Genomic DNA, 144,179 nt, shown 5'->3' on the forward strand with positions numbered 1-144,179 from the left:
CACTGTACAGCCAGACATGCTTCTAATGGAGATATCTATGGAGATGGTTTGCCATAGCCGTCGTTTCACTTAAGCCAGTTTAGAATTAATCTGTAAATAAACTGATATACCAATCAATGAACCCATCAATCAATCAAAAAGAAAATAAGAGTAGGAAAGCAGCCCTTTACATGAATGAAACCATCGACACGGCAGGAATGCGACTCATTCTAGGTAAGATGCCCAGTGTACAGTGTATGGAACAGCATTGATTGTGACATCACAGCTCCCATGTGTTCTTTTTGGTTTGCCAAGATATGCCACCAATAATGGCAAATCCATCCATTACTTGTAATTTGTTCTTTCATTCGACAGAACGCAAAGACCGGACGTTGACATTTCTTTAAATTAATACTATCTTCAATATTTCTTTTAACAGTAAATGAAAACCGAAATGGCATTGCATAGAATAGAAATGCTTAGAAAGATCACCATGAAGAGAATTCCAGAAAGGGCTAATGAGAAAAAGCCACTTGACGAGAACTGTGGCGTGTTTTTTTTTTCGTTCTCATTAAAAATGGCAAACCAAGAGGTTGTTTTAGAATTACACCCACATTAAACCAGCAGGGGATTTCAATCGCTCTCGGTTTTAATATTGCAGGTTTTTTTTTTTTTTAATGATTATACTTTATTACTTTAATATTCAATTTCTCTTCTGGGGAAAAAAAAAAAAGTTTGATAAAGGAAGGTCAGACTGGAATGTACTGGAACACCAACGCTCTGATAAAAGTCAATGTATTTGGACACTCATTATAACATCCCCTTTACCAAGATGTGTACTATGCATTTATCATAGTTTTTGAAATGCTTTGCTCTACCTCTCTGGCATTTGCTGAACATGCCCGCACAGTGGCATATTGCACTTTGCTATACAGAAACCTTACATGTGAGCTTAAAAGATAAGTGTTCTTACATTTGTAACACGGTAAAGAACACAGCTACACCTTTAAGACACAAAATAACCACTTTTAGAAAACTGCTGACATGCTGTGTGATTTTGGAAATGCTTCTGCAATGCCACTTTAGGAAAAATATGTTCTCCACGATACAAGAATAGATAGCAAGAAATCATTTACCAGAGCAGGTGTGTGGGAGTTTTTAAAGTTATTTCCAGTAAGTCCTTTGTTTCATGCTGTTTGTAGTCATGGCTAGCGTGCAGTCTTACTGAGAAGGGACTGGTAGTTTATGCGTGAATGTGCATATTCCCTGGTATTAAGCTTCTTGTGGTGTTTGCTGTCATCACACTGTAGGGTTTGCAGATTAAAAATGTCAGCAACGCCCAGTCATTGTAATCTAACTTTGAGATCAAAGCAATATCCAGGACACAGCCTCACTAGCTGAACAGAGCCCACGCTGCATAGAATTACAAACACTCAGCCATCCAATTCCAGAAAAACGTCATTGTCACTCCAATAGGAATTAGAGGACCTGAACTGGAAACTCTTTACTAACAATTACTGGAAAATGCAGGACAAATAAACTTTCACTACACAATTCCGAAATGAATGTAATTCTTATAATAATAATAATAATAATAAATAATAATAATAATAATAATAATAATAATAAATACATTTTATCATAATATGATGCAATCTGTTATTACTGCTCCCAACAGAAATTATTATTATTATTATCATTATTATGTAATAGAATAATAATGCATGTATTAAACCTTGGTTCTTGTCTGTAGAATAGATCTTGCTCGCTGAATTTCCCATAATTGCTGTCTTGTTTTCAAAACAACCTTCAAAGAAGCACGTGATGTTCAGCATTTCACTCAACAGACACAGCACCAGCTTTGCGCTAGGTTACCATTATCCAGTGATCATTATCTCTGGCTGAGCTTGGGAAAGGAACGACATGTTCAACACAATTAAAATAATTGCGTTTTGGTTCAGTCGCTGTTTTTGAATGTTCAGTTAATCTTCTGCGTGTTCTACAGAGCCATTTAGCCTGTAGGGGATGTAGTGTGGAAAGGGATCACATTTGGATAATGCATGACTCTGCCTGAGACACAGTGACGAGAGGGGATTGGGGTCAGAGAGCCTCTCACAGCTCCTGCCTGGGAGGGAGACCAGTAACTAATAACATAAGCAATGCACCCCAACCGCATGAAACAGCTGGTGCAGCAAGGCCTGGTTTTGTCTGCAATCTGCTCCCTTTACCTTGAACCTCCAAAAGCTCCTTAAATGTTTTTTTGTTTGTTTGTTCCCCACATGTGTCGTTGGTCTTAAAGGTGATAATAACCCTTTTTTTACTTGGGAGCTATTTATTCAGATCTCATTTCACATTGGATAGTTCAGTACCAAAAGAGGCTGCAGACGAAGGCAGGGCATGTATTTGACTGTTCTACACATACAAAATAACATCACATTAGATTCAGTTGCCCTACAGGTACTCGTGTACCTGGTTCATTTCCACCTGGTACAATGTATAATGCAGCTATCACCACCTCTGTGGCACCCAGCATGCATGCCCAGCCCTTCCAGAGGACGGTTCGCTGCCTGCTACGCGGTGCTCTGCTCACACAGAGCTCAGTGTCAGCAGTTTTCAGTGCAGGGATTAAGTCTTTATCTCTTTTCTCAGGATGTTTCAGTTTCATTGGAGAATTTGAATGTGTTTTTTTTTTTTAGTTGCAGAGATGCAGCTTGTTTATTTGCCCTTGTTCCTGGGGCAAGTGTCCCTTGAGGGAAGGTGGGGAGGAGAAATGGAACTTGAATTGAGAATGTCTGCAAGATAAAAAAAAAAAAAAAAAAAAAAAAAAAGTCTTGGATCATCTGATCAAAAGAACAACGTCAAGCAGTGCAATGTATATATTACCTGTGATATGCAGGATAATCTGAAATGTGTAATTAATGGGTGGGCAAAATGCTTATCTGAAGGGGGGTTTCTGAAACTGAGCCTGTTTTACAAAGATTGAGGTCTGAAACTGTTAATAAAACACAGTTAATTCAAAGCAATTCAAACTGCCTATTTCTTATTCCTCCCCCTTAATATTCTCGGGTCATGCTTAGGAGACCTCTCTGCACTGACACGCTGCTCAGTGAATGTTCTGGACTGCAAATCAGTGTTAAATGGAGTGCTGTTTGTCATTTTACCAACACTCTAGAAAAGTGTTATGAACGACAAATGGTGTTCCAGCATACCCATGTCAAGCAAACCTGTCTGAATGCCAGACTGATAGAAGAGGGCTGGATGTTTCTTAATAGTGTAGACGGCGTTCATATTCTCAGACGGCGAGAATTAAAAACAGAATCTCAACCCATTTTTTTTTTTTTTTTCACCTTTATTTAGAAAACAAATTCCATTTATTACACTTTAGGTCGCCACAGTGTGCACCACAGTTGAATAATTATATTTTTACAGAAACACAGCGCGGGGAATGTTCCCAGTATCGTACTAAAGCAGAGGAAAGAAACACAATGAAAATGAACAGGCAAGAGAAAGGAAAAACATTTTTTACCAAAAAAAAAAAAAAAAAAAAAAAAAAAAAGTAACAAAAATAATACAATAAAAAAAAAAAAAACACACACAGCTTACAAAATGCATTTCATTTTAATATATTTTCTTCACAATAAATTGCATGTTTTTATTTATTTTATAAGGTAAACTGAAAACTTGCACAGCAAAGGACTGTCTGGAATAAGACGTTTGGCTGATGGAGACAACCTACCGCCTGAAAAACAAAGCAAAGACACTTCTCTCAAACAGATTGAACTACCCTGTGTGACAGCTGGTACAGACACCAGCTCAGAGGGGCAGGGGACTCTAAGCCAGCACTCTAAAGCTCTCCTTCCCTGCTTTGATCCACGATCTAAAGTTATCATACAGTGCATTGCTCTGATCCACCTCTTTCTGTGCACAATGATTCATTCTAATGCCTTGCCTCTGATTCACAGCTAATACTCGCTTCCAGATTGGTCTCTAACTTTTGGCCCCAAAAACCAACAATTTAATGATGGCATAGCTATCCTTGTGAAAAACGGTTCCAACAAAAAAAAAAAAAAAAAAAAGCAATACAGAGAATTGCAATTCTTCATCACATTTTCTATTTGACTTTCCAGATAATTATGATTTATTAAAATACCTTTTTGCTTTGTGTGTGTAGTTACAAGAGCATTTTGATATATATATATATATATATATATATATATATATATATATATATATATATATATATATATATATACACACACACACAAAAAAAAGGTTTACATACTGCAAGTTTCACGAACATGAATTGTCCCTTCCTTTCTTTTGCAGCTTTCGGGGGAAAATGAACAACACTCTATCTACTGCCATGTCCAGTAATCAGTGTGCTGATTAATTTGTGCTTCTGTTTTTTTTTTGCTGCAATTAATTATCTATTCAAAATGCATTTACGATCAGCAGGGGGTACTGTTATTAAAATAAATAATTCAAAAATGTTGCAGGGAGAGAAAAAACAAAACAAAACAGAACACAAGGTCAATCAATATAATATATGGAAGGAATTAAAAATGTAACTGCAGGCAAACTAAAAACAGCTTCTGTTGTAGTCCAATGTATTAATTGTTGTAAAGTCACTTGGCTTTCTCTGTACTGAATCACATAGCAAAGAAGATTGCTTTTCCCTATTCTTTTCCCTATGCTGTTCTCCAGACATCAGCGACTGAATACTAAAAGCTATATATATATTTTTTTAAATGCAAAAGTATTTCAGTTGCAACACCTTGCTTTACCACTGTATGCTTTCTCTTCACGCACTGTTATTGCATACTGCTTTGTTCTGTATGCAAACATCAACGGCCAAAGTATTCCTGAACACTTGAGAGAAATAAACAGTCCGCACCGTGAGCCATTTGGGTATTGTGCTGCTCTCTAGAAAAGTGACTATTTTTATCTTTCAATATTTTGATCAGGCTTGAAAGATCAGAAAAGGCAAATGGCTTGGGTATTGAATTTCAATATGGCTCCAACATGCAAGGGAACCGATGGCTTCGGACCGCTCTGCTCTGGACGAAAGGTTTGGGTTTAAATTGAGAGGAGAGAGATTTTGGTTTGCCATACAATGACTGCTTTTGCAAACAAAAAAAGATGCATTTTGCAGTAACACCCAGAAGAACAAACACAAGCCTTTTACCAAGTCTGGAGGACGGCTGCCTTTCTAAACTACATATTTCAACTGATCTTGTGTTAAGAAAGACTTCCTGCACTGTAAACCCTAAACCACACGGAGTCCACAAGGACCTGCTGTCAATCCACTTCAAACCTTTTATGATGTATACACAACAGGTAGTCCTCTCCCTTTTGCAATAAAAAAATAATAATAATTTGGTGCTGATCAAAAATCGCTACCTTTCATTGGCCATTTGCATTTTATTTTTTTCAAATTGAATTTCATTTTCACGCTAAAAATCGATCCCTCCAAAAAAAAAGAAAAAAAGCTGTCATCAGGTTCTTGTTCTGCTACACTGAATCGTTTGTACTGGTACTGTAAATGAAACACCACCTCGAACAGCGTTCTTTTCCAATTAACACTTCTCGGGAGGGAAAAGCAATATTTATTTCTTATAATCTGTCCCGTCATAAAAAACGTTCCCTTTTAGAGGGTTGTTGCAGGTGATAAAACGTGAGTGAGGACGTGTATTCTGGCAGAATGTATAAAATACAGTTCATTCATCATTTCCCAGTCTGCTGCTGCTTTCTTGTATTTAAAGGTTTCTTTATAGCCTTCATCAAAACATCTCTAAACAATGAGTTGAAAGCTTTGTGAATATGGCTTGCAGTCTAATCTTATGACACCCCTTCCACATGCGTGTTGCTTCACAGAGAAGACCATTCAGAATAAAGCCATGACTGAGTCAACAGCTGCCTGCTGAGGTCGTTTCAAACCTGTGCTCTTTGATGTCTTTGTTGTAATGTCTGAAAAGGCAAGCGATACACACGAGGACGCCACATCTCAGTCAAACGAGATACAGAGGAGCAGTTTATCTGACTGACGGCAACAGCTGCCCTGGGGTCCTGGTGGGTTTTTACTTGAATTCAATTTACACAGTGATTCTGTGTGTGTGTGTGTGTGTGTGTTCATGCATGCGTAGCCTACAGTATGTATGTGTGTCCCTGGTGTAGTTTAACTGTATAAGCATGGACAATTACTGATGAACTGTTAAGCACACAGTCAGCCTACAGTCAGGTCTGAGAGAGAGAGAGAGAGAGAGAGAGAGAGAGAGAGAGAGAGAGAGAGAGAGAGAGAGAGAGAGAGAGAGAGAATACACAATACAAACCATCAAATCTGTGTAAAACCCTGGCCTGTTTCCCAGTTTGACTCTTCTCCACAATAACCCTCTGTGCGTGGATAGCGCTACACTCACTTTTGTCTGAGAAGTGATCGATTTTTCTACGCGCTCTACAAAACAGGAAGCTTTTAAAAAGAAAGATACTGTATATTCACGAGCCACACCAACACCATACTCATCAATGACTAAGCAACACTGGGCAAGAACAATGGAAATGTCTGAAGAACTGAACTGGCACGAGAAGAGACGGAACTGATTTCCCACGCCCGAGCTTGTAGTCCTGTGACCAGCCAAAAAGGGTTTGGATTCCCTGCCGTTCCCCTGAGCCTCCACCCTCAGCTGGAATACCTTTCAATTATTCACCGCCATCTTCGGGGGTGTTTTTATGGATGTGAGGAGGAAATGCACAGTACCAACGGCTAAAGCACTGAAGACCCTATGCATTAAACAAAAAAACAAACAAAATAATATCCATATTTACATTCACCGGGCTGTCACACGACCGCCTCCCTCCTCTCAGCCCCCTCTGCTGTTTTTTTGTCACAGAAAGGCGTTTTCATGAAATCTGCTTTCACCTATCTCTACTCCTCTACCACACAGCCGACCAGCTAAACACATCCAAGCTACAGCACTGTGTAAACCTAGCGCAACGACACAGGGGAAAATCAAGGTATGCCTGGCCAATCTGCCTCGCCCGTTGTAGTAGCAGAATAGTAGTATTATTGTAGTTACAGAACACACACACACACACAGGACAGGCTCCCCATAGTTGCCATTCAAAAAAAACCCAATAATATTCAGCACATACACAATATTTACAGTGGAATGTAAAGCTCCTGTTGAGTGACTCACCTTACTGGTGAATAGCAAGCAAACAGCTTAAAAAAAGGGGGGGGGGGAGGCATTGGGATTCAGGAAAGACAAGTGGGGATGTTGAGTAGAATTCAAACTGCTTGTAAAAAACACAAGGACACCCCCTCCCCTTTTAGTAATCTACAGCCCACACCAAAAGCTTCCATTTTGAAACACTCGATGAGCACAAACATTACGGAACACTGTTCACTACCAGAGCTTTAAATGGGCCAGTACCATTCATTTTTTAAAAATTTTTTGGTGGGTTCCTGGTCCTTTTCAGAAGAAGAAATGGTTGCAACGATCTTTAGTCCATTGCCCGCTGCTCACAATCACTGCTGAAATACCGGCACTTTATTACAATCCCATTACACTGCTCTCCACTCCTGTAAATACTGACGGGGGCACGTTCCCGTTCTCAAAAGGTAGCCGGACCACCACAGCGTCCCTCAGATGTATCCGTGCCACTGGTTCGGTGGAGCGTTGTATTTTCCGCCTCAAACGGAGGCTGCATTTCCGTAGAGCCTGTCTAAAAATAAAGGTTCAGTATATGCTAAGTAGATTATTTATCGACATTGGTGGATTGGAAAAGGGTCTCTCTGTTCAGTTGAAAAGTCCTTGTTCAAATCCTCTTTGAAATGTGATGCGCAATCTCAGTAGGTTCTTGTCCTGGTCAAACAACAAAGATCTGAGTTCAGAATGAGCCGCGCCTGGCTGCACTGGTGCCACCTGGTGCCCTCTGCTCTCGACTCTGCTTTCAAGACCACAGGAACCGGGGCGCCGCAGCGTCTGACTGGCACCACCAGCATTCACCAACGCACAGACTGTTACAATGTAACGGGACCAAAGAAAAACAGAGTTCTAAATACAGTCCACAAAAAGAAGAAAGAAAAAAAAAATAAAGCACTAAATGAATTCTAATTCTTACAGGGTTATTTTTAAATGTCTTCAGCCAGGAATGCTCCAGGTCTCATACATGTGCTTTCTTGACTGTCCTTGGGCTTCAGTAATAAAAAAAACCCCAAGAAAGAACAGATTGCTTGGTGGTCGGTCTGCCTTGAACAGCAATGTACAGTCACAGCCTAAACTAAACAGCCAGCCCACATTTCACAAGACCTTACTGTCCCACAGCAGGAGGAACATACAGCTTGAGTTTGTAGCATCATTAGTCCATCAGCATTGCCCTGTAATGCCCAGGGCAGAAACACCTCAGCTTGTAAATGATTGAGAATGCTACAGAAGCCCCAAATTCACCCTCCCTCCCCGTCCCCACCCCCACCCACCCGTCCCCACTCCCAACCACCCTTACAGTAAACCAATGAAAACAAATGCAATATAAGATTGACTGTTTCAATTACAACATGATATTCAACATGAAAAAATGGTTTACATTGCAATATTGAAAATACTGTACTGATGTCTTACATAAAAGTGGAACTGAACATCAACCCCTTTTTCATTGCCAGTAGATCTTTCTGGGGTTCTGTTTTTTGTTCTCTTTTTCATCATGATGATTATTACGATATCTATTTTAAATTGTTGCTCTCTCTATCACCCTTTCCCAGAAAGGTAGCCAGATCCTCAGTTCAAACATTTCTTGTCATCGGTGACGTGCTCCATTCGTGGAGGACGCAGCTAGAAGCTCTCGATAGTTTGTGATTCAATAAAAAAAGCAGTTGTTTCACAACTCAGTGAATTTACATTCACACATATATATATATATAAAATATATATAAAAAAATCAACACTAAATTAGGCCTGGTTGCATCTATCTTTTCTGAGAAACTACACTGTTATATCATTATGAAATGCACAGCCCTATTTGAGCTTCAAAACAAGCATCTGCAAGCCAGGTACTGTGCAGACTGCCTGCGGATGAGGGATGCAGTTTGGAGATATTTAGGAATTAAGTGCCACTAACTTCGGGCTATACTGTATTATACAGCTAAATGACCCAACCCCTTGGGTTTGGAGGCAGATGCAGTAGCGTGGAATCAGTTTTCAGATCTACGCTCATCACTGTAATCCTTAACAAAAGTTACACAAACTGATCTTTCTGAAAATCTGGCCTCCTTTTACATCCCATCCCATCTCCTCCATATCAAATGCTATTAGGGTTACCTACCAAACAAAACCAAAATTATAAATCAGAATAACAATCATCATAATAATAATAACAACAGAAACCATACATCCAGTGTAGGACTTTTCACAATACATCCCCAAAAAGTTTAAATGTTGACCACTTTTGATTTTTAAACAGTCCATACATTGAAGTAAAAAAAAAATAAAAATAAAGAACAAACGAAAAAGACAAAACAAACCCAAAAGAACACTCATCAAGCACGGATCCTTCCAGCTGTTAAAAGTCTATGACAGCTAGCGACAGTCCTTTGATTATTCGTATTGGTATTGGTAGTAGTATTATTCAGTGTGTTACAATAGTATCACGATGCGTTGTGAAGAAGTTGTTACAGGCTCTTAGCCTCATTTCTATTTTTTGGGATGCCTGAGGCCCGGGTGGAGAAGGTGTTTGCTGTTGATAATGAGGAGGGAGGGCACGGAGGGGGTTGAGTTGGTTTGGTTGCATGCCGCTACACGTACCACTCTTTCTTAGAAATGACCGAGCCGTCGTTCTGAGAGACCATGTCGTCTGTGATCTCGGGCTCCGGGTCGTACTGGAAAGAGAGAGTCCGCCCGTCGAAATCCTCATGGCTCTCGCCTTCGTCCACCGTGAAGTAGGGCCTCTTCAGATCCTCTGAGTCGGGGTCGAAATCCTGCTCGACCCCTAGGCCGCTGATGGCTGCCGGCTTCTTCTCGTCATCAGAATCGTCGGGGTACTGCAGGCTCTGGGGCATCGGGGGGTGATGGGGCAGCCCAGCCGCTTTGCTGTAGCCATTCCCGAACACGTGCTTCTTGGTGTTGTAGTCGCCCTTGAAGGTGCGCTGGCGCCTCCGCAGGAACACGAAGAGCACCACGGCCACCAGCCCCAGCAGGATCACTCCCCCCACAGCGCACCCGATGACTGCCACCGGGCCAGAACTGGGCTCATCGGGCGGGATCCTGGGGCCCCCGGGAATGTTAGGGAATTCTGGGTAGGAAAAGACAGATGGAAGGGGACAGTGTGTCAGTTCCCTAGTGAGGTGTATTTGAAAAATATAAATATATATATATTGTTATATCTATGTATAGTCTACTATCTATGTATAGAGATGACAGATTATATATATATATATATATATATATATATATATATATATATATATATATATATATATATATATATATATATATATATATAAAATAATTTGATGAGGGAAGGGGAGGCAAGGAAGGGAAAGCAGAAGGGATCGCAGTTAACGGAACCCCCTGGAACTGCACTTCACAGATTGTTCTCTTTTCTTTAGGTCCCTAACTTGCCTACTAAACATGCATTTAAAATTCCTCCCTTGCCTGGAAGAGAGAGAGTGTGTGCTTGTGCTGTAACACTGCTTATTTTCTACATTTTTCAAATGTTCTTTTCTCTCTCAACCTCTCATCAAACAAACCCTCAAAAAAACACATGCTATACATGTGTGTTTATCTTTTAGCTAAGTTTCTCTTGGAAATCGATGGCCAGTGCCTACAGTAAGTGTGTTGGTAGTATACATATTTACATACATTCCTTACCACTAAAAGATCCTGTGGATTAGGAATTAACAGTAACAATACACCAAGTCCTTTACTGTAACGTATGTAACCAGGTACTGCTTAAAACTACACTAAAACTAGTAGTTTTAAAGCCTCAAACACAGAGCACCCGACACCTCACTCATTCCAAGTTGATATTCATGGTCCAATCTTTAATGAGACCCTCTCTGATGAACACAGCTGCCATTCTTAAAAAGAGCCACGCTTCCTTTTGTTCCCTTTTCTGTACTTCATAATGCATTTCTTTAAGCTTTTCATAATGGCGACTATTGCCAAAACTGGAAACTGTTTACAACCTGTGATGTGTGTTACTGATCTGGGAAATAACTTACTGGCAGAATGAGCACGCTGAATCGTCTTTGACAAACTGGTCTCTAATAACATAATTATACTCGAGCCCTTTACAAGAATTGTAAATGATACCATTATAGGAGGGAAGATTATCCTGTTCTCTGGCTTGCCTGTGAAGCCAGAGGCCAACAAACAAATTCAATTCTGAGATCCTCTGTAAACGAATACACTTCTGAAAGGATACAAGAAGAGGCTTCGGTGCCTGAGCAGTGTTAACGCAATGCAAGACTGGAATTGAAAAAAAACATCTAAATGGGAAATTGTGCTAAGAATTTGAGGTACACTGTAGAGGTTTTCCATGGACAGACCCAAATGCAAAACTGACAACTGCACTGCAGCTAGAGAATATAAGGGCAAGAGAGCAGCGCAAAATACAGAGCTCCAAAAAGAACTCGCATCAATGAGTTCTCCAGGGATTTTCTGCAAGGACAGCTACTGTAGGCTACAGGAGTGTGATACATAGACACAAATATGCTCTAGTATTTTATTTATTTATATATTTATATTTATTGAAGGTCTTTTAATGGCTTTTCATCCCACTGCAGTCGCATGAATGCTACTGTACAGCTTAATAAAGAAGGTTTTATGTCTTGGCTGGACTATCAGGTGTTGAAGGCATAATGTTAGATATACTGTAACATTTAAGACATTAAAACTGAATCCAATACCCTTTTTGAGTGTACAATGTCCCAGCTGGTCCTCATGGGAAAGCCATGCGTATTAAAAGTGTAGGAGTTATGTTGTGTTGCAGCGGGACCAGGCTCGTACAAAGACTTGGATTGGAATGATTCCTGTGGGCTTCACTGACGCTACTGAGAAGCCTGCAGTCAGACGTGCACATAGACCATGCAAAACGCTCAGCTGGCAGATGAGAGAGGCAACATGCACCCAGTTCCATGCAAGCAGACAGAGCTCCTTCAAAAGGCACCGTGAGGCTGGCTGCACGATGGAAAAAGAGACGTAGCAAACATGCAATGGAATTCAGTACCATCTTTATATTTACAAAGCTTGCTTTAAAAACAGAGGATCACAACATCTCTGCAATACTCAAAACAGGATTGACAGTAAGATTTAAAAAAATAAATAATCATAAGTACAGCAGAACTGTGGTGGCTCACAGAGGACAGAGTTTGTTTGGTCTAGGTCACCCGGAGAGTCAAAACGTTTCTCTGCTTCGCTCAAGAGGTTTAAGAGAGCGGTAAGTATTGACGGACCTCAGTGGAACAACTGGATTATTTTAGGTTTGTCCTCATTGAGCCACCATACAGTATTGAATAAAACAGTCATTGGGGGAAAAAAAAGAAGCCATTCTAAAAAGATAAACAAGATTTGATGTAAAACTGCAACCAGCTTTCACAGTAAGAGAGAGCAACAGCAGAGCTCAAAAAGCACCTGTTTCTGTCTGATCCTGCTTACCTGTAACAAACCCTGTAGAATTGTGGTAACAACAGGGGGACATGATGCTACAGCAATTCAATAATGAACCTCTCTATGGGTAGACATTTCCCTTCTCTGCAACCAATATTAGCAACGCCCCTTATAAACGTTTACCACTGTATTTTCGCACGGCATTTTTGCAGTTTGACCATGCCTTTCGCATGGTTATAACATGCATTTACCACAGGATTACCCTTGACTGTCATGTTTATTAATATGCTTTACCATACCTCACTGTTCTTTACAATGCTTTATTACACTCTGCTGTGCTTTTACTGTGGGGGACTCTTACAAGGGACAACATGAACGTGCACAATCAAGCTGTATGGACTGTTTTCAGCAACACTCCCACCTCAAGCATTGTAATACCAGAGATAAGACCGGCTGGTAAATGTAAGAATACTATCCTTTCCACTAAGAACACACAGAAACCCTGCCCTGCCTTGGAGCATTTGGAAAGAGGAGATGTCACTCACACTCATCCCAGCCCTGCACAGAAGAGATAGAGTCTCTCAGCGAAAAGTTTCCACTTTAAAATAAGCTCCCTTTTGTCACAAGGCCTTTGTAGAAAATGCAAGTGAATTTGCATACATTTCCAGCACAACAAAAAGCGGTTTAAATGAGAGGAAAGTGAGTTTCCACTCCCCTTGGTCGCAGTAACCGAAACCAGAGCGATTTACAGTGCATTAATGATATTAAATACCAACCTAGTCGAAGCAACTCAAGACACTTTTCCTGGTTATGACTTGTTATAGAACTCGCCTTCCCTGTATAAAATGTTCAGACACCCAACTTCACAACTGCTTTTTCATAGGCGCTACACCTCGATATGTGATCAGCAACTTACAATACATGACTGCCGCTGCTTTTATACTTAAACAATCTCGCACATTAATGAAACTTGGCAAGAAGAGTCTAGGACTTCCGCTGCTGGTGAATGCGGTCCTTGTGGAGTCACTGTCATTGCGTTAGTGGTAACTGTTTAATGAGGCACCATGTGGGTTAGGGAAGGGCTCCACTTACCAAAAAAAAAAAAAAAAAAAAAAAAAAAAAGACAGTTTAAATAATTACACTCGCATTGCAAAGTGGCCAACTGACTTTATAAAAACCTTCACACTACAGCAGTACTGTTTGCAGTGTTTAAAATATGCAGCTCTCGTCAACGCAAATCTTTCTTTTTTTTTTAAAATATGTATTCCACACAATTCATCTGCCTTTTACACTCTAGAAATATTTCAAAAGCCATTTTACTGCCCTGTTTGCATCTCTGCAGTTGGTGTTCACTTCCTCTCCCTCTCTTCTTGAAAGTCACCATGGCAACAGAACTCAGACAGAACCCTGGGACGGGCCAATTGGGGCTCAGCTCCCCTCCTGGTATTGCAGCTCCGGGGAGATCGCCATGGAGTCAGAACCTCAGTTCTCACCGTTCTAAATGGACGCAGTGTTCAACGCTCTCATTATCCCCTTCCCAGCTTCTGAGAGACGACCTGCTCAGCTGTACTTCTCCGTGCCAAAGAGGAACACGAATGAAAGTCTTCTCATCCGTGACGTGTTATCAAAGACGGCTCAGATTGTGGATTCACATTTTATTCTGATCTTCTTTGACTGAGACACCGAGCTCCTCTGATTTACTTGAAGCCGAGTCGGCTCCCATGGCGAGACTAATGTAATATTTCTGACAGGGGAAAGATCTTTAACGAAGCCTTCGATGATTAACATCCCTAAAGTCCTTGTTTAACTTTAACACTTTTCTCTTTGGTGAGCCACGCTGGCTGCACTGCTGCATGCAAGGGCCAATATCACAGCTCCACAGTGAGAATCTCCCAGTGGCTGTGGGCAGCATGAAGTAATACAAACACTGACTGAGAAATAAAAAGAACCAGCAAAAGCTTGTCATAAAAAAGAACATTAATCTTGCAACACAATGTTTTAGTATTCTCTGTTAAATCCTCAATGCACACGTTGGCCAAGTTGGTACCGAAAGCATCTGCAACTCTGCGCCCCCCTCTACAATGTTCTAACTCGCGAGTGGACTGGAAATAAGAATCCTACTGCAGAGCAGTTTCACCCGTTCCAGGTTTTACTATGAGCTTGATTAACCACAGTGTATAGGTAACAAGCTCAGGTGTGTCTTATCAAACTCATCATAAAACCAGGAATGGATCAAACTGCTATGCAGTGGGAGTCTTATTTCCATCTAGATGGTTTCATGGACAGCAAACCAGAGAGTTGATGCCTTGGGGGTGATGGAGGAGAGACGGAGGAGCAAGGGAGAACTAGGGAGAGTTCATCCCTGGCTTTAAAAAGAGATGAGCTGAGCTGACTGATTTCCCAAACCACACAAATGCCTGCCTTGAGCATCTCTCATAAATCCCTGCTTTTTGTTTTTCAAAACATTGAACACCAGGCTTTACAAAGAAGGCAGATAATGCTTCTAAAGAACCACATTTCTTTATGAATATAAGAACATAAGAAAGTTTACAAACAAGAGGAGGCCATTCGGCCCATCTTGCTCGTTTGGTTGTTAGTAGCTTATTGATCCCAGAATCTCATCAAGCAGCTTCTTGAAGGATCCCAGGGTGTCAGCTTCAACAACATTACTGGGGAGTTGGTTCTAGACCACCACAATTCTCTGTGTAAAAAAGTGTCCCTACTTTCTGTTCTGAATGCCCCTTTATCTAATCTCCATTTGTGACCCCTAGTCCTGGTTTCTTTTTTTCAGGTCAAAAAAGTCCCTTGGGTCGACACTGTCAATATCTTTTGGGATTTTAAAAGCTTGAATCAGATCGTCACGTAGTCTTCTTTGTTCAAGATTCAATTCTTTTAGCCTGTCTGCATAGGACATGCCTTTTAAACCTGGAATAATTCTGGTCGTTCTTCTTTGCACTCTTTCTAGAGCAGCAATATCCTTTTTGTAGCAGGGTGACCAGAACTGAACACAATATTCAAGATGAGGTCTTACTAATGCATTGTACAGTTTTAACATTACTTCCCTTGATTTCAATTCAACACTTTTCACTATATATCCGAGCATCTTGTTGGCCTTCTTTTTTTTTATATCTTCCCCACATTGCCCATTTCTGAGTCAATATAAACTCCTAGGTCTAGGTCACACACATGAGTGAATCGTGACTGTCTGATGCTGTCTTTTTAAGATCTGATTGAAATTCACTGAGGGAGCCTCGTAAAGATTTAGTGCAGTTTCAGACCCAGCTTTAATCCAGGCATGCATTCAAAAAGAAAGCTGCTTCCACTGAGAGCAAGAAAAGAGACAGTCAGACCCAGATTCCCTTTAATCACTGAATACATTAAAAAAGAATATGTCGATAAAAACAGGCTATTAAAGATGATTGCAAGACTTCAATGATGAGTTTTTAATGAAGCGGGACGGTAATGCAATGCACACGTGGCTTCACTTCCAGGTCTTTTAATGCCCACACTGTATTTCAAGACAGCAGTTATTTAGAAGTAAAAGGTGTTTCTGGCAGTGATAAGCCTAAATAAATGTTTAATGAACATGGACCAAACTGCTCCATTCTTCAGCTCTGCCTCCATTCCTCAGTTCTAAACACTTGACCACACTGCCTCTCACAGCTCTAACCACAAGAGCCACAATGCTTCCCCCCCTCTCAGTGTCTCAGCTCTAACTACAAGAGCCACAATGTTTCCCTCCCTCTCAGTCCCTCAGCTCTAACCACTAGGCCACACTGTTTCCCTCCCTCCCAGTCTCTCAGCTCTAACCACTACAGTCGCACTGCTTCCTACCCTCCCACTAACTCAGTTCTAACCACTACAAACACACTGCTTCCTTCCCTGCCAATAACTCAGTTCTAAGCTTCCTTCTACAGCCTGCCGACTGACATGAAGAAAATTAGATTGCGAGGTGTGAAGAGCAGGAGGGGAGGTAGCAGAAGGGTGATCCTGCAGCCAAGCTCTCCTCTCTCTCTCTCGCCATGCTGTTAATTACTTTGAGTGGAGCAGAGAGAGAGAGAGAGAGAGAGAGAGAGAGAGAGAGATGCAGGCTGGAGCAAGTATTTCTATTAGGTATGTTATCTCAATGGAGGGATGGGATGGGATAAGCTACACACTGCAGTTATGTTGTTCTCTCAATGGAGGGATGGGGTGGGATAAGCTACACACTGCAGTTATGTTGTTCTCTCAATGGAGGGATGGGATGGGGTAAGCTACACACTGCAGTTATGTTGTTCTCTCAATGGAGGGATGGGATGGGGTAAGCTACACACTGCAGTTATGTTGTTCTCTCAATGGAGGGATGGGATGGGATAAGCTACACACTGCAGTTATGTTGTTCTCTCAATGGAGGGATGGGATGGGATAAGCTACACACTGCAGTTATGTTGTTCTCTCAATGGAGGGATGGGGTGGGGTAAGCTACACACTGCAGTTATGTTGTTCTCTCAATGGAGGGATGGGATGGGGTAAGCTACACACTGCAGTTATGTTGTTCTCTCAATGGAGGGATGGGATGGGGTAAGCTACACACTGCAGTTATGTTGTTCTCTCAATGGAGGGATGGGATGGGATAAGCTACACACTGCAGTTATGTTGTTCTCTCAATGGAGGGATGGGGTGGGGTAAGCTACACACTGCAGTTATGTTGTTCTCTCAATGGAGGGATGGGGTGGGGTAAGCTACACACTGCAGTTATGTTGTTCTCTCAATGGAGGGATGGGGTGGGATAAGCTACACACTGCAGTTATGTTGTTCTCTCAATGGAGGGATGGGGTGGGGTAAGCTACACACTGCAGGTATGAGTGCCGAGTGTCTCAAGGCAGCTGAAGTGATAAAATGGCAGTAATCTGCGGCACCTCCTGCACGGACTGTTCTGAACTTGCTTTTATTTGATTTTTTTAAGGAGTGCATGTGTTTGTACATGTGGTTTCACAGGGATCAGTACAGTGCAGTGCAGAATCATTCCTAGTGCTTGGGGGTTACAATATGTCTCTGAATCATCAATCTAATTAAAATCAGAATTAGCAATTCAGTAGGATAGGGAAATGATGGTGCAATACTACAAGCATACAAACTTATAATTTATCTACCAGGTGGAAACATGAGAGGTTTGGTTTAAAGGCTACAAGAGACAACAAACACAGGGTTCAAGTTTATTAAAGAAATCGCTACCGCTGTGCGCCTCTAGATACAGTATCTAACAGGGATTGTAAAACAAGTCCGATAACAAAGCAGCTCCACACCCTCCTGGGAACTCAGAGGCAGAGCGAGGTAACCTTGAACCGCGTGAATGCAATGCAACAGGTATATGGACATTAATATAAGATAAGCAGAGAAGAACAAGGCTACAATTCAAATGGAGGGGGGGGTTCAAATGAGGCTGTAAAACAGGGCAATCAAAACAGCCGCAGGCTTTCCTGCCGGCTGCTATTTCATCTTGGAATTATTAACTTTTAATAGGGTTTACAGCTTTAACCTTCAGCTGTATTTTTTTTGGGGTGCGGGTGGGGGTGGGGTTGGGCGAGGCGTTAGTGCACTCAAGGGTTAGGTACACAGAGAAACAAAACAAACAAAACATGTTAACTGAAAAAGCAACACCCGGCTCCAGGAAGCTCGGTCTGGCATGTTTGTTTCTTCATTTCTTATTTCTGCAGAAGCGGGAGATCTTAACCGGATCTTAATCATTACTGTCAGCGCAGATGCCTCAGGCTGCTTTGTTTACAGTAAAGGTGACCCCTGTTTTTTCACAGGGCGAGTCCATTCCAGCTGCACTGCTGCAGAACTGCTTGACAAACACCCCGGCTCTACCTGCCAGCTGGCTCAAGCACCAGGGAGCCGTCGCGAAACAAGGAGAGATATCTGCTTTTATTACAGCCAGACCCATGCAAGGAGCAGCTGCTACAGGCGATACAGAGAGGGGCAGGCAAGGGAGCAAGGAGATCGAACACACTGAGAACTATCTAATTCACAGAATTGCATAATCCTTGAAAGAGAATGCTCCTTTCTAATTCTAATCCAAATGTAACTCGTTCTATTACTTCCACTACTGGTAATTAGTTTAGGAGATGTAAGCAATATTTCACTGTTTTATTTTACTCTTAGTCATGTCTGCTAATGCCTTTGCTCAATCTATGGTAATAACGAAAGAAAGGTTTCTCATTCAAGTGAAGGAAAAGTCATTTCCAGTCCTATTATATTATCCCTAATCGTTTTACAGTTTGTCATTTTGAAGCATTTTCTTTCGCTTGGTAGAAGTGAGCAATAAAATCGATGATCATAATTACCTGAAGCAGCATCATATAACTCGGAGAGTAGGAGATGTTCTGAAAGCAAGCCAGACTGCAATTTGATTTCCTGGGGCTGCTGTTGACTGGGAGGACGGAGGCCTGTTTGTCGTTTATTAAACCCATTGAAAACTCACGGTTCAGAGTTACGGACATTTCAGACTTACTTTCCCAAGGGGTTTGGAACTCTGTGTGTGACCCTCTGCGAGTATTCTGAATCTCTGATTGGCTCACAATGACAACACGATTATGAAATCAGTTTCAATTGGAGCGGTGTTGCAAACAATCTAGTAGCGCTGCCATCTAAGCAGACATTTGTTACAATTTGTTAGACAATGAAAAATCTGCGCATTGTGGCGAGTATCTATCAAGCGTTACTTGTATCTTCCATGGTGAATACCACGTAGGTCAGTTATACAGCAGTTTTTGTATTGAATGCTGCTGAAGGGTGCAGTATCGCAAGCGCTTTTGAAAGCAGCACAGTTAAAGCACCAATATCACTGTCAAACTCTCACATGTCTTTTCATCCGTTGAGCCCATAGACCTGGTTCTACAGCGCGGTTTAAGATCAACACAGGATTTTCATTTTTCCTCCAAGAGGGTGCCACAGCCCCCATAACTGCTCCTTTGAAGACCGGTTATTTCAAGTTTCATTATATTACAAAATAATATTCTACTCCACTATAACCCTGCCACTGGAATATCTTTGCAGACGGGTAATAAGGACCCAAGTGTACTGCACAGCAGTAGTGCTACAAACACAGCATTTCCCAAAGGGCGCGCCCTGCCTCTCAATGTACATGTCTGTCTTGTAAAGTCTTGTTACAAGTGCCCTGGCCCCAGCTCTGTCTCTCAAGCAGCACATTTATTCAATAAACAGGGTTACACTCTCCGTCCCACTCCAACGCCCAGCCGGCACTCATGAATATATACATTCATCACCACAGTGTTCAGCTCCCAGATCGATATCTTCCTGCGCTCTCGCGCTCTCTCCCTCTTCATCGCCTCCTTTCCTTCTCCTGCTCTTTTTTCCTTCCCTTGCTCCTCTTCATCTCGCTCTTCCCGTTTCCCCCTCTCTTGCTCCAGTCCCTCTCTTTCCACCCCCTCATCCCCGCTCTCTTGCATTGTTTGCAGTAATACCTTCACTAAGATGGCTCTCTCAGCTTCTGTTTTAACTTATTGTCTTTAATATTGGAGATTGTAAAATGGCTTTTAGGAGAAAGCAACAAGAAATACACACCACCTCTCATTTCTTAAAAATCAACAAAGCAGCTCTGGAGAGGAGACTGTTAGATCTTTAATGTTGCTGGCCAGGGCTTGCACAAAGGCACCCATCCCAGCAGCCTTTACCAATTGAAGACTTTCCCAGGACTGCAGCCAGTTCATTTTCCTGCCCTTCAGCTTCTCAGCTCTCCTGACAGCAGGCTGGAGGAGTGGACTCCTTGTAAACCAAACATCCCACAGAGAGTCCTTGGCTGCATGTGCCCTTTCTCTATCCCTTCAACTCTGCCATCAAGGTAAAACAGCCTTCCTCTCAATTCTTGAGCTCTAAGCACTAGGCTTACCTCCCAGTCCCCCACTTTCATTCATGAATTGACAACAAATCACACCTACACACAAACAGAAAAACTCCTTATACTCTTTACAGCCCAGATAAGACATGGTGAGGAAAGGCTGTGAACCGAGCAGGGGGAGTCTGTCAACTCCATTTCAGCAGCACAAGTCTTGGGCAGTCGTAACGGTTCTCTGCTGTAATGCAGAGCAAAGGCACACTCATTGAGAATCGCAGACTGGAACCGGGGATTATTTCACCCCACAGTTTTATCGGAAGGCTTTTGAATCACTTCTGCCACCTCCTGCCACCCTCTGGAGCAGAGGTGGAGAGACAGGGAGGCCGAGTGGATCAGAGGGGTTAGTTACAATGGGATAATGAGGGGTCAGTGCTGAGTGAGCACAGTGAGGGGTCAGTGCTGAATGAGCACAGGTGCTTAGATGCAGGAGAAAAGGGATGGGGGTTGGGTTGATAATCAGGTTCACAAAATAATTATCCTTTAAATAGATCAGGAGTTCAAGCTATTTTATTTTTGTAATCGTTATCTGTTGCTGAATAGCAATGTATTTTAAGCATTGCAAGTTCTGGGGCTGGATCATTTAAATCAATGCATTTCTCAAGTCAGTCAGTCAAGAAAATTACAAAAACAATCTATTCATCTTTGTTTGAGCTCTTATTTCATAACTATCCCCAATCCTGCGAATTGATTCAACAGTCCCTTACGCTGTGGGTTAAGACCGCTAATACTGCAGCTCATCCACAATCTGTCAATATCAAGATCATTTACAAAAGGATTGTATTGGATCCTGAGCAAGAAATCAATCCAGTGCATTTTGGATACAGCTCATCATCGGTTGAATTATAAGACAGCAAACAACCGAAATAACCTTATTGATAATTAGATTACACACTGTGTGTGTGTGTGTGTCTATACACACACACACCCACACACACACACACACACACACACACACGCTGCACCAGGTCTCAAACAATCGCCTGTCCCCAACATACGCCAGGTCTGCTGGTAAATACTGGAAATAAAAGCAAGTCTCTATTAAAGGCCAGGTCTCTGTCATTGCCAATGAGGCTGAGGAAGATGAGGAGGAGCTTGAGCAGAACAAACTACCAATAAGCGACAGCGATGAAAGTGACTCTCAGGATTAATAAATAATAATAATAATAATAATAATAATAATAATAATAATAATAATAAACATCATTTAAGGTAGGGTTACATGCTTTACAATCTTAAATATGTTTATTATTATTATTATTATTATTATTATTATTATTAAATGTTTGAATTGAGTTACGATGTTGCTACGAGGCTGTGTGTTAGCAGCTTCTCAATGAGCGCATGAAGCATGTGAAGCTAGAGATCTAATATAAACGCCGGTCTTCAATACGCGCTGGCTCTGCTGGCAAATGCTGTAAAGAAATGGCGGAGGCGTTTAATTGAAGTTTTACGCTGTTAGATTGATTGCCACACATTCTTTAACCAAAATAAGCCTGAATTAATTTAGAAATGAGTTTTAATTAAGCATTTTGTCCAGCAGTAAGCAAAGTTTACTTGAAGTACACAGAGTTAACTGAAAGCTAATTAACTCTTAATGGTGAGCTAAATAATATTATTGGAGATTAGTTTGAAGTGCAAACATGATTGTATTGATGGAGGGGGTCTGCTGTTCATTCCAACTTTATTTAATCTGTTTGTGACCACAAACACACTGAGATACATACACTGAGATATACACACACAGACACACATTTACACATATTGAGATATACACACACACACACACAGAGACACACAAACTCACATGTGTGTGTGAGTGTGTACACTCTACACACACACATACTGAGATACACACACACACACACACACACACACACACACACACACACACACACACACACACACACACACACACTGATATATACAGCACACAGGGAGCAAAACGGCATCCACTCCTATTCCATTGTAGACATTGCTGACCTGGTCTACCAAGCCCACTAATAGCTGGTATTTTATGTGTGTGCAATGCAGCTGCACAGTATCAGCGCTCCGGTCCTTCACTGACACCTCACCATGCTGCACCAGCACGTACAGATCCTGTCAAGAGGAGCAGGTGATCAAGCATCATTTCTACAAAATGAACTTCCACCTCAAGGGGAGCTCTCACACAGCGACATGCACCAGCGTCTGCCTGTCAAAACACACATTAAATGTGGTTTAATGGTATGCTTTTAAAGCATCTTGTTTTCAGGCTATGACATCTTTTCAAAGACTGAATTTCCCAGTAAATATGTCTTTTTATGTTCCTTGTTTAATGAATGTATTTCTGTAAATTATTTATTTATTTTTTTACCCTATTATGACAGTAACTACATTGACAGTGAATCACTCAAGGTCAGTGATAGATAGAACCTGGATCCAAGCCCAGCATTCTGCAATAGCGGCCAGCACATTGCATTTACAATACGGTAAAGCACAGTGTTTTGGCCAGAGTGTTAAAAGATTAAGGAGGGGTAGAAATCCCATCAGAGTGTAACGAACTATCACTGTGTAGCGCCGGCCAAACTACTGGTGTCCTTCCACCAATCTCATCAACAAAGATTACACTGCAGCGCTGAAAGAGTATTAAAAGCTAACAGAACTGAACCCTGCTATCTTAGCCCAACAGAAACACACTCTACAGTTCTACAAACCACGAGTCGGGTTTTATTTGTAACATAACGGTACGCAGTAGACCAGGCAGACTTCATTTTAACGCTAATATGATTTGTGGAACGGATTACACTTCACCATTTCTCATTAGCAATCATCTCAAGCCTGTCTTTTATTTATAACCCACCCCCCCAACCCCTCGTATGGCAACACAGGCAAAGAGAAAAGGTTTCTAATTCTTCTGCTTGTTTTGTGATTGAGACAAGGACTGGCTGTTTTGTTTTAGTCCTGGAGGTTTGAACCCTGAGGCCTGAGACAAGACTGTTGCAAACTGGAGCCACAATCGAATCACAAGCAACTCAGATACTCAGCGGTATAATATTTGCAAAAGATTGCTAAAGAAGAACCCGTTAGCTCATGTGGGGCTTGGATAAGCTATGAAACGGCGTGATTATATTTTTACAGAAAAATGCATTGTTTAATCAATGGTAGTTTTCAACTACAACACTAGCTTGACCTAGTCCAGATTTGTATATCTATAAAAGCTATGTTTACACGCTTTTTTTGGACAGAATTTTTCAGAATCTAAACAACTAGAAAAGCTGCGTTGCCCCTAGACTTGCCGGACAGCTCTATCTTCCACACACTGTCTGACACAGTCCCTCCCCCTCTAGTGTCGAACTGCATAGATTGGAAACAACAGACATATAGCAAGAGCAGAACATGAGTGGTCAAGCTGACACCAGATTGAAACCCGATTCATGAACAGAACAGAAAGGATAGAAAAAACACTGTGCAGGCATTAGCTTCAAAGAAACACCAAACCCAAAAACCAAGGCAAAGGCACACCCGTGAAGCCAGACCACAACTGTTGAGCAACTGTGTGTGACAGAGTGTGTGTGTGTGTGTGCGTGTGCTTGTGCGCACAAGTCCAGTCTGTGTGTTTATGCATGTGTTTATGTGGGTCTGACCTGTGTGTCTGTGCTTCACTGCCCTTAATAGAAATTCCTGAAGAGATTTTGCACCTGACTGAATACAGAAATTTAAACAAAGGGACAACACCAGGATCAGTTTTGGTCTGGCTTTCTGCAGTAAAAAATAAAATGAATGAGCAAAAGATATTCAACCAGAGTGGGGAGAGCTGATCCCCATTGGGAGACTGCAGCAACTCTTCTGAATTTCAAAAGCGAGAGCGAGAAAGAGCATGACAGCAAGAGAGAGCGAGAGAGAGAGATTGAGCGAGAAAGAGTGAGAGAACAAGAGAGAACAAGACAGAGCAAGAGTGAATACTGTGGAGAGTTGCATTTGTCACGAGAGTCTGGTAGATGGCTTTACTATATGAACTTCACAGAACATAAGGATTCATGGCCAGTCCAGGCTCTTATCTATAGCAGTGAACTCAAAGCTTTGAGCTGAGAAAGAAAGTGGCTTCACACAACGATCATCTATGGGGAAAACTACGGGGTGGATTAATGATGTAAAAGCACTCCCGTCAGCTCTCGGGTCTCGGGTTGAATCCGGTTGCTCGATGGGAGAGGATTTTGAAAGAAGAGCCTCAAGCCCTACCTGTGACGTTGACCTCCACAAGCCCGGAGCGTGTCCCGATCACGTTGGCAGCCTCGCACACGTATGTTCCAGCCAAATCGCTCGTCACGGGCCCCTTGAAGAACAGGGTGCTGTTGAGGACCTCCACGTTGACGGGCATCGTACCATTCAGCCTGTAATGCAGAGACAGCGAGAGGGTTACACTGCACTGCATCCAAAGATAAAGACGGAGGAATGAGTTATTTAAGCACCAAGTATGTAGAGGGGCTTGCGAACGTGCTTGTGTTTTAATAACAGACAATAAAAGGTTTAAATGAATACCCAACCTTTTAAAATCCCTAAAGCTTTTATTACAAGGTAAAATTGGGTGAACTGGGCATAGAAATTACAAAGCAATTAAGAATAAGCTTATTTTAATGACTAACTGTCATCCTGCTTTTTAATAACGAGCACCCGTCTAAACAGCTTTGGAAAGCAGTGAGAATCCAGAGATTTTATGCACTGTGTGTTTTTCTCCTCCATCTCCTGAATGATGCTACCCTCTGTGTGCGTGTGTGCGTGTCTTAGTGTGTGTGTGTGTGCGTGCGTGTGTGTTTGACTGCAGGCTGACAGCCCCACAGTGAATCTGTCTCTTGTTAATGAGCAGCCCAGAGGCAGCGTCAGGATGTGTTCTGCATTTCCATCATCCCGATCAGCCTGCTGCCTGGCCTCCTCACCTCTCATCACAGCCTGTTACTCTGTACCCTGAGCAGCGGGGCGAGATGCAGCATCCGTAGCTTGGCGCTCTGTCTGTCCGATCAATTGTGCACCTGGACATGTCTGCTAACTGAGGTCTACGTGTCTAAGAGTGTGCGTTTATGTTTGCATTGGCAAGAAAAAATGGAAAACCTGCCTTTGTGCAAACAGCCCACATCCCAGTGATTCTTAAATATATAATTCAAACACAGAAGAGGGCATTTTCAATGCAGTATTTACATCCACACCATATACACAGTCCTAATACATAATATAAGCAAACGTCTGTCTGTGTGTGTGTGTGTGTGTGTGTGTGTGTGTGTGTGTGTGTGTGTGTGTGTGTGTGTGTGTGTGTGCAGGATTTGTTTTCCTTCCTGTATAAATAATTGCTGTTCAAGATCACTGTGTCATCACTCTTACAGGAAAACATGAACATTACGATATTACTTACCTTAAAAGTGACATTAGCACAAATACTCTATGCAAGGAAAGCACTCAACGTGTCATTTTAAAAGCTGCTCTGAAAACAAGTTTACACAAAGCAATCTGACTCCAAGAGTAAGGGCGAGAGTGTGGGCTGTGCGCACAGTGTTTTACCATGGTGAAAACATCAAGTCTATACTTGCACCTTGAAAACCTTGCTGTCTGCTGAAGAGACATGGGAAGGTGGATGGACCTGCTAATGATCTGCAATCATGGTTCACAGTATTCATTGAGGTGCACAGAGGGCTGGTCCTGCAAGGCTCTCCTAATGAGTTGCTAATTGTTTTTAACACCTGCATGGTATTCACTCCAGTCTGCGCACATGTGGGGATCTCACTGTTCACATCTAGTATGCACTGCCCTAACATTTATTTGGACTAAAATTAAACTAAAAAAAAAAAGGAAAAACCTATGCAGACATTTTCTGTTAAGTAAAGCTAGTTTGACATTAAGAGGTAAGGTTCCCAATGCCCTGTGCTTCGGAAGCCCCCCTCTAGTCCCCCCACATGCTGATGCACCAGCATAGAGCCGCATTGTTTCAAATTATATTTTAGCTGGGCAAAAGACGTGGGCTGACAACAGGGACTGTAAACAGAGGAACTAAATAAACAAACGAGAGACAAGGAAGAAAAGTCTCTTTCGTACCAAATCCAGTGCTGTGTCGAGCTACTTAGGGCCTCATTCACTAAACAGCAGGCATGTGTTTTGCATGCAGTAAGCCTCCTGTGTGCTTCGTACACCTGCTGTATTCACTAACCAGTGACAGGCAACCTAGCGCTTGGGGAAAAAAACCACGCGGAAAAGGTACAGCATTCGAGTCATTTAAATATAATGAATACTGTTAGTGTGGAAATGTATGCAAATGACGTCACAAAATACCTCAGGGGAGGTATTTGAGATGCAAACCATATTCTCTTAAGGGCGCTAACTTGACCAGGTGCCTCAGTGTGTGTTAAAAGTAGCAGTTATCGAACCCGGGCAATGTCACAGAAGAAGCAGAAGAGCTGCACAGGAGAGCGAGAAGAAGGAAGAGAGTATTTCAGACCAGGCAGACTTTACTAGGGCTGTGTGAGGAGGAGGCAATAACTAGATTCAGATTGAGCACAGATCATGCTAACGTTTAATTCCATATGCTGAATTCCTTGCGTTGTGACAACTTGTAAATGAATCATTTAGCACACTTTACTTGTGCATATAATTAGCTTAGTGTATAGAGCTAGTGCTGGTTCATTTTTGCATGCGGTGTGGCTTCCCCCTGCCACGCGGTAACTCTGCTCACTTACCTCCCTTTAGTGAATGAGACCCTTCGTTTCCAATCACTCCCTGAAACAAGCCGCTTTTCTTCAGAGGAATGCAAATGATTAACTCTTTCTGTAGTTCTGCTGTCTGACAACAAGCTCACACTGTCACACACACACAGCGTGCCTGCAGAGAGGCACGGCCTGCAGAAACAAACATACCTCCATTCTGACATCACTTGTCTACCTTAGCCGCTTTCATCTTTCACAATCTGATGAGCTATAATCTTTACAGCTTGTGTGGAATGGGTGCTTTGTAATTCTTAGTTCACATACTCTTGCTCTTTTTGGAGTGTGTCATGGTTTTGACGATGCTGTCACTTAGCTGGTACGTCGATAAAGCACCTTTGTGTTGGGCAGAGAGGGTGCGGGGTGCAGAGAGAGTTTTCTTTCTTTCTGCACTTTGTGAGTTTCAGACGGTGCAGCTGACTGTTTGTCCAGTGCCCCTGTTTGTCTCTTAATGATGGCAGTGATGACCTATACTAAGTACTCACAGCTTCCACTGGTACACAGTGACTGGAGGGTTGGCGTCAGACTTGCAGGTGAGCTTAACGTCTTGTCGGTTCAGGTACCAGTTTCCATCAAATCCTTCAATAGTCACTTCAGGCTCGTCTGTAGAGATGGGAGGGGAATAGGGTTACTAAGAGCTACCAGAAATGTTCTAATAGTAATACTAACAATATGTGACACTAACAAAATGCTTGTTTAGCTTCATGGCTCTGACTCTTTGGAACTCTCTCCCAGCTTTGGTGAGTGATGCTCCCACCGTCACTCGCTTTAAATCAACTCTCAACACCCCCCATGTTCTCTCTTGCTTTCCATGCTCTTTAAGCTTGATATCTGCTATTAGCTGCTGCTACTATTTCACGTATTATGTTACTATCATGTATTCTGCACTTTCCACTGTATTTAATGTATTATTTCATGTATTATGCTACTATCATGTATTATGCACTTTCCACTGTATTTAAAGTATTATGGATTTTCTCGTTGTTACTGAATCTTGTAAAGCGCTTTGTGATGGTGGTCCACTATGAAAGGCGCTATATAAAATAAAGTACTGATTGATTGAACAATACCAATACAATTATGGATACCAATACCAATATGAATACCAACAGCAACAATAACCATGACAATAATAACAATGCTGATGATGACACTTACAGAGCACGTTGAGGGTGAGGCTGTGGGTAGTCCTCTCGCTTTGGTAGTTCACGATGCAGGTAAGCTGCTGCTGGTGGATCTCTCGACTCGGCACCACCAGGTAGTTGCTGCGCACGGTCACCGTGCCGTTCGGGTTGCGCGTCTCCTGGAAGGTGGGTTCCCCCTTCAGCTTCGTCTCCCAGGTGATCACGCTCGGGGGCTTGCCATTGGACGAGACGCAGGTGGCAACCGTCTTCTTACTGGTCTGACCGGCCTGGGCTATAATGGTTGGGGAGGTCAGCGTCATCTGAATGACGGGTTTGGCTGGAGGGAAAGGGTGTTCACTGGTCAGTTAACAGAACTAAACTAAAAGCACTCCAAAAAGGTTCCTTCCTATACCAGTCCATGTTTACACATGCATTCACTGAGACTGGAGGGAATACATAGACCTCCCAGACATAACCAGTCTTTACCGCATTCTGCTTCTCTTTTATATAAAGTGTTACAAAAACGAGAGGTTAAACTGTGCTTCCAAAAGCGGAGGATAAATCTCTAACCCCCTCTAGAAAAGCAAACTGTACCTAATGACTCCAAACACTCATCAACCAGCCCCAGAGGGTTTGTGAATAGGGTTCAAGTAATCTGTACAGTTTATACAGTTTCAGGATGCTGAAATTACACGCAAGCTGATTCTTAACTGTTTAACAACAAGTCATCCATCCATCCATTACCATTAACCACTTAATCCTTGACAGGGTCGCGGTGAGGGCACAAGGCGGGACTACACCCTGGACAGGACGCCAGCCCATCGCAGAAGTCATCAAAGAAGTCATGTCAATGATAAATAGAGATCTGGTTGATACTGTAACTTGAAATACTAAAACAACTCAATCTATGGTGTCCTTTAGGGAATTTTAATTGAAATGACTGTTACCAATTGTAGGGGGTGGGGGTGGGGGTGGGGGGGGGGGGGTGGGGCAATAATGGTGTCAACAGGCACGCCACGCAGCTACCCTGAAAATCTTTTTTTTTTCCTTTCTGAATTAAACTCTAACAACGCTAAAAAAAGAAAATCACAAATAGAAACGTTCAAAAGGTTGCTCCCGTGGGCTGCTTCATTCTGCGCTGTGCAGAATTGGGTTGGAGAGATGTTAATCTCTATATGGGGTAGGAGCAATCAATCCCTGGAAGGGGCTGTCAGTCAACGCAGCCACTCTACCCATCCCTACAGGGGCCCTGTCAATCACTGTCGGGTTGCCGAGCAGGGGTAATCTTCAATAGAATAGCGTGTTAATAATTAATAAGTGATAACGGCAAAGAGCCCTGGCACAATATCTACAGTGTTTGTAATTAAACGCACAAGTTTAACTGCACAGAAAACTAATAAACCATTAATCACATTGCTTTGCCTGTCAGTGCCCGTCCTGCCTCTTACAAAAGAACATCAGTCCAGCAGCAAGTTAATAGCTGCTATTCTCATCTAGCAGTGTGGTGTGGCAATAGCAGCTCTTGTTCTGCTGTGGCAGGCCTGCTACCCCCTAGCAGAACACCAGCCAGCCTTTCTTTCCCTATATTTGTTTCTAGTTTAGATTGCACCAGTACACTGGAGAAGAGACACTGTTTAACAGAGAGTGGCGAGAATATGGAATGGGTTACCAAGCCATGTTGGTCATGAAGAAATCACTGGGATCCTTTCTGGTACAACCGATCAAGTTTTGGGATCAGCTACTAGGAATGGGATGAGCATTGATTGGCCGAATGTCCTTATGCGTTTATGATAATTGCCACAATGGATGGAAACATCTGATAATAGGGGCAAGGCTGAAAAGATTCCTTCTGCAATGTCCTTGCTGGTCTTTGTGTGTCGAGCTGTACCGTGAGGGTTGGTAAAGTTATGCTGATACTTTGCGTGACAAAGAAAGTTTAAGCAGCAATAACTGTAGGGCTGGGATATAAGCAAATCAATGCGTTTGGAAATGTAGGCAAGTATAGCAGTAAAATGGACGTTTGTGCAAAGAGCCAGACTCTCTTCACAGGGAGCCTTTTCAAATCACGGGCCTGGACCCTGGAACTCAATTCCAAAAAGTATTTGGGATTATATATCTGTTGAAACCCTTAAAACGAACTAGATCTTTAAACTTGTTGCTATTGCAAGACAGTGGTACTCAACTCTGGCCCTCGAGATCCACTCCAGCCCAGGTCTTTATTCCAAGCAGGACTTAAATTAGTAGTATAACTAAATAAATAATAAATGGCCTCTTGGCAGGTTCACTTTACTATTTTAGAACCTGCTTGGATTAAAATGTGGACTGGAATAGATCACAAGGACCACAATTGGGTACCACTGCTGTGAAATATACCTGGCATAAACAACCAGAGCTAGAACAGCGTAGGGTCATGTAAAGAGTGGACCTCTCTCTCCACACTTACCCAGCACGGTGAGGTTGAGTTGGTTCTCCCGGTTGCCGGTTGGGAAGGTCGCGTACTCGCAGATGTAAGCAGCCTCGTCGGACAGCCTCAGGCCGGACAGGCGTATGGTAGCGTCCTCCAGGGAGGGGGTGCGGTACCCCACGGCGGGGTTGCGGAAGGTCACGCGGTCCTTGTACGGCGGCAGCACGGACACGCCCATGGTGGGGTTGGCGATGGCCACGTTCTGCTTGGTGCCATTGAGCAGCTTCTGCCAGGTGACCTGCGTGATCTTCACGTTGGGGTTGGTGTTTGAGAAGGTGCAGCTCAGGACCACTTCTGTGTCCACGAAGCCGGACACGCTGTCGTCCACTTGGACCACCTGGGATTGTGCGGCTGCAAGAGAGGAGAGGAGAAGGGAAGGGAGGTCAATGCAAGCTCATGCAGGCACTTTACAAGAGCAGGAAGACTTGCAGCTTACGGGCACGGAGACAGATTTTACATGGTGGGCAAATTGCCCATGTAATACATTCACTGCAGGGGGTAATATTCCTCAGATTTGCCTGTAGAAGATACAAGCCATGAACTTCAGGGATGGAAATACACATGCAAAGCAGACTGACCCATTCCAGGTTTTACACATTAAATAAAAATAACTGAGTATATTACCATGGCATTAAAAGCCAATAAGAACCTCCACTGTTTGTTTTCAAACACAGGCATGTTAAACACACAGAAACACTGGGAAGTCAGCTCTCTTTTTTAGTATCCTTTACTATACTTATCTGTGTCTTTACCATTGCACACTGCAGCAAACCAGCTTGCTACTGTAGGTCATAAAAAAAAGAAAACTTAACACAATTGTTTGTCCTCCAGATTTGCTGCGGAATCGTTAGCAGAACAGGAAGCTTACACTTGGCGTTGATGACTTGTGTGCATTGAGCGAGTGTGAGAGTGTGTGTGTGTGTGAGTGTGTGTGTGTGTGTGTGTGTGGAAGGGAACGGCACGTCCCAAGGCGTGTCTAAATTTGACAACCGTCCCAGACTAGAGCAGGGGTGGCCAGAGTTGGCTCTTCCACGCCTGGTCTTTGTGTTCCAGCCTGTTGGTTAACTGAACTGATTAAGCCAGAAGCAGCTCATTCTAGAGTTGTATCTGTTAAAGCTGGAGTTGAACGGCCCCCTCTCTCCTCAGCAAACCTCCCTCGCCTGCTACTGTGCTCCTTCCACCTCCATTCAGACACTGACCTGAAAGCTAATGGAAGGATAAATATAATCTGGAGGTGGTTAATTAACAGATTAACCAGCCCATGTTTCAGGGCATAACTGCAGAGGCCAGGAAAGGAGTTTTTATTTGTGAGTGTGAGTGTGTGTGTGTGTGTGTGTGTGTGTGTGTGTGTGTGTGTGTGTGTGTGTGTGTGTGTGTGAAGAGAGGGATGTTTAAGGTGACCAAAAACCTGTTCGAAATGTGAAGTAATAATGTAGAAATTCAGCTGGTCCATGGAGCGGTAGTTATGAGCAGGTCTGGCTGCTGCTAGTGTTTATCAGTAGGTTGTAAGAGAAGTACATATTTGATCAAAGAGAGAGAGAGAGAGAGAGTAGGGAACAGGAAGGAATAAATGAGAGAGAGAGAGAGAGAGGTTAGCGCTACATTTGACTCAACTTTTCTCAACCCATTCCTCCCCCACACACACAGCCCCATGCCTGTCTGCACTCCAGCAGTTCACCCCACCGAACGTCCCTGCCGATTCACAGAGACCCTGCGCTGCTCCTGCCATCCCTCTGCACCGCTCCATGATGGAAAATAACCAGGCTCCCAGAGCAGAGCCGTGCCAGGGTTTACTGAGAGATCACTCAGACACCAAATCAGCTCATCAAAAAAAATGACACCATACCTCCATTTATATAAATGAACACAAAGGCCAAATGTTAGTGAAACCAAAAAAACACACAGTGCATTCGCCTCTCTTGGCAATACAAACTCTTTTCATTATTAAAATGGCAGCTGTGCTTTAGATATATTTCAATTGACAAGACTCTGGTTTGTGCAAAGCATTTGTGTAAATTGCTCTGCAATAGGAGTCATGCTAACCTCACAGTAAATCCAGAGCACCATGCAATGAGAGTCTGAATTCTGTCACTCAGCTAAAGTCACTCGCCTCCTTTATAATTATTCACCACCGAGGCAAAAACACTGCATAGAAGGTGCCACAAACACCTCCATGGCGACAGAAATAAGACTCCTACTGCAGAGCAGTTTCATCCATTCCAAGTTTTAATACACAGTCTCATTTAACTCCTAGTAACACCACAAACAGAGCAAACTGTTGTTCAATGAGAGTCTTATTTCGCGCCCCTCCTCCACGTCTGCACCACAGACAGCACTATGGCTGCATCCACACCGAATCGTGGGAATGGCACACTGGCACCTTCCAGAACTGCGCTGCTTGAAGGAGGAGGAGGAATGCTACAACAACCAGCACCGTGTAAAAAACCTCTTTACCACCGAGTCTCTGAGCTAACAAATAATCAGCCACATGCTAATGGAGACCAGCGGGACTGGTCTAAATGCACAGCTCTTCCTAAATCTGCCCCAGCACCTCTTTAGAAGGACCGTGGGCCGCATGGGGCGACTCGTCTCGGCTACCTTGGACGTGTGGAGGGGTAATTAGCGAAAAAAAAACAATCACACTTTTAAAGGAGAGGCAGAGTGACGAACACACATTTCAACAACCTGCCATCACATTGTTAACAGGGTATAGGACTACTGATTCAACACGCCGGCAAGCGGGTGTTTAAAATGGTCTCGTTCACAACTACTCTGAAGCGCCTCGGTCTCGCTATAGCCCAGGCGAGTCAGCTCTGTCCTGTCTCTCACTGACCCGCGAGCCGGAAACTGCAGTGGAAACAGGTGCTGGGAATCAATTATTAAAAGTATCTGTTCATTTATTATTAACGGATTTGGTGAGGGTATTCCGCAGAAGCCAAACTCTCTCTTTTGGGGGGGGGGGGGGGGGGGGGGGGGGGGGGGGGGAGAACCAATAAGAAAACCCTTCAACAGCAGCTCAGCTTTTAAAATGTCAAAAAATATGTGATCGCTTCTTGGAATTAAATGGAAAGCATCCCATTCCAATGCAGAGTCTCGCATGCAATGAAAAACCAAATCGATACTCGGCAAGCAGTGTAGCTGCCAGCATCTGGAACCTTCTCTCCCCACAGGGAATGCAGCTCTGCTCTTGAATTTAAAATGCTCAATTCCAGATTGCTGTTTGTTTATTTTTTTGGCCTGCTTATGAAACACGACGCGAGTCTAGTTGATGACTCATTTTATCCATCCACTTGTCCAGAATAACATTTTCATGGTTATGCTTTATTTGTTTATTTTTACTGTTCATATGCCTTAAAACAGGGGTGTCGAGTCACAGTCCTGGGGGCTCATTCCACTCCAGGTTTACCAGGTGATGCAATTAACCACTTCAGGATCTGGACTGAGGTCTAAATGGTTCAATTAAACAATTTAGAACAGGGTTGGAACAAAGACCAGGAGTGGAAGAGACAACTTTGGACACCCCTGCCTTATACAGTATTCCTAAAAAGCAATCACATTATTATATATTTTTTTGACATTTAATATATTAACTTAAAGCAATAATTACAATGCATTTCACTGTTTGTGGTTCAAAGGTCTGCAATACTGTACTGTATTGACCAGAGATCGGTAGAAATAGGAGGTCTCAGCTGGTCTGGGCAATCGACTCCAGCGCGGATCGTTTCTTTTTCCCGTCTGGGGGCGGACTGATTGCAATCACTTCGGTGTGTTTGCTGTTCGCCATTATGTAAACCTATCCCAGAATGCACTGTGGATAAACATCAGTTGGTTATTCGATGTGCAGCTGAGCTCGTTTGAAATTCCAGTAAGAATGGTAAACGATCTTGAGCCGATAACGGAAGGCAAGTGAGCCATCAAAGAAACTCGGCTTGCTTCCCCAGGCTCTCGTGTCCGAATGATCCTCGACTTGAGCTCGCTCCCTCAATCTGTATCCTTCTATACTGTAACACAGCCCATGACTCCCTCAATCTGTACCCCTCTATACTGTAACACAGCCCCCGACTCTCCCTCAATCTGTACCCCTCTATACTGTAACAGAGCCCCCGACTCTCCCTCAATCTGTACCCCTCTATACTGTAACAGAGCCCCCGACTCTCCCTCAATCTGTACCCCTCTATACTGTAACACAGCCCCCGACTCTCCCTCAATCATACTGTAACACAGCCCCCAACTCTCCCTCAATCTGTACCCCTCTATACTGTAACACAGCCCCCAACTCTCCCTCAATCTGTACCCCTCTATACTGTAACACAGCCCCCGACTCTCCCTCAATCTGTACCCCTCTATACTGTAACACAGCCCCCGACTCTCCCTCAATCTGTACCCCTCTATACTGTAACAGAGCCCCCGACTCTCCCAATCAATCTGTATCAATCTGTACCCCTCTCCCTCAATCTGTACCCCTCTATACTGTAACACAGCCCCCGACTCTCCCTCAATCTGTACCCCTCTATACTGTAGCCCCCAACTCTCCCTCAATCTGTACCCCTCTATACTGTAACAGAGCCCCCGACTCTCCCTCAATCTGTACCCCTCTATACTGTAACAGAGCCCCCGACTCTCCCTCAATCTGTACCCCTCTATACTGTAACACAGCCCCCGACTCTCCCTCAATCTGTACCCCTCTATACTGTTTACTCTCCCTCAATCTGTACCCCTCTATACTGTGACTCTCCCTCAATCTGTACCCCTCTTAGTCCACTTCACTGTAACAGACCCTCCCCACCCCCAAGTCTATCAGGAGTGTTTACAATACAGTGTGTGTGTGTGTGTGAGTGAGAGAGAGAGAGAGAGAGACAGATACAATCTTTCTATTGTATGCTTTGCTCTCTCCCATAACTGCCTACAGTCTCTGACACCAAGCCCAGAATTAGTTTGCAGAGGGTTCAGTTTTAAGTAAATCGACAGGACGGCTGCGTTCCCACGATGACGAGGGCTTGTCAATAGAGCAGCACAGCCCTGATCCTGCTGTGACTCTGCTCAGGACTGGAGGCACCTGTTCCTGCTCAACCAGCTTCATTCAAAAGATCCCGTCTCACAGCAAAGATTTACAGGAAACCACCAAGTAGCAACAAGTGCTGAACAATAGGCTTGATTCTGGACACACACACCTCTCGTTTCTGGCTTATTACATCATTAAAAATAACTCCTTTATACTGTTTACCCGAGACACACAATGATCTCTTGTACTGTATTGCAAAATAATAATAATACCGGTCATAACAAAAGTTCAGAGACATTACACTATGTTTGATTAGACAGGCAAGTCACTGCAGAAATATCTCTTTGAGTTTGTTTTCAAGTAAAAGCAGCGCTACAACCCACATCAAAGTTATATTTCATATAAAAGGCAAACCCCCCAAAAAGATGCTCAGAATGCGTTTGCATGCTCAATAACAAGATTAAAAGATACATCCACAAAAACAGCCCCCAGCTCAAGCTGCCTGCGGGCGATTCACGATCAAGGCAGCGGCCAGTCGAGCTGCAGCAGCAGAACTGAAATACAGGCAGTGATCTCACCTCTCCCATCAACTGAGGGGATGATGTCATCCAGGTTCACACCAGTGCACAAACAGGCTTCACACAAGAGCGGAACTAAAAACAAACTTGGCAATGAAATGCAATCTAGGAGGTGTTTTCAAAAAGATCTGTATTCTGAATTCCAATGGGCACCAAAATAAAACTCCTTATGGCTGGTTTTGCATCTCTTCGACTTCTTACCTATGAAAACATGCTGTACTGCGCTCATCGGATGTGAAACCAGGGGGTGTTTCTTTTTCAAAGATTATTGCTCCAAAGTGACAGCGCTCTAACTGGGTTTCTTTTCTGACTTGTTACAAGCATCCCCAGCCCGTGGAAAGTTTACACGTTTCAAATGTGTTTCATGCCGCAGTTGAAATGTTAGGGAATGGAATGGAACCTGATATTCATGCCGCAGAGAAACCCAGCGTGGAAAGACTACAGCACTTTGAAGTCAGGGCTTCTGAATTGTCAGTCTGGGCAGCCGCAGCCCCCTGATTATTCAGGCAATCAAACGGATTGTTCTGAGGGGCTGATAATTAAAGCTACCTCCTCGTTTCTGAGAAAAAGATCAAACTAAACAAATAAATACAGAGTGAGAGAGAGCGAGCGCGAGAGCGAGATTTCCTTCTCTGATGCCTACACATAGCCTGCTCAAGAATTCCTGGAAGAGCTGCAGATCAATAAGAGACAGATAAGGTAGGGGGACAGGCAGCCCTGTGAGTTGCAGTACAATTCAATACAGTTCTGTATACTGCAACCGTGTCTCTTTATCTGAAGGCAATTTTTAGAGTATGAGATAAATCATGGCCACTGTAAAGTTTACTGATAGGCTGCATATATGATACCACTTATACAGACGTAACTGATAGATAACAGTAGGCTAACTGGAAAACATGTATCTGTGATTTACCAGTATCTTGCTATGGCGCGCTCTAGCAGTGTCCGCACTGCAATGCTCGTTATCACTAAGGAGCAGAGGAAGAGTCATTAGCACACCTCTTATTTCACTCAATGCTACTGGGCTGCTGTCTGAAACCTGTAAGAGAGAGCGGGAGGGAGGATGACTGTTGGCTTCGACACTTGCTATCCTTGAAAGGGGGGCAGAGGCAGACAGGACTGCAGAGGAGAGCGGGCTCCCAAGGGGAGCTGGATCACTGCAATCACTATACTGAGGTCTGACAGCACGCTGAAAATAGACCCGTTTTGATTTTTGGCATTAACAGAAGTGGAGGGCTGCCCTTCCAGCTCTGCACAGCGCCTTCAAGGGCCGGGAAGCTGCAGGACTCCAGCCAGGCATCAGTCTAATTGTGCTACACTTCAGGTCAACTGCTCTCAGTGGAACACTCAAAGCTCTGTCGAATGAGCTGCTCGCCTTTTAATGAGCGACTCTTACAGGGAGAGGGGTAGGAGGAGAGGAGGGGTCATGATTCTTGGGCAACACAATGAGGGGGCTCAGTTTTAATGATTTAAGCAGCTGATTTGAATACGACAGCCACGAAACTTCATATTAATCAACCGCCCCCCACCCCCAGCACGAATGATTTACAGAGTCCCTAATCCCTAAACGCAATATTAATCTGGTAGAATGACGTCTGCAGATGAGCACGTGTCTCAATTTTAGGGGCGCGCAATTCATCGGTTGCATCAGTGAAATAGTCTGCAGTGCCAATTTTACAAAACTGACGACTTACTGGAATTAACAATCCATATACAGTATAACACACAGCTTTAAAAAGATCACTGTGGTCATTGCTTATGATGCTATGCTGTGAATTGCAGTGGTTGCTTATGAAGTTGTCTGGTGATCACGACTTGATTCAAGCACTGAAGCACCATTTGTACTGGCCAGTGTGGACAAACTGGTACATCTTGCAAGGGGTTTCCAAGCATTACTTTTCAGGAAAAGTTTCTCTTCTCGCCCCCTTCGTTTTAAAAGCCCCCACTGCTACTGCACAGTGTGGATGAAGAGAAATTACTGCTGATTAGAACGCTAACCACCATCGTCGCAAGCAGTGTTCCCTTTGGGGGCATCCTACCACTCAGGGATCTTGTATTGTTCATTTAACAGAATGCAGGAGGAGGAGGATTAATATTTAATCAGAGCCATTAACACGGATCTCCACTGTTCCGCTCTTCAACTTTCAGATTGGGAGAGAAGCAGCCAGTCTCTCAGGGGCCCGTGCTGATGAAAAGGGCAGCCTTGACAGAAGGACAGAAGAGCGGAGGCCAAAAGGAAGATCTGCTTATACCTCAAGGTTTAATATAGAAGCGAATCGATCGATTGCTTGTTTACAGGCTGTCTGCTTTCTAGTTTTAAATCTCCGAGGTTTTAATGCTGACTTCATCAGCCTTTATTACGGGTCACCAGCATGACTTTTCTCCTGCACACTAGCAGGGCTAAAACCAGAATGTCTAGCGGTCAAACTCAACTAATTTCTTTGGCGGTTGGGTAGGCGCATGTGAAAGCTTTTTATTGTGTTGTGGGTGGATCTTCAAATGCATTGCAATGAGCTGATACAGCTGGAAATAACCGAGACACACACACAGGGGCCGATACAGCAGAAAGGTCAAGAGATCTGACATAAAGCAGCCTAGTAAAACATATCACTCAACACATGGTCAGCTGTGCGGACAGGGCCGAGCTGCCCCAGTGACCTGCGGGCCTCACTAATGCACCCTGTTTTACTTTAATTAACGAGCGGGTTGGGTTTTGGTAACGAGTCAAGCCCCTGGGACTGGCCACCATGGTGTTTAATCCTGTACTGGGGGGGGCCCAGCTGGAGAAGAGTCACTTGATCTCTTGGCAAAAGAAATTCATGGCTATTGTTATGCTGATTTTGCATTGAAAGGCTGTGGTTTGACTGGGTACAATGCATATTTTTGGTTGGTAGCCTAAGCTACGTATTTCTGTACTTATGAGAATGATATCGTACCCTCAGTGTAAGACTTCATTTTGCAGTGCAGTGTTTGCAGTAGGTTGCCTCTGATGGATAACACATTGGAAACGTGTTGTACATAATGAATGCTCATGTTAGAGGTTTAGAAAGTTTAGCCATTTAAACCAACATGCTTTAAACACTCTGATTCATTCCTTTTCCTGCTCAAGGGGAGTCTGGAAATGATGAGGTCTGGGAACTAGAACCAGAAGAGGCGCACAGCGTGTGCAGTGCATTGCTCCAATCCAGAATGACACCCTTTTCTTCATCTCGTAGGGACTGTTAGAGAGTCACAGCGGGGATCCCAGTGAAAGTTTCAGAAATCTGGCACTCACAGGCATCCGGGATCTAAAGGGTTAAATCAGTTACTTATCTTCCCTGTGTTGAACTGTAGCGAAAGTCAAACACTGGGGGTAAAAAAAAGGCATGTTTGCATTTTTGATTTGCAAACAATCTGAAAGCCTAAGCAAGATCGATTCAATCCATCTGTTTGGATTCCCCAGACCGTCTGTTTGGTCACTGTTCGGGATTAAAAACAGTGCTGGAGTTTCGGTATGAAACCCTACTTGGGTCAAACCTTCTGTCACTGTATGGGGAAAAACAGGACTTCCCCAGCACTGGCCCTATATAGCAGAGAGACAGGCCCCTGTATGCCCCCAGCACTGCCCCTATAGAGCAGGGAGGCAGCCCCCTGTGTGTTCCCAGCACTGCCCCTATAGAGCAGGGAGGCAGCCCGCTGTGTCCCCCCCCAGCATTGCTCCTATAGAGCAGGGAGGCAGCCCGCTGTGTCCCCCCCAGCACTTCTCCTATAGAGCAGGGAGACAGCCCCCTGTGTGGCCCCATGCACTGCCCCTATAGAGCAGAGACAGCCCCCCGTGTGGTGTGTCCCCAGCACTGCCCCTATAGAGCAGGGAGACAGCCCCCTGTGTGTCTCCAGCACTGTTTCCTATTACTACCCTTGTAACTAATACATACAAGCTCTGAGCACTTAAACAAAACAGCACTTATTGTGTACTCCTTCAAAGGCACAGAATAAACATGCAGAACCAGTAGAGGAATATGCTTCTTTTTACTTGTCAAGATGCACCTTTTGTTTTTAGCATTACCTCCCAACGCTGAGGGAAAGAGAAAGAATACAGAAGTCAGCGACAATAACTACAACGCAACTCAAATTTCTGTGGTTTGATCAGTACGAATCTTTTTTTTTTTCTTTTATAGGGATTGCATGGAGTCGGGGAGGTCAGCCATTGACTGACTGACTGAACTGAAAAGCGAATGACAATGTGTAGACCGTTGGATCACGCCGCTACCAAATGAACGAGCCATCCTGACTACAGGACCGCAAATCAATCCCGTCTTCAAGCATGGGAGCAATCTTCCTAGCCGTAGCAATCTGGTAATGGTACATTTGAGCCTGGGTAGCTGTGCACTCTCCCACCGCTCGGCTCAGTCTGCAATGGAACGCAGCCGCTCCACCAGCGCATAAACACAGTGAGCTTCAGGGGGGAGTCAGGGGCTGGGAGTTGGGTAGTTGTTACCTTTTAAATAACCAACATAAAGCAGTCCGAAATCAATAGGGTGACATCACTCACCAATGCGCTGAATTTCTTTGTTTTGCCGTGGATTGAAAAACAAGTAAACATTAAATCAACGTCTAGGTTAAAAAGTGACACCCGATGAAACATTTGCATAGCGCCCCTGACTGAGTTTATAAGCATGGATCACGATTTACAGAGCCCGGTTTAATTTTCTGAAGACCCACATTTAATAAATGAATGAAAAATGCAATTTACTAAAGGAGTAATGGCAAGTTAAGCTAGACGTCACTTTAAGCAATTACATTATTGGTGCATCTGATTAACTGGGTGAGGAGCAGCGGGACCCCAGCTTGCAGAAGGAGAACTGCAAAGTTATGCAACACAACACACACACACACACCTATAATATTCCATTCTACTTCTTTCAGCAATACCTTTCAATGCGATACAAGAAATATATTACAAGCAGCTTATCAAACACCTGCAATGTTTCCTATTCATTCTTACTGCAATTTAACAGGATTCCTGCAAAACTATAATTGGATCCTAACAAGCAATTACATGGTTGTATTGTATAGGATTGTGTGCGGTTTTCAGCGCAGGTGCATTGTATTATTACTGTTTCCCTGAAACCCAAGGTGATCCGAAATTAGGTCTTTGCATCACATTGAAAGAGATTTTGCAATAACAACAACACTGTCAGTCTGTCTGATTGTTAAGTGACACCCCAGCCAGTCTGTAATTTGCCTTCCATTTCGATCCAGCCTGTGTTTAAATTACCCATCAGAGAACAAAGCCAGGACAGGTAAGTGCAAACAGGAACGAGAACATTCATTAAAATGTGTCATTTCACTCGGCTGAAGAGGCTTACCATGCCAGTGATGGGATAGGTAATGACAGGACCCATGATTTGAACAGGCTTCTAACGACCACTCATGGGACCTGCGGATAGCGATCTTTAGAGATGGTGCAACACGAGACATAGATAGGTAGGGATTCATCAACCGAACAAAACAATAAACAGATGCACTTTGGTCATCTTGCGGCAGGGTAAACGCTCGCTTGGGTTGGCAAATGTTGCCAAGGAAAACTCCCCATGCATTATTTTATTTTTTAAACAGATCGTTCCCCTAATCCTGAAGGCTGTCACAAAAAGCCTGGGCTGTTATCCTTGCACACAAGCAGTCTGTTCTGGCCTGGCAACAGCAGCACCGGGGACAGCGTGAGACAGCACAGCCTTTTCTCTGCTTGTTCTGATTAAAATGACTACCTGCCTGGCAAAAAGCTTGCAGTGCACCAAATATACAAGAGCAACTGTAACAAATCACAGTACTGGCACAGTGAGCTTTGCAAATCCAATTTCTGCAGGGTGCAATGTACAGATATGTTGGCTACATTACATGCTTCTCTCTCCTTCTCATTTTAGTGTCTTCAACGCTTTGCAGCACAAAATCTCCCAGCGTTTCTACCAATAAAAATTCTGTATTCATCTGTATTTTGTACAGTTGAAGAGCACCATTCTAACACACACACACACATCTCTGTTCTTTACAGCTGGCTGGGTCTGCCAGAGCCCAGGGATGAATGGCGTCCACCCAGGTCTAGCAGAGTTGCAACGGTGTTTACATCCAGCAGCTGGACACCACTTCAGAAAAAGCGCTTGACTGGACAACTTCTTCCATGACAAAGGAAATCAAATTAAAAATTAATAATAAAATACAGAGGGGGCTACGACACAAAACAACCAACACTCTTATACTGGTAACCATTTATTTTCTAGTGTCGATACATTTTTCCTTTGGGTGCCAAAAAATTCAATTTAAAGCAAGTATTGAGTCAGGGAGGAGGACTAGCGCTAGAACGGTGAGCTTTTACATCTTCAAAAGGATACAATCCGGCTACCATGGCCTTCCTTTTGAAATCTATGGGGAAGTGTGAAGAAGTGCGTGTTTGTGTGTTCAAGTCAAAGCCATTGCAATGGTCAGATAGGACAATGCAGCTCTCTGACAGTGAAACGCAGCCAAGCCTAGAAAGACACATTTCTTCAAGCCACAGTCAGTCATCCATCCGGTTCCTCTTTCATGACTTGGAAGTCAGCAGTCAAAGAGCCCGTGACCTGTTCAGCTAACCTTAAACTCACACGCCGTTTTTATCATGTGTTAACCGAGAAGACCAGACAAACTGAAAATTAGGGGAAGGGCGCAAACCCTCTCCTATTCAAGAAAGAGGACACTGACTCTTTTTGTTGTTGTTACTTTTAAAAGTGTTCTGTGAACCGACGCTGTGTAAACGTCGTCGTAACGTTGTTAAAACGGCTGTCTTCCTGCTCACATTTGCAATGTTTTCCCAGAGGAGTCACCTCATTCCTGGATAAGGTAGCTCAAAATCACAAACAAACTGTTTTGTCAATTGCAGAAGTGAAGCCGATTTCAACCTTTCAGCTGTGCGGCTCTATGGAGGTGTGCCTAGGGATTACAGGAAGCAAAGGGTTAAACATACACAGCACTGCCTCAATGACATCCTTCTGCTCTTCAGTCAGCACTACTGTGCATGGCTATTTAATTTACCCCACAGCATCTCTCACCCTGGGACTTTTCAATGGGGGGGGATTCAATTCAAATCTATTGTCTGAGATCTAAGCAGGATAAGGGATTACTGCAGTCTTTTGCTGCAATTCGTTTTAAAGCCTGGGTATTCAGTGGATGAAAGGCTAGTGCATTTGTTTGCCTCCTAGCCTCCGATTGCATTCAAACTTGCTTTAAAAACCAAACCACCCAATCGGACACAATCAAGTATTTAACAGTTTCGTTTCTTCATTTTTCCTAGTATGACTCTTTTGATGATGCACAGCTCAATAACACCTCTCCCCTTCTCCTCTCCCCTTCAACGTACCACTGAGCAATCTTTACACAGCCAATCAGGGAGTGGCCCAGCAGCCTGTGTCGAGACAAGAAGTAGCTGGAATCCCTACAAGAATTCTTACAATATTGCTAGAATCAATCTGCAGAATCCTGCACTGGAACACTGCAACAAGCAGACCAGTGTTAGAATTCTACAGCAGACAGCAATAAGAGGAACAGGTCTAGGGCGTCTCCAGTATATCAGCTGTCTAAATAATTAACTCACAGAGATGTTCTAATGAGTATTACTTCACCAGTTAGTTGTTGAAGCAGAGAGGCCCGCGTCGGCATTATTCTAACACTAAGAAATTGGAGCAGGGAGAAATGTCTTCACGTCTTGCATAACGCGTCTCCTGGAGTAATGAGAGAGCCTCTGTGTTAAAATCCATTTGTGTGAAATAGCCGCCTACACAGAGGCGTTAATGATGTGTTGCCATTGCATCTGACACAATTCATTACCGAAGCACTTTATTACCACAGGATGTGGATGCAGAGAGATTCCTGTCCAGTAAGTTCACCTTTCTTTTTTTCTGCTAGAGGTTTCAGTTCTTTTGTTTTATCAAGGCATCAATGCATAGTAAAGAACCCTGGTAAGCAGCAACACAGGATATCAGATGGTGCTTCTTGGAACTTCAGTGTTGTGACTAGAAGCTAGCTATTGGCCATGTGATCTCCTGGGATGAACAAATCCATTCAACTGGCTCCGGACAGGGAAATCCGAACGCACCCCGGGTGTAAAAAGCATGAAAACCAAAAATATCCGGTGTCTAAAAGAATACCCCTCTCTACTACTCTTTGAACTTAACTGCTGGCACTTGTGTGAAGCAGCCGTCTCCCCGCCCCTGTGTCTAATAAATCACCCCCTGCCTCGCTCCCAATAACACTGGGGTCAGAGGTGATGCGCCCGCCCAAATCAGACAGCTCTGGGTTCCACACGAATGGTCTCCCGGTCAGCCACCGGCAACACAGTTTAGTTGTGAAGCAATGCTACTCATTCTCAACTTACACTAATCGCGCTGCTGATCAGACTAGTAGTGATGCCTTTAGATTCCCTGCCTTTGTAACACACACCACCACATACACCATCTAACCTAGTCTCTAACAATTGCAAATAACAAAAAGCTTGCTTAATTCGATAATGCGAAATAAATGGTTAACATATAAAAAAAAAAATTGGAGCTAATTATTTTTCATGATTTGTTGCGTTTAAGAGGTACAGTCCTTCAATTAAGCTTCTTTCTGTAAAGTAAATTAACTGCAATTAAGTGACAATGCGAACACAGTGTTTACTGCACGTGGGTGTTTGAAACTAGTATAATATCTATCTATGCCAACAAAGGTTTTTATAAGCCGTTGAAAAAGTGTGTTTAGCTGTTCCCGACAAAGTTTGGAGCACTTACTGTGATAATATAAAATACTTTTTCTGCAAGTTGTTACACGAGCAACAGGTAGTTTAGAATGGGTGCTGAATCAGTTTATATGGTTGTGTTGCTAGCATACTATTAAGAAACCATTCCACCCCCCTCCCACACCCCCCTATAACTTATACATTCTTTAGCAGATGTTATACAGATTATATGTACCTAGTGAATGGTTATAGAACTTTACAAACTAGTCAAAAGGTCTGCGGTACATGCTGCTACAAGGTTTTCAAGCCTTGCAACCCTACCTTAAAAAATGCCCCGGGTTTAATGTGTGCTGAAATGAAACCTGCATGGCTGTGGTGATCTCTCTGTGGGCGGGTCTTTGCAGTAATTTATGGGACAGAAGCATCTGGATAAACACAGTAGCAGAATGTGCCTCCTCAACCCGTGATCGATACTCTGTAACTGTCGGTTTCATGCAGGTTAGACCTCAGCCTCATATCAGTAGATTTCAAAGGAGGTGTTTCCTCAGCAAACAAACAATGTCATTCAGAGCAAACACTAACCATCTGAGCTGTGCAGCGCCAGGATTAACCCAGCACCTGCATCATCTAAATGGTACCGATCACAGTGGCACATTTTGGGGCAGCGACTCCCTGGTGAGTCGCCGGGTTGCGTGCTTCATTTGCCGGCCCCCCTTTGGTTAACGTGTGTCGCTGCTGCAGTTCAAGGTTAACCACAAGCTGGTTCAGTGGTATAACCCAGTTGTCAGCATTATCAGAAACTTGGCATAGTTTTTCAAAGTTTATTTTAAGATGTATGATTGAGTATCACTGAGGTTGCGTGTGACCCACCAAGTACAAAATCTAGAGCTGAACTTTAAATCTGCAGATGCATTCCATTCAGCAACGCTACACGTTGTAACCGAGATGATGTCATAAACAGCTAGGCCTGCCCAAAAGTGGCTACATACCCCCCACTCCCACATCCTCCCCCTCACAGCCCGCATTCCAAACAGGACCGAACACGATGGCTGTGTCCCTCTTAGGGTTAAGACCTATTCACATCGGATGTGATTTGTCAAGCGGTAAAATGATCCTTTTGCTGCGACACTACCTTTCACACCAGCGACGACAGCAGCATGTGCAACGTCATGTGATCGCAGACTCTCCTCTGATTGGACGGGGAACGGTGCGTTGTACTACACATCCGCTCGGTGTGAACAGGCTTTTACCCTGAGGACGCTGGGCCGCTCACAGTACAACTGCAGTGTGCATTGATCATTTAAGTACATGTTATTTTGGCAGTTCAGTGTGACTTGCTGGGACTGGAAACAGGAGAGGGTTGGCAGATTGGGAGCGGGTGGAGTTCAAAGTTCAGGTTGATCTGTGGGGGGGGGGGGGGGGGGGGGGGGCGCTGGTATCTGAATTTCCTCAGAGAGCATGTTTAAACAACAAGAGCACATTGTTTAACCTTTTGTAAGCCACAGGAATCAGGTAAGAAAGACTGGACTAAAAGCGCAAAGGACATAAGAAATATTACATTCACAGATATAAAATGAAATGAGCTCTGGGACCTAACTAAACTGCAAAACCTGATTTTTTCACCACTTACCGCACGAAACCCTTGTCGTTGAATATTGCCCGGTCTTGTAGATTAGTTTAGACATGCACGCTTTAGTTAAAAGCAATTATATTTATTTCACAGTGAAATGTTGTTACGAATCCTGGGAGGCCAGATGTGGTTTACCAGGCAAATGAATGCTGCTGAAGTAACAGCGTCCAGAAGCATTTAAATTAGTTCAACTGCCTAACAGACTTTATTTAAATGCAGTTCAACAACCCGTTCCAACAATATGACACTCAAACCAGCGCAGGCTTACGTCATTGTGGTGATACCAGCTCTGAAATCAACACCATCTTCAGCACATATCCAGTGCATCGACCTGCATGTCAGCTTGTTAGACTGTATACAGAAACTCACTATAGATACCGCAAACATTTCAGCTCATTTAATTTCAAAACAGCGCTGTCATTCTCTCAGCGTGCTCTCATGCTGTACATTGTCCAGGCCTTTATTTCACACTACTTCCTCAAAACAACGACGGAAAGCTCCAGGGGGTAAAACAATACTTCAGTTAAAAAATAAATCAGAATAGTACAAAACTGCAGTATGCTGAGAGAGAGCTGAGAGAGAGAGAGAGAGAGAGAGAGAGAGAGAGTACTAAAGTAAATATTTTATATTAGGACAAAGGCAAATCTGGGGCATTTTCTCTGCAGAAATGAACCCAGTATACACCATCAGTTTCAATGCAATATGAAGGAGATCGGAGGGCAAGCCCCAAAGTGTCTGCACTCATTATTCTGAACCAAATGAAGGGCAGGGAGAGAGAGTTACTTAGGAGGGTGGTGGATTAAAACAAACTCCAGCAGTACAGTGTGTGTCCAAGTCCTCTCAGTGCCAGCTACAGCTTTTCATTTTAGTAATGTGGTACTTATTCATTGGAACACAAAATCATTTCCACTAAGCTGCTGGGCTGCAACTTATCACTGTACTCAAGGTGAAAAGAAATAAAATAAAAGTATTCACAAGTATTCTTTAAGAGCTAATAACAGAAACCTGCTGGGTAATACCACTTGCAAATACAATTCATGTCTTATTTTGGCAAAATCCAGCAAGCCCAACAGAGTCCAGTATAGAGAATGCTGTACCGGGAATCTGACAGCTATTCCAACACATTCAGTGCAATGGAGATCCTAAAATACTCTCTGGGGAAAAAAAAAGGTGCAAAAAAATACACTGAAATAAAAGCTAAAAGGAGAAGTGTTGTAGCATGCAGATGTCTTGGCAGTATCGCTTCCACGCAAATCCCAGACGAACTGCGAGAAAGACGCAGAGATATCTCCTATTGAAAGCTGTCTAACCAACCACTTCAGAAGACCTGCAGTACAGACAGCCATGGGAATACAATTAACTTAGATTAAATTCAGCTTGCAAAACCTGTTGGGGGCATGTTGCATATCGTGAACGATGAAGCAGAAGAGGATACATGTAAAGGCTACGCCTTAATGAAGTTTACCAATCAGAAACAGGAGCAACGATTTTTAGAAAGTGCAAATACTGTCCGTTGCAATGCATGCCTTCCGGTTCACTACACAGTAACACGCTGAACAATGACAGCGCTCCAGATCGCAACCTATTTAAATAGCCACACCTTTATTGCTTGCCTGTAGGTCTGAACAATTTCCGGTGACTCAGGCAGTTCTGATACCTGTATTTTGCAAATTTGCTCTCTGTAAGGCTAATTTCATGCACTCCCCCATCAAACGTGAATTACAACTGGCTTGCTGGAGGCTGTTCCAGAGACAGAGGCAGAGCAGCGGGTCTGGAGAGAGGGGAATCGAACCAGGACTGGCTGCAAGAATTAGGGAGAGCTGTAACCATGCTCCTCCTCCGATCTCACTCGGGACCCAGAGGAGTGAACAGAGGAAATGAAACTGGACTTGAAAATGCATTTAGCAACTTTCCATTGCAAATTGTTGTTTATTATTCATTACCAGGGCAACTTCAAAAACGTTGTGTGTGTCTGTGTTGGGTAACTGTTGGATTCCCAGAAGAGGTCTGATATGGTTTGATCTTCCAACATTAAAAAGGCATGATTGGTGCATTTTGTGCATTAGAAATATATCCTATTGAATAAATCAATGGAACTCCGTATCAAAGAAGCAGCTAACTGTATATACAGACCAGTACTGTGGCTGTAAGGGAGACTGTAGAGAGCTCATCCTTCATGTTGGTTGACACTTTGTACATTGTGTTTAGGAGCCCATGTCTTATAACTGCCCCGCAGTATTCAGGGTAAAAGACTGGAAATATCAACATGCAGGTTAATTATTGCAGGAGCTGCAGGAGTGGTGGATTTCTTTCTGGGTGTGGTGTGACTGAATCCTGGTAGCCCTGTTTCAACTTGTCCTAGACTACCACATGCTGTTTCCACACAGTGGGAGTGTAGCTATGATCACACACACACAACAAATACACACTGAACCACTGCGCACACACACACACACACACACACACACACACACACACACACACACCACAAGGATAGTGGTAGGGTGAGTCTTCGGGGGAGCTATACAAAACAGTAAAAAATAAACATAAAAAAACAAAAAAAAATAGATGTTTAATCAAAGGTTCAGTGTTTCCGTTTCCTTGGAATCTGTCCAACGAAAAATATAAAAATAACAAAAACACAAAGAGCTAACAGAAACAGCTTACCCATCAAGACTGAGATCCTGGCCTTTCAAGAGCCCTGAACTAAAACAAATTGAAACAGCACAAAGAAATAAACAAGCACTAAGCTGCTGGCTGATGAGCGGACACGTTCAGTTATTTATTCATGCGGCAGCTGGACTGGACGTAGCAGGAGGAGCTCAGGATCTGTGTCCTCGGAGCGAGGCTGGCAGAGAGGGATTAGATGCTCCGCTTCAAGATTAGCGTTTTCCAATTTCCCCCAACTGCCTCTGCTAACTCCGCTTCTTCTGACAGAGAAAACATTGAATTCTCATCTCAGAGAGAGAGAGAGAGAGAGAGAGAGAGAGAGAAAAACAGGGGAGCTAGAGAGAGAGAGAGAGAGATGCATCACTGCGGTACTCCCAGTGCTCAATCTTGATCAAAACAGCGATCCCGCTCAGGGCTGGGGTCAATTCCGGTTCCAATTCCTTTTAAAAAGCCATTCCCAATTAATCCATTCCCACATTGATTACAATTGAAATTGGCAGTATTCTTTTATAAGGAGCTCCACAAAGTGGCAACACATTACTTCAATCGAAGCCCCTGCTGGGTCAATTAAAAGGAAAGCAGTTGAACAAATAACAACAATGAACATGTCTCTAAAACATCAATTCCAACCTCTTCGAGTTGGAATAGGGAATTGATGCGTGTTTGGGTTACTGTAGCAGGGCACTGCGATGAATTGCCAAAGGGTCATGCCTTCCTGATGCCATCAGTATGTCAAAATACGACTATCACCGTTATGCAAATTACTCATAGCTTTGTAGCAGCTCTTGCGCTACAACTGTCTCCAACTGCAGATTTTATTGTTGTGCCTCTGCCACTCCTTCACTAAGATCACCTGGGAAGGGGCGTTAGCAAAGGAAGAAATCAATGTGCGAGTGCATAACAACACAGCGAGGCAATACGCGCACGGTATGCTGTGTTTGGTAATGGAATAAGCAGGACCCACAAAGCGCCTGAGGGATCAGCACATTTATTAAAAGTGAACAGGCATTAATCGTGCCGCTCTGCGCGACGCGGGGAGAAGCTTCAAAATTTAAGGCAGGTGCTTAGCAGAATGAAAAGAAGAAAACAGGGAAACACAGGCTGACAGCAAGCAGCAGCTGAACAAATGCCACGCAAAAGAAAACCAAAAAACACGCCCGTTCACGTTCCGATGATGTTGTGTAACATTTCCTTGAACTTCCCGAGTATCTTGTAGGAGCTGCATTACTCCCACTGAAATTCATGTGAAGCTAAATTACCTTGCTCCTATTGTGTGTCTGATTATTCCAGCACAACACAATTTAAATTGTCCTCAAAGTTTTTAAATCTGGTAAGTCTTTAAAGCCGCAGTATTGAAAATGAATCCTTGCCCGGACGTGATTTGAGACGACCGAGTTTCGTCAGGTCATCTGGCTCAGTGAAAACTCTTTTTGATCTAGACCATCTGGTGGATATCCAGCTCAGCTTTACCTACACAAGAGTAAATATGATTATAATGAAACTCAGGACATTGTGTTAAAACACTTAACATTTAAAAGGAAACTAATCTCTCAAAAACGACGGCACTTGATCCAAATGCTTCATTTTTTCATCCTCCTCAGGTGCCCAGCACGCCCTCCTAACCTATATCCCTCCTGTCTCTCGCAGAAGCCCTGTTGTTCCTGGTCCCAGTTAAGGAGTTAACACTGTTCTCCATCTGAGTTAATTAAGATTTAATCTCTATAAAATCAGCCCTGTTCTTTTTGTAGTTGTTTTCCACTGGAGCACCAACTGCTCCCTGCCATCTGTGGCTCTTCCAGTGTGTTTACTCCCCAGATTGGCACTAATCCCCATCCAAACCCCCTCTTCCACTGCCCTGGAGGGGCTCTGCAAGCCCCTTCTCTCATCGCTCATTCATTCTCACGCTTCCCTACGTGGGATATGAAAAAGCCTCCTACACAAATTCATTTTGGAAGCATTAAATCGAGCAGCCGTCCCTTTTTGTAATGAATTTGTTATTTAATGACCCCGATGCAGCACTGAGGGAGCGTTAAGCAGATTTGGATGAAAGATCATACATTGAAACAGTTTAATAAAATCGTGCAGAAGTGCAAGCAATGCTGAAATTCAGCCACTGCGCTGTGATGAAAGGGGAAGGACTGACATCGCCAGAGACTAAACCCCTTGCTAATACACTACAGTAAGTCAGTAGTGTAATGCTAAACCGCTGGGAGGGTCACAAAGGGTTAACGGTTTTAATCCTCTGTGTTCAATGCTGACTGGCACTACCGGGAACAGGAGGCGGGGGGCGGGAATTATTTCCACCCGTTTCACACACTCTGCGAGGAGATGCACGGTCTCTATTCTTTCTCCTCATGCCCACGGGCCAGGGGCTCTGTTGATGCTGACAGACGTTAGCGTGATGCTCTGTCTGTCTAAGCAGCATTCTGCGGCACACTGGAGCACCCTGGCTTTCAATTATTGTTTCTTCCCACACTGCCCCCAGGTCCCTGGTTTATTTAATAGGGGAGAGCTACTGGATGCTTAATGATAGAGTGTTGCAGAGCAGGGGTTATTCACCAGCGCTGACATTGGCAGATTCTACATGGAAGAAAAATGCATTCAAATATAACATTTGAATAGACTTATCTTAAATCTGCCACCTGCACTGTAACAGAGCCCTCCAAAGAAACATGAGGTACAGAGGAGCAGTAAGAAGAGTGCAGACTGAGGGAGAGTCGGGGGCTGTGTTACAGTACAGAGGGGTGCAGACTGAGGGAGAGTCGGGGGCCGTGTTACAGTACAGAGGGGTGCAGACTGAGGGAGAGTCGGGGGCTGTGTTACAGTACAGAGGGGTGCAGACTGAGGGAGAGTCGGGGGCTGTGTTACAGTACAGAGGGGTGCAGACTGAGGGAGAGTCGGGGGCTGTGTTACAGTACAGAGGGGTGCAGACTGAGGGAGAGTCGGGGGCCGTGTTACAGTACAGAGGGGTGCAGACTGAGGGAGAGTCGGGGGCTGTGTTACAGTACAGAGGGGTACAGATTGAGGGAGAGTTGGGGGCTGTGTTACAGTATAGAGGGGTACAGATTGAGGGAGAGTTGGGGGCTGTGTTACAGTATAGAGGGGTACAGATTGAGGGAGAGTTGGGGGCTGTGTTACAGTATAGAGGGGTACAGATTGAGGGAGAGTCGGGGGCTGTGTTACAGTATAGAGGGGTACAGATTGAGGGAGAGTCGGGGGCTGTGTTACAGTACAGAGGGGTGCAGATTGAGGGAGAGTCGGGGGCTGTGTTACAGTATAGAGGGGTACAGATTGAGGGAGAGTCGGGGGCTGTGTTACAGTATAGAGGGGTGCAGATTGAGGGAGAGTCGGGGGCTGTGTTACAGTATAGAGGGGTACAGATTGAGGGAGAGTTGGGGGCTGTGTTACAGTATAGAGGGGTACAGATTGAGGGAGAGTCGGGGGCTGTGTTACAGTATAGAGGGGTACAGATTGAGGGAGAGTCGGGGGCTGTGTTACAGTATAGAGGGGTACAGATTGAGGGAGAGTCGGGGGCTGTGTTACAGTATAGAGGGGTACAGATTGAGGGAGAGTCGGGGGCTGTGTTACAGTATAGAGGGGTACAGATTGAGGGAGAGTCGGGGGCTGTGTTACAGTATAGAGGGGTGCAGATTGAGGGAGAGTCGGGGGCTGTGTTACAGTATAGAGGGGTACAGATTGAGGGAGAGTCGGGGGCTGGGGTACAGTATAGAGGGGTACAGATTGAGGGAGAGTCGGAGGCTGTGTTACAGTATAGAGGGGTACAGATTGAGGGAGAGTCGGGGGCTGTGTTACAGTATAGTGCAGGGGTGAGACTCCGGTCCTCAAAGGCTGCAGGGTCTTCTGGTTTTCATTCCATCTTAAGCTCTCAATTAACATAACTCATCAAATTTTTTGTTCAATTGGACATATTTAACATTTTTCAAGGTCTTTTACAGCTGATGATTTTAAAAATGCACTTGAGGTACACTAGCTATGAAACACTGAGGCCTGGAGAGAAGTGTTAAATTTGTCCAATTAATCATATAATTAGACCAGTTAAGTAAATGAGAGCTCGGGTAGAATGGAAGCCAGGTGACACTAATGCAGTTGTGGGGAGGGGTAGTGATTTAAATGAAGACTTCGGGGCTCTACTGCAGAGTTAAGTACACAAACGTGTCTCACTGTGTAGGTTGGAGGGGCTAGGCCAACTATTAGGAGTATTATGAAAACTAGGGGGCACGTCTAAGACCAGAGCATTCCACGGGGTGCCATGATCCAGTAGAAAATCTACAGGGTAAAAAAAAATAATAAATAAAAAAACTTTTAAAAGTAACATTGCAATTGTTTGTACGTTATCCTGAGCTACAACAAGAGCAAAACTTCTTCAAATTAGAAGCGTGCTTATGAGGCCAACGTTGTGCTACATCCGAGATTGCTTTCTCTCTCTTCCCCTCCCCCTCTCCTGCCTTTCTCTCTCCCGCATTCTCTTAATTACCCAACAAAGCCGGAAGCGCTAATTAACCCCCGCTGAATAGGGAGGACTTGATCTTGCAGCACTGGGGCCTGATCGTGGTGTAGGTGATTGAATGCATTCTGTCACAATGACAGGGAGTGCTCAGGTGCCCGAAGGCTGCATTTAAGGGCTGGTGCACAAGCATGCTCTGTATTACAAAATTACAGAATACTGGTGGATCAAAGAGACCAGAGTATCCCCAAACTTTCTGAAAATGCCATTAGAATTCTGATCTCCTTAAAGGACAGGCTAGTAGAAAGTGCATGTGGTTACGTTTATTAATGCGCGATTGTGTGCTCTGACCCTGGTACAGTGTTTTGGCTGTCGGCAAGAATGCCTCAGACTGTCCCGATCTTATTTTAGAGGTTAGAATCTGTTCATAAAATATTCACTAGCCTAATTAATTCAATGACTTGAATAATCAACTGATCAAGCAATCGGTCAGTTCCATACGATAACAAAATGAGACTATGTTAAAAGCACATCAATTTGTTGCGCGTGCGAGATTGTGTGAGCGGGTGAGGAAGTGGGTGTCTGGTCTTATCGAGCACTCGTTACCCTGAACGTCTTCCTTTAGAGAAAAGGAAATCCTCTTACAGATCGGAGCAAAGCGAAGAGACAGCTTTGTCAAAACACCCAGCGCCTGGCTGTTGAGATTCACGAAACCCTTTGATGGAAACGATACGCCTGGAGAGGCAGCTGTAGCTTTGTTTTCAATTACGTTTTAATTATTTTCACTCTGAAAAGCTGACACTTCTGAAGGCTGCAGCACTCCGACAAACAACAGGGAAGAGTTGCGAGGGTCCCCCATCGATGAGAGCAGTGCCTGTGCAAACGCGTGGAGGACACTTCTTTTGATCAGCTGTACAACAAGGCCAAAACAAAATTAGGAGGGCATGCAATAAAGATCAGTTTTATAATAAAATATGATTCATCAGTGACTGCTTGGGCATGACCTTACTCCACAGGGCTGTCAACTCCACATGATCAGAAACTAGAGTATATTAGCTCTCCAGTTTAGCTGTATTCTCTAAAGGTAGTTTCTGTGCACACGTGTCTCTCTTTATCATCTCACGCTCTTAAACCCAAACGGTCTTCAGGCAACGAGCTTGAAGTGGATTCTAGAGCTGCAAGATGTTTAAGAGGACACTCCGGTCAGAAGGCATGTCAAAATGAGTCAAGTCTGAATCAAGTAAATAAGCTTTATTATAAATTCCCCCCGCATGGGTTTTTAAAAGCACATTTGTAGCAAAGAGCATTAACCAAAATGGCAATCTTCGACAAAGAGAGCCAGTTCAGCAATTAAAAATTCAACAACGAACAGTTCAACAACAAAGAGTTCATCAGAAAGGAGAGAGAGCAAGTTCAACACTTACAGATATCAACAGGCAAGCACACACATCTTGCAGGTGCAAACACTGGAATCTATACCATCTCCTCTCCCAAGCGTCAAGCTCGATCAGTCTGGTTGCTGTCAGCAGGCCGATCCATCACCTGTTTCGCTGTCACATAATCTCTCCGTGGATCGCTGTTTAAAATCCTCTTTCTAAATGATAAATCTCATTTCTAAAAGCCAAACTGATTAATATGGGCTTTTGTTGACGTCCTCTCCATGATGTTCTAACCACAATCCTTCACTTCCGTTTTCTATAGGCGATTCAAATTTGAAACCTGTCCTATTTTTAGACTTGCAAACTCGAGCGCTATATAGCCTTTTCTCTTCAAGCAGTTATTCTGCTCAAACACAGAAAGGTCAGGAAAATCAAATATTATTATTAAAAAATAAATAAATAAAAAGCCGTTCATAGTTCTTTCCTGCTCTAGGTCACAGTTTGTGACCATCGTTATCGCCTTGCGGTCACGTGATCACTCTCTCACTGCAAGCCAAACGGACCAAACGGTTCACAAGGCGATACATACAGACGATTTTAAAACTGCAGGTGGTGCTGTGTGTAGAGTGTCTAGGCCTACATTATCAGTATAAATCCTGCAGCATTAGAATAAGAAGTAGTTTGCAAAAGTAAATCACACAGTTTATTTTGTGGTTTGTTTGTAGGTATCCTGGATTTCCACACCCTTATAATTACAGTAAGACCCAAATCAAGCTGTTAATTATAATGCTACCATTAGGCTGATCTCGATCAGGTGCAGCTTTGGGCACTTCTGAATGTTAAGAGGTGTACTATACTTATCATAAATTACTGAGTTTAAAACAAATGCAACAGCTTTACAAAAACCACTATGCAGCTTAAAAGGAACATAATCTTGACTTATTTCAGGGAAGCAGTTTTCACATTAACACCAGTTATGGACAAAGTGCGCTCACAAACTTGTGAGAACATGCACTGGGAAGAATAGCTCAAGAGGTAACACACTTTTAAAAAAATGACTCATCCTATAGTCTGATAAGACGCAGGGACTCACTTGCCAGTCCACACTGGTTGAGATTTCATAAACTACATATGACCTAAAAAAAACAAAATCGCAAGATAACAGGGTTTCATAGTGGGCTGACTCCCACCCCTTCATCTTTGGATGCCTAGCTTTCAAATGGGTATTGCTGTCAGTATAATCTAATAACAAAACCAAGACAAAGTTCAGCATAATAGCCAATCTCTGCTTGAGAGAGAGGCAGCCAGGACTGGCAGGGAGGCAGAGGGTGTTTGGTGCAGGATTGAGCTGCGCTGGCTGACTGGGCAGGCTCTGAGAGGAGGCTCTCAAGCAAGGTCACCTTCATGGTCTTGCCCCTCACCTTTCCCGCACACAGAATTCACAAGCACCAAAATATCAGACCACAGTAACTTGAAGCAACCATTTGCACACATACTGTATGAGACTGTTAAAGAATGAAGGACTGCCACAGCCCTAACACGAACGATAATGAATTGTGCTAAATCCAGTCCATATGTTATCTGCGGCCTGTTTGGGGATCAATGACAACAGAGGCCTGAAAACAAGAGACCAGGCTTCATCAGCCATTCTCTACTCTGCCCCAGTGCTGGTGCTGCTATGTGTAGTAAAATGGAATACAGACGAGTATATATGAAATAACTGGAATCGAAGTGCTGAGGTTTTGGCAGGTTTGTTGTTTTTGCAATCAACTGAATTAAAAAAAGCAGTTCTTTTACTTTTTTTTTTTTTTTTTTTTTTTAATAAACACGCAGTTTCAACTCTCTGCAGCTCCCACAGCATTGTGGCAGAGTGGGCTGGGCTGATTGATTACAGTTTGATTTAGTTTGATGAGGCACAGGTCTGCGCAAACACTTGCATTACATCGAAAACATATTGCGAACATGAGGTTGAAAAACTGGAGGCTAGAGTCACACATCACTCAAAGCAACCACCCACCCACCTCCCTCCCTTATAAAACGTTGACAGCAGTAAAAGCACAGCAAAGTGTAATAAAGTCACAGGCAAGCCTTATAAATGATAATGAGGGATGGTAAAGTATATTAAAAACATGGCAAGCCAGGATAGACTATGGTAGATGCACAGTATAACCATGTGGAAAAAATCTTGTTAAAACTACAAACAAATACCAAATAAACTTAGGAGGGCTGCTTCAGGCAGTACTGGGTCAGACGGGCGGGTGGTTCAACTGTTGGGTTCTCTACAAGCTCGATACTACCATAATGGAATTTATTTGAGAATTAAGACCATATTCATCCACCACAGGGTGTTGTTTTTGAAGGGGTGGGGGGGGCTTTACTTTGGGTGCTGCAAAACTTATTTTCAAAAAGGGAAGGGGCTAATATTACACATGTACAAGGACCTTATTCCATGGTTTTTGGGAATGAAGGGGACACGTTAGGTAGGTAATAAATTGGGAACAAAAATGGAGAAGAAATTGAAATAAATGTGGGATTAGTGAACTTTGAGAAAAGCGTTTTCAGACCCAAGCAACGGGATTAAAGGGTTATCACTTGAGAGAATAAGGGCTCACATCAGGGGAAGGCTGGGCTTTTAAACAGACCAGCTGGAAGCGAAAGAAAGAGATAGGAGTCCCGCAGTGGACGTCCTGTCAGCGTTTTGATAAAGAGAGTAGCGTAGGGGAACAAAGGCACGCCTTCGCATCGATTTACACCCTTTCCATAGGAATCCGACGGAATGCTGCTGCAGCACTAAATCTTCTGTAGCTCTCTATAGAGGACATAACTGACTGGCGATCACCGTGTCTGCCCCTTTGAGAAACCCCCAAACCCCCTCGAAAGTCAAAGGTAGGGCGGTCCGCAGAACAATAGCCTGTAGGATGATGGATGATGAGGATTGCACCACAGCAGTTGAAGAGGGGGTGGGGGTTGAGGGTGACTGATAGGGTGCTCCGAGGAAAGCCTTGTTAGCAAACTTCCTTCCAGCTTTGGGAATGGGGGGGATAAAATGGATTTCAAAATCAAAGTGAAGGGGGAGGCAGCTTGAAAATGCCTTTTTAGTTCAGGGAAGAAGGTTCCACTTATCTGACAAATAGCAAGATATGTAGATTGCACACATACATAACACTGAATATGATGTGACCGCTAAATGAACCTACTGCTGCTAATTCAGTGATCTGGCAAAGTAAGCTTGAAGAACTCAAAATGAGTTCCCTTTAACACCGCAGACCTGTACAGACTAACACCAGTATAAACCCCATGCCGCTATTGAAAAGAATAGCTCCACTCTGAAGAGCAGAACAGTTAACTGTTCCCAGCGTGGGCATCCGTATATGCGTTTTGCAAAGCTGCTATGTTCTGAATGACTTAATTGAGCCCCTCTTCCAGGGCTTTGGCCACAACCTTGCTGACTTCCATTCCCCCCAGGCTGGTTAGCCTGCACACCTGAGGGGGGTAAATTTCTGGTTCAGAGGCACGGAACCCGAAATGACAGCCCTGCCCCGCGAGTCACAGTCGAAATGTCACCGCGCAGTGCTGTACCGCTGAGAGAGCCATGGCAGCAATGGGGCTTCAGTCAACACTTGACTAACCCAGCACTGTCAGAGCACAGCAGAGCTGCGTTTGCTTTCGCTGCCAGCTGACTGCAAGATTACAAGCCGGACATTTTAATATTTCAGCCAGCTCCCAGGGGCTAGTTTGAAATATACCTTTCTTCCATAAGTGGCGAGAAAAAAAACTTTCACCACTGTGGATCAAGGACAGCCAACTCCAATCCAAACTGCAGACTCACAGTATAGGAGAGAACTGTCACCTGACACACGCTAACCTAATATACTAACGTGTATTAGTACAAGACACTATTTAATTAGATATCCTAAGGTAGAAAGAGATCCGTTCTTTCTCTTAACAGTTTACATGCTGCAGATGTTGGAAAAATCACGAGGCAAACTGTAGCAAAGCATCACACAGAACAGCAAAGAACAGTGAATGCATTCATTATTAAACCACAGGCAACAACTAAATTATCGTTCAAATACCTGCAAATCATTTGCAGCGGTGAACTTTTACATGAGTAATTTAGGGGCTGCACATGTGTTCAACACACTGGGAGTCTTGGCTGCGTGAAAGAGGATTTGTTGCTGTCCTCCTCACTCATACACCAACAGCTAGGTGCCAATAACTGAATTACAAGACTCTAGTTAACCAAACACAGCAGTGCTGGTGGAGCTTGTTTGTTTTTCTGTCACATGTTATTTCAGGGGGTGTGAACAGAGTGCTAGTCTGATCTCGGTTCTCACGAGGTGAAGCGTGAACTGCAGGTGGTGACGAAATCACACCAGATCGTCACAACTGAACAAACAAACAGTCTGGGCACGCTGCTAAGCTCATTAACCCTTTGTTTATTTGCTTAAACACGTGTTTGTGTGTTGAGGGTCGAGTGAGTGTGAGCCTGCACATGTGTGTGTGTGTTTCGCCACTAATGCAAGCAATTCACCAGCGAGTGCTAATCTACATGTGCTGGGGTAAGTGCAGCAAAGGCAAGGAAAACAAAAAGCATGCTAAATGCAATAGACAGAAGGGCGCTAATGAACGGTGACGCATGGTGCAGATCTTAACAGAACACAGCAAAGTACAAAATGACTATTACTGCAGTAATCTTTCAAACAGAGTCCAAAGGAACGCGCTGGTCTCCTCAGAACAATGAAGTCGTTTTCCCTGCAACCCTTTCTTCTGCTGTGCTGTATCACAAAAGCCACTGCATAGCCTGTCTCTACTACTACTACTACTACACCTACTGGGCAGGGGAATGACTTCTGTGCAAAGCGGAACCAATGAGGTCATGAGTTCAGTCAGTCGTTGGGCGGTTTAGATTTTCAACTGGTTTGGGCAGTACGGATTCAGCTGCTGAGCGCCTGGGATATTTTCATGCGTTGTCTCACTGCTTTGAAGATTATAAAACCACAACAGAAATAAAACTGCAGCTAGAAAAAAAAGCGAGTGCGGTTCGACAGCCGTGCCATTGGAGGACGAGAGCGGATTTGGGATCCAGCTTCAGCAGCGAGATCATATTCCTCAAAGGGCTTTGCTGCTCTTCCCATGAATGCAGATGTAATTATTTTCAGTTGAGGCAACATTCATTTTTTCACTGGAAATTCAACCAAAATAACCCAGCTGTCGCATTTGGAAGTAGTTTCCGTTTGCAGGTGTGTGGGAGGGGGGGTGGTTGGCCTATTTCGGAAAATTGCTTCCGATCACGCTGTATTTGACGTGCCTTGCCTTCGTCGAATAAACACTTTGACGCAATTAGAAGCTGGAATTGAAATGGGGCTGTTCTCTTCTCCATGCTTGCGCATTGCTGTGGTCCCAAAGGCAGCAACGTCATAGCAGGACAGCACTCAATCAGAACGGAAGCAATGTGTCTCTCCATCACTGGAGAGTGCATGGTGGCAGAGTTCCACATCAAGCTGGCTTAACAAATGCAAGCCTGCATGAGCTTTAGAGCTAATGCAAGCCAGCACAGTCGAACACATTTAAAAAAAATCGAATTGCTTTAAAAGATTCATAACTAAGTTGATTGAGCTCATATGTGCACCTTAGTTTATTGTTGCTAGTTCTGTAACACCAGCAGTTTGCTTTTACAAGATAAAAGGCTTTGTGAATCTGGCTCAGTGTTTGCTGTACATTGTCGCCAGGCACAGGGGTTTGCAAGCTTCTGCAGGGCTGCTATTAACAGACTAGCCAACAGTAGCTGCATCATTTTGTTATTGGCTTGCCTTTCTTATTGCGATCTGTGATGGAATGAAATCCCCCTCCCCAGCAGCTGAAGCCAGTGAGACAGACACTTTGTTTTCTGCTCATTTGGAGAGCTGCTTGCTCTTCTGACCTCTTAGCAGCCAGAGACTGCAGAACACACAGAGCCCTGAATCAGCGAAAACCAAACCACTACTACAAAACAGTTACTGGGAACCTTCAGCAGGAAGCGAAACCATCAGTCCGAAGCCAAAAGCAAACATCCCAACGGTATCAGCACTGTGACACTACAGGAAAACACATCCGATGCGCTTGATGAGTACCACCGTGTGACACACGCTTCAAATCCACTGTGTCTGGCTGAAACGCTGGGTCCTGCAATGCTGGCACCGGAATGGTATCCCAGTGGTATTTTCAGACCTTTCTGCAAGAGGTACAGCAAATCAGCTTTTTACTATGATGTGTCTGAGTGAAGATTCCCTTCAGTAATGAGTCAGCCACAAGAAGCACAGTCTTTCCACCCATAACTGCTGACTAATTCCTTCTAATGAGCCAGGCTGGGACTGCAGTTGACACGGTCGTGCTGTTTGTGCTTCAAACAAACATTATTCTTTCTTTGTTTGTTCCTCTCTCTTTGTGTTTGCCCAGCGCCAAATGGAGCATTTGTTTGCAAACAAAGCAATGGAGTTCTCTCCCTGTGGGTAGTAATCCCAAAGAAAGACTGTCCTTCTTTATTTATTACCCAAAGAATCAAGTTCCCTGCTGCTCTTCAGTAGCAGAAATAAGGCTTGAGTTCCTCTTCATAAGGAGATTCTGTTTCAATGTTCAGCAAGCCTGAAACAATGGTTTCTGTGGCCATATTCACTAAACCCTACAGTGAATGTATTGTCGTCCTTTAAGCATCGTCCAGAAACTTTACTGCAGTATGAGAAATCAGGAGGCAAGCATAGGCAATGCAAGGAGAAGAAAGGTTAAAAATAAATTTATCATTCCCAAAATGTTATGGGTGCCAACACATAAATGTGCCGTACCTGCCCAGAGAATGGTGTCAGTAGCCCATGTTTCGAAGGTATTCCTCACTGACTGGTTCACTAACATTGGGTGGGCAGGTTGCACCGATACGGGGCAGCTATCAATAGGTCAAAGACAGTCCTGTGATGTAATTGGCTTGAAAGCCACAGTTAAGGCTTGCAGCTCCCATTATCAGGGAAGATTAAAGAGGGCAGGGCTGAGGGCGCGACGGGTGTGGAGGGGCTGTTTACGCTTTGTTTCAGTGAAGGTGCATTTATTTATTGTGACTTGCATGGAGAGGAACAAAGGGAGGGAGGGAGAGAGAAAGACAGAGAGCGAGGAGACAATTGCATTTATTCATTTAAATCGCCTGCAGATTTGTTTTGCTGAAAAAAGGTCACAAACTTCAGCGCAGTTGATAAATGACCCCAACATACTGCTGCTTGGAGAGTAATTTATGACACACTTTGGATCATAAATCCCACGCATTCAATTTGAAGAACTTGGAGCTGGAATCCAAAAAACAATTCAATATAGAGAATGCTGAACTGCAGCTCTTGAAGCTAAACAAAGAGCCAGCACATTCAATACAGTACAGCACATTCAATACAGTACAGTATAGAGAACTCAGTGCTGTGGATCTACTGTGGATCTGAGAGCAGCACATTCAATACAGTACAGTATAGAGAACTCAGTGCTGTGGATCTGAGAGCAGCACATTCAATACAGTACAGTATAGAGAACTCAGTGCTGTGGATCTGAGAGCAGCACATTCACATGAGAGCAGCACATTCAATACAGTACAGTATAGAGAACTCAGTGCTGTGGACAGCACATTCAATACAGTACTCAGTGGATCTGAGAGCAGACTCAGTATGGACTCAGTGCTGTGGATCTGAGAGCCAGCACATTCAATACAGTACAGTATACTCAGTGCCGTGGATCTGAGAGCCAGCACATTTAAGTATAATATAAAGTACAAGGAGAACTAAAAGAGACTTAATTTGTCTAGAAGGCTGAAGAAACAGCAATGAATAATCCCTGCCCCTTAACTATTAACTAATCGTTAAACTCTTCCTCTCCTGAATAAGTGGCAGGTTTCAGTTCTTTCATCTGAAACCACCCCTGCATGTATGCATAATTCCACTTTGCTAATGGAACTGAAAGAATCAGCACGGTTCAGGGCGTGTGCTGATCTGCAAACAATAAGAGGCTTCACCCAACGCGAGCACGGATTTCAACCGTCTTTAGAAAAAAAGGATTTGGAGTAGCTATTTCACAGTGGTTCTGATAAAGTACCAAGGGATTGCAATGGGTTACCAGAGATGCGCTGGCTCATGCCACTGTGAACATCACTGCAATCACATCCTACTAAGACCTGCCTCATGGCAGTTCACTATGCGCTGCCACAGGCCCTCAGGACATTGGCATCAAAGTCCCACAATGGCATTAAAGCCTATAACTTCTGTCAATTATAAAAGTATCACTATTTGTTGCAGGAAAGTTTGGAGTCTGTGTCCTGAGGCAAAGGGCTGCTTCAAAAACCAACCGACTGACCGCAGCACCGCAGGCGGGTTTGAAAGGGCTGCTTCAAAAACTAACCGACTGACCGCAGCACCGCAGACAGGTTTGAAAGAGCTGCTTCAAAAACCAACCGACTGACCATAGCACCGCAGACAGGTTTGAAAGAGCTGCTTCAAAAACCAACCGACTGACCATAGCACCGCAGACAGGTTTGAAAGGGCTGCTTCAAAAACCAACCGACTGACCGCAGCACCACAGACGGGTTTGGTTCAGAAAATCCATGCACTCAAGCACGTGCCAACCCAAATGGACACAAGCACGCACAGGACTGCTAAATAAAGCTCCCTGTGCAGCATCTCGCTGCTCTTGATGTCCGCAGGCTACCAACAGAATGTGGATTACTCCGTTTCAATATTATTACAGTGCTGGCTACAAAGCAGCACTCCCCCCAGTTCCTGTTATTACTTCTCTCAGCAATTGCTCTTGGATTCTGACCGCCAGTTTTAGGAATCATCCCTCTTACTGCTGCACTCCTTACCGGTCAACAGCGTTAAAGCAGTTTCTTTTTACGATTCTGCCAAACAGTTTTACAACACGCCCTGGTCTCAATTAGTTTGGCTACTAGATTTTTTTTTTTTTTTTTTTTTTCAGTAAAATGCCCAGCCTCACTTATTTTATGAAGTGTCTAAAACTTAGACAAATTTAGAGGTTCTTATTCACCCCACCCCATCCAACACACTCTAACAAACAGACACACACACACACACCTGGAATCCTCTCTTCCTCTGCACATCTGGCACATGCTCTTATCTGGCTGTGATGCCACTTGCACGGATTACACAGATGCCGACCTGCTCTTTCCTACCCATTAAACTATTTACATTTCCTCCCTGGCGTAATCCGCAGAGCCGTTGCCATCTCTGCAACATCCTCTTCGCTTCAGCAGCTAGCTTCAAAAAACGAAAATCAAAACACACCTTTGCACTTCTCAGCCACACTGCAGTTTACTTCTGTGTGATTATACGGACCACGGGGTCAGATCAGTTCTGTTGGAAAAGCCCAAGAAACAAGCTGCAAAAGCATACGTTATTTGTCAAGGTCCTTCCACGGAGAAAGCCCATTTTCTACAGATCTCAGACACATTCTCTGTGTGTCAATCTTTTGCATGCACACAACCCCCACCCTGGAATCCTCAATTCCAATCACATCTAATTTGTGTTTTATTAACTACAAAAGGAGGAACCATATACCCATAATGTGTCCAGTTAGCTGCAATCAGCTTAGTGTACAATGAACACAGTATTTCTGTTGTACTTGCCGAGCAAGACAGATGTTAAATTTCACGAATCATTAACTGTCAGATAGCAAATGCAGAGGAATCAAAGAAGACAAAGCGGGAAGGGCTATTGCTACTGGAAACAGAGTTAAGATAGTGTGCTCAGCACAATTACTTTGTCTGCTTTTGGTATTACTGATGAACGCACAATGAGCGTTTATATTTTAATTTCATTATCATCAAGGGCGTATCACAGGTGGTGTGACCTGTTTGCTACACCCCGCCCCTGGGATGATGAATACGGCTTTTGTTTAATCCCAAACAGACCTGTATGATAAAGCTCTGGTTCAGCCTGCTAGTCCGAGCCTGTCTGTGCAAGCCTGGCTGAGTGGAGATTGTGTACCGGATAACAGACAGTCACAGCTGCAGGTGTGGCACCAAACCAAACCAAAACGGGGGCTGGATAAACAGGTCGGATAACACTGCCGTCCAGCATGCATGACTGCTTTGAAAGGGGGCAGGGGGTGGGGGGTAGATACCCTATGCACTGTTGCTCTGCCAGTAATGGCAGCTGCTATTGCCAAAACAATTTAGTATTGTCTTACACTGTTTCCATATGGTTGGAATACTGATGAGTATAGAGCATTCCTGTATACTGGATAGCACTGCAAACACAACTGCTGTAATCAACTCCAGCTGGTTTCAACTCACATCTGTGGATATAAAGAGGTTTACATTATCATGGTGAAGATGGAAACATCACATGTCTTCAAAGCCCCTTTTCACTGTGGCTTTCTTCCTGTTCAGTCAACAGTGATGGGTTAGGAATCAACACAATGCATCGAACACTAAAGGGAGGGATAGAAGACGCACCAGCAAAAGATAGCACTGGTGAGCTGCAGAATAATGGAATACAACTGAACACAGTATCTTGTATACTAGTCTTGGGCGAGCCAGCCATCGACACACACAGACGATAGATGATAGATCCCAGATACTGATGTGTATCCTCCCTTTTCAGAGCCAAATCCATTAGGGATGTGATGATCCCTGTGTCAGGGATTCTGCACGAGTAAATACTGTGGTTTGTGGCAAACCCTATTATTTATACGTGCAGGGCCACAATCCCCAAATGAAACAGGTTCTGCTCTGACCCCGCCACCAAGTTTCTCAAACTGTCCCAAAAAGAATCGCCACACTTAAATAATAACATGCTTTGCATACACACCCCTAAAATAAACCTGGTAGGAAGTGCAGCTTGACATTGCTGGAAGAGAGGACCTGGAATATTTGAATATTTAAACATCAGGCAGCAGGAGCTGACGCGAGCCTTACGGACAGGCTTTTAGCAGAATGGAATCCAGCCTGGGAAAGCGGCTGCTCTGAACTATAGGGTGCTAATTGGAAGAAAAAAAAAAACTAAAAAAGTGGAAGGGCGTGTGTTAGTGTCTGTTAGCAAGACCTGGTGTGCTCTCCTCCTCCCTGCTCTCAAACCCGCACACACTCACTACTTCACAGCATCCACTTTGCAGAACTAACAAACAAATCTTGCGCTGCTGGTGCTGCTCCTGCCTGCGAGACAAGCCAAAATCTCAAATCTTAAAGGCAGGTGCGACAAACTAATAGTGCAGATGCACCGCACTTACTAACCCAGCTGTGTTCCGCCAGAGTGCAGTATGGTGCAAATCAAAAGGAGTGTTTTCATTGAAGATGGAGGGTGACAGCGTTGTTTAGGCATGTGCTCAGTGCAGATAAATGACAGTTCTGGACTGCTGGGAATGGACTAGACTAGTATATGTTATTAAAGTGCAGGGTGACTGGTGCTCTGTGTTAGGGTGCCTGTGCCATAGAGCCAAGAGCCTCACAGTCTCACGGTGACAGTTAGAGCACCTGATTCACATGACCCCGCCCCCGACCTCTTAGATCCGCTGATTAATGCCCCTTGACCACCCCCCCTCCCAGCTCTCAGTAAATCCCTAAAGGCTCCTGCCATCACCATGGCAACAGGTCTGAAAGGAGCAGATGGTCTGACCAAGCTCAGATGCAATTAGAGAGCGAGAGAGAGAGAGAGCGAGAGAGAGAGAGAGAAAGAAAGGAGATAGTGGTTCAGGGGAAGAAGAGTGTGGGGCGAGTAAAAGTGAGGCTGCCACAAACAAACTCTCTATTAAACTCCCTAGTCTTGCACAAGGAAAGCAGGTACGAGTCTCGCACAAGGGAAGCAGGTACCAGTGCAACTGGGGTTGGACCTGGTTTGAAGTCTACACTCCTTGACAACAAAAACACCTGCGTCCAATTTGCATTTTAAAATGTCTATCTTTTTGCATTTTGTCTAGGAGTGGGAGGGTGACCTTCAAAATATCAAAACCAAATATCAAATCCAAGAGAAAGAAGAAGGTCTTCATCTGAAGAAAGCCAAGCACCTTGGTTAGTACTCCTTTAAAAACATGACCTTCAGATTCTTCTTCATTGAAAATGTTTTAACACTTGGGAAGGGAGCTGCACTGTGGAACTGAATCTCAAGCCTGGGGCTGAGGACAAAGTAACACCCTTCAAAGTCAGGCGAGACTTATTGCAGGACACGACAAATCAACACCTTCTAATGTCTAGAAAAGGCATTCAAAAGTCAGTCAAGCTAGATAGGAGGGCTCGTTAAATAAGGTTGTCATAGTCAATCAGACCCCAGTACCACAGAAGGGTGAGACCTGCAGAGCCCCGTCAATAAAGTATTCAAGACCATGTCACAGTGATCAGCACTGCGTGATGAACTTAAAGCACCAGCCCCGTGCACATCTAGCTATTCTTCTATTTAAGAAAGGAACCGAGTTGGCAAACTCAAATAAAACATTTAAAGATAATCAACCAATTAAAGCAGGGATCTCAACCCGGAGAGAACTTTGGACACTGTGTAAAACTGCAGCCTACAGCTCTCTCCTCTCGTGTACTGCTTGTAGCCCGTCTTGAAGAGGTCCTGAAGTGTGGCTGTGTTTGTTTTGGAGAGAGACTGCGAGAGTTTGCGAGTGCCTGCAAATACGTCAGTCTGACAGCGACTGTGCGCTTCTGTTTTCGCTGTATCATTACAAAAAGGCAGTTACGGCTTTGGCAAGGGTCCAGCGAAGAGCAATCGGATTCGTTTCCAGACCTCAAATGTATTTAATTATGGAGGAAAATAGAGGGAAGTCTTTCTGTTTCGCCTATGACTTGATCCAAGCTGTATTTGTGTTTGGAATTTTGGCATACACTTGCAGGAGCATTGTGTGTGCGTGTGTGTGTCTGTCTTATTGTATGTGTGCTCAATTGCACTTTGTTGTGGTGCTTCCAGGCGTCTCTGTGTGTTTACCAGTATATCTTTTTTTTTTTTTTTTTTAAATAGCTATAGGGGTTTTGGCTAACGAGCAACTCTATGTTCACAGCAGCGTCGAAATCAACTCATTTATATTTTTGCAGCTTACCTAGAAAGAGACTCATCAAAGCATCTCTCATCACATGAATGTCTTTGTAGATCTGTGGTTTGTTATGCAGCCTCTGTACGTGACTTGTGTGCCTCTCTGAGTTTTGCTTCATTTGTTTTTCAGTGCATGTGTGGGTGGTAGGAGGTGGGGGGGTGGGTCACCTTCCAATTCCATACTATTAGGCCCTGGGTACGTGTCCCACAGCGAGACAGGCCTGTCTCCACAGCAGGCCCATTGATTTATCCCTCACTTCAAAGTGCTTTCAGAGTCTCTGCCACCAATGGCGTTTGTGGCTGACCAGTTACCCATCCATGAAAAAGGCTGCCAGCTGGGCGAGCATGTGGAGGGCAGGCGCCATGCCATGGATGGGAAGGCTGGGGGCTGGAACTGTGATTTGAAGTGCCCTGATAATGTTGCATGACATTTTTGGGGGACATGTTTCCAGTTTTGGCTAATAGGAATTTCCACTGTATTCTCCACATATCAGGCCATCACAATGACATTACATTAAAAAAAACGAAAAACAAAAACTGTACCTTTCTTACACAGATTGACCAAACGCCATGTCCAATATTGCTGTGTTCTGTATCCAAACACCCAGTCAAATTGTCAAAATGTCTTGGGCTTGCCAGTGGATAATGATATTAATGACTTATCCCAACTTAAATTTTACATTGTCATGGAATTGATGAGGAAGGTAAACATCCGATTTACTTTCTCTCGGCTTTCTATAAAGACCAAGCAGCACCCTTTGGAGGCCCGAATAGAGCGATTCCACTGTACAAGACCTGTGAATATCAAAACATGGGGCTTTACTGAAGCACAACAATGGACCGGCAGGCAGACAGGCATGCCCTGTACCCACCACAGGCCTGTTCCTGCTGTGTGTGACAGTAAGCTGACAAATTCATCAGAGCAGCAGGAAGCCACTGATGGAATATTGAACCATTTCCTGTTTAACTCGGCTGTCTGACAAGCTCACCGTCAGTGCCTGGGAAAAGTGAGAACCCCGAGAATCACATGAAGCCCTTTTCAGGAAGAGAACTACATGTTTTAGCACTGGGTATCCCGCACGTGTGCCGTTGTGTTTGCTGCCTGAAGCACTCTTGAAGATGAAGTGCTCCAGATTTTTAAAAGAGAAACAGCTTGGCTCATTAAAAATACTGTGTGCAACAAACCTGCCGGTGTCTGTCACTCTGTGTGCTGAAGCCCTGGCCCTGTCTACAGCAGGTCCTCTCTGCTTTGTGCCCCCTGGACTAGACAGCATTTTAATCCCATGCATTTCAGAGGCTTTGCGCATTAGTGTCGTAACCCCTTAACCTGCATACGCTTTCAACACAGTGGCCTGCTCAGAACCAAGCTGTAAACAACAGCAAAAACATCCAGACAGATGGACACGGCATTGCTGGTCCCTCTGCTACACTGGGAACAAGATCAACGCATCTGTTTTCTTGCATGTGTTTGAATGTCTTTATTCAATATGAGAAGTCCACAAGACCTACAGGTTCTCATCAACATCAGAGCAGGGGTGGAGTAGGAATGGAACTATGTAAAAAAAAAGGTTTGTTCCAGGGACCTGGGATATGAATAATTAATAGCAATTATAATTATGGAAAGCTCAGTTTATTGGCTGAGTAATGAGAGAGAGACAGAGAGAGAGACAGAGATGCAAATACTCTGCCATGATCTCAGCAGGGAGACTTGCAGAGACAGTGCAGGCCTCTTGCAGATCAAGGGAGAAGGGACAGAGAAAGCTGGTGGCATCTATTCGCCCTCCCCTCCCTGCTGTGTGAATGCGAAGGGGGCATGACACGACTTGTGCCCGGTACTCCCAATGAACGGGCAAATTCGAGAAAGAGAGAACGCACAGGGAGGGGGCCCAGCATGGTGCTGCCACAGCCTAATCCCTTTGCCTTTTATTTGCTTCAATGTCCTCTATTAAAACCTCATTGAACTGGCAGGCTGGCGATCATGATGGGAACCACAGGCGACACTGGGTTTGCTATTTATTAATTTTGTCTTATTTTTACTTCGGTTTCTTGAAAATTGAAATTACAGGTTAGATAAGAAACAAAAAGGAAAACTGAACACCAAAAATCAAGCTTGCGTGATTTACAAAGCCTCCAGTGTGTTCAAAACTACAATAAGAAATGCTTTGCAACATTAAATCTGTGTCTGTACAAAACAGTGCACACATTTAATAATACTGCATTGATCTCGCAATGCTCAGGAAAGGTCTGATAAAGTCTGCGATGTAATCGATAACATTTTTAGGATGATACAGCACTATCAGCATGAACTAACCTAAAACAAAATCACAGCTAGAGGGAAAGTAGAAAAAATAAAAACTAAAATCCTAGAAACAAAAATAGCTTACTCTGGTCTTTGTTTGCTTTGGCCACGCTGTTCTATATTTCATACTCAGGAATTTGTTCTGCTATGGAATATAAAGCCGCTGCTGGTTTTAAAATGAAACGCGCTCTGACATGACGAGCCTGTTGCTGGGCAAAGCCCACGGCAGATTAGGGTAATCTTACAGTTTCCGCGGAAGGGAACACAGGAATTGTTGCAAAGGCGGCTGCTTCTTCCGAGAGGGAATCCTCGCTCACCGTCAGCCAGAGAGGAATCAACATCACCCTCACCAGGGGAGGGAAGATCAGGAGTTCATTTGCATTCACGTCAGAGACCTCCGCTCAAACAAGCAAGCAACACACTTTCTTTATCAGCTCACCAAGACAGCCGCCTAAAACCAACAATTTGTCACTGTCTGCTGCTCTTGGGTACTCCTAATTTTTTTTTTGGGCTGTGAGTCATCACTATAAAATAAGCGATTCTCAAGGCCATGCCTCTGCCGCTGTACACTGCCAGACGCATGCTCCACAAATCACCTAGGACTTCTAGATTCCATCCGCATGCCGTCGTACCCTGCCTTAAGCCACGCCTCCTGGGTACTATAAAACACTTCCTTATGTTTCCAATTCATTCTGCAGAATCTGGAGCGGGGGGCTGGGGATCCAAGGATGAACTCACTCTCCGAAAAAAACAAACCACCAGTCTTTCACAGCTGGCCACTTTAAACCAACTTGCTCAATTCAGTAGCTCCTTATACCCAAACTGCCTTGTTTTCAGCACAAACAGGGGCTCTATCTTTCCCACACAGACAATGCATTATAGAGTGGGATGCATGTTTGTGTGCTATTCTAGTCATTTTCACCATCGTAAACTAACAATGCTGATCATGCGTGATCATGATTTAAGAAGTACTTTTCCCTTTTGCTTCTTCAGCTAAATAACTTATTCCATCTCTAATAAGAACGTGTACTTGGATGCGTTGAGTAAATTCACTTGCAATGGGGCTGGTTTAAAAGCAGATCTTTACACAACATTAATAGCAATACTACAGTTTTTATACTGTTTTTATTTCGGTTACAAAGTCTTTCTGCAGATAATGAGACAGGGGCTCTCAGTAGAAGAGAAAGTTTGCCTCTTTCTTTCTTGAGCCACAGGGGAACTCTGTGGTCTGGATTCCATGGGATCAATTTACATCAACACAAGCAGAGTAGCTAAAACATAACCCAACTGTCTATGGCAAAAGCAGTTACCCACACTCAGGGGGTGAGATTGTATCGATATCCTGCAGCCTTACACTGCTTACCTAACCCCTTAGCTCGAACCACTCAGCCACATTGTTTCCCTCCCAGTCCCCAAAATCCAGGCAGCCTAATGGTGTCTTTTTGTCAGATATATTTGCCAGAGTTCCCCAGCTCTGCATTACCCTACCCTCACCTCTCCTCCCCCAGCTCCAGATGAGTCAGTAACCCTGGACACCTTCAACAGTTCCAGCTGGCTAATCAGACTTAAACACAGTGGGCTTTGTGTCTGGCAAGGATGGGAAGCAGAGCTAAGCCTGGGAGGCATCAAGGCCCCCAGCAGGGAGTGTAGTGCCCTGCCTTCACCCCAGGGAAGCAGGCTGAACCAGCTGCAGAAATGTGCCTCCCACTGGAACACTATCAGCAGAGGTACATGGAAGACTGGGTCATCCCAAGCCTGAAATCCTAGCCACTGAGGGTTCCACATTTAAAACAGATTTTGCAGTTTCCCAAACATTGAAGCTAAGCTACCATCAACACCAGTACCACAACTTTCAGTTGTACTAAATACATCCTGAACTGAACTGAAGTGCTCGCCTTGTTTTAAAAGAGTTACATTTAAAAAGCTCTCTGGTACATCGCCCCTCCCTCCTGCCCCCTCTTTCTCAGTCCCGGCTCCCGCACCCTGGCTATGCTAATTAGAGGCTTGTGATGCTACATTCCAGAAGGGTAAAAAAGAAAGCTTTTTGGCTCATTCTGTCTCGGAGATAAGAAGCCTTTAAAACAAGAGCCGACAGATGTGATGTACATCAAGGGCCGGGTTGAACCAGGCGTAAGAGCCACTGCTTAGGCTTAGATGGATTCAAAACATGTCACACAGCCATGTGTCAGCTTGTGATGTAACTGCAGGGGGGCTATATGTATATACCAAGAGCAGAGGAACAAAGATCAATCCTGCTCCCAAAACAGGTTAAATCAATAGAACTAATGAGCCTGTAAAAAAAGTATTTCAATATCCACTCCATCAAAAAACTATATAGGTCAGAAACTGTACTAACAAACCTACCCAGTCTGGTGGAATGTACAGTACTTACTTGTTCTGTTTACTGCACCCTTCTTCCCTTCAAGTATTCCATCTAAGTCAGTCTTGTCTGTGATAAGCCACAGAATGAAGTGAGAGCTTCTCCGAGCACTCCTTCTACAATCCTTTAAGTCCCTATATACTGGTTTCCCAAAAACCCAAATCCCTAAGCCTGGTGCTTGAAATTCCAGGAGTTAATCAAGCCAGTTTTAAAAAAAACTACAAATCATAGACTGCTGACAGGCTGATTAAAACCCTTAGTGTGCAAAACTGTTACACCTCCTACTCGATATATCGCTGGTGCTGGGGTCCTCATTTATCGGGGAGTCAGGGACTAGTATAAATTCTCTATGCAACCCGCTTTTTCTCATTTTTCGTTTTAAAAAGCCGCACACCATTTTAATTTGTACTGCGAATTGTAATTGCTTCTCATCAACTTAAGACCCCAATTAATTTCACGAGTCTTCCTCTCCTTTCTCAAATGCACAAACCCGCTGCATTGAAAGAATCCCATTCCAAATATAGGAGGCTTGTTGCTAGGGAGCTGACATCACTGCCCTGTGACTTTTGCTAGTGCACTGCTGCTGCCACAAACCTCATTGGCTAAAATAAAAACCACTTCAGTGAGTTGCTGTTTAATTTGCTTTGTGTTACTGTTCAATATGTGTCTATATGATAACAGTATGATATTAATACTTTGTTTTTGTTTGTTTTGTATATTTTTGTTTGCAACGTTACACTGTAAAAATGGGGAGCCAACTCCAGGACCGTGATATATTCGAATCCGCAGTATACCGAGGGGCATTATAACGAGGGGTGAGGGTATTTGCTGATGTGGTGTGTTACTCATTCAACCCCTGTACTGCACAAGCAATAGTGCTGCAGATTACACTAGCTAATGCCTTTAGCTCTGTTCATTTAGGGAATTGCAGCCAGAGCTCCTCCCAAAGGTTCCACTTGATGAAGGAAGCCCCCCTATTAACTGTTCTTCGTGCGCGGTTCCAAGACGTTGCTGATTCAACGCGACAGTCCTCAATGATCACCCACTGCGACTCGTTCAAGGAGCTCAGGGTGCAACGCACTGAACAATACAGTCATGATCAGATCCAAAGAAAATAACTCCACGCAGCTCAATCTGCATTGGAGAGGTCTGCGCCAGAGCAGAATACCACAGCTATTTAAGCAAATCCAGTATTGTCCTGATTTTCATTCCAGAAAAAAAAAAGCTGCATTGTTTTAACTAATCAGTGTAACTGTTTATTTCACACTACAGCTCTTAAAGTAATGCAAGCCATGCTTCCTTGTTGCGTTTCACTCAAAATCAATCGCGGTTGAGCAACTCCATTCAAAACCCCCCCACTCACAGAACCCCATCTGCGATTGCTTTTCTTTCCCAGGATTTGCTGGTACCATTCCTGTGGAAAGAAGCACGCCTGCTCAAACGACGTGCCTATCGGCTTGTTAAGCAACAGCTATCATCAAGCACAACACGCAAAAAACAAAAGTGCAACACGTTACCAGATGTATTACATTGTCTAATTTCCAATTCATTTTAGAAATATTAAATCAGGTATACTGAGTAATTAGCAAGCACACAGCAGCACAACACCTTTACAGCTGGTAAACATCGTCACGTGACACTGAGACGCCAATGCTAATTTGCATACCTCTGAGAAGAGCTCCTGCAATGATCCACTGAAATCATAAAGGAAGCTGGTTGGGTACAGAATACACCAAGGAATTGTGGGTTAGCTTTCCGTTCCATGAAACTGTGTCATAAACACTGTGAATTCTACTTCATTGAGAAGACCCATCGCACAGTAAACTAGCATGTGAGCATGTTCAATAAATGCCATGGCTATTACCGACTCATAAAATAACAGAAGGACAGAGAAAGAAAGAAAGAACGTAAATGCAATGCACAAGGGAATATTTCAAATAAACGAAAAAAAACCTAATTCCACAGAGTCCAGTGAGTTGTTCCCGAGGTGCTGAGTTTACAATGCCCTTGTGTTCTTGCGTTCTCCGCTTTCTGGTGGAGTGTTCCATGGCATTTGTAAATTCCACACACACTGACGATGTCACTGTCTGTGGAATTTGTAGGTTTAAAGGAGGCATAACTGCAGTGTACAAAAATGAAAACGATGAAAAGGTTTTTTTTTGGGGGGGGGGGGGGGGGGGGGCGTAGGCAGTGTACACAAAAAAAGTTTAAAGTGATTAAAACTTCTTTCAGGACATTTTGGACACGTCACATTTTTAAAGGTCAGTTTTTTCATTAAGTATATAGAAAACTACCAAGTGGCATGCAAGTCAGTATGTTGCCGTAACATTATTCAGCAAGTTTCATTCGACTTTTTGAAGCCCATTTAGTTCATTCTATAGGGGGATGCAAAACTTTTGGCCAGAGCTGTAGACCACACATCATGAAGCTGCCTTTGGGGGAGATGAGTCTATAGACGAGGCGCTTAGGGATAGTCCCTTTTACAACCCACAGTTAGGAAAATTAACAATGGCAGGATGCATTGTGGAAAAGCACCATGCATTTAATGCATTTAAATGCTAATCTCTGTACAGTGGCTAATGTTCCCTTTTTTTTTGGGGGGGGGGGGGGGGGGGGATTTCCTTTCCTTTATTCTACAAAAAACAAACCTTTACAAAAACAAAGCTCTTATTCTGTACTCTGTATATTTTTTCCTTAAAAGGATAATACAATGCTGGTTATTGTATCATTATTGTATTGCACAATTCAGTGGCTTCTTGGGTTTGCACTGTTATGCAATGCGATTGGAGCGGCAGACCTATTATTTAGCTGCAGTGTTTAAAAGCCAGGGCACGGTCATTTTCACAGGCGAGATGAGAAATACGGTCAGCTGCAAAAACAAAAAAAAAAGTCACGTTTCAGATCACAGGCGGTGAAAATGCATTGATTTTGCTGCAGTGGTTTCACTGGGAGCAATGACACCCCCTTATATTTTTACTGGGCTCATTTGAAGCTTTATGACCCTTCACTATGGCGGTCACTGTTATACCTCTTACAGCTGGCAAGCACGTCGGCCCACCCTCCTAAAAGTGTGGGACAAACAGGCTCTCCACAGGGCTGGACACTTGAAAGACATGGCTCCTCCTTAAGCAGTCCTTTAGGGAGGTTTTATCACTAGCAGAGATCCACAGCTGAATGTCCTTCCAAATCTGCCTCTTACATACAGAGACCCTTGATAAAAAAATCCAAACAGCTCTGCATGCATTGACTCCAATCACCTAGGCTGACAGCCCTAGGCCAGGGCTTCACAAAGACACCAGTAATGTTACAAACTAGTGGAATTCAGAGTTCCTAAACACTCTTGAATGTAGTTTCCCACTAAAGTAGTTTTCTTATGTTACCAGTTTTATTTTCCTATTAAAAACGAGTGGTGCACACTAGAGAAAAACAACTTAACCTGGTGACACTGTGTGCACTACTGCTTAGTCACTTGTGGGTCAATTTTAATGATCTTAACAGCGGTGGGTTTTAATGCTACGGTCCTAAAATTGCTAACCGTGCTATATCTTTCCGCTGTCATTTTTTTAATTGCGTTTATTGATGATAACAAGGTGGCCGACACAGTAAGTCTCAACGCATTGGACGGCTACAGCAGGACTGATACAGAGTTAAAGGGTGGTGGTGTTTCCATCTGTCACTGTTGAGAGCACTTCGTTCACCACTAAATTCCCCCCACCAGCACATCCTTGTCGGTTCCCCACAAGCTCGCTGACTGGCTGTGCTGGGAGCTGTGTAACCCAGCGGGAGAGAGAGCGGGGAGTAGATCCCTTCTCTGATTAACCACACTGATGAACCGGAAGCGCAGAGCCAGGCAGAGCTGGATTTCCACGGTATTAATCAAACAGCGAGCTCTGATCTCCCGCTCTGAAGTACTCAGAAAACCCATAAAAAAAATTAAAAAAAACATATAGAAAATAAATCACAGCTGTGCACTTATCAGAGCGTCTGAAAATCACTTTTTTTAACAGCATACTATATATACATATTTTATCTTTTATTTATTGCGGTTTGATATTCATGAAACTGATCTAGGCTGCTGCTAAAGAATCGCGACGGCTCTCAAACACCGAAATTAAAAGCTTTAAGATCTCGGGAACTCACCGGCAAACCTGTGCAACGGTTGAAATAGAAATTGCTTTAATGTGACAGTCTGTGCAATTAGACTGTTATGTTAGCCACGAGTTAATGAGGCACCCTTTCACACGAGGCACCATTGTTCAGAAAAAGGGGATTGGATAGCGGGCTCCTCCGTGCCTCGAGGGCTGGATTAAACAGCAAGTCTCTGCTTGAGGAGTGGAACGGATTTACACTGGAGAAAACCAAGACTCCATGTAGAAACAAAGCCATGTTGTTTGTGTGGGTATGTCAGTTCACCGAAAAACCCCTCCTTTCACAGGAAGTCTCCTTTTACTTGACCCCTCTTATATACTTAACGTATATGTCTCATATCTTTCATAGAAATTTGTCTTTAGACTGATTTAAATTAATAACCGCGACACTGTCATATATATATATATATATATAGATATAGTATATATATATATATATTATAATATATATGATACATAATGTAACTGGTTGACTTACATAAGGCAACTGGGTGTTTTTTGGTAGAGATTTGACCAACTTTTGCAAAGGGTTCCCTTGGATCCACTGAGTCTGACTTTCAGCCGAGTTTCACGTTGTTTTGCTACAGTTATTGGGGTGGTAACTGTGGTGCCCGGACGACACCGCTGTGACTACAGGGAGACTCAGCGACAGGGGCTGCCGTGAAGACATCAACGCACCCCCACTCCTACTGCTCAAACACGCTTGGGTACCTGTCCTGAACCATGCCCTGTTCCTTTCTGTATTGTATTGGGAGTTTGCATTGGCACGCAGCCCTGAATCTCACTGCTAACCTACTTGTTTCTGCCCAAATCAATCTCCAGACCCAGTCAGGGTCTCTCTTCTCTCTCTCTCCACTCAGAGAGGAGCTGGACTAGACTTGGGAGGGGCAACTGGATTTGCCATCGCATTCATTTTAAAGATGAAGCATTACTTAATAGATCAGCCTGGAGAGTCGTCCATTGTATCCATGCAAAGCAATGCAAATACGATGCAGCACTGCGGCTGTAACAGAAGAGCGCCTCATCTCAGTAACTGTGTGCATTGGTTATTTGCAGGAAGCAATGAAAAGGCAAGAGGGCTTTTACCCTTATATACTACAAATGAAAGAAAAATGTAATGACATTGGGCTATGATATCTCAATGCAGATCTCAGAACAACCTTTTAATGACAGAGGTGTGCTTCCTGTCTCAGTACGATTTTTAAAGTATTAGTAACTTTAAAACATTTAATATGTACTGCAATGCCCCCAATCTAGTATTTAACGGATTGTTATTACCGAATTAAATATAACTTGCGGATTTACGATAACACCTGCCAGGCAGCAGGGACCAGAAACCACCGTGTGTGGAGCCCGCTAGAGGGAGCTCTGCTTGCAGTGCTGCCATCTGGAGAGAACTAAGGGAAGTACACCAGACACCTTCGGCAAATAAGGTTGCATTTTTTTTTTTTTTTAAGGATCTGTATCTCACAACCATGTTAAAACCTGCGCTGAAATGCATGCAATTCCTCGCTGTGACGTCTTCTACCATATATATATATATAGATACAGGTCCGAATACTTTCAAACTCAGCTCAGCAATAGCTTCACTACTCCGTTCAATCTTGCATTACTGATCCAGTCCCACTACATCGCAGTCGTTTTTGATATCTTTATTGCGTCATCATTATTACTGAACAGGGTGTTTTTGCATTTGGATTTTGAATTGATCCTGTTTATAATACATGTATAATATAATAGGTGCATTGCAGCACACTGTAAAACGCACGCAGACCTGGGAACTGAGGTATAGTGGTATCCCAGGCTGCGCTGCGCTTTATTACTCGCACCTGAGCTCGCAATGAAAGGTGTAGCAGACGAGCGCACTCGAATTTATCAGTGACATTTCAGCAGTCTTTTAAACGCTCTGCAGCGCTAAATTATATATTACATACATATATATATATATATATATATATATATATATATATATATATATATATATATATATATATATATATATATATTATATATATATATACTATATATATATATATATACACATTTAACTGTATAGTACATATATATACGTATATATATACAATATATATAATATATATAATATATATATATATAGGAACTGCCACGGCACTGTTTCTCCCTTGACGGTTTACGCATAAACATGCAATGTTAAATACCAAAAAAAAAAATTGGTTAATCTGCGTGGAATGCTTCCTTACATTACAAATTAATAATATATAATAATAATAATAATAATAATAATAATAATAATAATAATAATAATAATAATACACAATTCAACGCCGCTTCTATGGTTGAAGTTAGTATTAATACACACGCCGTACGCCCGCTCTTTGCAGCGAGTAGGTACAATGTATGCTGACTAACCGCATCTTCGCAAATTCTGCAAAGTTTCCTTTGAGAATCACGGTTAAGATTGTGGCAAGTGTACCGTTTAACTCAAACCAATCCCTTACCAACCATACCCCGAAATTAACAGTCAAGCTGAAAATGTGAGAGTAATTGGAAAACAGAAACAGGTGTTATTACAGTGTATGGCAATATCTTATTGTGTGATCTTATCACAAACCAACCACAGCGCAGTACAAAACAGCAGCCCTTAATCTCACTGCATTAACAACACTAACATCACGCCTAGAAAAACACCGAGCAGCTGGAGATGGGCTCGTTTTCTCTGGATTTGCTTTCTTTAAATGTTTAATCTTCTCCATCTTAATCTTCCCTCTCCTATGCCCAATTATTTTCGCCATCTGTCTGCGTCCCGATAACATCCAGTCCACTGAATCACACAATGGTTTGCACCCGAATAATAATAATAATAATAATAATAATAATAATAATAATAATAATAATAATAATAAACAACAACAACAACAACAACAACATTTCGGTAAAATATATCCTTTGCAGAGTGGAGGTTCATACGCATTTATATACAAATTGCTTAAACATTTACTTCCATACAAACGCGCAAATTACATCTCGACTCTTCAAAGGTGTTAATTTAAATATTCGTATATCGCTTGGCTAGAACCGTCCCATACAGAACAAATGCATGACTAATTATGGGATGTTTTTTGATATTTTCCATGTATAACTCAAACAGCGTGCTTCTGTAGTTGTTGCACCAAATAAACACCTACCAATAACAACAACAACAATAATAATAATAATAATAATAATAATAATAATAATAATAATAATGGCAGTGTTACTATTATACACTGTATTGTGATTAATGGTATTTTAAGAAGTTACGCGTTTAGAGGCGCTTACCTGATAAAGTTACAGCCAGCAGGGATATCCAGAAACTGGGCAGTATCAACGCGGCCATGTCTCTGTCCTGAAATCTCCGGGTTTTCCGCTGCGAATGTGTTTTCATTTGGGGAAAATATAAATATCTAAAAAAAAAATAATAATAATAATAATAAATAGCGAGCGCGGAGAAAGCAGCGCTAACGACTGGATGCAGCTGTACTGCGATCTCTCCTCCCATCCAAACCCGGCGTAATCCGGGATTCGCACTTGTATTACAGTGAAATGCGTGCTAATAACACAGCTATGCCCCCCTTATTTCTGGAGCGGCCAATGCAAAACGAATGCTTTAGTCATACGTGTGAAGTACGCGGGTAGCCAAGCCAAGCCAAGCACAGGGGAAAAATTCCTCTTTCAAGAAAAAACAAAAAATAAGTTCAGGATTCCACAATGCACAGCATTTTAAAATCCACACACCAATAACTGTTCCAAAGCTCCAACAACGATGCGACTGTATCCCTCTCTCTGCGTCCCTTGTCTTCCCCTGTACCGCGTCCCCCTGTGAGGGAGAAAGAAGGAGAGCTGGGCGGGGGTGATTATTTTGGAGGTCGAAGCGGCTGCAAGTTCCCGAAGCAGAACGGCAGTTTTTTTTTTTTCCCCCCTCTCTTTATCAAAGAAACCAAAAACGCAAGTCGTTTTCCAAAGCTTTAGTTTGATCCCCTCGTTAGATCTTTTTCGAAACTGCTGAAATACAAGTTTCAAAAAGCCATCTTCCCGGCATAGCGAAATGCGCTAAGGATAGATTGACGTATGTCTGTTTGGTTGTGTGCGGGGCTGGTTATTTTCTTTCTCTCTGGTTGCAGATGCGACAGCGGCGTTTTCCCTCCCAGTATTCCAGTGCCTTTCTTCCCTGTGTGATTCCAGCCTGTTGGAAACGCCTTGTTTGCAGGAGCGCCTCAGCACGAATGCTACAGAGCATCTGACTCGACAGAGCAAGGATCGGAGCACGACCGCGTCACACGGGGCTGGGCTTCCGCGTCGTCCTGCAAAAGAAGGAGGCTGGGTTCTGCTTCTGTCAGGCAACTTTTGCCGGGTGTCGTCATAATTTAAATTGGCGTTAAGAATAACGAGCCCCATTACGTGCTGTAAAGATCTTATCAGTGTTATATTTTCGTTGCAGCGAAAAGTCATTTAAAAAATAATGCCTTACAAAATTTAAATAACAAACAGTGCATCCTTGATAATGATGAATTACAATATAGTCCACAGAGCTAGTAACTTTCATAAACTGACATAACTGCGTTCCGGTAACATTTTAAAGGAATGGTAGCAACAGGGAAATGCGTATTTTATCAAATGCAAAATACAGCTTTAAGCACAGCGTGATGTATAAAATGTATATTAAGTTGCATACATTGATGTCAAGAGCATGCATGAAATAGCAGAGAATCCATTGTAAAATCGTCCCATGAAAAAAGCATGGCACAGTGTAATAAAGCAGCATCGTGAAAGCCTGGTAAAGCATGGCTAAGCATTGCAAAACACAGAGAGGCACGGCAAAGCATATTAAAAACATGGTAATACATGGGAAAGCTGTAAGCGTTTAGAAGTGATAGTACAATTAATTTGATATGAATAACTACAAAATATTCTGCGTGTGAATGTTGTTAAGTGCCTACTGATATTAATAGAAACACTTACAATTCCAGGATGCGTCAGTCTAAGCACTAAATAACATTCAAGTACAAGTTAAAGACAAGGACTAGCCTGGGTGACACGTGAAAGAACAATTAATATTCCTCTTGTGTGTTCATTACAGCACACGGTGCATTAAGACAATTAACAAAGTGCCTGTGATAGTCTGGAAAGAAGGGCAGGGAACCTCATTTACATTTAAAGGGGGGATCTTTGAGTTAAAACCTTTCATCGTGATGGGTTCCTAGCTATTATCAAGCTTATCACGATTAATCCCATATGACGTGGGGTGTCCTGCCATTAAGCTTGGCACAGAACACGCTCACAATGGCAAGAGGTGGCACAACAGTAGCAAAGCAGCGCTCTGTTATTTAGCTGAAAACAAACAGAAAAAAAAAAACACAAAAGCAGCAGCGTTTGTGCCACATTGAGATGCGATACGCATGCCTGCCTCTCCACAAACAGTGCAATAACTGTTTTTTGCTTGAGAAGTCAAGGCAAATAACGCTCTGCGCAGAGACAAAATATATAGACTCGTTGTATATAAAACACACACACAATATACTATTCAGCAGGTAAAGAATTCAGTATTAGGCAAATGTAGAAATAGAAAGTATCTCTTTGATATGTTCTAGCATGCGGATTGTAAACTGCATGGCTATCGATATACATTGGAATCCACTTTTCTATTCGGCTTGGAATTGCATCGCATGTGGCTTCGGACTAGAGCACACTTCGAGCTCCTGTTTAGGCGAGTAGTTTAAGTGAAGTGGGAGTAAATGAGAATGATGCTGCGTCCGAGACAGGATTAAAATCCATAAAGTTCCTTCAGACACCTGTGATTTACAGCCCTAGTCTCTGTGGGTTTAAAAGCAAATATGTTCTTTAATTATTGCTCTGCATAAAATAACGTCTGCACTGAAGTCGCTCTATTACCAAACGATTATGGTTCCCTGTGGACACATTTATAATTGTCTGTTTGCAAAACGGCTGTGGTTTTGTCCAGAACGCAGGGGTTTGCTTCATGAAAGAAAGCGCCACAGCTGTCGTGTTTACCGGGACAGCAAAACCAGTCACTGTACTCACCCCTTCTGAAATTCAAGGGGAGTGCGGGACATCGGTACCTCTGTAGTTCCTGGTAGCTGTTGGGGATGTCAGATCAAAGTGTTCACAAAGCGTGGCCTTGCTCAGCTTCTGATCTGATGTGTGGAAATGTTTTTTTTGTTTGACAAGGCTGTGTGCACATAAGGTAAAAAAAGAAAAGGTTTGTCTACGTGCATTTTCTCCCCACTAGTGCATTATAACTTATGATTTTTAACGTTCTGGAAAAGTGTAGAGAAGTCTTGAATATCGAATTGTGTGATCGGGGGTGTTCTTGGGCCTTTAAATACAAACTGCATCAATAAAATCACTTAAGGCTGCAAAAACGCAACATTTTTCAAAATGCCAACTTTGGAAAAAAAAAAAAAAAGCATTTACAGAAAAAATGACCTTTCAGGTTTTTTGTTTGAATGTTATTTGAATAGAGACAAGAGTATTTGTGTGAGAGAGGCTGACCTTTTCATTAAGAGCTGTGACCGCATCGAAATACTCAGAAAAGCTGGAATAAAAGATACGGTTAAAAGGGATAATGTTGGCAAGTAAATTGGGTTACAAAATTGAACCACGTGTTAGGAAATACAGTAGGGGTAAAAACAAAGGACAGCGCAGCAATGCACTTTTTATACTGAGTCCACAGAGTACAACTAACAACTGTGCATTGTAGTTTGTAAAGGGAGAATTGCATTAAGTTAAAGCATGACCGGCTGAATACTATAAGACTATAAACCAGGCTTTCCTTACTAGCGGACCGCGGTTAAGATCCAGAACCCTGAAAAATGTGTTTCCGGACCCCAACCGGATCAGCCATTTGTCTGGTCTTTTAGTTATTGGTCTGAAATTTACCCGCAATACACAGATAAAGCCGATAGTGGAAGACGCAGTCTCTAAGCACTGACTGTGTTTTGCAGTTTAACATTAGTTGTTGGTCCAGGTAAAGTTTAGAGTTGCCTTTTGCACGTTGCAAAAATTATCCAGACACAATGGATGCCAAAAAGAGAAAAGTTGATTTAGAAAACCGAGTTGTTAAGGACGATTGGACATCAGTTTGTTTTCATTCTCCTTTCATTGGCCTAACAGCAAACCAACTGCGCCTAATACGCAAGGAGACGGTGGCACGCGTCAAAAGTTCAAATTTAAAAAGGCACTATGAAACTAAACACAGCAAAGAGTGTGACAAAAAAAAAATATTCCCCAGGTTCAGAAGAACGATACAGAAGCTAGCGTCACTACAGGCAAGTTACGCGCGCATCAATTACGCGTCTGGAAAAAGTAACCGTGGCTTCATTGCGAGTAGCACGGATTATGGCGCAAAAAATCATTGCTTTCTAAAAGAGTGCATGGTAGAACGTGCTTCAGTGTTGTTCACAGAAAATAAAAACATCAAGGAAACGTTTCAGAGGATTCCGTTGTCTAACAATTCAACTACTCGGCTTTGTAAAGTGCTCTCCAGACTCATCCAGTTGCCCTGGATGAGTCTGGTGACGTTGCTCAAGTTGGAATGTTTGTTCGTTTCTTTAATGGCAAAAAGTTTGAGGAGGAATTGCTTGGTGTCTTACCAATGCCGAATCGCACATGCGGGGAAGATCTGTACTACACGGGTTCTTCCTACTTGGAATCCCAGGGGATTGCTGTGAAGAAAGTCATTTCACTGTGTAGGGATGGTGCACCAGCAATGGGCGGTGAAGAGAGGGGCTTTGTTAAGAAAATGAATGCAGTTAATCCAACACTTGTTGCCTACCACTGCATTATCCACCAGTCTGTCCTCTGTGCGAAACTAAGTGGCCAGTGTGGCATGGTTATGTCCACAGTTATTAAGTTTATAAATTCATAGCAAAGCAGCACTGCAACATCAATTATATTTTGCAAGGTGTTGATGCTGAATTCGATGACTTTCTGCTTCACAATAATGTACATTGCTTAGCAAGGTCACAGTGCTGACAAGATGTTTTGTATTGTGGGATGGAGTTGGACTATTCCTATCTACACGTTCATCTTCAAATGCTAACAACTTTTTGAATGTTATGCGTGATGAGCAGCAGATGAAAATAGATGGTTTTCTTGTGGACAGGTTTGAGCATTTCACTATACTGAGCCTAGCACTGCTAGGAAAACAAATGTTAATTGCTGTATTTTTTTCAGATTTTTTCAGTAAACTTATCACCGAATTCAGTGAGCAGTTTCACAGCTTTAGCGCAACAGGAGGTATTTTCTTGTTGGCAAAAACCCATTTCTTGTTGATCCAAGAGGATCGTGGAATAAGACAGCCAGTGGTGTGTTTCCCTGGGTAGACAGAGGACAAGTTCAGATGGAGCTGTGTGGCCGTGACACGTTAAAAGAGAAGATTCGTGAACATAGTGCTTCCCCTGACATGCTTTGGGTTGAATGCAATGATCCTGAGAAATTCAATCTTGAGAAGACTGGCTTTGTACCAGACTATGTTCTTCTAGACCATGTACTGTGTTTGGTTGGCGTACTCCTGTGAGGCGCGCATTTCCAAAATGAACATGATCAAAAATAAACGCCGCAGCTGGATAACTAATGAGCACCTGCAGCAGTCTTTTCACATTGCAACCCCGCAGCCCACACCTCCGACTTCAAAAGGGTGGCAGAGGAAAAGAAGAGTCATCTTTCACTCTAGACAATTTTGTACATTGTTAAGTTTTGTTCAATATTGGACTGATCTCCTTGTAAATAGTTAAGGAAAAACAAAGTCAAAGCTGTTTTGTTCTATATTGGACTGATCTCCTTGCAAGTCTGGTTAGATATATTGTTCTATATTGGACTGATCTCTTTGCAAGTCTGGTTAGATGTATTGTTCTATATTGGACTGATCTCTTTGCAAGTCTGGTTAGATGTATTGTTCTATATTGGACTGATCTCCTTGCAAGTCTGGTTAGATATATTGTTCTATATTGGACTGATCTCTTTGCAAGTCTGGTTAGATGTATTGTTCTATATTGGACTGATCTCTTTGCAAGTCTGGTTAGATGTATTGTTCTATATTGGACTGATCTCTTTGCAAGTCTGGTTAGATGTATTGTTCTATGTTGGACTGATCTCCTTGCAAGTCTGGTTAGCCGTGTTCAGGGACTTTGAAGGGAGTATATGAGGTAAGTGGACCTTCATTGAATAATGTTGGGAACCCTTGCTGTTCCCAACATTATTCAATGAAGCTTGATATTTTTTTTATGTATTCCCTCCTCCACACACCCCCCCCCCCCGCCCCCACACACACACACCAGATCGAAGAGCATCCATTTTTAGGTTGTAGTAAAAATGCAGTGGTATATTGTACTGCAACAAAACCAATAGCAATGCAATTAACACGTAGGGTTTGCAGTAATAGATACCAACACGTATCATTATCTTTGAGCCCACACAAAAGTTTTTTAAAAGGTGTAAAAACAGCAGCAGGAACCGAGGTAGGGAAGAATTTTGCATTTTGTTGGCGAATAGTGCACTGTTCTTAGATATTTCCCAATAACTGAACTAAAAAAGGTAGTTTCCTAAAAACTGAAAGTGAAACCACAAAGGCTATTTCCTGAAAATCTGTTGGGTTTCTATAAAAAGAAGCATGATCCATGTGTAGTCAGTCTCCGTAGATCATCACTGTGGCACACGTCGAGCAAGATGTGCAGCAGCTGCAGCTTTGCAAAGGATTCCAAATGATGACAGTGAGTCTGATGGGGACTGTGACATTGATGAAGAGTTTGTTCCTACAAGAGATGAGATATCTGAAGCTGTGCATCATCAGTCAGGTACAGACTCTGTACCTGATGAGCAAGAGACCAGCGGTAACCATGGTGACGAGGGTGATGAACAAGCAGAGCAAGATGATCCACCTCCAAATGAAGCACCACTGGAGGGTAGAGGAAGAGGACAAGGAAGAGGCCAAGGGAGGGCTAGGGGATGTGGCTGCAGGGTAGAGGTAGAGGACGTGGAAGAGGCAGAGGGAGGGCTAGGGGACGTGGCTGCAGGGTAGAGGAAGAGGACGATGAAGAGGCAGAGGGAGTGCTAGGGGACGTGGCTGCAGGGTAGAGGAAGAGGACGTGGAAGAGGCAGAGGGAATGCTAGGGGACGTGGCTGCAGGGTAGAGGAAGAGGACGATGAAGATGCCGATGGAGGGCTAGGGGACATGGTCGTGGAGTTGTTGTACCTGCAGGAGGTGTGGAACAGCCTTGCACAAATGACCTAATTGGAAGCAAAGTGAAAATGTGTTATGTAATGAAAATGATTCAAATGTTAATGTTATGTTTTTCTTGTAGGTTTGGAGTCAGGAACCTCCTCCTGAAGGGAGTCGTCAGGCACTGGACATCATTCACTCTCCTCCAGACGTTACTGGAGATGGGCAGGTGACATCCATCAAGGAGTTCTTCACTACCCCTGAAATACTGGATACCATTGTAAGACAAAGAAATAGAGAAGCTATACGTGTGTTCAAAATGATGCACCCCCAGAAAACCAAAAACAGTGGACTGAGATAAACATTGCTGAAGTGAAGGCATTCACTGGACTTCTGCTACTTGCAGGGGTCGACAGAGGTCACCTGGAACCCCTGTCTTCCCTTTGGTCACAGCAAAATGAGCGATCCATTTTCTCAGCCACCATGCCAGAAAAAAAAAAAAAGATTCAAGAGTATCCTGAGATTCCTCAGATTTGATAACAAACAGACAAGACAGGAGAGAAGAGCAACTGACAAGCTAGCAGCAAAGCCGTGATGTCAGGGAAATGTTTGCTGACAGGCTCAAGAAGACCCACATCCTTTGTTCTGATATGACAGTTGATGAGCAGCCTGTCCCATTCCAAGGGAGGTGTCCTTTTATGCAGTACGTGCCCAGTAAGCCTGCAAAGTATGGCATCAAAATATGGTGGAACTGCAATGCAGCTACATCCTATCCTTTGAAAGGTGACGTCTATCTAAACAGACAACCAGGAGAAGAGAGACAGCTAGCAGCTGGAAAAAAAAGTGGTCACGAACACTGTGCGGCAATGACTAAGCCCTGGAGGAAGCGTAGTATGCGACAACTTCTTTATAAGAATACCTCTGGCAGAAGAGCCACTGGAAAGAAATACCACCATTGTTGTTCTTTCAAACGCAGCATCGTGATACCGAAGTAGCAGGTGAGAACCACAAGCCAGAGATCATCTTGCACTATAATCAGAATAAGGGAGGTGTAGACAACCTTGATCATCTGGCAACATCCTTCACGTGTCGCTGAAAGACAAGCAGATGGCCAGAGGTCCTGTTTTACAATATGCTCGACTCAGCTGGAGTGGCTGCTCTGGTTGTGTGGCTCTTTGCAACCAACATGACTGCAAAACAACCCCAGGGGTTGAAGGCGACACTTTCTACTGCAGCTGTGGAGTGAACTCACCCAAGAACAAAGTAATCCAAGGAGGATTCATCAGCCAGGAGCGAAGCTTGCTCTACAGTGGCTGGGCAATGGAAGGATGTTGGCCAGCAGGCAGCACACCCCAACCCGGTTGCATGAAAAAAGATGTCATCTTTGCCCATGTTCGTCAGACGTTTGTCACATGCATGTGTGCAAAGGCCATGTGTAACAGTGTAGAGACTGCCACTTCATTTCTCGATAATCTCACTATTTGTAGTCTAATTCATGTGATGAAAATATCTGATTACAAAGAAAAATTTGTATTTCGTGTGTGTCATTATAATTTTTTTTTAACCCAAAATAAATACAAACACACACAAAAACAATTTCCCACTTCAACAAAGTAATTTATATACAATATATAAATTGGGCTCCAAACGGACCCCAGATGCCTAGTTCTGTATAATTTTCAATGTTCCCTGATCAGGGTTAAACCCTAGATAGTTAGACTATACTCTGTGTTCAATAACCCTTTCCTGCTACTCATTTCATTTGGGGCAGGGTCACATTACCCATTCGGGACAGAGTCGCATTATTTTTGCACCCACACAAATGTTTATTTAAAGGAGTAAAAACAGCATCAGGAAGTGACGTAGGGAAGAATATTAGCGTCCCTACTAGCAGTCCTGAGGAGTCTTTTCAGAAGCAACCTCTGCTGGATTAGTGAAAATGTAATATTAGTGAACATCACACTGATAAAATACATTATCAGAACATGACAAGGTCGCCAATGCCTTTTCTCATTTTTGTTTGGAGTGAATTCAAAGCCAATAGATACTGTCTTTCCCTATAACAGCTGACAGCTTATACAGACAACTGACTTAATGAGTCGGGTCATTTTACTAGCATTCATTACTGTCGTTGTATCAACTTGTCAGAATGCATTTTAGATTAACTCCCATATCTTTCTGTTGCACTGGGAGCCATAAATCAAGCTGGCCTGTACACTTCCAATATAAACCCTGACAAGCAAGCCGCCAAGTCCAAAATTTAAGCTTTAAATAATTTATCGTGCTACGGCTTATTGAATAATGAAAGGAAGTTTTGAATGTTTCCATGGCACAGCACTTTTAAAATGTAGTCCTGGGTACTGCTGCTATTGCAAAAAAAAAAAAAGAAAAAGAAGTACAAATTGGAACAGGATTAAGAAATGTTGCATTCGTAGATTAAATACCGCCAGTTGTAGGATACTGCTCTGAAGTTATTTATTATTATTATTATTATTATTATTATTATTATTATTATTATTATTTAAAATTGCGTTAGCTGGAAATGCTGTATGACCTCCAAACAGCTCGTTTCCAAAGTTGTCCCAGGAGGAAGGCAGGAGCGAGTTACAAATACACGCGAGCACGCAGCGAGCACACAGTGTCACAATCCACGTGTTATTGTATTAACTTCACATCCCATGCGATCACAAGGCTGTTTCAAATGATCAAACTACAGCCTCTTACAAAGAGTAAGTGACACTGTTGGAGTTCTGTGGACAGTTTATTCCAGCCTGAGGGGGCAGCAAAAGCAAAACGCTTTCCAGCCGTTAATTAACAGATGGTCTAATTATAGCAGTGTTTTCGAGAGGGACACAATTGGAAGCCGAGGCGTGAAATAAACAGCTTTTATTTTTCAAATGATATTGCACAGTAATTTCAGGTTTCTTGTTTGCTTGTTTACAGAGAGCTAAGCTCCTGATGGACCCATGTGTGGAATGCTGCCTAACAGCGTTACCCTGGAAAGCTGTTGTATGGCAGTAGGGTGCACTGTGTGATTCTCATCAGGTTCACAGGACACGCAGGAGGTGCCACTAACAGGTGCATCCTCTGTTGGTAAAAGCGCACAATGAGCATGCAAGGTTACATTGCAAATGTGCTTGGGTTTCATTTCTTGAGCGTTACTTTATTTCGACTTTTTTTTTTTCTGCAGCTGTCGACAGGCTTGTTGTGCGAATAACAAAGGCAGACAGCATCTCTGCAACAAGCGAACAGGGTTTTAATAGAAAAAAGAAAAGCTTACAGCTCCATTTCTCATCCCCGGCCTCTCGCTGTCTAACCACGATTCGGAGAAAACGAGAAGCTATGGGATTCTCAGGTTGTGTAAGAAGAGCAGGAGAGCCCAGGGCTTTCATGCCCAGTTTGAGTGCGAGGAGCAGATGGCTCTAAAATACATTCATTTCCATGGACTGATGCGCTCTGGAATGCAAGTAACTAGAACACACCGCAGTCAGACTCAGTTTTGACCCCACTTTCCAAATGTTTCAATACCCGTTTAATGCCCTCTCTATTACTCTGTTGCTGTTCAATCATCATTTACCAGACTTACTACCTATTCCAGAAAATGGAAAACCTGTGAAGTTACAGCCTGCATCTCTGTAATTCACCTTACCCCTTGCCAAGCCACCTGGATATAAAGACTGCTGTACTCTGTGACGATCCCCAGCCTGTTTGACTGGACCCTCTTCCTGGTGTTGACCTTGCTGTTGTAGTTAATTCATCGCTGAAGCAGAGCACCTTTCTGCAAAATAATTGACTGCTGGTTATGAGTGCTTGCCTGCGCCAAATGTGTTTTCTGTTAAAGCAGGTTCAGTATATGAATACAGAGAACAGTGAAACGCATTGTGCCTCCCTTATGACAGGAAGAGAAAAAGATTCCCCCACACCTGAACATCTCCTGCCACTTGTTCTGTTGAGAGAACAAAGTGTGCACTAGCACCTTTTCAAAGTGACAGTATGAGTAACTGCCAGTGCCCTTTCAAGATCTGATACACACTGACACACGCCCCTGAGTAAAGAATGCCTTAATAAAGCATAGACAAGTGCAGCACAGCAGACTGCAAGCACAGGGAATCATGATAAAGCAAAGGACCATAAGCACGGCAAATCACGAATAACAATACAAAAGCATTGAAATACACACACACACACACACTCACGCACGCACGCTCGCACGCACACACACAGCAATGTTTAACATACCTTTATCAAGGAAAAGTGTGTATAAAAACAAACTGTGGAGGTACTTATATGATAACAACGCTCACTTATATATATATATATATATATATATATATATATATATATATATATATATATATATATATATATATTATGTGTTTGTGATGTCATTTACTACATAGTTAATGCTGTAACAATCTGATATTCCTTTCTAGTTAAACCACTAGGTGTCATGGTATTGAGTTTATTCATTTATTTTCCTTTATTCTTTTATATTGTACCCTAGCTAAGTTTGGTTCTTCTAAAACTACACATTTTAGGTCCATTATGTTATGCTTTTTTTTTTTTTGCAGTTTTTTTTTCTGATTTAGCCATTTTCTCTTATTGTGTGGAGTGCAGGGGAGAAGGGCGTTCCTCTGAAAAGAGGCGGGACTGACAGTGATGTGAACCAATAACATGACAGAGGGAGACTATTGTCAGGTGGTGTAAGCAATCTATTTTTGCTCCTATCCAATGAATTATTCCACTTGTTTGCTCCAGAATTTCAAGTCGCCTATAGTCTTCTTTGTTCAAGACTGAACTATATTCTTTTATGTCTATATAAGTGGATTATATATAGCATATATATATATATATATATATATATATATATATATATATATATATATATATATATATATATATATATGAATATATGTGTGTGCAAAGCACAGAACATTCATAGCTCTGTTTGCAGGGTAAACTGATATATTTCCGTGCACAGAATATTATGGTAAACTGTTATATGGGAGATCTCAAGCTCTTTATTTCTGCTGTGTTTGGACCAACCAACCATACGACATCCATTGACTGAGTATCCTGCAATGGTTTTCAATTTATCTTCCACTAGTGTTTCATAGTGTCTGCTGACAGTATTCTTCCTTCCATAGTTCCACTCCTACCTAACTGCACATTCCAGCGCATATGAAGTTACCTAATACTGACTCCCTGTGGTACATTGCAATAAATGACTAACTGCTTACCACTGGAGAGATTGTATATACATGCTTAGTTGTCCTTCCATAGTTCCACTGAATTGACAGACTACCATGTACTCGCGAGAAAATAACATTTGAGAGGAAGAAAAACAGTAACAGCTGTAGTACTAAACTGACACTAAACAGTAATTAATAACCACATACAGTGTGTGAGTGAAAAAGCCACAGAAGAGTCTTAAGGTCGTCTCTCTCAGAAGCCTCCCTGCAGTTCAACAGCAGCCACGTCTGATATGAAGACAGGTAAAGACAAGAGCACAGACCGAGCACAAAGTTATCCAAGTGAAGGCAGTGCATCCAGGTGCACTGCAAAACTGCACCCTCTTGTGGTCACTCATACCATTGCAATAAATGAAAAGGGACTAACTGCTGGAAGAAGAATGGGACTAGTCTTAGCTGGAGAGATTGCTCTCAGATCCACAGCACTGAGTTCTCTATACTGTACTGTATTGAATGTGCTGGCTCTCAGATCCACATGCTGAGTTCTCTATACTGTACTGTATTGAATGTGCTGCTCTCAGATCCACAGCACTGAGTTCTCTATACTGTACTGTATTGAATGTGCTGCTCTCAGATCCACAGCACTGAGTTCTCTATACTGTACTGTATTGAATGTGCTGCTCTCAGATCCACAGCACTGAGTTCTCTATACTGTACTGTATTGAATGTGCTGGCTCTCAGATCCACAGCACTGAGTTCTCTATACTGTACTGTATTGAATGTGCTGGCTCTCAGATCCACAGCACTGAGTCCTCTATACTGAATTTGCTTGAAAGAACAGCACTGAATCTGTGGATGTTTGGACAGACAGACAGGCAGCCAGACAGAGGCAGACAGAGACACACACACACACAAACACACACACACACACACACACACACACACACACACACACACACACAGACACACACGCACACACACACAGACAGGCAGACACACAGACAGGCAGAGACTGCAGCACAGGTGTCAGCCTCGCTTTTCACTTTCACAGGCCCTAGAGTGCGTTTAAATTTAATTGAGACCAAATTAAAAACTCCAGCACCTTTCTGCTGTGCCCCGATGGGCCTCCCTCCCCCTCCACGAGGGGAGAGACAAGCCCTTTCTGGATGATTTATAGGATTAACAGTAAGGACTCTATTACTGAGTGTTGCTGAAGTGGTAATTGATTTAATGACTTGCTCCTGTGCTTTAATATGCCATCCAGAAAGCAGAAGAGACTGGAGAACAGAACCGTCACCAGCTGTACTGTTCTTAAGGGTAATGAGGAAGGAACGATTCAGCCACTAAACCTTCTCACCCTGCACACACGTGGCTCCATAGTGACCCCTATGGGCTGGAGGGTAGAGAGGCAGTCTGGAGTTTGGGTGGTTTGTGTGGTTCTGACTCTCTCTTACCATTACTCATTTTAATTACTATGTAGTTGCTGCATTGGTACTGGTGTACCCCTTCAGTAGCAAATATCAGAGTATCCACCCTTGAGAACCACTTGTGCAAGAATACTACAGTTAATATCATTTACCCCACTTACCATGTTAATTTGTACTGTTAAATCTTTGACTCTGGCTAGTGACTCTAAGTTTAACAGCAGCAGTAGTAAACGAGAGTAGCTTAGAAGTAAAAATCAGTATCCTATTTGATGGTAGAATGGCAGTATGCTGCAGTATCAGGACCAGGGTGTGTCGATTGTTAACAAGCTGATGAGGTTCTATGTAATGTTATTTTATTTTTCTTGTCTCTGCCAGTGACTGACATTACTTACTTTAATTGGATGTCTTTCACCGCTTGGTAATTTAATGGTCTGCCTGCATTGGGCTGTCTGTAAATCAGCCCTGTGTGGAATATTATTGTGATTCTGCTTGGAGCTTGCTATACTGAAGGATGCGAAAAAATAAATACAAAAGATGACAGTTTAATATATCTCCCTGACACATTATTTTTCAAATAAAAGAGAAGGATTGTTAGCCTCCTGCGCACAACTGTTCTGTAATGCTGCTTAAAACACCTCAGTACGTTTTCTCATTACCCATAAAACAGACTTCACAGGTTCATCCAATCACGGCTTCACAAGGATGTTATCCTCTGAGCTCACTCACTTTAGACACATCCTGCTCTCTCTCTCTGTATCTCTACACAGTTGTTTGACAGTCTTTTTACCCCCAAAACAGGCCATACAATGGTGACTGAAAGAAGCAGTATGTCATTAAAATGATATCTATACACAGGGTACACCCTTTGTGGTTCTGCATTGGTAGTAAACACTTGGGCTACAGATGCGCTTGTCACAACCCTTGTTCTTTAAAATCTTTTGCATATGGGTATACTAAGAGGCCATTCAGGGATACCTAGATATGTAGTAAGAAAGGGGTGTGCATAGGTTCAAACAGGCAAGAAATCCAATACCCTGCATTTATCATTCCCAGCATTCACTCCAGAGCTGCCCTGAGTCGTCAGTAAGGCTTTGGTTCCTAACACCACCCTGTCTTGCCATGTTTAACAATATTGATCAACTGAGACATCACTTCCAATCTCATTGCACAGATACCATACTTTGCATATTCTATGTATACAGCGTCAGCTTTACAGAACAAATAAACAGCAAGCCAAAAGAACTCCAGTGAATGGCTCAATCAGAGAGATCTGTTTTGAGCATAGATTTAAAAATGCTGACAGACACGGCCTTCTGGATACAATCTGAAAGCGAAGGAGCTCAAAAACTAAAAGCCCTTGAACCGTAGGTTTTTAATTGAGTTCTCGGTTCAGTTGAGGCTCTGTCTTCTCTTGCAGCTGGGAGATTTCATGGGTTAAACATCTAACATCCTTGAGCCTGTGTCCAGACAAAAGCTCCATCTCCCTCCCTGACCGCATCTGCAATCTAACACTTCAGCTAGAGCCTATTTTTAACGACAATCCTCTGCAGTTCTTCTATAGTTTAACAGTTGGTGTGCAGTCTAGTCTACCAGTCATCCCAACATCCCCAGAGATCTTGCTCCGACAAAAAAGCATGAAATCACCTTCTGAACGAATGAGAGCCACTGCACTCACTTCTCAAACACAGCACTGTCGTGGAGAGAGCAGCCAGCCCTGAGAACAACACATCTCTTAATGCATGCAGTCTGTAGATCTGAAGAACGCCTGTGTGCTGCTACATGCAAACCTCCCGTAGCGTTGCGGAAAGTCCCAATAGAAATTCTTCTTCTCAGTGCTGTACGTATGCATGGGTGCACATCTAGACAAGCGTGAACATGTGTTTGCGAGAGATTGCGAGTGTTTGTTTTAATTAGACTGTTGCCAAGGGAAAGAGACAAACCAATCAGTTTTATTGTTTTTTTAATTAAATACTACCTTCTATCTACTAGCCTCTGGTACTCTTATGCTGTAAGGAACCATGTTGATAACCGATGTTAGCTTCTGAGTCCCTAGTTAGAGTTGCAATTCTGTCCTCTAATGGCTTGTATTGGGAGTGTGCCTCGAGCATGCCTCAGGGCTGGCTCAGAAGTTCAGTCTCTATGCAAGATAATGGCACTGAATGATTTTAAGGATCGTCCCATAGGAGAGCGAGAAAGCAGATCATTATCTTAGAGGTGTAATGGAAGGAACAGTTCAGTCTCAATGCATCAAGCCTGCCCTGGATTGGAGGAAACCCTTTCTCTTAGGGGGTGAGGGAGGGAGCAGTTAGCCTCCATACCTCAAGTCTGCCCTGGACTGGAGGAAACCCTTTCTCTTAGGGGGATGAGATATGGAGCAGTTACGACTCAATGCCACAAGCCTGCAATGAACTGGAGGGGCCATGCTATTCTCTTAGAGTGGTGAGTAGTTTATGTTGTGTGCCTGTTCAATCCATGCCCTCTGTAGTGTTCAGGAGATGGGCTCCTGTTCTTTTAGGACCAAACTGAAACTCATTCCGAAACAAGACAGACCTCCAGACGTGACAGCTTCAGTGCATTAATCAAGCACCAGCGCCCTGGAACCCTCTTTTTGTTTTTAGAAGGGGAAGTTCGTTTTTTCTCCTAGGTGGGTGGTGGTGGAATGAATCAACTACCTTTCCACCACTCTTGCCACCTGCTGATAATGCACAGCAGCCCTTTGGGACATTTACATTTCATCACAATCCAGCTTTAAAGCACGTTAACACCAGCGCTGCATTACAGAAAAGAAAAGAAAATAGCTGGACAACAAGTGTGGAGCTGAAATGAGAAAGAACAAAAGTGCAAATAGAAGGAAGCAATCAGGGGCACACTGCAAAACACAAGTCTTATAATATCAATAACCAAGCCACTTAAAACCAGGGCTGGTTTTTATACACCATTCCTGTCATTAAAGAGCTGCAGGATGGAATAGCGCTGGACGGTTAATACTGAGGCTGGCTGGCTAAGTGGTTAAAGCAAGCTTCTAGGAGTCAGAGTTGCCTCGTGGGAGTGGGAGTGGGAGAGTGGGAGTGAGAGAGTGGGAGTGAGAGAGTGGGAGTGGCAGAGTGGGAGTGAGAGAGTGGGAGTGAGAGAGTGGGAGTGGGAGAGTGGGAGTGAGAGAGTGGGAGTGAGAGAGTGGGAGTGAGAGAGTGGGAGTGAGAGAGTGGGAGTGAGAGAGTGGGAGTTAGAGAGTGGGAGTTAGAGAGTGGGAGTGGGAGAGTGGGAGTTAGAGAGTGGGAGTTAGAGAGTGGGAGTTAGAGAGTGGGAGTGGGAGAGTGGGAGTGGTAGAGTGGGAGTTAGAGAGTGGGAGTGGGAGAGTGGGAGTGGGAGAGTGGGAGTTAGAGAGTGGGAGTGAGAGAGTGGGAGTGAGAGAGTGGGAGTGGTAGAGTAGGAGTGGTAGAGTGGGAGTGAGAGTTGGAGAGAGAGTGGGAGTGAGAGAGTGGGAGTGAGAGAGTTGGAGTGAGAGGGTGGGAGTGGGAGAGTGGGAGTGAGAGAGTGGGAGTGAGAGAGTGGGAAGGGTCTGCCGAGATCGTCAAAGTCAACCCTGCACTGCTGCTTGTTCTGATTGACTTCCACCCCCCAGTTATTACTGTTGTTTGACTGCCCTGAACAATGAATTGAAAATCAATGGTTTCTGAGGGACTTCAATAGAAAACCTGCATTGTACTGTAGCTGTTGAACACTGACAACTGTTGTAGCTTGCATGGCGTGCTGATCGATAGCGTATCGGAGAGGAAAACTCAAAGCTTACAGCACACAACGTTACCCTTACACTGTTGGGGCTGGCCTCAGAAAACCACAAGACAGGAAAGTGCAGGTCTTAACAGAGGCAGAGAATTTCATTCATTTAAAGAGAGGTTTGGTAGGAGAAACGAGGCGATTGGGCTCGATCTTCAGTCCTCCTAGATCGATGAGAGGGTTAGAGGGATGAGAGCGACATTAATATTGGACAGCTCAAAGAGCTGTTACTGCAAGATTTATAACTGATAACTTCAACAATTGTACCAGCGATGATGAATGACAGAGGACCAAGTCTGTCTACTTATGAAACATATATCAAATTAACAAAATGTCATTTTATGCAATATTACCGGATGGATGCATAGATAAATGCAAAATAACAGACATTGAACACTGGTCTCAGTTTCAAGAAGACAGCAAGCTTGCTGTAAAAAAAAAAGAAAAAAGAAAAAAAAAACACTGTTTTGCAAACGCTTTAAACAATCAAGAATCAAAGTTTATGAATACTTTAATCCCAAGATTTATAAGTATTGATATTCCCCTAGTTGTGCAATGTGAGCTTATCTTTAAATGAGCTGCAGATCTTGTGGATTTACTGAAATGGAAGCAAGCAAATTGATGTGATAGAAATTTCAAACCGTGGCTTTCTTTGCACAGGCCACTGCTTGCAACAAGCATTAAGACCTGTATCTAGATATGAAGGGTTGGGTTCAATGAAAGAGTTCAAGTCATGCCCCTGCACTTCAAAGGGATTCAGGCTCAGAATACATGTCTGATTAAAATGCAAGCTTTACAACAGTCGAGGGATTGTTTGGTTGTGGGCTGGGGATCCTGCTATGCTGAAGTTGGATTGAATAATGCTGTAAGGGTTGATGCATGAAGACTAGCTGTTTGTGTTCTATTGAAGAGCACCAGAGGCCAGGCTGAACGTAACCCTTAATGAAAGGGAAGGTGGTCGACCAGGACTGTAAGAAAGAGCTAAAATCGACCTGTCTGTCTTGACCGATCAGGCGTCCATGTTTAGCATATATCTGCTTAGTTGAACTCTGCATCATTATAAAGGTTTCAACACGTTTCTAATGAAGAGCTACGTGTCACTTGGGCACGTTCTTCGCAGTGGTCGATCCTGCCATTTCAAAGCTGACAGCGTGAAATATGAAGTTAATGTAAGTCTATATGAAGTTAATGTAAGTCTATATGAAGCTAATGTAAGAATCTATATGAAGCTGAAAGGCATGTTGGTGATTTATTGGATTGAGAGGAAGGCTAAGTTGGTATTGATTGCACCCATGATATAACCCACACAGGCATCATGTTGAAATGCACATACATTGTCATATGTAAGGGAATCTGCGTGGCTACCTCGTGCTCCATTCAATACAACAGGGAAATGTGAAAGCTAAACCTTGACTCAATGATATTCAATAGCAGGGACAGTGGCAATGCAATATACTAAGAGGCAATGGAAGCAATAGGGTGGCTACAATGTTACAGGACTGCCACTGCTAGAATGGAGCCACGGTCATGCATCAAAACAGTCCAACCCAATACACCTATGTCAGTTCATTGCAATGTTAGGACCATGCTGTGCAGTCCAGATCCATTGTGCTGTTCTTGCTGCTAAAGCTGTGGTCTTCTATTGACCTGGCTGGTTTCTCCTGAGTTATTCACTGGTATTATTACAGGGTCCTAGTGGGGTCATTTGAAACTTTTCTGAAAAGGAAAGATTACTTTTTGAGATGCTTTCTTTAGGTTACACTGTTTATGCCTTTATAGCTAATAATTAATAATAATATTAATAATTTAATTAAGAAGTTCTTTAATCAGAGCTTTTGTAAGATTGTATTTGATAAATACCCCCCCCCCCCCACACACACACACACTTTGAATCTTGAATACCCAATCTTCGGTATGGTTTGAGTTTCGGGTGTGTGCACATTACTTGACAAAGTGACTATTTGTTTGTTTCGTTGGTTAAAACAAACAAACTAACAAACAAAAAAACACTTTAATTTCTACACCTTTCGATTACATGTTTGTAGATAATGTGATCATTTAATCAGCATCACTGAGAGGCCACGGAGATTAAGAAAATAAAACTGGAAAATGTTATCAGAGCTACATGGTACTGCACACTGACTCCCTCATTATCTGGCCAGTCAGTGCGGTATCTTTCTATTGTATTGCACAATGCACAAATGACAACTATATAATGTATCTCTCTTGTGGTATTGAAATATGAACGTGTTACCCAAAATTGAATTCATGCAACAGAGGGTTAGTGCTGGTTGTGGAAAACGATCCTACGATGTTTACAAAGACCATGCAATCAAGCAATCTAATGTTTCTATAACTCTTTTTGTATCCAGGTGTACCACGGAGCTATACGGAACAATACAATGAGAGCAGTAAGATTCTCAGCTCTGCGATCAATGGCGGGTTCAGCTGTCTTGTAGTTTCAGAATTCGATTGCTGTTTGATGTGAAGAGCTCTTATCTTGTAAAGCATTTCGAGACAGCTGTGAAAGGTGCCGTGGACATGCAGAGAACTGGAAATGAGATCAGGGACGAGGAAAAGAAAAAGATTCAAAATGACACGAAATTATGACAAAAGGGTTTGGTAAAAACTGAAGACTTCACTGTGAATCAGCGATGACAGATCTCCGAGTCTTGTAACGTTATGCTATGTTCGTAAGCAATAGAAAAGAGGCTGCAATGCATATTATGTGAGTGATTAAGAAAAAAAAATCTGTAGCGTTTGGGGGAAAAAAATGGTGTTTCAAATAACTGGACATTGAAGAACCAAGGAACGGGAGAATGGAGTTATTCAACACAGTAATCCATAAACAGTCACAAACCTTTCACTTGTGACAGACAGCCCTCTGAGATTAGCACTCAAAAAACCTCGAGGATTAGCAGATTGTCTTTTTTAGTCTGATAGCAATGGACTTTCTTAGTAACTTCTGGGTCATAGGTTTAATCCACATTTAATCCCCTCTTTGAAATTCTGGACAGAGCGCCTGTTGATACAATCTCACTAAAGTTTTGTGTGTGTGTGTGTGTGTGTGTGTGTGTGTGTGTGTGTGTGTGTGTGTGTGTGTGTGTGTGTGTGTGTGTGTGTGTGTGTGTGTGTGTGTGTGTGTGTGTGTGTGTGTGTGTGTGTGTGTGTGTGTGTGTGTGTGTGTGTGTGTGTGTGTGTGTGTGTGTGTGTGTGTGTGTGTGTGTGTGTGTGTGCGTGCGTGCGTGTGTGTGTGTGTGTGTGAAAAGTATGTACTATCGTTACGGATTCTGACCCCCCGTCATACGAGACAAGGTTAAAGTGCAGACCCATCTTTCTCTTTTGTACAGAGTTCAAGGACAGCTGCTCTAAATAATCAAGCAAGAGATTATACAAGAGCTACAGTGATGGATGACATGGGCAAGACAAGCCTGTCGCTCAAGCACAGTATAATGACAGTGAAAGATAAAAAGAAAGAAAAAGGAAAAAAGCCCTGACACGACCTGAGAGGGCGATTCTGCTGTTTAAAATGTCATCTGTGCTCAATTTCCTATTCTGCTCTCCTGAAACAGCGAAAGGTAATTTTAACGCAGTAGTTTAAATCACTTCCCCCCCTGCTAAATTATTAAAGGCAGGGAATTAAAAGCAATCAGACATTTCATTACTGCCACAAGAATGGAAGATTGACTCGTACAGGAATGTGGTTTCATTTTAAAGTAATGTGCAGAGTGTTCTGAATTGCAATATCATTTTAAATTAATTACTTTATCGGCAATGAAGAAAGGAAAATGTAATGTGGGAATGATATTAAATCCGACCTTTCTCTCGTTTTTTTTTTGCTTTAAAGGAGAAATTAACCTGCCTTGCTCAACAGGCTAAAAGAAAGGTACCCAATTCCTTTCATTTGCTCTTAGGCCTGAGCATTTTACATTTAGACAGCTCAATGCTGGAATAACATTGGGAGGGAGCCGGGCCCACCTGGCATGCATGTGACACTGGAAGATTAACCCTTCACTCTCCTGGCATGTTAAAGACCCCAGCAATGACACTTATCAACACCATCTATAACACTGCTTTATTTCAACAGGATATTTTTATTATTTATTGTTGCAACTAGCTAACTAACATGCTGACCAATGTTTCCCATTGTGTGTTAATAGTAAGTCTATAGTAACCACTGTGTAAACTAATAGTATGTACAGTAATATAAAATCTGATCTAATAATAACTACTACATCTGTAAACGTACCCAGTTTCAATGATGGGACTTCGCTTAGGCTGATCATCTCTCAAATGTTTTCTGAACATTTTTTTAACTTTTTTATATTAGATCTACTATATAATAATTAAACACTAACAAACATTAGAATTATGATTTCAATATGTTAGTAAGCTAGCTGTTAACAATTCATACGCTAAGAAAGTGCACCTTGAAATAAATTTACTCGATAACATTTTGCTTGTTACAATCAAACCTCAAGCATGAATGCATTGAAAGGTTAGGCAAGCAAGGGTGTGGGTACATTGTTAAACTAACAGGTGCACCAGGAAGAAACCCACTGCATTGGACTCTAACTAGAGACTTTTCCAGTCCAGGACCTCGTGGGAGGGGGAAGTCGTATGTTGAAGACAACGCTAGATTGGCTGTTTCAGCACCATGGACAGCAGTCTGAGCCTCTTCCTTCCTTTCAACCCAACTCTGCTCATTGATCTGTGGACTCAATGACGTCTCCATAAGGACCCAAGGACTCACCCGGGTGTAGGGTGTTGGTTTTAACTGAACGAGACGTCATTATCAGCCCTGTGTGCAAGCTTTCTGTGACAGACCATGATGAGGGAGACGCAGATGGAAGAATGCTCCGGGGGGTAACTGCCTTAGCTGCAAAGCTCCTGTTAAACATGTGAGAGCTATGTACGTGTCCAAATGCATGCAGGCGTGTGTGTGTGTGTGTGTGTGTGTGTGTGTGTGTGTGTGTGTAAGAGAGTGTGTGCAACTGTGTTTGTGTGTGTGTGTGTGTGTGTGTGTGTGTTTGTTTGTCTGAAGAGTGTGTGTTGTGATGTATTAACTAAATATATTAAAAACATAGCAATATGTAATAAAGCAGAGGTCAGCATGATAAAAAATAGTGAGGTATTGTAAAGCACATTAATAAACAAGGCTAAACCAGGGTAAACTATGGTAAACTATTTACTGATATAATGGGTCCTTAAACATGATTTTAATAACAATTTAAAAACATAGGATGGGTGGCAGCTCTTAAGACAGATGGATGATAAGTGGAAGAAGAAACTGAATGTTGCTGAAATGCTGAAATGTTTCATTTTATACTCAAGCATGTGTAATTGTAGCATTCCATGGCAATGTGGATTTACATAGCTCTACACCCAAAGAGAGTCAACGCAAAGCCTTTATGAGTAAGTGAGTGTACTGGGATAAAAGAAAGGCATGTGTAGATAATAAAGTCTTCTGTATACATGTGGCACTCAGTTGCCCAGGGGAATCATATCAGACTATTCAATGTGTGAAGGTGTAACTATAACACCCCATGGGACTCGTTTACTAAGAAGAGCTGCTTCTGATGCAACACCACGCAGAGCAACACCCTCCAAAGCGTTATTAATGAGGAACACACAGCGCTAATTGTCATTGTGAAGTGAGGCTTTGAATAGGTCATCTTTGACGAGCCAATCTGTTAAGCCTAAGCCATTGCCAGGTATTGACTTTGCTGAAAACAGAAGCAACAAGCTGCGATATGCAGATCTGTGAAGGCAGGTGACAGATTGCAGTAGGTGATCTACACTATTGTGGTGTTCAACAAAACATGTTGACGTTACCCAATTCAGAACCTGGAGTTCATTCATTCTCACTGTTGCACTGAGACACACATTGATGTTCAGTGTTCAGTGCACTAATACTGGAAACAGTCTGAAGCGTGAGCGCTGAGTGAGTGGGAATCTATGATGATGCATGCAAGTCTCCATAGGGTTAATGCAAAGTGGAGCTTGATGCTTGATAATAAGATCTGGGAGCCATCAGTTTACAGTTTACATTCTCAACACATTAATTAATTCTCATAACAACAGAATTACGCATTTCTAAACCAAATGCCCCCAGTTTACAGATAGAGGCCTATACCGGAGGATCATTGACCTTGTGGAAGGGCAGAAGTGAGCCGTAAACATAATGAGAGGGGTTGGGGCAAAAGCCCTGGATGTGAATACACGTGATGTGTTTGTTTAGCACGGGTGACTGTATTATTATGATTTCAGATGCATTGTTTTGGTTATTTAAACAGGTGGTTTAATGTATTGTATGATTTTAAATGTTTTGTTTAAGTTTAGTTACGGGGGTGGGGGCGTTATTGTATGATTTGCATGTACGTTGTGTTATTTAAAAATGTTTTTTTTTTCCTTGTTATTGTTTAGTTTGGATGTGGTCTGGCAGATGCGATGGCATCAATTCCGCTCTACCAGACAGCTCATGAGAATGTGACTGGTGCCGTTTGTTGAAGTATTGTTTGAGCGTTGTAATTATTGTTAGATGGTCATTGTTAGTAAAACTGGTCTGTTTCTGTGTTCAGGTGGGCATACAGAGAGGAGGAACATGAGAGCGAGAGAAGCGAACGTACAAACGAAACTAAAAGAAGACAATTGCTACTCGCGCTGGGACACACCAGAATGGTACTTGTTTGTGTTTTCGTGATTTTTTTTTGTTTAATCCTTTTATTTTTGCTCTGTGAGCAGTGTGTTTTTGTCAAACCTTTTTATTTATTTATTTATTTTTAAATAAAAACAGCGTGTGAGCGCTTTTCACCCATCATACCTGCCTGTGTGCCTCTCTGTCAGCTTTCTGGTCTGGGAACGTCACTTCTCTGCTACCCTGTCACAGCCCTAAAGACCAATTTTAGTGTTCAGTAAAGCAGTACAGTCGCCCCTTTCTTAATTAGGCAGCTGCAGCTTCATGTACAGATTATACAGCCGAGTTATAGCTTGAGGGAATTCTGTGCAAGGCGCTGCACACTGACGTAGCAACTAATCTCAGATGCCAGGGCACGGTGGAAGGTGCATCATAAACCATTTGGTTCAACTTAATGCCTGACACAAATGCATGGAGCCCTGGCTTTCATTAACATTTCCAGTCCATGCACACTTTTGCAGATGTAAATGCCTCTCCTAACTTTTGAATACAAATTCTTGTATTTTATTCCTGAATGCTTAAAATCCTGCTAAATTGAATCCACAAACGTAAGATTATTTTTTTTTTAAATTGAACAGCTACCCTTTTCTTTACAGTTCCTGCAAGGCATACTTTTTACATACCATCGTTTTTACAACCTTTCTGATTTGGGCATAATAATTAAAGTGAAGAGCACCGCTGTAACCCTAACAGCATTCTGCAGGCTCAGTACTGTATTATAGACAGTGTGTCACAGCGTATGAAAAGTCTGGGAAATTAATATTCCACTGTCAATTCTAGTACAAGCACAAGGAAGCCGCAGAAATGCCAGCAATGGCAACATAAAAGATATGGAAGAAACTTTGCACAGATTGAGGCACTGATGCTGTAGCACACTGTCTAGCACACTGTGTGGTGCTGCAACTGAATATACTAACAGTGAATACTACTACTACTACTACTACTAATAATAATAATAATAATAATAATAATAATAATAATAATAATAATAATAATAATAGCAAACTCAAATTTAGACACCATACCAAAACATTCATGACAACTATTAAAGAAAGAGCTACATCTAAACACTCATGGATTAAAAGTCAGCATATTGTTTTTCCCGTGTGGCTTTTCTTTTCTTTTTCTTTTTGCTTCAGCCTGAGTTTCCATGTGCTGTGTCTGCTTATTACTTGATTAACCTCTCCTCTAACTTGCCACTGTCAATCAGCCGCAGCGTTGATTGGGAAACCAAATCCATTCCACATGCAGAGAGCCGTGGTAATCAAGACCAACTGTTGTGGTAATGAGTGTATCGTCAGAGTTTTCAATCAGCTCTCCAGTATCCTTCTGTGAAACGCTAGGAGAGTTTAAGCACTCACACACACTGAAAGTAAACGCGTGCCCTGTATTTGAAGGGTTTATAGCACTTCTTTATGACAATGTTTACTCATGCAGGAAAGAATCACATCTATAGTTCCCCTTACAGCACTTGATGCTGGTGTCTGAATTAGTGTAGTTGTGTGCAGAAATAGAAGAGCAGTATTTGGAGAGGTCCACGCTGTTATCTGTCACTGGAGTCTGTTATGACACGTAAGGCAGTATATTAGACAGCAGCTGGGCACATAAGCGCTGATCTGACATAAGTATTGCGGCTTGCAGATAGTGGTCCGGAAACTCTCCATCTTGTCCAGCAGTCCTACTGAACATTCAGCAGTGCAGTTTATTTTTGGTGCGCATTGGTATTTCAGTACCAAACGTGCTATCAATCAATCAATCAATCAATCAATCTTTATTTTATATAGCGCCTTTCATAGTGGAACACCACCACAAAGTGCTTTACAAGATGCAGTAACAACAAGAAAATCAATAATACTTAAAATATAGAGAAATGCATAACACACGATAGTAGCATAATACATGAAATACTACATTAAATACAGTTGAAAGTGCAGAATACATGATAGCAGCATAATATGTGAAATAGTAGCAGCAGCTAATAGCAGATATCAGGCTTAAGGAGCATGGAAAGCAAGAGAGAACAGGTAGGTTTTGAGAGTTGATTTAAAGTGCTAGTGGTTCTGTTATGTGGACCAGCACCCAGCTGGGTTAAGACTTGAACTCACTTCAGTTGACCCGATACCAGAGGTGAAGGCCAGTGTCTTAAACAAGGAAATTCTCTCTGCAACTCCTAATAAATAAATAAAAAACCCCAGAATGTCCATCCTCAGAGAATACGCTGCTGAAGCCAGTCTCTGTTCTTTTGAAGATCAGGGGGAATCTTTAGTTTAGTTCATGGGAGTGGAGGAATGGCTCTCAGTGTTTATCTCTTTGAAAAACCGCTCCGTACGGTGGAGGATTATACAGCCTGCTATAATTGTTCCTCCTCCTGGCTGTCATGTTCCGATTCCAGCACTAATGCGTTACTAATAGGAAACAGATGCTGCCACAGGGCTCTCTAATTCACCTGCGCACAGCACAGCCGTTCTGGGCAATGTCATTCATCAGATTAGGGTAAAGGTACGAGAAGGTCAAAAGCCGGCAGCGGCTTCATTATCCCAGCCCCTGCCTCCCTTTCTTTATGAATTTAAGCAGGACAGTGCCTGATGATGCCGCAGTCTAGCTTACAAACTGATCCTGACAATACAACCTAGACAGATAGCAGACTAAAACAAGCACATGTATTAACACAAGATCCAATATTAATTGTTAGAATGATTCTAAAGCTTGTTATATAACTCGGGTTTAAATTGGATAATAAAATGGAATTGCTCTTCTCATAAAAAGCAATTAAATCAGTTGTCATAGAAACCGTTATTTTCAGGTTAATTAGAGTCAATTCTTGACTGTAACCCACATGATAATAATTGCAATAAAAAAAAAAAAGAAATGAAATATAATAATGAGAGAATGGACTGAAGTACTGTAATTACCACACTGGTTATTACATGGAAAAACAACAGAATCTATCTGAGAAAACAAAACAAAAGATGGGTTCAGATTGGCCCACTGAAATCCAGTTTAGAAATAATGCGATCCATTAATAATTCACTTGCCACTGTATGGTACTTATACAGAAGTGAACACAGGATCGGGCGAATGAATCCATTGTGTGTCGTTTCCTTTTTGTCACAAAATGAATAAATGATGTTTCCAAAAAGAAGATTAGCTTGAAAAATACAAAACAGCTCAGTGAAATGTCATTGCTGCTTATTTTAATGCTTTAACAAAAAAACTTTATCACCGTGCTACACTTACACAGGCAAGCAGCGCGGAGATGAATAATTCATCTGCAGTTTCTAAGAGAGAGAGAGAGAGAGAGAGAGAGAGAGAGAGAGAGAGAGAGAGAGAGAGATATGCTATTCTTTTGAGACAGAAATAATTAAAGCAGGCACTGTAAGAACATGTTAATGATAGGATTCTGCATACTAAAAATATAAAATACAAAACACGCTTTAATTAATGTCTGTTGCTTTGGGATTTTTTCTTAAACAAGAAGAACATTTACTTGTGAGAGGAGCTGATTGATCCCAAAACTTTGTCAAAGTTGGGCTTCAAAAGATCCCAATTATTGCGCCTCAATAACCCAGCAAGGTATCCCATCCCACCCCCTGCAAAGAAGCATCTCCTACCCACTCTGTTCTGTCTGCCTGCTCATTTCCACACAATGTCCTCTGGTCCTGGTGTCTGTGCTCAGCTTAAAGTATTGGAAAGTGTTCATGTTGTCAACTCCTTTCAAGATTTTAAAAACTTCAATCGAGTCCCTGCTGATTCTTCTTCAATCCAATCCAGTGGCATCATGCTGGAATTGCAATGGTTCTGTACTAAGGGGAAATAGTAGAACGCAAACAAGCAGAGTAAAATGGCAGTTTGTGGAACAGAATCACAGTGGGATTTTTAAAAAATATTTTTCCATACCAATGGTACCAGCTGTGGGGTGGTACAGTACAAGGAATATAGTTGATGCTGTGGTCTGTTGAAGATGATCCTGTGGTTTTATAACGTCAGTGTTGAACATTTATATTAAGATATGTATTAGAAGTTTTCTGCTGAATGTATATTTAAGTTTTGGAATAATACCGATATCTTCTCATTTGTATTGCCCTATTGCACCTCAGTTAGCTGCTTAATATGTAACAGAACTTCAATAAATGTGAAATGAATCGCACATTAATTGCACAAGAATTGAAGAAGCACTAACTCTCTATCACATATTTTATCCAGAAGAGAACGAAGAATCTTTTCTGACAATAACCTTTCCTCTGAGGTATTTAATCAGCTTCACAGATAAGCTAGAAGCACCAAGACCTCTCTTATTTTTTTACAAGATAGAAATAAGCTAACATCGATGATTTTTTATTATTTTTTTTTTTTTTATGACCACTCGCTGCTTGCATTACTTTTTACTTATTACTTATTATTACTTTTGCTTCAGGCCCTGTACAAGGAGAGCTGGATTCTCCAGAGTCGATTTTCAAAATATATCTACAGTATATTCTTCACAAAGTGTCTGTCGCAGTAGCGATGCTTCAGTGACAGAGGGGTATTACCCTTTTAGCAGGAAGCCAGACTCGCACTTACCAGTTCTGATGCTTGCCATTGCAGAGCTGCTGGTAACACTGGTAATGTTCTGATTGCTTTCAGGTGAATTCTGCCTAAGGCTCAGGCTTACAAGTCACAAGTGGGTTAATGTTTCTGTCGAACAGACTCAAGACTCTTTTGACTGTCCAAATTTTTGAATACCGTAATCCTCAAGCCCACTCTTTTACAAATTTCAATATAATTTCTGGTGTGTGTTACATATGAAATGCACAGGTTATAGCATTATATATACTATGCCATTTTTGATAGGGTAAGATGCAAGAGATCAGTCTATACAAAAGATTCATACTGGCTTTGCAGCTCTCAGTCATGCTTGTCACACATATGTTGCGTGTTATATTGCAAAGTTAACTCAACCGCTATAGCCAAACGTTTTGCATCAACCAGAATTTTAGGATTGGGACATGATTAAAAAAATAATAATACATGAACATAATTTACTTTTTTTTTTCATGTAATCAAAGAAACTACAAAATTATATCGCAAAAGCCTATGGAAGCCATAATAGTGGTACACTATTTCAACCACAAAACAGTATGTAATTCAATATGTTAACGTAACATTATTCAGCAGGTTTCGTTCGACTTTATGTAGTGAAATGAGTTAATTCTATAGGGTGTTGCAAAACGTTTGGCCATAGCTATAGAACAAATAAATTAAAAGAGAGATTTTGCCTGCTGCTCACAGCATATCTAGTTAGAAATGCATTTCCTGTAACACTCTCTCTCTGTCCCTCTCTCTGTCTCGCAACTTACAACCCTCCTCCAACCCACCCACCGATGAAACCTGTCTAATTGACCTTCTGCAGGTTTGTATCTTGGGGTCTTTAATTCAAACTTTGTACCTCGAGGAAGAGTCGGGTGGAAGCTGAGAGTTGTGAATTCTCACAGCTGCCCCTGAACCAGAAGTGTCCCTTGCCTGATTTCAACAAGCTGTCATCTCCCAGCCGGCTGCTGAACACATTGTAGAACTAATGCTGCTCTGATAGGACTGAAATGGACAAGGGGGAAAAGGGAAGGATGACTTATCTTGCTTTCCCCCCCCATAAACTATTTATCAATTAATTAATTTTATTTATACTAATAGCACCTTAAAGGGGAAGACAGTATTTAATACCCCAGTGCCCATACAGAATGCATTTAAAGGCATGTCTTGAAGTTGCATACTTTATATATATATGTGTATATATATATATATATATATATATATATATATATATATATATATATATATATATATATATATATGTGTGTGTGTGTGTGTGTGTGTGTGTGTGTGTGTGTGTGTGTGTGTGTGTGTGTGTGTGTGTGTGTGTGTGTGTGTGTGTGCATGTGTGCGTGTGTGTGTGTGTGTGTGTGTGTGTGTGTGTGTGTGTGTGTGTGTGTGTGTGTGTGTGTGTGTGTGTGTGCGTGCGTGTGTGTGTGTGTGCGTGTGTGTGTGTGTGTGTGTGTGTGTGTGTGTGTGTGTGTGTGTGTGTGTGTGTGTGTGTGTGTGTGTGTGTGTGTGTGTGTGTGTGTGTGTGTGTGTGTGTGTGTGTGTGTGTGTGTATTGGTGCTGCTTTAATTCTTCCTGCATTCTATGGCTGTTGCTTGCTTCTTGCTCCCTAGCCTAGTGCTCTACGTCGATGTCTGTCCAGTGGTCTAGCTGCAGTCAGGATGTGACATGCCACTCGGTCTCCGTAACGACCCTCCATGCAACATGTAACAAATGACATGCCACCTCTTCTGGCAGACGATACCAGCAGATCATTCCCAGTACACAGAAGCACGTGGGCCTCGCAGCCCTTCCTCACCCCATGGCCCAGTGCAGAGACTCTTAATATTCAGCAGTGGTCATCTAATATAACGTGGTGAGAGTTCAGCTCTGTTGTTACATCTTTTGATAAACCTCAATGGGATTCAATATTGCGAGCCCGTGGGGGGAACACAAACTCACTACTGTTAAATTAAAACAATTCCAGAGTCAGTGCTGCTCAATTGAAATGAACTGAAATGAATCAGCAGCATGTCTTTTCACCCTACCTGATCCTGCTGGAGCCAGTGCTTCAGCACGCCTCGGTTAAGCGTGTTGAGTGAGTGCTCTGGAAGGACGGAAACAAAGCGAGTCACCGCATTCGCGTAGGCAGAATGAAACAAACTTGTCTCCTCAATGGGCGTGCCACCTGGTGAACCGGTTAACCCTTCTAGATAGATTTCCATTGTGTTAGCCTGGTGACTAGTAACGCCATTTAAACCACAGCGTTACCAGCAATAGTGACCCAGAGGATTCGGACCAGGTACACTGCATCGCGGTCCTGATGCTGTGGCACGCTGTGTGGAACTGAAATGTTGCCATGGCAATTCAATGGATTCTCAGCAGTACTACTGCGATACCATTGACAAGCCACCAATAGGAACATGGGCAGTGCTTTAGATTACAGGGCATTAATAACCATGTATTACAATTGAAATGACTTTACAGATGGTTCCTGCTCCTACACTGCCTTGTAAATACATCGAAAATGACCTGATATAATTTCATGAAAACACCATAGCACAGGATTGTATCAAGTAATTAAACATCCATTTATTATTATTATTATTATTATTATTATTATTATTATTATTATTATTATTATTATTATTATTATTAATAATAATCATCATCATCATCATACATGTTACCAGTGTTGAACCATTGACTAAATTGTGTAAAGGAAAGAATAACAGAAATACATTTTAATTATGGTGCCACTATTTCTTGCAGGGATATGGTTTTTGTTATTAGGTATCTTTTTTAGAAGCTGGTATTCGGATAGTGATACCATTAAAAAATATAATCCTGGGGTAGACAGAAGCGCTGAATAATATAAACTCAGATGTTACAGTATTATGCACGGCAAAGTTTTCACAAATGCTGGTAATTAAGAATAAAGTATTTGTACTGAATGTATTCAGCGCATTCCACTTCTAATTCTGCTATGCATGCTAATTGACTGCAGACTCCTTCTAATCTTAATTAGCCAAACATGACATAACATAAATTAAGCGTCAAGGACATCATTTTATTTTTTAAACAAAAAGTTTTTTGTCACACTTTTATATATATATATATATATATATATATATATATATATATATATATATATATATATATATATATATATATATATATATATATATATATATATATATATATAGACTAAAAAATCACTATTTTAATAATTAGCTACAATTACTACATAATTAGCATCAGTTTTTGCCTTCTTTAGTTAGCAAATAGCTAAATTGACTGACATTGTTTAAGTTTGAAAATTGCTTTAGTTGACAGGTGACACAGACAGTTCTGAGAAGGAGTTTCAATATACTTCACACACATTATGAAAAACAAAAACATTACAGAATAGCAACAAAACGTTTGTTTTCCAGACTTTACTTATTTGCAGTCCTATCAAATTCATAAGAATTTGTGGTCGTTATTTGAAAGGTTTGTTTTTTATAGTGTTTCTTTGTTCTGGGTGTTATCTCTGCCTCTGATTGAAGAGCTGTGCGTTGTTGTGCTGGCGTTATCCCAGCCCTGTGCGGAGTTGAGGGCAGAATTCACAATGTGATAACACGTTGCTGGAGCATAAAGCAGGCTTAACACGGAAAAAGAGGACAGTTACCTAATCAGCTTGATTCGCTTGCCGAGCAAAGACTATAGAAATCGAATCGAATAAAAGAAACACAGTTCAGATAATGGAACTTTGCATCCGTTCTGCAGAAAAAGATTCCTGGCATCTGCGAATCCCATTAAAAAAAAAGCTAATTTTCTTTATCGCGCAGAAGAATGGCAGGGAATCAATAAAATGCATATTTATTTTAGTGTGGGGCGAGAGCCACGGTCAATATGCATTATCCACCTGTTCCCCTTTCTTTATTTAACACGACTGCTGCTTCAGACCTGTTTCCCTATGCATAGAAATCTATTTTGATTGCCCCTCTCCCCTGTCCCAGAGATAGATCTCACACCTCTTTTAGTCTTTTCAGAAAACTAAGAGAGTTAATTAAACAGATCTGTGATAGAACTGTATTGGAAACCCCGAGGACCGTTGACAGTGGTGGAGAGCTGTGAATGGAGAGTCTAGACCAGCGCTAGTTATTATATAGCTGGAAAGCTGAGATAAAGTCTTCCTCCACCTCACATGATATAATGTAAACTTATAAACTATCGGGTGAGTGTGATAAAATAGTTTTAATGAGTTTGCAATGGGTATAAAATGCAACATATACTAAATAAGAATAAATTTAAAAGCCATAACATGCTGTAAGGCTGTGAAATGTTAACTCCACAGATCCCAGGCTTGGTGAGATGACAGTAAGCTGTATAATCACCATCGGTGTCAATTGGACTGCCGAGGACCGTGGAGGAGGAATGCGATGGGCTGCAATTGAATGTTTTTGAGAGAGACAGATGCTGCTGCTTATTTGTAATCATCTAAGTGCATTGGATAACAAGTCTGATGTTGAATTTGATTCAGTTCAGTCGGCAACAAAGTAGTCTCCTCTTCATACTAGGCTGCTGGGCAAGAACCGACAGACACTGATTTTTATTTGTATTTTATTGTGTGCCCATGTGTTGCTATAACTGTTTAAGTAAAGTGTGTGTATTGTTTTATTTTTTTACATTTTCACCACTTTTAAATTGCATTCCACTGCCTCCAAGATGGCTTCACGTGGACCTGCATGGACCACTCAAACTACATTTCCCATCATCCTTCTGCTCAGATATGTAACTGAGATGGATTTACCAGTGAGGATGATGGGAAATGTAGTTCTGAGAAATACATGACAGGCCATCTTGGAGCTATAATAGAAACAACCAGAGGGCACAGCAATTTAAAAGTGAAAAAAAGTGCTCTTTGTAAAACAAATATAATAATTAAAACAATATACACACCATACTTAAACAGTTGTAGCAACACATGGGAGCTTGTAACACAATAAAATAAAAAGGTCCTTATATACTGTGAGGTAGCAGGGAGAGGGGCAGATTCTTCCCTGCCAAAAAACAAATGCAAACACACGTTTCGTTTTGTTTAATTTAGCTCTATTGTTTTGTTTAATTTCATTGTTTAATTGTATTATATGTAGTGTTAATTTATTGTTTAATTATCACCAGCACCTGGTAAGCATTGCAAATTAATGCCGGGTGCGGGGGTTTAAAAGGAGAGCAGGCAGTCTGCTCGGGACTGCGGTGGAGAGAAGCAGGAAGGTGTGTGCTCTGTTTCTGAGCAGTCATCAGAAGTACTGTGCGTATGATTTCTGTTTTTTACAAGGACGGGGAAGCAGCTTAGCTGTCCCGTGTTAGAAATGGTGTTCCTGTGAATTTAGTTAGCGCTGCAAAGTGGAGTTAGGTTTTTGTTTTATGTTTGATTTTCCTTTGCGTGTGACTCTGTTTGCAATACGCGACACTCTTATAATGGCACAATTGTCTTAAAACAATGCGTAACAAAAACGAACAGTCATCTCAATATTAAAACCCATTTACAATTTAAAACCAGATCCGAACCCGACCAGACCCAACAAAACCCGAACCCGAGACCTTTGAAATATTTGCAGACCTGACCCGACCATCTCCACAAATATATTCCTAACATACTCTATCGCAACGAAGTACCATCAGTGTAGAGTATTCCTGGTTTCCAGTTAAAACTTAAATAAAGAAAGAAAAAAATCCCTCTCAATTAATCAGATCTCATTTACTTCCTTTCCTAGTAATCCAACACTGCATGATTTAAAAGAAGACAACAACCAGCTTCTTCAAAACTGGGTTGCCATAAATAGCCACACAGAAGATGCTCTTGCAAACTGGCATACTATTTTGGACATGCCTATATCAGATCAAACACTCTTCAACAGATATTACACCACGACTATGACTTTTAAAACAGCTACAGGATTAACACATCCCGTTTCAGTGTGCCACTGCAGAGATGAATTTCCCATCTTTTTGCTGTCATATTTCAGTAATATTTGAATTGTACAGCCGCATGGACTTTTATTATTACCGAATACAACCATGTGGTAATTTTTCCAAACAGTGGATATAGATGTGCCCTTTCCAGAAATGGAACGCTCCACTGCTACACAGTCTTCTGTTTTTTTTTGGTTTTACTCCACAACCTATATAGAGATGAACCTGCTTCATGGTATGATTACACGCAGGCATAACTCGTGATACAAAGAGGGTCATGATATAAACCGAGTTTCACGTTTGCCTATGACAACAAGAAAAAAAAAAAAGAAAGAAAATTAACGACGAAAGCAGAGTTTTAATACTGTACATTTAGTCTTTCTTTACATTAAAAAAAACGCATATAGTTTACTACAGGATGAATACACTTCGTATTATTAACTGGAATGAAACAGTTTGTGTCATTATCTAAAACAGGCACGAATTGTCGACTGATGAGAGCTGTTTATTAGGCGTTGCACGTGGTGTTGTTTTTCTGTAACACTGACTGTATTAAAATGTGGTGATGTTGGTGTTTTGCAGCTGAACTGTATTCTGTTAAGTCTCGCCCAAGCAGCATTTGTTGACAGGTTGCACACAACGTCAGTTTATCTGCCAAAATGATTATTGATTGTTAGTTGCGTTGGAAATTAATTCTATCCTGTGATTACTTAGTAAAGCCCGGCGACACAACATTTGACAGGCTGCACAAAACGAATAAGCGAGTTTGTGAGATGATATCAAGAGAGGTCATTTCTCAAAGAACTTATGGTGCATGGCGAGTGTTTTTTTTTTTAAATCAAGACGCAAGAAGAGAGTTTTAGGAAGCACTTGCACACAGAGAAAGAAAAAAAATACTTAAAATTAAAAACGTTATAATCCTCTCACTGATAACACTAACCGGACCCGACCCGAACCATAATATAAAACCACACCCGACCCGACCCGAACCCGGCACTTATAGCAAGGCTCTGATTTACAGATTCTGGATACAAGTTTGACATTGAAACTAATATATTTCACACAAGGCGGTTCTGTGTGGTGAGTCCATTCTGTTTGCATGACAGTCAAGCTGATAGAACTGAGCCTGTTCAGCTTGCATACCTTCAAATCGGTATGGTTTACATTGTGGGCTTTGGCTTTGTGCACACCCGCATTGCAAAACATTTGCTAACTAATATTGGTTAACTCAGCAGGAAGTTCTCTACTGAAAATGAGTGAAACAATTATGTGAGAGCCTTTGTCTAACAGAACATTTCTGAATTGCTCATTGCTCGCTTTGCATCCCCATTTAATTAGTTTCAGACTGAGACACTGGCAATCGTCTGGCAGTAGCTACATAAAAGATAAAGATGTCTCGCCTAGTGGACCCAACGCCTTCTCAGCTGTAAAATCAAACAATGCATAAGTGAATTAGTTTGGAGGTTTCCGCTTATCCTGGTTTGCAGTTAAACATCCTGTGTAGCTCAGAGTTTAAATATTACCTGTCAAAGGTGAGACCCCACATCTTCAACAGGGAAACACTTGCTGTATATATTCCAAACTGTTTTGCCCGTGCATGTGTCAGCGTGTGATTAAGGGGGAACGAAACGTGAATCATCTAGACTGCCTGAAGTAATTTAACTTTCAAATGCAATATATACTTTACCAGGCTGATACATTTATCAGGTCCCTGGATAAATCAACATGAAATAATAAACAGCAGTTCCAAACAAGAGTGCAGAACAGTTCTCAATGAATACACACAATTATTATTAAACCAATGAATCTGTCACAGAGCAAGCAGGGGCATTAATGAGAACACTGGCACTTAATATTGATATTTTCATTTAGCCTGCAGTGAGGCATTTATGGGGGGGTAGAAAACATTTCTATTTCATTTTTATGCTAAACCCTTCCATGTGGAATCATCATACTCTACGTTTTGCAAAAGCTCATACGACAAAAATAAATGCAGTATTCTATAGAGCTGAGCGACCAATTCTGTTTAAGTCTACAGATGTTTCAACTAGTGCTGTACCTTCAAATCCATTTTCGTTCTTAATACACCTGGTGCACAGTAGGCAATGCCACAGCCACCTGAGCATCCTTCAGCATGTGACTGGTCAGGTGTTGGACCGTTCCATTTCACAGGGGGGAGTTGTGAGAGGAAGCTACCATCATGACATTGGCACTGGGGGTTGGTTGGCATCTGTAAGAAATGGCTGGGCAGTCTGTTTTTTTTTTTTTTTTTTTTAAATAATCCTCTATTATAATATGGATGTATTTCTATAGGAGTGAAAAACATTGGCAACGCGCTCTGAAAGAAAAATCTTGGACTTTTAAGGAAAGAAGAAGTGCTGACAATGCAAGTCAGTTAAGCCTGTTTCTTGTTCTTCTGTGCTTCAAGCTTGCTTAGCAGTCTTTCATGGATCTCCAGCTTTAACAAGCCCACAGCTCTGAATACCGCTGCCGCAGCTGTAATCTCTCCTAATGCATATGGCTGTGTTCATTTCCAGTGTGTTATTCTGAGTGAAGTAACTAATTCTGGCTTTAAATGCTGCTGCTTCCCTTCGCCGGACAGTCGCCTGGGGGGCTATTGCTCTGAAGGTGCTTAAATTAGAAAACGAATCAATTCATCAAAAAGGATTCCTTACAACCTTTGTCCTGTTTCTTACAGGCAGTCCAGTCCTATTCATTCTGATCTGGCCCGATGTTTGTAGCCTAGATGAAAATCTATCACAGATGTAATAGTTTGTGTTGTTCCTGAGGGCACCTGTTAGCCTCTAAACACATTACATAGAACACATAATGTATTGCATTCACAATTACATGTTTTATGAACTCCACACCTTCCAAATATTGCTTTTGTGATACGATTAACACTTTACAGAGAACACCCCAAAGCTGCTCATAAATTGTATGTATCAGACTGCTGGACTGAGGTATTTAAGAACTCAGGCAACAAGAAATCGACAGGAAACCGCCAGATGAATCCTGAATTGTTTATCATTCGAGGAGCTCCTTATGAAAAAAACATATTTTTAATATATGGTAGAAAAGCGTGATCCTTATATTTTTCATATATAGAAATTGGCCCCTTTTTATATATTTAAAATATATGGGATATATATATATATATATATATATATATATATATATATATATATATATATATATATATATATATATATATATATATATATATATATATATAGTCTGTAATCCATATATTTATTTTATATGTTGAAAATATATGGTTCACCATATATTTTCATTAATCTGTAATCCATATAAAATAAACATGGATTACAGACTAAAATATATTTTAAATATATCCCATATATTTTAAATATATAAAAAAGGGGGCAATTTCTATATATGAAAAGTATAAGGATCATACTTTTCTACCATATATTAAAAATATATGTTTGTTCCATGGCGTTCAACAGAACTTCACAAATATATGCGGTAAGAAAAGAATGAGATCATTGCCTTGGGTCAACATAGCTATAAGCATCATAATGTGTATCGTGTTTGCTTGTCAAGGTTGACATACACTTGTAACATTGGTGCCATGCGAATGGGGCATGTTCTCCTTGTTTCACCAGTGGCTAGATTACATATGACACAGGTATCCTCAGAGATTTTTTGAAGGCACTTCTTAAAATAAGCCAGACTTAAACTGAAAAATGTGTGGACGTATTATAAAGGGCAGGCTGGTTGAAGAACCTGCTGTGTTTGCTATCCAGTAAGAAGTCAGGACGGTGGGAAAGCTCCTGAACAAAGAGCTGTCAAGGCAGAACAGATCCTGACATCGTCTGCTTATCCTGTAACTCCTAGCCATCAAATAAAAAGTGAATTAAGTGCGACCCACGGGTCCAGTGGACCCCATCGTTTATTTGGTCAAAGAAACACAAATTCAATCCATTTCACAAAAATCACACTTTTGCTACTCATGCAAACATATTTCAGAGCAGTTTCATAAGATGGTATTTGCACACGTTTGCCAGCTCATTGAAATACTATCCACGGGTCCCCTGGACCCAAATACCCACCTGTGCAGAATCTCTGAGTAGCCAGCCCAGCAAGAACAGCACCATGCAACTGCAGTGACTTGACAGAAAGCTACTAGAGGGTACAGAGAGCGGCTGTGCCTGGCAGAAGAGGAGTGGGCTTTTTAAAAGTGCTCTGGGTGCATGGGAGTTATGGGTTAGTATTCACTTGTGAATAGCAAACAAATGTCGCTGCTGAAAACAATATGCTCCTACATGCATCTTTGGCCTGTAACGCTGTTACTGGAAACACCATCCTCTGGTTGTAATAAAGAACACATCGATCTTGAGCAAAACCACAAACCAGAATAGGAAATATTCCCATGGCTTATTGATAGAGCTCAGCATCGTTGTTAAAATGTAACTTGTTCACTAATATAATTGGAGCTGGCTGGAAAACAAAAGAAACAGTCAATTAGACAGGAAGGTCGGAGTACGACAGCGAGACAAAGGAGGAGTGCAGGGATTTTAATTACTGCCATTTTATCGTGTTGTCTTTAATTGAAACAGAACACGGAATTATCTCTTTTTGCTAACTTAAGCGATAAACAGGGTGGGGGAGAGAAAAGCAGAGCAAGGGAAAGGGGGAGGGTTGGCGAGATGAACAGAAGGGAATAGGGGAGAAAGAGCAAAGGATAGAGAGGGAGGGGGAAAGAGGGGGTGCAAAGAGAAAACAGATGAGGGATGGAAGAGGTGGAGGGGGCTGGAAAGGGAGAGGATTAAGAAGAGGGTGAAGCAGATAGAAAGATAGAAGAGTGAATGAGCTGAAACCAATAAATGAAAGGCAACCCATGCTCCAAAGCTGGCTGTGTTAAAAAGGTCCCCTGATTGGCTCCTATGAATATTGCACCCCAGAGCATTCCGTTAAGCCATGCGTTGTAAGAAATAAATGAGGTGTTAACCTTTAACACTGGTGTAAAAATACCTTCCTCTATCACCGCAGGATGTAATTACAACATATGGGTAATTGGCTTGTTCGAGTTAATTCTCTAGTCAACTAATAATAATAATAATAATAATAATAATAATAATAATAATAATAATAATAATAATAATAATAATAATAGTTTAAAAACATCACATTTCAAAAGAAGAAAAAGAAAGGCCATTTGTACTGTTGTTTTTCAGTGGAAAAACACCATGACAACAGTCAGAGGGAAACAGCAACACATTTACTATGATTTCGAGATCAAATCAACAGGCACAAACTGAGAAGTTTATTAAAGAGCTGGCTACATTGCCACCAGAGGGACACCCTTCTAATGAGTCTTTCCGAAAGGAAGGTGGTTTTCGCCCACATTGGGTCCCTGGAGGTGTCCTCCTACCTGCACGCTTTCCCTCCCCGCTGTGCTCTGGGATCTCATTAATTCATCAAAGCACTAATAAAGTGACCTGGCTCAGGGAGGGTGACACTGCATTCCATTAGGGAGTGAAGTTGTATGTTGAGCTTAGTTTAAAAAAATAAAAAAATCAGATGAAATATGTGTTTTTCAAGAACTTAAGGAACGGTTTCATAAAGTCTTGCCCCTCGGGAATTAATGTTGTGAAGTTGAGCTATTTCAGAGAGAGAGAGAGAGAGAGAGAGAGAGAGAGAGAGAGAGAGAGAGAGAGAGAGAGAGAGAGAGAGAGAGAGAGAGAGCTTTACAAGAGAGCTTTACAATACAATAAAATATGATCTTCTATAACGTACAAAAACTAAAGCATAGTTTAAAAAAAAGGTACATTAAAAATGTATTCTTGATGTTGCCTGGTCCTGTACAGACAACTATGTCAGAAACTGATGGAGATAAAATGCTTGAATGATCATGAATCAGACACATCACCATGAATTAGTGTCATCATAACTTGGCCCTCACGTGGATGTGAGTGTGACTGCTAGACAGTGCAGGAACACGAGAGAGAGAGAGAGAGAGAGAGAGAGAGAGAGAGAGAGAGAGAGAGAGAGAGAGAGAGAGAGAGAGAGAGAGAGAGGTTCTATGGTGCATAGTTGTTCTCATCAATGTGGGGCTGGACTGTATTCACCCTAAGAACATTCCTGCCCTTGACTCTTGCTGCAGCTCAGTAATGGAATTCTGATAATATAATTCTTTTGAGACAGAAATAATTAAAGCAGGCACTGAAAGAACATGTTAATGACAGGATTCGTGCATACTAAAAATATAAAATACAAAACACACTTTAATTAATGTCTGTTGATTTGGGATTTTTTCTTAAACAAGAAGAACATTTACTAGCACTGGATTGATCTCAAAACCTGGTCAAAGTTGGGCTTCAAAAGATCCCAATTACTGAGCAACCCAGCAAGGTAACCCTTTCCACCCCCTCCACCACTCTTTGTGCAAAGAAGAGAGAGAGAGAGAGAGAGAGAGAGAGAGAGAGAGAGAGAGAGAGAGAGAGAGAGAGAGAGAGAGAGAGAGAGGATGATAATACTTTGTGAGCAGTAGTCAGTGGTGGAGCAATAGGAGGTGAGGCTGAACACGGGCCCATGCACTCGGAGAGCCCCGGAGGGGTTCAAAAGTTTTTATTTATGTTTTAACAATGATAATATCCTTTGCATTTATATTTCCAGATATTTCACATTTGTATCATTATAGCTGCCGGTGTGCGGTGCCAGTAATTCAGATTGTATCCTCCCTCATTTCAACAGGTATCGCAATTGTCTTAATTATCCTACCTTTTTCCCCCATAGGCTGGTACGAGGCACGTCTTCATGGAAGGTTTTGGGGTTCTATTCAGCGCAGACATTTGCAGTTATATTCTGAGCACATGCTTCATGCTGTAGTTTAGATTGAAGCTATAGCAAACTACAGCAAATAAACATGCCTGCATTTCTGATTTATTATTATTATTATTATTATTATTATTATTAATATTAATTATATAATAATAATAATAATAATAATAATAATAATAATAATAATAATAAATGGTTTCCTATGTGAGACAATTTCTACAAATGTCTGTGCAGAACTATGAATTCTGTAATAATTTCTGTAATCACAGAATTTGGGAATCCTGGCAGGGTTAGTGATTAAACCTGCTCGTCAATGATTAAAAAATAGTGTAGTTTTAAATGTAAAGATGTACGCAAAGTAATATAAAGCCGGCCAGTAGAACACGTTCTTATTGTGTACTGTTTCATACATGCTAACATTCTGATAATTAACTATAGCGCAGTATTGAACACTTGATTTGGTGTGTTTGAAGTTTATAAATAAGGGTTAAATTAACGTTTGGGGAGGGGGGCCTGCACCGGGGCCCATCTTCCTCTTCCTCCACCACTGGTCAAAATCTGTACCTTTGTTTTATTTATGTCTACTCACAAGCAGAATGGTGTAATGTTCTGTCTGTTTGACAAAACTAGACCCGCACAGTGTGTCCATTTCAAAGCAATCAACAATGCCAGTGCAGCTTAATGAAAAAAAAAAGCTAACATAAGTGTGAATATAAAGTCACTGGCAAACAGAGAGAGGGACTTGTGCTCTGGCTTTGTTGTTTAGGAAACAGAGCTGCCCTGTGGTAATTCGATTATCTAATTGTCACTTTCATCTGTGAGGATCTGACCTTGAAAATGAAAGCTGGGCTCTGGCTGTCGGCTGTCGGTAAGTCACTCGTCATTTCACTCAGCCCTGGTGTCTCTCCAGGGCAATGGAGTTCGTTTTGCTGTTCTCGAGTATACAATGTTTTAGAGCGAGCGGCCAGCTAAACACACACACACACACACACACACACACACACACACACACACACACACACACACACACACACACACACACACACACACACACACACATTACAATCTTTGAATAAGTCATGTAGATTCGTTCTCAACCCAAACCGGGTTGGCTGACAGCCGCGGATGAGGCTACAGTGCTTGCAAACAGGTGAACAAACCTCGAAGGTGCTACAGCTCAATTTTGTGTAGCGGTTTGCAGAGCTGCCATCGCATTACGCTGTCTGGATTTCAAGGTTGCATGTTTTATTTGCGTTGCATAAAAGTACGTTTATAACCGAACGTTGGATAACCCCTACAAATATTCCTATAAAAAAAAAGCTAACATAAGTGTGAATATAAATCACTGGCAAACAGTGAAGAGGGACTTGTAAATCTCTGGCTTTGTTGTTTAGGAAACAGTACAATGCCCTGTAAGACCTCATTATGAATATTGTGTTCAGTTCTGGTCACCTGACTATGAAAATGATATTGCTGCTCTAGAAAGAGTGCAAAGAAGAGTCACCAGAATTATTCAGCCCTGGTGTCATATGCAGACAGGCTAAAAGAATTGAATCTGTTCAGTTCTTGCAAAGAATGTTTTAGAGCGTGGCGACCTAATTCAAGCATTCAAAATTGCACACACACACACACACAAGGACCAGGGGTCACAAATGTAGTTTAGAAAAAGGGGCATTCAGAACAGAAAATAGGAGACACTTTTTTACACAGAGAATTGTGAGGGTCTGGAATCAACTCCCCAGTAATGTTGTTGAAGCTGACACCCTGGGATCCTTCAAGAAGCTGCTTGATGAGATTTTGGGATCAATAAGCTACTAACAACCAAACGAGCAAGATGGGTTGAATGGCCTCCTCTCGTTTGTAAACTTACTTATGTTCGATGAATGGATGTTTATAAGGGTTCATGATGGAACACAAATGCTACTATTAAATAATAATACTGCTGCTACTATAATAATAATAATAATAATAATAATAATAATAATAATAATAATAATAATAATAATGGCAGCTTGGATGGGTGTGTTCTATCACTCTCTCACACAGAGAATAATAGATGCTTTCCCGCAAAGGTTACTTTGATCAGTCCACCTCACAAAGAATTTCCTACCATTTGTTGTGTTAAATCATATATTCTGCTTACCCCCTGACCTATGTGATGTTAACACAATGAGCGCTGTTGCTGTGCGATCCTGCTTCTCTCTGCTCCCCGTGCGTCTTGCTTCACGTGGACACTGTGGACCGCAGCTGTAGCGTGGCTGTGACCGCCACCTTCTCTCTGCGGAAGCAGATGGGGCTCCTGCCAGCCTGCATTTCTCACTTCCTACCCTGCCAGCGCCCAGAGTCACGTCTGCTCTCCTCCTCTCCATACGGGATTAATGAGACAATTACAGTCTTGCTCAAGTGAAAAGGTTACAGCATGCAGAGCACAGTACACTGGAGTTTGTTACTTGTTTTTAGTTTTTTAATGCTGATGGTTTTAAACTATGGCTGGATCTTTTTTTTTTTTTTTTTTTTTTTTTTTTCATTTTGGAAATGCTGAGATATTTTATTACAGAAGGCTTTCTATAAAAGTTCACTCAGAATCCATGGCAGCAGCTATCGCTGTGTGTTATCTCTCTGCTGGTGTCTGCAGCAGGGTTGTGTTGAGATGTATTTGTGTTTTTCAATGCATTGTTCTATAACTTGCTGTCAACCCGCTGAAAATTTGACACAAGCAAAGGGAAAAACTTAGTAATTACAGACACTTTTATTTGAATGATCTGTTTATAAACAGTAACGCATTTATAAATGTATCATAAAGCAGCTTTTGATAACTGCTGTGAACAATATCAGATAGAAAATGAATAATAACAGGCTATAGCAGCACAGTGTTAAAGGAACAGGTTACTAATGCATTTCTAAGGATTACATATAACATGAAAGCAGCCTTTACTCTAAAAATGTGTCCTCACAATGCTACTGTGCACTTCATAGAACACTTCTAGGAGTTTTATGAATAGATCTTGAAACTAAAGCAAGCCACAGTTTATTATTCTCCAGATTGAAAACAAAAACAAAGGGCAAGCATTTACACATCCACTGTGCATCCAAAGGCACACTAATGCATTATGAACACAGCCCAATACTGAGTTACATAATGCTGAATTCTAGCAAACAGAATTCTCTATAGTATCATTTAAAAGAAAGAAAGAAAGAAAGAAAGAAAGAAAGAAAGAAAGAAAGAAAGAAAGAAAGAAAAAAAGAAAGGCAAGTGCTTACAGTTGCAGATTTAACAAAGAAAGGTGCTAACTGGTGAGCGTGTGCTAACCTGCATACAAGCAGTCAGAAAGCCTGTGGCTGGGGAGAGGAGTCTGGTGAGTTTGAATATTTGTTGTTACTGTGTTTCTGCATATTGCATTTTGTAAGCAGTGAAGGCGAATGCCCAGCCTACATGTTTGTGTTTGGTTCACCTTTCTGTTTGTGTCTGGTGTCCTATTTGTTTTATTAAATGTGTGCTTTAGCTCTTAAACTGCAGCTTCCTTGCCCCCGAGTCTCTCTCTCAACGCTACCCTGCTACAGTTCCTTGTAGCATGCTGAGAAATTAATTCATGCATTCATCTCCTCAAGACTGCACTACTGCAATGCACTTTTGTCTGGGGTTTCTGTTAAAGTACTAAATAGGCTTCAGTATGTGCAGAATTCTGCAGCCCGGGTTTGAACTCATACCTCTTCTTGTGAGCACACAACACCTGTACTGTATAAACTGCACTGGCTCCCTTGTATAGGGTTGACTACAAAACTCTGCTCTTTACCTATAAGGCCTTAAATGGTGCTGCCCCCGTTTATTTGAGATAAAAAATTAAAAGAGTACATTCCAGCGTGCAATTTAAGATCCTTGAATGCCGGATGTCTTATTTAATCTAAGACTAGACTTCGTACAATGGGAGACCAAGCTTTTGTAGTGCCGCCATGCGACTATAATAATAATCTTTATATAGCGCCTTTCATAGTGGACCGCCATCACAAAGTGCTTTACAAGATACGAGGCTGGGGGGAGTGAACCATGCATCAGCTGCAGAGTCACTTACAAGAGCATCTCACCCAAAAGACGGAGCGCAAGGAGGTTCAGTGACTTGCTCGGGGTCACAGTCAATGGCTGAGCTGGGATTTGAACCAGGGACCTCCTGGTTACAAGCCTGTTTCTTTAATCACTGGACATGCTGTGGATATTTTTAAATCCTGCTTAATGACACACCTTTTTAAGATCTTTTGCTGATTTATTTTAACTTGATTTGTTTTATTGAACTGATATTTTATTTGTACCTTTGTATATTGTATGTTTGTATTGTTGCTCTTGTACAGTGCTTTGGGTCTGAGAAAAGCGCTCTATACATAAAAAGTATTATTATTATTATTATTATTATTATTATATTATTATTATTATTATTATTATTATTATTATTGTATTATTATTTATTATTATTGTACTACATTTCTGAGATGTAAAGCTTGATCACTTGATTGCCTGTTGCTTGTTTTCTAAGATGGCCTCTGCCAAGCCATCAATAACATGAAGGTTACTCTGCCTTGCCTTCTAATCACTATATCCCCTGGTAAAATATTGAGGTTTTATTAGAACCTAAAGATTTCATTATAATTATTTTAAAAAAATAATAAGATGAGAGGAAATGGATCCTAGCCAAGCTCACATTCCCCCAGCTGCCTGGTGAAAAATGCCAACATCCTGCATGACGGAGAGCTAGTAAACTTCATCTAGGAGATCAATTTCCAGGGGCAGACCTGTCGTTTAATAATCTGGGTGGAAGGGGAAAGGGAGCAGCAAGGTGTTTGTTGAGATCTATTAACATCTGGAAGCAGAGAGCTGAGAGGGAAGTCTTGTCAAGGTGATTTATACTGAAAACAGGAAACTATTTTAGCTAAATGTTATCAATCCTATTCATCCACCTTCAACACCCAAGCAAAATAAGGGATTAGGGATTGAGGATAAAGAAGCCACGGCAGACAGATTTCTACATTTATTATTATTATTATTGGTTGTTGTAGTAGTGTATTATTATATATATATATATATATATATATATATATATATATATATATATATATATATATATATATATATATATATATATATATATATAGAAAACTGTTCCTTACCAATGGTTCCTGCTCTTACATGGTAACTACTGTGTACTTACATAGAAGTTTCTTTGGGAGTACCTGATGTGCAGCAATTAAATGGTAACAGCACTGTACAGGCCACATGTAACTACACTGTAGTTACCATGTGAAAGCAGGAGATGCATGTGCAGTTACCTGTGAAATTATACCTTCATGTATTGTATTGATTTAACATATTAAACTTTGGCTTTTAAACTTCTTGGGCGAGTAACAAAGCAATAGCCGTCAGTGGGAGAGATTTTGGTTTATTTAGAGGATTACAAATAAATGCAAAAGCAAGAATGCAACAGGGAGTACTTGACCTCCTTTTTGTATCTGAGTTATTTGTTTTTACACATAAACATGCACTAGTTGTTTTTCCCGTCACCCGCAACAAGTCCCAGAGGTAATGGATTGTTTTAAATAACCGACGTGTTGATTGTATCTTAGATTAATGTGTTTGCTCTGAGTTCAGACATATTTGACAGAGCAGGAGTCATTAGTCAAGAGAGATTGGTCTTTTAAACGCCCCCCCCCCCCCCCAGCATCGCTATCACCTGTCACAATTTTAATCAAAAGCAAGATAAAAATCCATAGATAAGAAAAGCACTGGCTGCTGCTCTGGGTCAAAATGCAAGCCTCAGTCATTAATGCACCCCTGCTTGTGGAAGGCAAGTCGCTGACAGCTTCAGAGACAGCATCTTTCTGTCTTGTTAAAGAGCAGGTGCACTGTGGATGTGCAGAGCTGCCCACGAATAGCGCTGGATCACTACTACCTTTGGTTGGAAACACTCCAGTTCTTTATTGTTTAACTGGGCCACCGTGGAGATGAGAGCGAGCAGCAGAAACACACAATCAAGCAGGGCAGATCTGTGAGGGTGAGCTGAGGAGGCAACTGCATTCAGGAGCCGGTAAAGGAACCAAGAAAGTGTGAATGGGGCGAGTGCCAGAAACTAACCTGCATAGAGTTGGTGACATACAAGGATCCTGGAGATTTCACAGCAGATAGGAGAGTCACTGTAACTTCTGAGCATCTTCACCTGCAAACACACCACTTATAACCCATTCAACAATGCATCGAATAAGCCGAATGCATCCATTTCTATCCAAGTGTGACCGCTCCCTTCCCTTCCATAATGTTCTACCCAAGGCTTACATCTGAATTGTACTTATAGCAGCTTATAGCAAGAACAACAACTATGCCAACAGTCTGCTATGTGTAAATATTCAATGCTAAAGAAATATCACTTGGCACCAGTGTGTGTATTGTTAAAAATAGATGTACTGTCACACATTTTAAATGAACAAACATTCTACATGTGTTTTACTATAATTGTGTAAAAAAAAAAAATTACAAGTTTAATCACCAAAATGTAATAAAACCTTTGGATAGATACAAAGGAGAACGATATCCCATCTCATGCACAGACTGCTATGGTGCCAGTGTAGATCACGTTCAAATGAACGTACCTGGGAAATGTGGAACTGATAATCTCAGCAATAAATTAGGGAAGAGTTCAGCTAACCCAGACCTTTAGAATGCCACTGGTCCTGGCACGGCTGCCTGTGCAATACAGGTGGAACGATAAAGTCCTGGCCAAACCCTGGTTCATAATAACAACTACATCAACCGAATGGAGCAGAAGGTTCACTGTCCCACAGCTCTGACATGTGAGTTAAGCATTATTACAGAACAATAGAGAGCAGACATTAAAATGAAATTAGCTGCAAACAAAGACTGCAATTCAGCACTTTGTCGCACTTTTATCAAGTTTAAACAAACAAATGAAACGAAAAAAACAAAACACCCTAGCTCAGGTGTTGTATACTGAGAGCACAAGCTGCCACTCTCTGTCCTTCTCTTACCCCTTCTTCTCCTTCCAAACACACATGCCTTTGTTCTTAAATAGGGCATGTCTTCTCCAGGTGGTCAATTGATCAGCTGACCAGAAAATGCCTGCCTAGTATTCTCGGGTTGATCAATCAGTCAGCCCAGCCACCAGACACAGAAGCACATATTCTACTGTGCACAGCCTCTACTCTGCCACAGGTCTGTTCCAGCTGTAAGAACTGAGGGACTGGGAAGAAGGCAGTGTGGTCTTGTGGTTAGAGCCAAGGAGCTGGGACTAAACATGTACAGAAGAATCATGCAAAACTTCTACTATGGTATAACATATTTAAAATAAGGAGCCTGCAGGTGCTACTGTTTGTTTGTACAGCTTACATTAAGATAAGCAGCTTTGGCGTTAGCTCTCTGAAGAGTACAAAGGACCAGTCAAGGCTCCTCCAGCTCAGGGAGGTCAACTAGTTTCCAATCTGTAGCAATCTTGCATCCGGAAATTACAATTTCGGCACAAAAGCACAAGGCACAATAATGTGCTGTTTTTGCCAAGCCCAGTACTGTATCTCCGTAATCCAAGATTAGTAGGAAAATATGTACTGCATCAACAGAGTCTTAAAACTACTGAAGCAGCAAACAGACAACAACTCCCTCACGGAGACTGGATGCAAAGGTCAATGAGATCTGCGAAGGCTTCCTTTGTGAGTGGATGACTTGATATTTTGAAAGCGGTTGGGCTGGTGCCAAGAGTGTTGTTTTTATTTCCTTAAATGTTCTTCTCCTATTATTCTGACTGACAACTTCAGAGTCTAAAGCACTATTTATCCACATTGTCAGTCCATGATGTGGCATTCAGCCTACCCCAGCCAACCATGCACTCACACGCTGCCCAGCCTGTGTGTTATGGGCAGCAGTAACCTGCCCACACAGTTCTTCATTTCTCTGACACACTGCAAAGGCATTTATTAATTGAATTTTTAATTGCTGTTGATGGTTTGAACCTCAAGGCATTTATTGCAGAGAACTGACCAGATTGACCAAGTTGGACCAAGATAGAGTACGCACCAAGATGCAGTTTTACGGCAACACAAACCTTTAGCCTTGATCACATGCTTCACAGCAAGGGGGGGCTATGGTATACTGAGAGACACCAGTGGGTACAATTACAATTATTTCTTACTCTCCACAGAATTGCATAGGAAAAGAAAAACAAGTGAGCGATCCATTGAATCTTGAGCTATCATCTCTTTGAAAACGCCCAGTGTGTTGTTCATCAGCCTGTTCTCATATCTGTGTTTGCCCTTATCTCGTGCACAGGTGTATTGTTTAGGGTCATTCAAAAGGGACAGGTAAGACAGTACAGTAGCACCCCAGAGTTATGAAGACCAGACCTATGAACTGACCCGTCTACCGAACACGCCACATTCAACCGGGAGTATGCAATCACTCACCCATGCATGCAATGCAACCAGATAGGCGTTCCTAGAAGCAGCGTGCTGGTCATGGAGAAAGCAACATCACCTTATCAACACGTGTATCCAGAAAGGCGAGGCAGATTTTAAGTCAAAGGAGGCTGAATGACTAAGCAAGCTGCATGAATGCATTTTGTTTAAAAACAAGCACTACGTTAACCCAGGGTTTCCTAGATGTTTACATGTGTGTTATTGTAACCGTTATAATTTCAATTAGCCTTTTTTCATTTACAGCACTGTTTTAAAGACTCTATAAGCATGACAATATGAGCCTTGTTTACCGCATTCTATCCTTGAGGTATTCTCCAGATTGAGGGTGCCGATAGCAGGTGTACACATTTATTAAACCCATTGAAAACTCATTTTCAGAGTAATGAACATTTCACACATTCCCACAGTGTCCGCAACTCCAAGGTTCTACTGTAGTTGTGTTTACTGGAACATTTAAAAGACGATTCCTGCATGATCGATCCTCAGATTAGACCTATGAGTCGAAAAAGCAGCTGCACGCTGTGCCTGTGTCCAGAGCTGGCACTGTGCTCATTCAACAAGGAGAAGACAAATTCAGCTGGACAGCTCATTTGTGACCACTTATGCATGGAACAATGCCTTTCAGATAATGCACAAATAAAGGCAAATGAAGACGCAGCTTAGTCTCACTGTTACCACCCCATGTTCCAACCCTGACACGTTACTTTATATCTTCTAAAGCTTCTTCATTAGCACTGGCTTCAATGGACAATTATTCACCTGTAAACTTCAAAGCACATACTTTTCAAAAAGCTTGATGCAGTAAACTGATTCAGCATATAGACATGTTATATAAATGTGTACAAGTTTTATGCTCATAATGTTGGTGACAGCCAGAAAGTCTCTCTATTAAGTTTCTTATAGCTTTACAACACCATAAAATATGATATTCTGTAATGTACAAAACCTACAACATAGTTTTAAAAAGGTATATTACAAAATGTATTCTTGACGTTGCCTGGTCCTGTACAGACAATTATGTCAGAAACTGATGGAGGTAAAATGGTTAAATGATCATGAATCAGACACATCACTGGGCCTTCACGCGGATGTGAGTGTGACTGCTAGACAGTGCAGGAACAAGGGGGAGAGAGAGAGAGAGAGAGAGAGAGAGAGAGGGGTTTTATGGTACATAGTTGTTCTCATCAATGTGGGGCTGGACTGTATTCACCCTAAGAACATTCCTGCCCTTGACTCTTGCTTGCTTTCTCTGAAAATCAAACAGCAGTAATATAGAGAACAAACCTCAATTTGTATTATATATACTGTACACTGACCTGACAGCTCCTCATGCAAGCAATCGATAGCATGCAACAATGCTGGATGCTGGATGGTTGCGTTGGCTGTTCTTTTTTATTTTAATGTTAGGGTGATTCATTTTTCACCCTCAGATCCAGGCTCAGAGATGCTATTTAACAGAATAGCACAGTTCAGTAAAAGAATAACATTTTGCTGAACAGGAACTCAAGATATGGCAGTTTGCCACAAGATTTTCCAATGTGCAAAAAAGAAAATCTCTCATAACTCCCAGAATGATTCTAAGGTTCAAATTGTGTGTCCCTGATAGTCTAACATGAGCGCTCTCCTTCTGAGTCAATCAGCAAGAATATCGGAAGATCATCTTGTAATCAATATTCGACAGAGTGATTGGTTGTGGTTATGTAGGGAATCACTCCAGGTTTATGGGTCAATGCAATCATCATAACAACACCATTATGACAGCAATTTTGAGATCATTGCAATTCCTATAACTCAGTAGGGTAAACCACGGTCTCACCAACACTGCTGTTTCTCATGACTATAATGGGATTCCATTGGAATTCATCAATATGCTCTCTGTTGTACAACCTAGTAATGAGGTCAGTAGCAACACAGCAATACAACAATATGACAGTATTAATCTTTCAGGCACATAAAAGATCTAAAATAGATCTTTACAAGAGTTCATTAGACAAACAAAGCTTTTAAGGTTTTTTTTTTGTATTTAGCTTTGCATGTTTGCCTCCCAGATGGTTAGGTTAGGCGACACGTGGCTGGGGTGATTTTTCATTCTGATGAATAGGAAGGAAACGCTGCCCCTAGCAATGTCAGTGCGACTTACAGTCAACCAAAAATAGGTCCCGAAGATAAGAGGAGAAAATGTCACATCAGCTTAGTCCAAAAGAAGCCTATAAATAAGGGCTGGGTATCAAAGCACAGTGGTTTTGAGTTCTTCTGATCCCTCCCAGCTGCATGGCATCACGTTGGGCGTAATGGGGTTTCAGACCATAGTGGTTCAATATGATGGAGAACCATTCAAAGACCTCCAAAGCCATTGGATCCTGTGTTTTTTAGTGCTCAAGTAGTTTTACAATTACTGTAAATACAATATGATTATCATGTAGTGTTGATTTACAGTATTTGTGGTTTCTGTGCATTCTATTATCAACACACTTACTGATTGTAAATACATGTATTGATTCTTCTTGGTTTTTTTCTTCTTTTTTTTTGTTGGACAAACACCAAGAGAACTCAAGGGTCAACATGCTTGCTGAAACTGCAAACCATGTGATGCAAGTTAGATTTTAAAGCTAAAACTCATGGTATTACATGGTTTTCTTGTCAGTAAAGACATCTTCCAGCAGCAGTTACCTAATTACCCTACAAGATGGATAGGGCAGGGGTTTTGATGTACCTGCCTTTCTGAGCTGGAATCGTTTGGGAAGAGGATACCATGAAGATAGTTAAATGGTTCTTTGCTCTCCCACCCCCAGCATCATCCCGACCACAGCTGCTGACCAGAGTGTGTGACATTTAATCAGGATCTCAGCGTCCTTCAGAACCAACTCGACCGGAAAAACTGGAGTTCCAGCAGAATCTCTCTCTCTCTCTCTCTCTCTCTCCCCCCCCTCCCCCCTCTCTCTCTCTATACTCTTTGGGAGATGTTACGGGGGTATGCCCATATTGGATTTAGTCAAGATTAAAGTCAAATTAAAAGGAAACAGTTGAACAATGACAAGCCCCTGTTTAACCCTTGCAATGTCAGGTTAAAGACAACAGATGGGCTCAGAGTAGCTCGGGGGAGTGGGGGGGGGGGGGGCTTTGTTCCCTGCAAACTAATGACAGAAGAAATCCAAGATGGCAAGATAGTTGCACTTACACTGTATTTAAAATAAACAGTGCAGCATTTCCAATAAGCGGAAATTGCAAACAGAGATTACAAAAACAGTTTTTGGATTTACTAGTTTAGCTGTCACTCCATGATCCAATATATTAATTATTCAGAACTTTAGAACAAGCCCAGTTTATGAGGAGGTAACAGAATTGTCAATTGTATTTATTTTTTATTTCCAGTCTGTTAGGCGTTTTCCTGCAATGCTTCTTATCAAGTGATGATTCTGCTGTTGCTGCTGCAATGACAAATAACAAATGATACCTCAGAGGACCAGAAAATCTAATATTATCAATAAATAATAATAATAATAAATAATAAATAGCAAATAACCCTTCACGCTGCAAAAACCTTGGATTCAATGCAGTTTCGAGATGAATGAGATTGATATGTTAAGACACATTTTCCCGTAAAGGTTTTCAATTTGAGGGTTTTTTTTTTTGTGTGTCTGTGAGTGTTTATGTGTGTGTGAGTGTGCGTGTGCGTGTGCGTGTGTGTGTGTGTGTGTGTGTGTGTGTGTGTGTGTGTGTGTGTGTGTGTGTGTGTGTGTGTGTGTATCTGTGTGTGTGTGTGAGAGAGTGTATGTGCGTGTGTGTGTGCATGTGTGTGTATCTGTGTGTGTGTCTGTATATGTGTGTGTGTGTGTGTGTGTGTGTGTGTGTGTGTGTGTGTGTGTGTGTGTGAGTGTGTGTGTGTGTGTGTGTGTGTGTGTGTGTGTGTGTGTGTGTGTGTGTGTGTGTGTGTGTGTGTGTGTGTGTGTGTGTGTGTGTGTGTGTGTGTGTGTGTGTGTGTGTGTGTATGTGTGTGTGTGTGTGTGTGTGTGTGTGTGTGTGTGTGTGTGAGTGTGTGTCAGTGTGTGGGTGTGTGTGTGTCAGTGTGTGGGTGTGTGTGTGTGTGTGTGTGTGTGTGTGTGTGTGTGTGTGTGTGTGTGTGTGTGTGTGTGTGTGTGTGTGTGTGTGTGTGTGTGTGTGTGTGTGTGTATGTGTGTGTTTCACAGCTAAGGCACGGCAGTGCCTCTTGTTCTCTTTGTCGCAGCTTGTGAAGAGATCGGAAGTGGCAGACAAGGCTCTCACCCTGTGAAGTGTGAACGAAACAGAAAGAAAATCCCCTTCATTTGCCTTGTTTATGAGGGAGCTGTCCAGCAGAGCATCAAAAGAGACTGTGGGCTTTTTTGGGGACCTTGCATGAAGCATGAGACTCCTCCCCCCTCCCCCCTCCCCCACCCCCTTCTCTCAAACGGTTCATCGTGTACGCATGCTCTAGAGGTGATACAGGACAACCTCTTCAGAAAGCCCTTTTATCTACACATGCTTTGTAAATTCACAATAGAAAAATCCCTGACACCTCCCTGGATAGAAACCTACCTGCCTGTATGTTAAGAACATAAGAACATAAGAAAGTTTACAAACGAGAGGAGGCCATTTGGCCCATCTTGCTCGTTTGGTTGTTAGTAGCTTATTGATCCCAAAATCTCATCAAGCAGCTTCTTGAAGGATCCCAGGGTGTCAGCTTCAACAACATTACTGGGGAGTTGATTCCAGACCCTCACAATTCTCTGTGTAAAAAAGTGTCTCCTATTTTCTGTTCTGAATGCCCCTTTTTCTAAACTCCATTTGTGACCCCTGGTCCTTGTTTCTTTTTTCAGGCTGAAAAAGTCCCTTGGGTCGACACTGTCAATACCTTTTAGAATTTTGAATGCTTGAATTAGGTCGCCACGTAGTCTTCTTTGTTCAAGACTGAACAGATTCAATTCTTTTAGCCTGTCTGCATATGACATGCCTTTTAAGCCCGGAATAATTCTGGTCGCTCTTCTTTGCACTCTTTCTAGAGCAGCAATATCTTTTTTATAGCGAGGTGACCAGAACTGAACACAATATTCAAGATGAGGTCTTACTAGTGCATTGTACAGTTTTAACATTACTTCCCTTGATTTAAATTCAACACTTTTCACAATGTATCCGAGCATCTTGTTAGCCTTTTTTATAGCTTCCCCACATTGTCTAGATGAAGACATTTCTGGGTCAACAAAAACTCCTAGGTCTTTTTCATAGATGATGACATTGATGACACTGTTTCTCTACTCATTTTTTTTTAACTGAAATGTAATGTTTGTTTGTCTGTGTTTCTATCTGAGTAAAGCAGCTGCATATCCGTGTGGATGTGATGAGTATATGGCATTGAGGTGCTGGGGGAGCGATGCATAAATGGTGTGCATTGCACTTGTTATTCGTTTTCATGCTCAAGCTTGTGATCATGCCTGACTGTGCTCCACTCAGCCGACTCTTTCTACAGGACTGAATCCTCATTATGAAAGGGGAAGATGACACCTTGTTATAAAAATGCAAATGAAATGCAGTGACAAAAGGAAGAGTTTATTTCTCTGTATTCCTGTATCACGTTGACTGATATCATTATAGCTGTGCAGAGCCATGAAATTGCCTACTGTTTAAACAGGCAAATGACAGCGCCCTTCCAAACATTATCTAATTGCGGTGTAATGTACTTAAACCCAATTTCTTTCATTTTTTTTTTTTCTGTTTGAAAACGTGACACTAATTTCTATTGCTTGAACTACTATTGTGTGGATAGTGCACCGACTGCTGTGTTAAAAGCTGCCGTTTCAAAGCTTTTTCCGGGCCGCAGACTGTTTATGTGTGCTTTGCTAAATCATCAACTCAGTTGATTTGCTATTATAGTGGCCCACCACCAGTGCAGCGCTGGCATGGCAATGCTGTGTGGCTCTGATTGGTGGAATTGTACAACAGTGGTAACATTTTCATATTTGGACATATCCGTGTTATAACAATGTTATATACTAATCAATACAGACTGATAATCGAGTGCAGTAGCAAGGTGCCATAGTGGTGCCCGAGCGGTACCAGTGTGTTGCACTGCCCAGTGTGTTAAATCCATCGCACTGCCATTGCCTGTCACGCCACGGCGGGCTAATGCAGCTCTTTTGATTTCTTTATGGTGAAACATGGGCTATTGCCATGGCATCCAGGTCTAACTTTTCTGCAAAGGTGATTCGTGAATTTTTACGAAGCGTTTATGGTATTTACCTTTCTGAAGCCTGTCTGAGATCCTGTCATAACTGCAGCCCTGTGAGTTGTTGCCATAGATATAGACTGCATGCTTAACTGGTTGTCTATATAGAATTGCATAATGCTGTTGTATAAAACACTGGCGTCTGCACTGCCTTCAATTGTAACCACCTTGAGAAACGTAACCTGAAGTTCTGACTAAAAAGCATTGAAATCAAATAAAACCTCACAATAGTACACTCAACAGTGCAAAATATCCAACCAACATCTACTTTAATTGCATATATTATTACATAGTTAGATTTATTATTATACCACACCTAAATAAGAAAAAAGGCTGTGATACAGAACTATGATGCTATAACTGAACCACATACTAACCTCACACATGCTAACCATTATTATTGATTATTTATTACTCGCTTTTATTAATAATAATAATAATAATAATAATAATAATAATAATAATAATAATAATAATAATAATAATAATAATAAGTTTGCAAGAAAATAAACCAGCAGTCGAATGCTGCACCATTGCAACAGGTGGAAATATAAAAAAGCTATGAGTATGTACATGCTCAGCAAATTCTCGCAATTGACGCTTGCCCTCTAGGTTACGTTCATGCGGACTCCACGCTTATTCTAGGCCGATTTTATGTCTGGTTTTCACAGTTGACAAGGCAGCTTATAATAAGCAGGATTGGGCTTGGAATTTGAGAGTCGCGGTTTGGAATTTGTATAAACTCCCATACTTTAACATGGGTCACGCTTGTTTTGGGCTTGTTTTGGAACCCCTGGTTGAAACTGACGTGCATTTTTAGAGAGGGGCATCAGCTGCAAGACAGACGGAAATATTCTTCTGCAAACAGTTTCCAAGATTTCTTTGAGAAATGACATGTTTCCCTCGTGATGCTGGAGTCCCGATTTGAGGTTGAAAGTTTGTAAACTGAGCGCGAAGGGTGTTGCCAGTTATTGCCAAACATGCTCATGTTATCCTCAGCGGGAATGCTGGCTGTGATATTTGCCCTAGCAGTTAATCTGCAGTGTTGTGTGTTAATGGCTTTTCAGCTGCGAAAAAAGGCACTTTTGTGAAATTGCCTTCTGTAGTTTTATTACTAAAAGCGTCCCCTAAACAGCATAAAGTGAATAAAATCAATTACAATTTGCCTTACATTGAGTTCAATTGCCTCTTTACTGAACTGAATTATGAGTCATTTTGCTAGCTATCTTATTGTGAGGGCACATTCACACACATACCTGTGACAGTGATCTGTAGGGCCAGCAGTCAATGGCTCTGTTTTATCCTTTTTCATTTAAAACAATTTCACAGGGGGGGTGAGTGGATTAACCTTGCTTGATCTTTAGTGGTGACAGCGGTTACAAAGGGACGGGTCGCTGTTCTGGGTGAAAGAACTGCCAGGTAGAGATGGAGAGGAGTATTTGAAGTCAGGCAGGGCAATACTGTGCTTTGCATTCATTTTGGGAGCTGGGAAGACAACATATAGAACAACGCCAACCAGTGTGCAAACAGCAACACTGAGCAGAGCTGAATTAGGAAATACTAAAATAAACTAAATATATGCCATGACAAACATGCTGGCTTGAATAAAAAAGGACTTGTAGTTGAAATGTGTACCATCGAGTTAATTTAGTTTTTTGTAGTATTTCTTAATATTTTCTAAGAATGTCAGGTAACTCTCCAGTATCCCAAGATACAATACACTGTGTAGTAACAATCCAGAATCGTGCTTAATTACACAATTACGAAGTTACAAAATAACATCGTATTTGCACTGGTGGTTGTGTAATTACCATGTAATTACCATGTAGTCACACATGTAATTAGACATCTGAGTACAGGTAGAGACATCCATGTAAAGAGTTAAACCAAATGCTGTATGACTGTATATTATTTCAACATGCATGTATCCAACCAGTATCTGCCAAAGTAAGGACATGCTCAGATAGGTTTGCTCTGTTGCAGCTCAGATCCAGTCCAACTCAGTTTGCATGTCAACGGGTATGATCTGTTCGAATGTTCTTCTCTGTCGCTTCGCTGCAAACCTGAAAGGATGATGGCACTGATGAAACAACATCATTTAATCCCGTTTCAAAATGCCTTTATAGCTGCCTGCTTTCAGATACCACGGGGAGTCTTATATACTTTAGTATATGAGGAGTTTTTGGGTCCAGTGAATACAGTGTGATGGGAATGATCAAACAGCACTCCGGACTCTCATGTCTCAGGCAGCCCTGTTATAATGTGTAGCTTGCTGGAAGACCCCAGGTGCAGACATGTAAGATTAGCGCTATCTTGTAGCTCAGAATGAGACATTCCTTGTTTGTAATTGCAGTGATTGTCAGTGAAGGGTAACTTGGTAAAGAGATATTTAAATCATTATAGAAGGTACGCTTGATTGGGGGATGACTATGGAGTGCTTTTTTGATTCTTCCATTCTTTTCTATCTTCTCAACAGTCAATATGACAAGCTGTCCTGAAAACAAAAAAAACCCACTTCTCTATGACGTGCTACCCCGTGCCTGAAGAGCATTGCATTAAAAATGAATGGGGAGTGAGTTGTGAGTTTTCAACAGAATGGGATGTTATAGATTATGATTGTGAGTTCCGAGGATTGCATTATAACTGCCACAGGTCGTTAAAGCGCGAGTGATACATTGTAACGATATATGATTTCAGTGTAGTAACAGTGCATTGTAACATGCTAGTATAGTCCAGTTAGTTTGAAATATTCTTACCGCTGGACTGAAACGAACACAGCTCAACACAGATTAGTAATAGAGACTACAGAATGCTAAGATTGTTACCCCTCGGAAATGTGATTTAGCGTAAATAGAATATTACATGTGGATTGTGCACAAAGCCAGAAACCGAACCATACCGAATGCGGACATATTGTGGTTTGGGGGTTGGGTTGTTTTTATTCTCGGGACAAGTAACAGATTCTATTTTGTTTATAATACAGCCTATTTTATTTCTCAGCAGAAACCAATTATGTATATATATATATATATATATATTATATATATATATATATATATATATATATATATATGGCAGGACTGTGACATTTACTGGGTAGTATTGGAAATAAAACCTATATTGCTCCCTCTAGGGAAATCAAAAAATCAAAGACAAGGTGCAGAGGAGGTGGGGAGCTGTGCACTACAAGGAACAATCATAGGAATTGACAAGGATTTGATCGGCACTTGTAAACTTTAATTGGAATTGACTGGTGATTGCAGAGAAGCCCAATGGTGTGGAGATGCCATCCTTGAAATGCCTTTCATTCAGGGGATTGATCACCCAGGGATGACTGTATTGCTGATGGGCAGCTTTGCAATCTCAGCATGACTAGCTGAGAAACTGCAGAGCACACAGCTTAAAATCAGTGCCTGTGGAAAAGTGAGAGGTTGATAGCAGGGGAGTCTGTCAGTTGGTCTATCTGTCTGCCTGTTTGTCGTTCAACTTGTGACTGTATTGTACTGAGCAGGTCAACTTGTGACTGTATTATATTGAGCTGCTCAACTTGTGACTATATTATACTGAGCAGGTCAGCTTGTGACTGTATTATACTAAGCAGGTCAGCTTGTGACTGTATTATACTGAGCAGGTCAGCTTGTGACTGTATTATACTGAGCAGGTCAGCTTGTGACTGTATTATACTGAGCAGGTCAGCTTGTGACTGTATTATACTGAGCAGGTCAGCTTGTGACTGTATTATACTGAGCAGGTCAGCTTGTGACTGTATTATACTGAGCAGGTCAGCTTGTGATTGTATTATACTGAGCTGCTCAGCTTGTGACTGTATCATACTGATCCCCTCAGCTTGTGAATGTGCTATACTGAGCCGTTCAGCTCAATAAGACAGTGCTTTGTGGCCTGGGGTCCTGGTCCTAAATGCAAGATACTTTGTTGAAACTCTGAAGCATTGTATTTTGTGAAACAATGACCAATGCCACGGGTCACACCTTATAGGAAATGAAATGCACATATTAAGTGCTACATAATGAAAATTAAAGCAAAAATAGTCATTGGTGTTCAGTAGTTATAGCAAGTAAGAGTAGAAAAGTGTTCACTTTGACACACACACAACATACCATTGCTTAGATCTAGTGGAACCCAGTTTAGACAGATAGTCTATATTGATCTAACCTGAACCCTAAACTTAGCTCATTAAGTAATCAGAACACAAGCTGTATTTACGTTATTTGATACATTCACAGAAAAAAAAAGTAAATCCTTCTTTTTGACAACAAACTGCTGCATCCTATTCTGAAACAGTCAAGTTAGACATGCCTGTAATCAGAGCAGTGAAACGTCACACCGCCTACAAAGATCAGCACACAGAAAATGAAGCTTTACCATCACTGTGGGGAGGAAAACACCAAGACATTTATCATTTTTAGGCGTCGGTTTATTTTTTTTATATTGAGTCGTCACAAAGGCTTTTGAAGGGCTGTATTTGCAGAATTAACAGCCACATTTAGACTTGCATTTAATAAAATAAGAGTAAGTTAGAGAAAACTTTTAAATAACAGATAGATGTCAGTTAAAAATACTCTAAAATTTTACAAACTAGCCTGTCCTCAAATGAGAACAATGGAACTTAATGGGTTAACTTTAACCCTAAACCTAACTCAAACCCTAACCCTAACCCTAACCTTAACTCAAACCCTAACCTTAACCCTAACCCTAACCCTAACCCTAACCCTAACCCTAACCCTAACCCTAACCCTAACCCTAACCCTAACTCAAACCCTAACCCTAACCCTAACCCTAAACCTAACTCAAACCCTAACCCTAACCCTTACTGTAGCATAGTATACTATATTTTACTGTATTAATTTTCTTGAAATGACATGCTTTTGAATATATTATCATTATTGTACTTGATTTGAATTGAATTTTTTTTGTGATTCTAACCTTATTGTGTTGCCTTGTTGTGATGGTGTGAAAAGCCCTTGCATGCAAATAGTGTTTATTTCTGTGATTTATGGAAATAGCTTATTTCTTTTATACTGGTACTTATTTTCATTCACTCTCACATTTTACAGTATAAATGCACACACTTATTCTACCAGCAACATCACTAACAGTGTTATCTTTATATGTAAATGTTTTCACTTTATTACTTTATAAATGTTCAATCACTGTGGTTAGCTGTGTGTTCTAAACCCAGGAGGTGGTTCAGCGTGACCCTTGTTTAGAACACATTTCCATGTGAGAATGCTGATGGAATGGAGTGACAGGTGGACCCTGATTGGTGGGCTGCTTATTATTGATCTTGTGTAGCTGAGGCAGATGTGTGTATAAAAGGCTGCACCTGCCTTGTATATTCAGTCTTGTAGAGGCCGGGGGTTGGAAATGATCTCCAGTGGGTCTGACTGTATATCGTTATTATGTGTTACAGATCTTTTATTTTTGTTAAATACAAGTTCATAATAGCATCACTAACAGCATCGCTATTGTCTTTTTGCCTGATTGCTTGCGCTAACCCTTACACTCGTATTTTACTATAAATACTACAGTGCTGAAGTTGGAGCCTACTTTTAGATCAAATCCCACTTCAGATTTCCTGACCTTGTTTTTTGATCCTTAGAGGGTTTGACTCTATTGCAAAATATAAACTGATTTGGACAGGATCTTGACAATGGCACCTTGCTGGCACACTGCATCAGTTGCCCAGAATAGAATAACGCTCTTTGTCTTTTTTGATTGAAAATTTGCATGTGTCCCCACCCCCGTACACAGGACACATTTCCACAGAACTTGTTAGCTACTTTTCTTGAACAATCGATGAAAGCATTGCCATTTGACTAAGTTCACGATTTAGCCTGATTCATTTTAAAAAATCGGACCCCCGCCCCCCCCCCCCCCCCCCCCCCCCCCCCTCTCCTCTCTCTTTCAACCCCTTCACCCAATTTAACTGCACAGCATTCAACTTACTTGTCAGCAGGAGATTGATTTTCAAAGGTAGTTGTGACATTGTGTCGTACGCAGTACTTAGCTGTGACTTTACAGCTGTGCCTGCAACATGAACAAGCTCTGTGGAAGTCTAGCTGCCAGAAGGAATTTACTGCACAGGCTTTCCTTTGGTTTGACTGATGTATAAATGACCTCTGTGTCTATGCCGGCATGTAGTTTGAGCTCGCTGTTTGGTGGTAGTGGAGTCGGCTCTCAGAAGTGAAACTAATAAATGCAGCAGCTTAGTGGTGAAACTGAAGGTTTGCTTCTCCATCCGGAGAAGAGCACAGCCTTTGCTGATCTGTTGTAGTGAGTGCTGAGAATTGTATATTAAAAGGCTCACAGGGGTTAGTTTGGGATTTCTTTAAGGTATAGCGTCCTTGTTTCCTCTTAGCTGTTAATAGATCTGAGCCTATTTCTGCTTCTCTTCGCATGTATGGATAACCCTCATCCTAGGCTTGTTATTGCCAGTATACTGTTGTCAATGTTTGTCATCCTTAGTTCATTGCAAAGCTATCTACTGTAACACGTTTATCTCTGTTGAATCCTCTTTGCATTTGGTATGCACGTTGTAATAAAGCATGGTTCTTCTTGTTTTATTTAGTTGTGTTTCTTTATTTATTATCTATATTCTTTTTCCATTAATTGCCATTGTCCTCATTTGAGGACAGGCTACTTTGTAATCGTTTTGGACCATTTTTAACTTCTCATTCCAATGGGCTCTTTAACATTTAGGTATATAAACGCTACGATGGGCTACTCTCAAATTCACATCTCTGATTTATTTTCCAGTAAAATGTATGATCATATATATATATATATATATATATATATATATATATATATATATATATATATATATATATGAAAATCAAAAAGAAAAAAGGTACACATGAATAACTTTTTTTTTTATCAGGACGTTTCGGACTACAAGTCCTTCAGCTGGATGGAAAAAAACCCAGTCCTGTAAACAAGCTATTATAAACAAGGTGCCTTTCAAAAGACGAGTTCTGGAGGATGATGACGTGATGATGTCAGAATAGAATGTAAATTCCAAAGAGGTTCCAAAGTGCCTAAATTAAAAGGTTTTCCACAATTACATTAGATTGCACTTGTCTGTGGTATCCCCTGTGGGGGTATATAAATACAACCAATATGTTGTAAATATGTCCCGGCTAAAACAGAGAAACATTGGTGAAGCTAATCTGCTTTTTTTATTTTGTTAATGAAAACAAAGTGCCTGTGCTTCAATTAAATTGCAATAAACAGAATAAGATGAACGAGCTGGGGCTGGCTTTCTTCTCTGTGCACGTTCTTTCACAGAAGAGCCCTCTTTCTCCACAATAACATGTGGCACTGATTTCACTGACCGCTGAAAGAGCAGTCCATGTGTTGGGGTTCACATGCTAGCCTCTTCTTTAATGACACACAGATGAGTTTTTGTCATGCGCAGATCAGGCTTAAGACAATATTTTACTGTTGTCAAGGAAAGACAGAATACAGTTACAGCATCTGCACAAATATTAGTTTTGGTTTAAATGTCCCAGAAAGGGCAGTCTGTCCTTTGCAATCTTCCAACTAATTTAAATTAAATAGTTCTGCCTGGTATATTTAAATAGAATGTTTTAAAATTTAATTGGACACCATATGGCTGTTTAAAAAAACAACAATTTCATTAGCATTGCCTTCCCCGTGTCAATCGGCTCCCGATGCAAAATCCGACTGGAGACAGCCGAGCAAAAGATCTGAGAGTGTGCTTGTGCCTACTGATTTCAG

At 42.1% G+C, this 144,179-nt stretch overlaps 1 protein-coding gene across 5 annotated transcripts; it reads right to left on the reverse strand.

Moving 5' to 3' along the window:
• Positions 1 to 2,679: 2,679 nt before the first annotated feature.
• Positions 2,680 to 81,374, reverse strand: nectin1b (nectin cell adhesion molecule 1b). Of its 5 annotated transcripts, XM_041234937.1 has the most exons (7): positions 80,861 to 81,373; positions 80,405 to 80,529; positions 30,768 to 31,139; positions 28,359 to 28,661; positions 27,686 to 27,803; positions 24,697 to 24,848; positions 8,496 to 10,263 (listed from the first exon to the last, which is right to left on the reverse strand). In XM_041234937.1, the coding sequence occupies exons 2-7, from the start codon at positions 80,508 to 80,510 to the stop codon at positions 9,767 to 9,769; spliced, it is 1,548 nt and encodes a 515-aa protein (XP_041090871.1). In that variant the 5' UTR covers positions 80,511 to 80,529; positions 80,861 to 81,373; the 3' UTR covers positions 8,496 to 9,766. The 5 variants fall into 5 exon arrangements, with proteins under 5 accessions (XP_041090875.1, XP_041090874.1, XP_041090873.1 ...); XM_041234941.1 differs by lacking the exon at positions 8,496 to 10,263 and adding an exon at positions 2,680 to 2,771 and having other exon boundaries at positions 80,405 to 81,374; XM_041234940.1 differs by lacking the exon at positions 8,496 to 10,263 and adding an exon at positions 3,573 to 3,718 and having other exon boundaries at positions 80,405 to 81,374.
• Positions 81,375 to 144,179: the final 62,805 nt, after the last annotated feature.

This window comes from Polyodon spathula, chromosome 36 (assembly GCF_017654505.1).
Source record: "Polyodon spathula isolate WHYD16114869_AA chromosome 36, ASM1765450v1, whole genome shotgun sequence".
Lineage (NCBI taxonomy): Eukaryota > Metazoa > Chordata > Actinopteri > Acipenseriformes > Polyodontidae > Polyodon > Polyodon spathula.

What these genes read in the sequence shown, in the direction of transcription:
- nectin1b (XM_041234936.1), bottom strand. Translation starts at nt 80,624, where the DNA reads ATGGGAGGAGAGATCGCAGTACAGCTGCATCCAGTCGTTAGCGCTGCT. An exon ending in GCTGGCTGTAACTTTATCAG is followed by an intron (nt 31,140 to 80,404) that starts GTAAGCGCCTCT and finishes CCTCTCTTGCAG; the next exon opens with CCGCACAATCCCAGGTGGTC. An exon ending in CCTCACCCTCAACGTGCTCT is followed by an intron (nt 27,804 to 28,358) that starts GTAAGTGTCATC and finishes CCATCTCTACAG; the next exon opens with ACGAGCCTGAAGTGACTATT.